This window comes from Telopea speciosissima, chromosome 1, assembly GCF_018873765.1.
Source record: "Telopea speciosissima isolate NSW1024214 ecotype Mountain lineage chromosome 1, Tspe_v1, whole genome shotgun sequence".
Taxonomy (NCBI): domain Eukaryota; kingdom Viridiplantae; phylum Streptophyta; class Magnoliopsida; order Proteales; family Proteaceae; genus Telopea; species Telopea speciosissima.
The window spans coordinates 33,253,136-33,397,314 of NC_057916.1; the positions used below are offsets into that span (position 1 = coordinate 33,253,136).

The 144,179-nt window shown below is 40.8% G+C and overlaps 6 protein-coding genes and 2 long non-coding RNA genes across 9 annotated transcripts; 3 read left to right on the forward strand and 5 right to left on the reverse strand.

Annotated features, from left to right (window-relative positions):
- Positions 1 to 7,344: 7,344 nt before the first annotated feature.
- Positions 7,345 to 9,083, reverse strand: LOC122662274 (DJ-1 protein homolog E). Its single transcript, XM_043857862.1, has 4 exons — positions 8,847 to 9,083; positions 8,304 to 8,747; positions 7,794 to 8,168; positions 7,345 to 7,661 (listed from the first exon to the last, which is right to left on the reverse strand). The coding sequence occupies exons 1-4, from the start codon at positions 9,033 to 9,035 to the stop codon at positions 7,485 to 7,487; spliced, it is 1,185 nt and encodes a 394-aa protein (XP_043713797.1). The 5' UTR covers positions 9,036 to 9,083; the 3' UTR covers positions 7,345 to 7,484.
- Positions 9,084 to 20,084: 11,001 nt separating this feature from the next.
- LOC122662247 (guanylate-binding protein 4-like) lies at positions 20,085 to 43,651 on the reverse strand. Of its 2 annotated transcripts, none has more exons than XM_043857833.1 (17): positions 43,107 to 43,651; positions 39,928 to 40,030; positions 38,238 to 38,307; positions 38,062 to 38,100; positions 37,786 to 37,903; positions 37,642 to 37,699; positions 37,460 to 37,524; positions 37,338 to 37,344; positions 37,183 to 37,243; positions 35,595 to 35,654; positions 35,484 to 35,503; positions 35,337 to 35,402; positions 25,566 to 25,733; positions 25,047 to 25,304; positions 21,247 to 21,459; positions 20,753 to 21,024; positions 20,085 to 20,564 (listed from the first exon to the last, which is right to left on the reverse strand). In XM_043857833.1, exons 1-17 carry the CDS (start codon positions 43,193 to 43,195, stop codon positions 20,426 to 20,428), a joined length of 1,806 nt encoding a protein of 601 aa, XP_043713768.1. In that variant the 5' UTR covers positions 43,196 to 43,651; the 3' UTR covers positions 20,085 to 20,425. The 2 variants fall into 2 exon arrangements, with proteins under 2 accessions (XP_043713768.1, XP_043713776.1); XM_043857841.1 differs by lacking the exon at positions 20,085 to 20,564 and adding an exon at positions 20,642 to 20,665 and having other exon boundaries at positions 20,705 to 21,024.
- Positions 43,652 to 45,963: 2,312 nt separating this feature from the next.
- LOC122662266 (armadillo repeat-containing protein LFR) lies at positions 45,964 to 56,403 on the reverse strand. Its single transcript, XM_043857849.1, has 8 exons — positions 56,157 to 56,403; positions 54,921 to 55,090; positions 54,553 to 54,695; positions 54,168 to 54,424; positions 47,084 to 47,189; positions 46,876 to 47,014; positions 46,603 to 46,730; positions 45,964 to 46,491 (listed from the first exon to the last, which is right to left on the reverse strand). Exons 1-8 carry the CDS (start codon positions 56,338 to 56,340, stop codon positions 46,230 to 46,232), a joined length of 1,389 nt encoding a protein of 462 aa, XP_043713784.1. The 5' UTR covers positions 56,341 to 56,403; the 3' UTR covers positions 45,964 to 46,229.
- Positions 56,404 to 101,439: 45,036 nt separating this feature from the next.
- LOC122661627 lies at positions 101,440 to 120,257 on the forward strand. The gene is made up of 3 exons (XR_006332913.1): positions 101,440 to 101,453; positions 109,061 to 109,063; positions 120,138 to 120,257. It is a non-coding gene; the product is annotated as an uncharacterized LOC122661627 (long non-coding RNA).
- Positions 101,806 to 107,144, forward strand: LOC122661618 (probable serine/threonine-protein kinase PBL3). The gene is made up of 6 exons (XM_043857078.1): positions 101,806 to 102,013; positions 103,338 to 103,678; positions 103,765 to 103,900; positions 105,078 to 105,214; positions 105,340 to 105,463; positions 106,371 to 107,144. The coding sequence occupies exons 1-6, from the start codon at positions 101,938 to 101,940 to the stop codon at positions 106,811 to 106,813; spliced, it is 1,257 nt and encodes a 418-aa protein (XP_043713013.1). The 5' UTR covers positions 101,806 to 101,937; the 3' UTR covers positions 106,814 to 107,144.
- On the forward strand, positions 116,862 to 120,257 carry LOC122661601 (GDP-mannose 3,5-epimerase 2). The gene is made up of 7 exons (XM_043857054.1): positions 116,862 to 116,965; positions 117,623 to 118,033; positions 118,270 to 118,363; positions 118,451 to 118,580; positions 118,671 to 118,803; positions 119,582 to 119,789; positions 119,888 to 120,257. Exons 2-7 carry the CDS (start codon positions 117,624 to 117,626, stop codon positions 120,041 to 120,043), a joined length of 1,131 nt encoding a protein of 376 aa, XP_043712989.1. The 5' UTR covers positions 116,862 to 116,965; position 117,623; the 3' UTR covers positions 120,044 to 120,257.
- LOC122661633 lies at positions 120,147 to 138,592 on the reverse strand. Its single transcript, XR_006332914.1, has 3 exons — positions 138,582 to 138,592; positions 138,208 to 138,210; positions 120,147 to 120,295 (listed from the first exon to the last, which is right to left on the reverse strand). It is a non-coding gene; the product is annotated as an uncharacterized LOC122661633 (long non-coding RNA).
- On the reverse strand, positions 124,771 to 125,907 carry LOC122661609 (protein ELC-like). Its single transcript, XM_043857066.1, has one exon. The coding sequence runs from the start codon at positions 125,884 to 125,886 to the stop codon at positions 124,894 to 124,896; it is 993 nt and encodes a 330-aa protein (XP_043713001.1). The 5' UTR covers positions 125,887 to 125,907; the 3' UTR covers positions 124,771 to 124,893.
- Positions 138,593 to 144,179: the final 5,587 nt, after the last annotated feature.

The window sequence follows — 144,179 nt, forward strand, 5'->3', positions numbered from 1 at the left end:
GGTCCGTAGTTACATATACTGTCTAATTATCATTGGAGTTTTTATCTGAGACCTCTGTTTGGGGTTCTATATCTGTCTTTGTTTGAGCAAAATACTACTTATTATCTACTACTAGTGTCACGATCTAAACCTAGATACGGGTAAAGGTACAGCCCTCAAAGGTGCTAATCAAACAATTACTGAAATCATGCGGAATCATTCAAAACAAATTATCAAATTCAAATCTCAAACACAAAATATTCAAACAATAGCTGTAATTCCCATAAAAACTCCTACTAATGGCATCTAATGTTTGTCCAAACTAAAATCTCAAATTACAGTCTATCAGAGTTTACCTCTCAAACTGCTCCTATTTCATCCATTTAATGAAACAAAATAGTGAATAATGACAATAAATCTTCGGATCACCCTCGAACTATCCACCAAAATCATACTTCCATCTCAATTATTGTAATGTAAAAATGGGGTGAGCTAAACAGCCCAGTAAGACAGAAAATAGCAAGAGTACAACACATTAACAACAACTAAAAAATCACAACAATTAAATCAAACATTTTTTTTTTAAATTTTCTCAAAACAACACTACTTGATAAAACACTTGTTTGATAACCCAACACATTCAATAGAACTCTGTCATTTGACATCATCCTTTTTGTCACTTCAATCGGAATTGAGGGAAACAGGCTGCAACCGCCCATAACACGAAAGGAAACACGGCCCCTTTACAATTACTTATAATCACTTACTGTTTTCATCCACTCTGTGACTAATTATACACCACTGAAAGCTCATTTGTGCACAATGGAATTATTTTCGCGACTCCATCAACACGGGACAGTCTATTTACCCTCAATCACGTACATCACTTCCTCCTTTTTAACAATCACACTTTTAAAATACACCAAGTGAAACCACTGGTAAAATCCACAAGCAAGATCAAAAACTACTTTCTCAATCACCACACACAGATTTCATCGTCACTAGGATTTACTTACAATCGCATGCACACTTAATCACTATTAAATTGACATACATCGACAAATACAATACAAATCGCCATAGTTCAGCATATCACATTCAATGACAAATATTCCACATAAAACATAAGTCAAACATACCACACACACATGTGATGTACATTCACTATAATCCACTTAATTACCTCAATCTGCAAGATATTCCTTCCAACATCCGAGTTTCAAGCACCAAATCTACTCACAACCTGCAACAATATTTCCCTTTATTAGTCATATATAATCGAAACGCTATTTTAGGACCCTTCTTCCCCCAAAAGTTAACAAAAGTAAACACTTTCACCTAAAAGTAAACATGCATTCTCAAACGAAAGTCAAACTCTAGGAATCAATCCCCCACGACCGTTACTAACACCCTTCAAAAGATGACGAAGAATGGTTGAGTAGTCTGAAAGCAAATTGAACAATTCGGTTTCAGAAAAGAATTCCTAGAAATCAGTAAATTCAATATCAGTTTAAATCCGTAGGTCAAATGCTTCCCAAATTCAAACTGGAACTTCCCCTAAGGCACCTCTACAATCCCCCAAAAGATGATACAAAACAAATTGAAGGATCAGAATAGAAGTTATGGGAGAAAGTTCTGTCTGGGAGTATGGCTTATGCCAGCACTCCCAAGAGTCTATTTCTCTCCTCTCCATTTGAAAAGCGTCCCCTTGTTTTGAGGAGGAGAGAGATAGACACATGGGAGTGCTGGCATAGGCCACACTCTAGCTACTTCCCAAAAGTTATATAGGAAATAAAAATTCAGGAATTACAGTTTTACAGATTTGGGAGATTTGATGTAGCACATAAAGCATTGGCCAGAATGCCCCCAAAGAATAATCGAGTTCCCCTCTAGGGTTGCACTTTGATATCCCAAAGTTTGGATGGAATTAGATCACTAGTTCAGGTTCTACAATCAGATCACTACATTTTGAAATATGTAATAAACCAGGGTATGTACAAGTCTAACAAGCTAGAATTTAACTTTTGATTTGATCTTCCTTGACTCAAGGATCACATAGGTATTGAAGTAGGGCAAAAACATTGAATATATCATAAATAAAATTATGGAAACATAAATCAGAATTCAAGTCTGTCCATCATTCTCAGTTAGAAGTCAGATTAGGTCAAGATTCCCCAATTCAATTAGGGTTTTAAGTGAATTCCAAAAACACAAATCAGAAATTGGTCAATGATTGATTTCTTCTGTCATAGTTGATCTTTAAGTATTACAATACTACAGAAACCATATGGGAAAATCAAGTAAACAATGAGCAAGAAATCATAAAGAAATCATATGGGAAGATCAAGAGAACAATGGACAAGAAATCATATGGGAAAATCAAGAGAATAATAGGCGAGAAATCATCAAGAAATCCTATGGGAAGATCAAGAGAACAATGGACAAGAAATCATATGGGAAAATCAAGGGAATAATGTAATAAATCATATGGAGAACATCGGGGCAAGAAATCCAAGAGAACAATGGGTTAAAATCCAACATGAGGAAATAGGTTGGATGCTTACTTGCAAGGCAGGATAATGGCAATTAATAGCCAGATCAGATTTTCGAAAAGGGTTGCAGTAATAGCAAGTAGCAACAATTGGCAGGTATTCCGGTCCCCTTCTCTCTTCTCCCTCTTCTTCTCGGTTTTTTGCCCCCCCCCCTCCCTCCCTTTTTTCCTGTTTACTTTCTCCTCTCTCGATCTCTCTCTTTTAGTTCTAGGCATAGTTGGAAAACCGGATTTTGACTGGGCCGAGTCGTCCGAGTCAAGTCAAAATTTTGAAAAACCTAGTTAAGAATCATGTAGAGTAGATCAGGATAAAAAATGACGAGACTGGGTCATAAATTGTCTGAGTCAAATATGACTCAATATTTTTACGCGAGTCATGACAAACTTGGCGAGTTTAATTGTTTTTTTTTTTTTTATAAAATCATAAAGCTAATTCACTTAGAAACTGAGTTGAGTAAAATAGTAATTTGTACTCTAAAATAGTAAGAAACCCTCAACTCCTCGTCTCCCTTCTCTTGTTCAATGATATAAACTCAAAACGCATTGATATGTGATTCCTTGATATTTTTTCTGATTTTCCAATATTTTTGTACTTTTCTGATTTTTTTTTTTACTAATTTATACTTATTTATTGCAGTAAAAATTAAAAAAAATGTGACTCTCTTTGATCGGGTCTGACAAGGCTGAGTCATCAGATTTTTCTGAAAGATGAGTTGAGTCACAAAACCTGGTTTTACAAATATGGTTCTAGGTTGACTAACAATCCCAACTCTCTTCCACGTTAGTATTCTCCCCCTTATACACGATTAATTTGCGGATTTGGCTCCTATCCTGCAGTGGCGGGAGCTGGAGCGTCCAGCACCAGCTGCGATTAAGACACCTGGCATTAAAGTAAATCAACGGTCAGCTGTAAATGGGCAAAAGTAAAATCCATTTTCCCTCTCTCACTCTCTCCTTCTACCCAAACCCGACCGGAAATATACTTTGAAACCTAAGTTCGATTAAACAACAGGCGAAGGAATCCTTCATCTTCCCCCTTTCTTTCCGATGGTCTCCATCGTCCTGGAGGAACGAAGCTAAAACCCTAGGTTAGGGACTCCATCCTCTGGTTAGCCTCGCCTCCGCCGGTCGCCGTTCACCGTCCAATCTGAATGACTGAATCAAAGGGACTCCATCTTCTCCTCTTCTTATTTGAACGGCTAACGGCGATCGGCGGCGGCGAGGCTAACCAGGTAAGCTCTTCTCCCTATCTCTCTCTCATTTTCGTTCTGAAACCCTAACAAATGGATTTCGTTTTTGGTACAGGGGAAGTGGAAGAAGATTTTGAAGAGTATGGAGCATGTGAAAACCTGTGAATTCTTTTCTTGTATTTTTGGCTCAACCAGAACTGATCCCCACTTAAATATTTGTTTCTTCTTCCCTTCTTCAATATGGAGATAAATTGGGTTTGAAATCTGTAATCAGAACCACTATTCCTCTCTTCGATGTGAATTTCCCCGTGGATTTTCTCCTGTTCATCATCTTCAAAATCAGAAGACTGAGGATTTAGTAGGGCGGATCTTGTCAAGTGGACTACTTGGATCATCAGGATCGTTGTCCTGTGAATTTTCTCTTCCACTGCAGCCCTTGCAGCTGCTGCTGCATAAGCTGCAGATTCAAAAGCAACTTGAGCTTGCTCGTCTCTCTCTATCGCCTCTGTCAAATGATACTCATCCCCCTGCTTGGGCAGGTTCTGGTTCTGGTTCACCTCCACCTAGCATCAGTGAAGAATCAAAGATCCTCTTGAAGTTTCATGTTTCAAAAATTCTATAAAGTTGTGTTTAATTCCTTGTACCTCAATAGTCACAGAAGACTCCTCTTGAAGCTTAAGAGTGATTCCATTCAGTGAAGAATCAAAGATCCTCTTTTAACAACTTCATTTTGTTCTCCAAACTGGGTTGTCGAGTTGAGAACTTCTGAATGTTCTACAGAGACCGGAAACAAAGATTAAATCTCATTCCATACGAAAGAAACTGAATTAACACAAATATATAAGAGAATCTGCAAAACCATATCCTTGGATTAACTCCACAATTGTAGTTCTGGGAATTCCCCACATCTTGAAGCCACAAAAAAATCAAATTAAGGTTTCGTATCCAAAAGATGTGGAAAATCCAAAATTGCACGTTTTAGGGTTTCAAAACGAAAATGAGAGAGAGAGAGAGAAAAAAAAGAGAGAAGAAGAGGGGAGAGTCAGATTACTTGGTTTGCCGTTCACCGTTCGCCATTGCACGAGGACAACCAGGGGAAAGCCAGAAAAGGGAAAGAGAAAGAGGAACACATCGGGTCGGGTATACTCAACTTGGTCGGGTAAGAGAGTCAAATGGATAAAAAATTGAGTTTATTAATTAAGGCCGTTGGATTCGTTATTGGCCAGGTGGAGAGATCTCAGGAGGGTGCTGGATGCTCCAGCTCCCACCACTGCAGGACAGGAGCCAACTCCTTAATTTGCTGGATGTGGTGGGGTCCACCATTGACTTAAATCAAACAAAAGAATATAAACAAAATATTACCCTTTTTTTTTTTATTACCCCTTTTTTTTTTTTTTTTGGTAGAAATATTACCCCTTTTTAATGCTTATAAAACTTGAACTTGGGACTTCTTAATAAATTAGTGTTCAACAACTAGGCTAGATGCTCTTTTATTTATTAAATCTTAAATCGAACAAAAGAATATAAACAAAATGCTACCCTTTTTAATGCTTATAAAACTTGAACTTGGGACCTCTTAATAAATTATTGTTCAACAACTAGGCTAGATGCTTCCATTAAAAAAAAAAAAAAACTAGGCTAGATTCTCTTTTATTTATTAAATCCACAAATTAATTTTAAATATAAGAACCAAGGTACCCTGTAATTTCTAAGTACCTTATTTATCTATAAGTCATCTAAAACTAGGTTACTTATAGAATTAAGTTTTTCACACAATGGTAATAAGGAAAAATAATTATGGATTTACGGATTTGCCCTTGGTGTGTAAAATTATGAAAATACCGTTGAGGTGTTAAATTATGAAAATGCCCCTAAGCATAAATAAATAATTATTTATCAACATTTTCAGGTTTTCACAATTCTGGGGTATTACAACTAGCCCTCTTTATGAAGTGCTTTTGATATTGTTGTTGCTGCTATGATATTATGGATTGCGGTTCATATTCACTACCGCCTATTTTGTTCATTGTTGATTGGATTTTTATTCGACACGAAGATAATTATCTACTGATGTTGTTGATGATTGATGTGCTGGAGTTGATACTATAACTTGAATCAAGCTCTCCCTGTGCTCACTGGCGTCTACAACTGCCATTTAAAACTAGGGAAGTAGTTTTCTGCACGGGAGTGTGGCCTACGCCAGTACTCCCTTATGTCTATCTCTCTCCTCCTTAAAACAAGAGGGCAAAGGTGTCTTTTCACATGGGGAGGAGAGGGATAGACTCATGGAAGTGCTAGCGTAGGCCACACTCCCGGACAGAGAACTTTTTCCCTTAAAACTAATACGGCTTTTAATATCTATTCTTATTGGTCCAAGCTTAAGCCTATCTTATATGTATACTCCAACTTGAGGGAGAGTGATAACCGAGAGGTATGTTATATAACTCAATAGAAAAGATATTCCCTCTAATCGAGATATGTGTTTGGGGTTCCTATTATAACTAGGATTAGTCCTATCTAGGTTTCCTACTTGTGTTATTACTTATTTCTAATTTCTAGTTCTGATTCCTAGTAGGATTAGAAATCTATCCTTGTAATTCCTTTTTACTATGTATAAAGCTTTGGGAGAAATAGCTCAAGTTAGGGATGTAAACGGATCAAATTCGGTTGGATAGTGGCATTACCATATTCGTATCCGATTATATTCGGATGGATTCAAATAATATCCAACTCAGGTTAGGGATATAAACGGATCGAATTCGGTTGGATAGTGGGATTATCATATTAATATTCGATTATATTCGGACGGATTCAAATAATATTCTATTGGTTTTCGGACAGATTCGGTTAATTTCCGGATAGTATTTTTTGAATACAGATTCTCCTAAATGGATATGAACATAGATCGAATACGAATTTTTGACTATCCGTTGACATCCTTACCGTTTTTATGATGAGGGTTAGGGTTGAGACTTGAGAGTGCAGCAACTATCCTTTCTTTACTCTTCTTAGTCTTTGATTTTCTTACATTTTTTCACTTTTGATTTTATCTTGTGTTTATTTTAATATATATGTGATTCCATATATCACATTGTATAAAATAATATATATAAACCAATAGCAAATCTAGACAAAGAATCACGTTATCTTAACTTATAAATTTATAAAAATAAGATACCAAAATCCAATAAGGTAAACTTAAAATGATAGACGAACATAGGGATATATTCATATATTTTATTATTGTCGGATTGCTAAATGATTCGAATAATAATTGGTCAAATAGAGGGATTATCAATTATCATATTCATATCCGATTAGTTTCGGACGGATTCGAATTGTCCTAAACGGATACGAACACAGATCGAATATGGATTTTTGAATATCCGTTTACATCCCTAACTCAGGTATTGAATTCTATTTCTAAACTATTCCTCTTTCTCTCCCATCTCTTCTCTTCTCTTCATAGATTTTGATTTGCTTTCTAGTTAGTTTTGCCAATAGAATAAGCACAAAGTGCACGACAACACCGAGTTGCTCTCACCATCATACAGGTAAGACATTGAGATAAATTCCTGCCGCTATTCCTCATTGCACGTAGTCTTTGAGTTTAAAAAAGAAAAATTAATACAAAATCATAACAAATACTTCTGTTTTCTTCTGATGATTTTGAAATGGTGACATACATTTTGGCCTTATGGTTCAAATAACTTGAACAGGCCGGGGCTCAGTTAAGCAAAACCTCGACTCGCTCAAAGAATCGATCAAAAGACTACGGACAAACCCAAGAGATTGGCGAGTTGAGAAACGAAGTTTGGAAGTGCAGGCCACCCGCTCGCAGTAAGCAGCTCCCCATCAGCCACAGCCTCTGTAGATTCCACCAACCCACCACCTACCTTCACGATTACCTTCATTGCACTGCTGCTTGCACATCTCTTCCCCTGACAAAGCTCACCAAAACCAAAATCTTCAATCCCAAATCTGGGCATCAATCATAAATGCTTTTATACGAGCTAGAAAATTAAAGATCAAAAAAGGGGTTTTTGGGTTAAAAAACAAGAAGAGATTTAGACCTGCAAAAGACCAGCAGCAACGAGGAGCAGCTTCCCTTGGCCTATTCCTGAAATAATCTTTTTCTTGTTGGCGAATTCCTTCACTAGTGACATCACCTTCTCGTCCATGACCAGAAAATCTGGCGAGCGTCCCCCGGGTATGACAAGGCAGTCGTAATCGTCGACACAGATTTCATTGAAGTCTGCCGTGAGGACGACGTTATGCCCTTGCTTTTCGCTGCAAACCTGAACTCCCTCTGGGTCATGGATATGGTCATAGATGGCCGTCACACACTTGTCCCCTTTCTTCTTCCCTGGACTAACTGCATCCACCCTGCATCCTAGTGCTCCCATGGCTTGGAAGGGTACGTTTATCTCGTAATCCTCCACATAATCCTTTAAAGGGGGGAAAGGGAAAAAAAAACAAAACATTTCAAAACCAAAAAATAAACACATAAGTTGCTGTTGTTCTGCCTCTGCAGTCAGCCCAACTGATTGAATTGAAAAAAATTCACGAGAAATTGGTGTTACCCCACAAAGGAAAAGGACTGCTCTGTTCTGATGTCGCAAGATTTTAGCTCCCATGGAGCGGAGGAGAAGATCGAGGTACTGGGCATGTGATGGCCAACCAATGGCACTGATGATATTGGAGTCGAGAAGGGATGAAGTGATGGGTTCGGGTTCCGACCAAAAGCCACCGGCGAGCTTGATAATGGGCTTCAAGCTCCAAAAGGCGGTGCATTTCTTGCCTTGGAGGACATCGGCGGCCACCAGGATGAGATGGCTATGACAAGTGACTGCTATTGGTTTGCGGGCTTTGTCAAATTCGGAAACGATGCGCAGGACACCATGGTGAGCGCTAAAGAGTTCGGAGAATCGGCCTCCAGGGATGATGAGGGCGTCGTAGGAGTCCAGGTTGAGTTCATCCCAATTGGCATTGAGGGTGAAGCGATGGCCTTGCAATTCTGTGTATAGCTATTACATAAGAGTAAGAATTCATGAGTGATTAATTCAAATCCAGTATTTTAGGGATTGTAACAAGATCAAGTGTAAGTAGCGGAGATGATCGAGTACCTGATGGCCCATGTAGTCATGAACAGCAGTAATGCAGGTATCATAGGATCTCTTGTTGGGAGAGGCACAATGGACGCGGATGCCAAATGCCTGAAGGACATGGAAGGGGACGATGGCCTCATAGTCCTCCATGTAATCTCCACATATCATTAGTACCGATTTCCCAGTCATCATCGTTTCTGCTGCCATGCCCAGATGATCTGCCTAAATTCCTGCAGGAAAAAAGTTGAAATGAGAATAAAATTTTTTTCTTCTTCTTCCAGATAGAGTACTTTCTTTAAGCGAAGAGGCTTGAGTATATATGCAAAATCTAATACACACAATACAGAGATCAATCGATCACCATTTGAGTAAAAAAATTCAGACTTCAGGCTATCCCACGTGAACCTCGTTGACAGTTCAGACTTCTGACTATCCAAAATAAGGGGCGATGTTCGGAATTCAGGTCCTCTCCAGTGACATTTAACCACCCGATTCAATCTCCCACCATCCATGGGGTGTGGTCCTCACACCCCATGGATGGTGGGAGATCGCCGTGGTTAAATGTAGGGGTGTAAGTTTGGTTTTATCGGCCCGAATCCGCCTTAGCCCACCCTGAGCCTGAACAGGGCTTGGCTGAGATATTTGGAGGGCGGGTCAGGGCTGGAAATATCTGGCCTGAGTCAAGGTCAGGTCGGGTCAAAGTTGAGATCTCGAGCTGAGCTTGATCCGACCCTATTTTAAGTTATATTATATATAATAGTGACTCATCTTCCTGTTCTATTGATCAGAAGCATCCAGCAATCAAACCAAAACTCTTGTCTATGAAAAAAATAGGGGTAAAATTGATCGATCCACGCTGGCCGGTATCAGATCAATGGTAAAATCATTTAAATAAAAAAAAGACAATTTTAATGAAAAGTAGGAGTAAAATTGACCGATCCAGGCCGTTCCAGATCTGTTTCTATAAATTTTGAAAAAAAATTCTGTGGTTTAGAGTCTCCTCTCATATCCACAATGCTATTAGTTTGAATTGAAAAGGCAGAACAGGTCCTAAGATATTGAAGGTTGGAGTAATCCGATAGTACAGGTGGTGCACAGCAAAACGGAACCCCAGTCCAATGTGTTCATATATTGTAGAGAAATGGTCCAAAGAGAATCTCTTCGCATCAAATAAACCAAAAAACATTTATATTAATATAAATGTTAATAATTTCCCAAAAGACAAATATCAAACAACCTTAGACTCCAACAGATGTCAAAATTTAGAAAAACAAAATGCAGATTAAAATGAGGGAAAGAGACGAGAAAAAGATGAAACAACATTAAACACGCTACAATATATCTAAATTACTAATTAATATCATGAAAGATGTAGTATTACTTCTTATTATTGAGTGGGGCTTCTTCTGATGCGCGCGTATTTACCTGGAGAAAAAATTACGCCAAAGAGGATTATCTCCTGCACTGAAACGAAAACCCCAACAAGACGATTTCTTAAACAATGATTAATTAACAGGTCTCATTTACTAAAAAAAACGGATTAATTAACAGATCATCGTATTGCTGCCAATCTTTGCCGTAAATTTGGGTGCGAGATCGACCACCGGTCGTCTTCTCCGGCCATTTACTTGAGCTCTTGGTCATTGAGGATTCGATTCAGTGGAAATCTGATTGTATTCAGACCGCAACGAGAGAGAAGAAGGTTTGCGAGGACTGTGATTACAAAACTGCGAGAGAGAGAGAAAGAGAGAGAGGGGCAAAGAGACACAAAGAGAGTTGAGTTTTACCAGAGAGGACGCCGGCGCCGGTAATCGAGGCTGCTTTACAAGCGGGAATCCAACTACCACCAGAGAGAGAAGAAGGTTTGCGGGGCTGTGACAGACTTAAAAATGGTTCCAATACGCTTTACTCGATTGTGTTTTGGCAAACTCATGGATTGGGTTAGGGTTTTATAACACCAGGCCCAACCCGATTCTGTTGTAGCCTTAGTTAAATGTCATTGAAGAGGATCCCTGCACTGATGTTCCGGGTGGTCATTTTGCACCCATGTGTCTCGTCCCCAATGAGAATATTTGCCCCCCCCCAAGTAAAGGAAGTTTCTCAAGTGAAGTGCAAGTAGCCGGTTAAAATAGCTTGGGAAATTAGAACAAAAATGGGCAATTACTATCATTTCCTTAGACTTAGCCAATATTTATTAAAACTCCCCTACCTTAAACTTCTTTTCTGAGACTCCCCTACTTTAAACTTTTACATCTCCTTCTCCCTTAATAATTTTAAATACCTAGATTGCCCTTCCTTTTCACATAGTAACCTACTAATATATTTATCCATTCTTAGTGAGTGGCTCATAAGTTGCTTTAATCGAACCAAGAAAGAACCAACCGGTTAACAAATTTGTCTATACCGATTTTTAGGGATAAAATTGATTTGATATTGATTTTTATCATTTCTTTATTATTTTTTAGGGATAAAGAACACCACCCGATCGAGGGGGTGCGTCGATATTTCGTTCATGGCTGTGTCTAGGCATAGGTACTGATCCCATCCCAATACCGATCCTACCATCGATTACTAAATCCACGATGATGGATGAGACAAAAAGGGAAAAAAATAGAAAAATTGGCATATGTCCTTAAGTAAGTGCTAATTCATTCAAATATAATTCAACTAAAAAAAAAAATTTAATCACATTAAAATACATAAGGGGAAGAACCACTTCGTTAGTGGGAGGAGTGTTGAAAAGCCAACGCTTTTCTTTCTAGGTTCAGTAAAAGCAAACTTGTTAAAAATTTGTTAACCGGCTGGTTCTTTCTTGGTTCTATAAAATCAATTTGTGAGCCACTCACTAAGAATGGATAAAGAGATTAGCAGGTTACCAGGTAAGGGTGCAAGTTTGGCCTTGTCGCCCCGAACCCGCCCTGAACCCGAACAGGGCCTAGGCCGAGATATTTGGCCCTGAGGGCAGATCAGGGTTGAAAAAATTGCTAGCCCTAAGTCAAAGTCGGGCTAGGGTTGAGGCCTCGGGCTAAGCCTGGCCTGGCCCGGCCCGACCCAAGTTATACTATAAAATAAATATTGATATAATATATATATATGTTATAAACTTTAAACGTCACCCACATTTTGTTATATAATATATTATATATGAAGACAATAAGTGATATAATACATTTTATGACAGTATTATTTTAGGAAAAATTGATAATTTTCTCCTCGACCCATTCTAGCCCATGCATTTCCTTCCCCTTCCCATGATCAGGGCCAATCAGGGTCAGACCCGACCCGACCCTGAGGGCGGGTCAGGGTTGGATTTTTCTGGCTTTGAGTTAGGGTTAAGCTGGGCTTGGGCCCAGCTAAGGGGACTTAGGGTTGGGCTAGAATTCTATAAAACCTGACCCTATTGCAGTCCTATTACTAGGTGAAAAGGAACGACAATTAGATATTTAAAAACATGAGGCGAGAAGGAGATATAAAAGTTTATAAGCAGGGGAGTATCAGAAAAGAAGTCTAAGGTAGGGGAATTTTAATAAATATAGGCTAAATGTAGGGGAGTGATAGTAATTGCCCTAAAAAAAAAAAATGAGAAAGGGAGAATAATGAGAGGGGTTAGGAAATGTGCGTCATGGTGTGGCTCCTGTCATGTTATACCCTTGTAGGCTCTCATTGGTGCCACGCCGGTGTAGGGATTATGCGCCAAGGCAGTGATCTTTTGGCAAAGACAGAGGAAAGAGATTTTGTTGTCTTAAATTCGTAGTTGGAAAATCGGGTTTTGAGTGGGGCGAGTTGCTCGAGTCGGATCAAAATTTTGGAAAACCTGATCAAGAGTCGTTTAGACTAGATCAGGGTAAAAAATGACAAGACTGGGTCCTAAATCGTTCAAGTAAAAAAGACTCAAAATTTTTACCCGACGTATAACAAATTTGACGAGTTTAGTTGTTTTTAAAGGAAAATTTTCATGTTACCTCCCATGAGGTATCACGAAATTATAAAAACATGTCAATTTTGGGAAATTTCACATGCTCCCTACTTCTCTAAAAAACTAACACATGCCCCCATGCTGTTAGTGTAAAACTAATTAACAATCAAAATCAATGGGTAAAATGACAAAAATGCCGAAAAAAGAGAAAACCTGCAACTCATTTCCCCAAATCGTTTAGGGTTTGAAATATGGGAAGACGAAGACTTGCAGCCAAGTGTGTGAGCTCTTGCAGGGAACGAAGGCTGTCGATGAAGGAGATTGTGGAGTGCCTTAGGGTTCTTAGTAAGATGGTACCTCTTCACTCCTGGAATGGTTTGCCTGTTAGTAATCCATGTTTGATGATAGACACAGAAGGCCGCCCTGTAGAATCTGAAAATACCCATTTGAATTCAAAGCCAAAGCATCCAGTGGGAGAGAATGGAGATTACAGAAGTTCTCGGTTATTGAAGAATTCAAGTAGAGTTTATTATGATCTGGCTGGAACTGATGGAAACTCTAGCTTCCGTGGTGAGGCAGCTGGTGTTGAGCTTTCATCTTCTTCTGCAATTCAAGGATTGATGAGGGTCCGCTCTGTTGGATCCAATTATGATAGAGATGGTGTCTTCCAATTAAGTAGAAACAAATCTGTTGGAGGAAGCTTAAGGTGGAGGATTAGTTGTGTCAAAAGCAGGGGTCTGTTAGTGCAGAAGCAGCAAAGCCTGTATAGTTTCTCCTGGATTTGATTGAAAGAAATTCTGCATCTTTGTTGGAATTTGTTTCTGTTTGTATCACCCATGAGTATAAATTTGAATTACAGGGAACATCTCTCATAACCCTCCTGCAATATTTTGATCTAATTTCCCATTTGTTTTCATTAATCTAAAGCTGATTCATCTCAATTTGTAAGATCAAATTGGTCATAGATAAATTGTTTTCATTGATCCTGTAAGCATATTAGCATTCCATTAATTACAGAGGTTTAGGGATTACCTGAACCGAATGAAATCGCAACGGAAGGGATGATCGAATGCAGCTTGCAGTTACGAGCAGATCACGATCACGAACAATCTCAAAAGATTTCTCCACGAAGAAGAACTCCACACCACAAAACCCTAGGCAACGATGGAAACCCTAGGAAAAACACAGAACTTGAAAGAGAGGGAGAGAGTTTTTAATTGTGTTCATATCTTAGGGTTTGAGTCAAATAACATATTTATAGGCTAAACCCCTAGGGCTCCCCACTAATCCGATTCCCTCTGGGAATCAAATCCAAGGGATAAGAAGGGGGGAAGAAATCGATCACTTAAGTGATCGTTCCTCCCTCTCTCGTCTTGGGCCTGCGATCAGCCCCCACATGTGGGCTATCAAGTTGGGCCCAAAGCCCATTAACGTTTTGTAGATCCAAATCTCCACCTCCCAACTATTTATCTCCTTCGGTTCCTAATTGGTTTCCCTCACACTCTCGATTCTCTATTCTCTTCGGTTCGTTCGTAATTTGATGTGATTGGGGGTGCCTGATGTGAAATTAGGGTAATTGTATTTAGGAAATGAAGTTTTTTTCTTTATTTCTTTCAAGGGCATTTTTATCACTTTACCCATTTATTTTAGGGATAATTTTTTAGATCTATTAAATAAGAACGGAATTTACAAGATAAGTAGGTTTCTATTGTTTTACATCCACTACTTTTCATTTTGAAAAGATTTACTCAATCCCTAAAGTTAGTTAATACTCATGCCATGCAAGAATAAAATAAAAGTAAACTTCCAAAATTGCCCCAAAAATCTATTTTAAACTTTTAAACCACAATAGGAAAAATAGGAGGGAAAGGGCGTGCAATTTCCTCCACCTATTTTTATTTTTTATTTTTTTGACCAGAGTTTCCTTCCACCAACTGTGAATGAGATCACATTCACCATAGGGCGGGAGAGGGTGGGAATAAGTATTGGGAGGGTATTTTGAAACATAATAAAACCTTATGAGGGGTTGGTGAACTCTAGGACGGTGGGTGAACTATGATCTTTTTTTATTTTTTTAATATATGTTTCTATTGTTTTCTATTCCAACAATTTTTATTGTTTCTTTCACTTTTGTTTTTTATTTTGTTTATATACTAATTTATTTATTCATTCATTTTTTGACCGAGTTTCCTTCTACCAACTGTGAATGAGATCCCATTCATTGTAGGGCGGAAAAGGGTGGGAATAAGTATTGGGAGGGTATTTTGGAACATACAAAAACCCTAGGAGGGGTTGGTGAACCCTAGGATGGTGGGTGAACCATCGTCTTTTTATTTTACTTTATTTTTTTTATATGTTTCTATTATTTTCTATTCCAACAATTAAGATGTACTTCCCTTTAGATTCGATGCTATAGCTTTGTTTTATGTTTTTTAATATGTTTCTATTGTTTTCTATTCCAACTATTAAGGTGCACTTTCATTGGATTTCACAGTTTTTAAAATAGTTAAATGAGGCTGGGACAATTTTGAAAGTTTACTTTTATTTTAGAGTAAATTACTTGGACATCCCCTGTACTATGGCCATTTTGCTTACGATTACCAACGTTTGAAACAATTACTTGACACCCCCGAAATCTAATGGTGTTAGTCTACTGTTAGTGTTTAAAAGAAAATGTCTATTTTACCCTTATCACCTATTCAATAGAAAACAATGAAATTTGACAATTTTACCCCCTTCTCCTCCTTCTCCTCCTTCCTCATGCAACCCCACCGCCCCTACCCCCTACTGATTTCAAACCCTAATAGATTTCAAACCCAAATCGATTTCAGAAAAGACTAGGAAATAATGGCAGGAGGCTCACAACATTCAGCCTTGAAAATCCAGCACAAACCTCCGCCATGGATCTTGACAGATCTGAACTCGTTCTGCCATGGATCTCGATAGATCTGAACTCGTTCCGCCATGGAAATAATGAGTATTGAGCAGCTAGGCTAGGGGCTTTCTGGCTCTCTACCTCCGCCATGGATCTCGACAGATCTGAACTCGTTCTTGTCTTCACTATGCTATTTCACCATTTCAAGTTTGAATCTTTGAGAATAAAACTCAAAAATCCAAAAGAAAGAACAGAGAATCCAAACCTAGATTTTCCCTTTTTCTTCTTTGATTTTTTTCACCACCTCAAATAGGAACCCAAGACAGAGCATTAACCAAAACTTGGAATCCAAGCTGCTGCTACCAGATTGAAATCCTTTCTTCAATATTTCAACTCCCTTTCCCTCACTCTTACCCAATTCTGCTCTATCTCCCTTGCTTTCTCTCTTTCTCTCTTCCTTTCTTTTCCTCCTTCCTCTCCCTTCATGGTTTTGCTCCTCATTATTTATCTGTTTTTTTTTGTTGCAGAAGGAAGAAGAAGGGGGTAAATCTATCACTTCAGTACCCTTTAAGGATAGTTTAGGCATTACAAAAAATTTAACCAATGACATCATCACTAAACTAACGGACTTGACCTACTTGAAAGAAATGGTAAACTGCAGTGGGTGTTCAAGTAATTATTTCAAACGTTAGGGAGACTAAGCAAAATGGCCATAGTACAGGGGGTGTCCAAGTCATTTACTCTTTATTTTATTATAAGTGGCATGAGTACTAACCAACTTTGGGGATTAAATAAATCTTTTTAAAATAGACAGTAATGGATGTATAACAAATTTGAAACCTACTTATCTTGTAATTTTCGTTTTTATCTAGTAGATCTAAGTAATTTTCCTTTGATTTTAACGTTGTTAGTACTACAGTAACGGAATGGGGGCATGTGTTAACTTTTAGAAAAGTATAGGGGCACGCAAAAATTTTCAAAACTGCCGCATGTTTTTGCAATTACGTGATACCTCAGGGGGTACGTGAAAATATCTCTTTTTCTAAAAAATCATAAAGCCGATTCACTTAAAATCTGAGTTGAGTAAAATAGTAAATCCATATTCTAAAAGAGTAAGAAACCCTGAACTCCTCAATTCTCTTATTCAATGGTATAAACTCAAAATGCATTGATATGTGATTCCTTGACTTTTTATCCTTGGTTTTCCCATATTTTTCTGTATTTTTTTGATTTTTTTACTAATTTATATATATATTTATTGTATTAAAAAATAAAAGATGTGATTTGCTTTTATTAGGTTTGACAAGGGCGCGTAAAAAAACTTGGTTTTCCACACAAAAAGAGCGCGATTTATTAATTTTGATGAAAAATGTTGAATAAATAAGGGAAAGAGAACCCTACCTGGTTGCATATGGTGCGCAGTCCTTGCACCTAGATATAGGACCACATGAAATGATCGTCGCATCCTCAAGAATTTTCACATTCTTACCCCCAATAAGTACTTAAGGGATCGGAGAGGGTTGTCACTTCTCAAACCAAACAACATAGAGGAACACTCCAAGATGACAAAACAAAATCATACAATGGAGGGAAGCAAGATCATTTCATCATCATCACATTATTATTATTAAAGAGAAAGAACGCCACTCGGTGGTGTGTTGTGGCGTGTACCTTATGATCTTATTATTATTATTATTATTAGGGAAAAGAACTCTGTCCAAGAGTGTAGCCTATGCCAACACTCCCATGAGTCTATCTCTTTCCACCTCATATGAGAAGACATCTTTGCCTCGTGTTTTGAGGAGAGAGAGATGGACACATGGGAGTGCTGGCGTAGGCCACACTCTTGGACAAAAAACTACTTACCTTATTATTATTATTATTATTATTATTACTATTATAAAAAGAAACGAAATATTTTCTTTTAATTCACTACCTAACAGTGGGGAGAAAAACACGAGCTTGAGATTATCATTGAAAAGTATGATTCTTGTTCATTATGTTTTTATGAGAAAATATTGGATATAACATTAAAATTAGGGGGAAAAAAAATCTGTCTGGGAGTATGGCCTACGGCAGCACTCTCATGAGTCTATCTATCTCCTCCCCATATCAAAAGACACACCTGCCCCCTTGTTTTAAGGAGAAGAGATATAAACACATGGGAGTGCTAGTGTAGACACTCCCAGACATAAAACTACTTCCCTTAAAATTACCTCACAACTTAAATGATGCATTTGGGATTCAAGACATCAAAAACTCATTAAGTGGAGATAGAAAATAAGGGAAAAAGAACATTGCTTGGTCGTGTGGATTCTACACCTAGACACATGAGTGGCATGCATTTACCATCCTACCCCGTGAAATAGAAAATTCCATCCATGTTGATGCCCTTACGCACTTTTTCATTGGCTCCCGCATTGGTGCAGAGGCTACGTGACCGAGTAGCAGTCTCTTGCCCAAAAAACTAAAGAACATTAATGTAACCTGATTGGATTGTGACATCACAAATGTATGTTAGATAAGCACTTTTGTTTAAAATACTAATAAAGTTAATAGAAATAGTTCATAATAATAACCAAAGAGGAAATCGAAAAAGATTTGCACAATGCCAGCTTATTTCAAAATTGCATACGGACACCCATCATAAGACTCAGATTACTGTAGTACCACCCTTGTAAAATGTCTCATATTTCCCCTTCTTTTTAATGTTTTTCCATAATACTCTTTCAATTCATGAAACTGCACATTGTCCGTGTAGGAAATCCTCTCCCACATTTAATATTTGTTCCAAAAGTGATGGAGTTTGAACTTGCAACTTTACCCTCTTGTCCGTGTAGGAAATCCTCCCATCCCATCTACGCACGTTGAAGATTTTTGCTGTTGGACTCTTATCTTCTCTAGGTGGTTTCTCTAAAAAATCAGCCCGGCAAGCTTTGAGAATTTGAAAATCTAAGGTTGGTTGGGCCAAGATTGTCTGGGATTCTATAGCCAACCTCAGTAATCTATTATTGGTTGGAAGCTGTTACATGGCAAATTAGCTTGTGATGATAAGGTCATGCGAAGGGGTGTATGTTTGACTAGATATGACTTGTGTCGTCTTCGTAAAGAAAGTCTTCAGCACATGTTTTTCGATTTTCAATTTTTTCCAAATCCTTGTGGAGTGCTTTTCTGGATTGTTTTGGTGTAACCGGATTGGGGGCACCAATCTGATTTCTCGCAATTTGGTAGGTGGTGGCTTCAGAAGGCTCAGCTGTTAGGACTCAAGGATGCCTGATCCACTAGCTTCATTCTAATTCCTTACTTTATTTGGTTGGGAAGGAATTCGAGAAGGTTCAAAGGTCTATCGAGAAACTCCAACCAAATTTTCTCTATGATTCTAAGGGACGCTTTGGCCCCAAACTTTAAAGGGTGTGTATCGTCCGTGGCTGATCTGATGTGTTTTAAAAAAGTAAATATCTTCATGCTACAATGTAGGCCAAAATCTCTGATGGAAGTATATTGATTTTTGGCCCAGCCGATTTGGGTCAAAATTAATATTGATGGCTGTTCTCTTGGTAATCTGGAAAACAGGCGCTGGGGGGGGGATCTTTAGAGACAGAAATGCCTTCATTCTCTCCTCCTTTAGGTTGTTTATTGGTGTAACTACTAATTTTGTGGCCGAGTTTAGAGCGTTGATCCAGGGTTTGGAGTAGGCTAAAGAATTACATCTTTCGAAGCTTTGGATCGAATGCGACTCAACTACGGTGGTGATGAGCGTATTAAAATTCTCTGCAGTACCGGCGGGGCGACAATGCACATCCGACGGCACAGCAGAGGCCATGTGTGTCATGTGTGCCATTTGAGCTCTGCTGTGCTCTCGGATGTGCACTGCCGCCCCACTGGTAGTGCAGAGGATCCTGATCCGGTGATGAGCATGATGTCCAAGAAGATGGTGTTGTGATTTGTTTGGCAACAATGGTCTGCCCTTCAGAGCTTTCTTGTCGACATTGAGTGGAAGATTACGCATTGCTATAGAGGCAAATCCGGTGGTTGATTTCCTTCCAAAATTGACAGCAAAGTTTGAACTCTCAACTCCCATCTCTTTTTGGCCTGCTTCGGTTGAAGAGAATCTCAGGGTTGATGCGACCTTTTCTCATGACCTCATTATTGTGGTGACTTGATCAATCATTAGAGTCTTCGCGGTCAGAACTCCGTACTATGGAGAAGCGCGACTACGTGGTAACAGATAAGCTATATCCCAGTTCCCACTAGGAAAGAGGTGGGGCCCCACCAGATTAAACGGAATCTCATCAATGATATAGGGGTTGTTTTTCTTCCAAAGAACTAAACTGATAAGAAGAGTTCATTTTCTTTGATATGTTTCTCTGTGTAATTAGTCTAATGAACACTCCAGTACAAATGGGGCAACGCAGGATCAATAATTATCAATCACTCGACGGATAAGCCCCCAACCCACCATCCATACAACACAAACACCAACTGTAGCCACTTGCCACATATCAAATTGAATGAACAAAGAGAAGGCCCGGAACAATTTTAATTAAATAAATTCACAACAGCAGTTAGAAAGCTTAAAGCAGTATTAGATACAACAGTTACAGACACGATTAGGCTCTCTCCATTCATCAGCTCATCCTTCAACCTCTTTTCACCATTGACGTTAAAAGGATTTGATCAGAAACACCAAACCCCAGGCGACCTCCATGCACAAAAAAGATATGGGCTTGCCCAAGGAGATGAATGGTGAAAGGATATTACTACACTATGGTCTAACCTTAAATAGATCCCCATAGAATTTGTTTTTTACTCAGATCTCCGATGATTTGAGCCGCCTTTCTGGTTGTTGTATAGGGGCAACAGCCATCGGGCCCCAAGTTTCCTCCCATAACACCGCCAGTAAAAAACCAATATTATCAGCACCACACCAATGGGAATGGCCCATCTGTTACCAAAAAACCAAAAACACAAGCAAATACTGTCAATCTTCTCTGTACAACACCCCCCCCCACACACACACACACGCAAAGTCAATATATTCTTCTCTTTGGTTTTATAATAGTGCTTGGGGAAAAAAAGTAAAGCCTAATCTCGAAACATACTGGGAGTGGAAGAGAAGATAGTTCATATTACCTATCCAGATCAATAATAGGGCTATAAACTAATGTCTCCCAAGTAGACACAATAAAATGCCATACAGGGTTGTAATAAAGTGCCTCCGCTGACCAGAACATCCTTGTGTATGTCTCCAAGAAAATAAACAATATCCAAGCTCCAATCTCAAGCAAGATAAACTTGATAACAAACCGGCCGACCACCACCATTAAAAGAGAGAAGGCTACCAGCCAATTGAAAAGTCTGTGGTTGTATTCTTTAATAAATAGCGACCGGGATTTCCCCAACATCTGCATGTACATATACATCACATGCATTTAAGAAAAAAACAAACTCAAATAGAAATCACACGTAAATGAGACAGAACGATCAAGAAGAATGGCATTTCAAGAAACCAAGTTGAACTATGTGTCCACCCCAATCATGGAGGAATTTGCCACTAACCATCCCCAAAAATTGAGGAACTCAATGAAACAGCAAGCCAAAACAAGTATAATGGAATCAGTATTAACCTTCATCATTCGTTGCTCATAGCTCATTTTTGAAGGCCCTATACACTCTGCCTCAAAGCTTTGATTGCATTGCAGGAAACCTGCATTAAATTTTGCCATGGAAGGAAGCCTGAGGACTTGAAGCTGGTCCATTTTGTCCTCACACTTGGTATACATTGCCTCACACAGCTTTGAAGACTGATATTTGTTTGCCAAGATAAAATTCTGGTATGCCTACAGAAAGTGTTTCCAATAAAAGATGACATGGACAACATAGAGCAAGATCTTAAAAAAGTTAAAGTATGTTCCAAATGTGAAACAGCACATAGATTAACAGATTGGAATTTAAAAAAGTTAAAGCATGTTCCAATTGAGCAACCCAAAATCAAAGACCTCGTAGTCACAAAATTCACTATGAAATGCTTGGTGTACTGCAAGGCCGAGAAAGATGTGCGCTAATTATTTCACGTTTCTTTCTCATTCCTTTCCCTGCAGCAACCAATAGCAGGCCCCCATAATTTGCAGAAGGTATGGGAAACTTCTACAGACCTTATAGCTGGATGGTTACTCACACTTCAGCAGCTTTGGGAAGGACAACTTTGGACTGCTAATTACCCTACAATGGGATATCAAGGGCAAGTGAAAGTTCAATAATATAAAACTAAATGCTTTTAATAGCAAACATTTTTCAAGATCTGGGAACACCCCCTCCCTTCAAAATAATAATAATATTAATATTAATAATATTTACAAGTATGAAGTAACAAGTAAGAAGAGAGAACATCAATATAAAGCCGTACAATTAAGTTACGAACCCAACAATCCTATGTCTGTGAGAACTCAATACGAATTTGATGTGAGAGCATGGAATCATTTAACAAGTTAACGTCAAAGATGGTTGAAGCCGGAGCAGTAAACATTGAAAACTGTTCTACTGAAGGTCCTTGAATGAAAATGTTTATGATAAACAGGAAAGGCCTGTGAATGAGGCCAACAGATTGGGCACTACAATGGTTGGAATAACCCCACCCCCATCCCACCCCCACAAACGGTGAAGAGGCCAACTCATCAAATATTCAAATAGAATTTGGAAAATTTGTTAGGCCTAGTCCCCTGAAGCATAAATATTTTTGAGAAAGACTAGATATAGTGTAATGCACTTCTGGATCACTATCTGATACTTGTAAGAGGAAAGAGGCTAAATAATCAAAAGAAATTTGAATGTGGATTTAAGCCATCATTTGCTTGGTTCAGGGTAAGAAATAATAGAATCAGGGCAGGCTAGAAATCCACAGTAAGTGTTGTTTGCCAGGATAATATTATTGTATACCTACAAACTGTTTACAATAAAAGATGATGTGGGTAGTGAACAGAAAGATTTCATAAAATGTAAAAACATTTAATAAATGTGAAACAGACCACAATTTAAAAACTTTGCCACTCAACCTAGTGCTTGCACAGAGGCACCAGACCCATATGATATTACCCAAAATCAACATCTGACACAATATCACAATGGATGCCTGGTGTGAAGTGAGGCCGAGAAAGATGTGCATCGCCATGCTCTTTCTTTTTGGACCAGGAGGGTGGGGTGGAGAGGAGGATGCTGATGGTACAGGAAACTTCTATGTTAGTTTAGTGAGCTTATAGCAGGATTGCCATATCACTCTTCAGCAAAACTGAGGAAGATAAACTTCGGTGCCCTAGTCCCTTATTTTGGGAATATGGAGGAAAGGGAGACATATTCTAGAACCTCTCCACATTGAGTCTATACATATTCTAGAAACTCTTAGAAGCAAGGAAGGTTCTAGAGAAGCTTCTAGAGAAACCTTGTATATAGCTAAGAAAGAGGGAGGTTTCTAGAGTCCTCTACGTAGCTAGAATCCTCCACAAAGGAGGTGAGAAAGTTCTCAACCATTGGATGGAGGATACTTGTAAAGATCTTAGGCATTCTTTGAGCTCTTGGTTGCCTATAAATAAAGGTGGCATCATTTCGGCCAAGGCACTAAGCAAGTGAGCAACAACTTGTACTCAACGATCTCTAGTGCAAATTCAAGTTCCATTCACTCAAACTCTCAAGCGTTTTCTTTAGTTCTCTTCCCAAATCCCTCAAGGTTTGATAGAAACAATGAATTACTGCTTGTGTGAGTGCTAAGTACCGGCGTTGTTGCTTAGAAAGGTCTAAGGCCTTGACCGACAGCTACTACTGGCAGATTCTGATCAGAATAACAGATAACCCCCCCCCCCCAAAAAAAAAAAAAAAAAAAAAAAAGAGACCTCTTTGGGAAGGTTCCCAGATTTGTTCAAATATTGTAAGTAGATAGAGAAGAAAAACCCCCACAATATAGGGTTTGATGACAATGTAATAACCAATAGTGATATACAGGAAATTACTTGAACCAGAGTATGGGAGATTTCAAATCTCTGAAAATCAAGGTGTCTGCTGGACACAAAACCCAAGTCCAGTGAGCCTCTCAGAAGGTCCAATAACACCAAGAAGTATGAAACAGATCTGAAGGATGGATCTAAAGTAATTTCAAAACCGTTTTTTTCCCAGAAAATGCAGAAAAACAGGGTACCACAGCTTCTTGGAGATTTGTGATTAACCAATATCAGGGGCTTGGATCAGCCTCACACTTAGGTTGAAGGATCTAATTAGGAGGGCCTCAATGCCCTCAAATCTGAAGCACTTCTAACGGATAAGTTCATACATCAATTCTGTCCAAAATCTTCAGGAAAACAGAGTACCTCTGGTTATGTAAAATCAGTAGAATCTGTAGGAATCTTCAAACCTGATGAGAGAACCCACCATCGACTTGTTGCTGCACATAATACTCTTCAAATAGTTGATAAAAAAGAGGTAGATCCATTGTCAATGATGCTTTACGCAAAGGGGAAATATATGTAGGGGAAACCTCAGTTTATTTTCATGTAGTTTCAAACTAAGATTTCATGTAGCAGATATGGCAGCACAGGTTGCTGCAAACCAGAAAGGAAAGACCTCAAGGGACTCAAACCAGGAAAAAAGGAATAGGAACAGCTCTGATACCATGTGACAATGTACTAAACTTGTAAACCAGTCAGTACCTATAGGTGAGAAAGAGAAAGAAGAAGAAGAAAGGTACACACAATGGAGAAGAGAGGGAGAAGTCTAGAACTCGATGGGAAGAGAATACCCCTATCGGTCTAGCCCCTTGCTTATATAATATCAAGTATTCAACTCTTAGTAGGAATCCTACTAAAAGTCTAAGTCTAATCTAGTTATATCTCAAACACTATCCCACGGTACACAATACACCGTATCATGGTAAATCAGATCACCCACGGTACACTTTAACAAGAGGCAAGGGTTAAAAAATTAAGAACAATAAGAATGTGGATTTAGGTCATGGTGGTGCTCAATTCAATGTGGGATCTGGAGTCCTTGAAGGATTTGAGTCCCTAGTAATCATTAAATTTTTTGCAATAATTATACTCCTGTTTGTCAATAAGGAACTAACTTGTTACTAGGTAGCAAAGGCATTTACAGGCAAACCTTGAATGCAGTGATTAGCAGCACTGATCTTTTTCCCCATTGGCTATGGAGAAGAGAGAGGGGAGGAGGATGGGAGACCAACCAATGGTAGTTGGGTCATAGCTACAACAGTTGAAAAATCCAAAGTTTTTTCAAAAAACTGAGCAATTCATGTTTGAGATTTAGAAATTTTACTTCTATTTATTCCCTCAGTTTATGAAATGCTGCTAGTTTAAGGCCAATACTAGATACATGTTCTAGTACTACAATTCCAATTTAACACCGAGTGACTACCTCCCTGGCATACCTCTTCTATTTCGTTGTCCAATTTAGCAACTGATTTCTTAGCATGATGGTGACCGAAATGCTGCTTGTCGAAGACCTTCATGGCTTCTTCTCTTGCTGCATGGTGGGCTTGTTGCAGAGATTGCTCCGATTGTGGTAACCCTACCTCACCCATCCTGTGATTGTATAGCTTCAAGCATTGCTCAAGAATTCCCTTATTAAAAACCTCAACAAGAGAACCTGTGGAAGGGATCTCTCCTTTGTTCAAGGCTTCAAGAATCTGAAACATAGACACATGTTCTTCTTGAGGAAAATGCAATTCAACAAAAAAATAACTCATTAAACCTGGCAATGCTTTTTAGCTCTTTATTTTTCCCCTTCTCCAATGAGAATAGTGGAGAGTTAAGGTGGGTTGAAAACCCAAAACCTCAGTGCCCGAAAATGGAGCACAGCCTGATTAGCTCAATTCACAATGCTGGAAGCTCTAATAATAGATTTGATGCATTTACAACTATAGTACAGAATGACGAAAGAAAGGCACCTGCTCCAGAAAAGATACAAACTCCTTTCCATTTAGAGGTTTACCCTGCACAATTTTTGGACGAATAACAGAAACAACAAGTTCTTTCAACTGCTCCCTCTTCTTAACATAACTAGGGTCAAGATCAGCATCCGTCATGTCACAAAGCTTGGTTCGCTGAAGATGAGGCTGTAAATAAGTTCAATTTAAAGAGTGATCAGCTCATTCCAAAGCACAAACCCTGACAAAGTGCATTGGGCATGTGCCAACAAATAAAATAATTTGGACCCATAACAGCATCTTTTTTTTTTCCCGAAAGGGGGGGGGGGATCGTACTGTCGTAGCCCTCCTACTAGCACACAGCAGAAACCATCACAATGTGGATATGTTGAGACCTCTCATCACAGCAAATTCAATATCATAGCGATCATGTGCCAAGGCAAGCCATTGCAATTGCCACACACCAGCACCAATATCAAATAAAGCAGGCTTTATGACATATGCGACTAAGTGTATTACAGTCAAGTAACAAAAAACAAAGACCTCAATGTAAATAAAAACAAATATAAGGGCATAAATGTTAACAAGCCCTCAAAGTGACAATGGTAGTGTCTTTGGGAACCAGGATCTTCTCCTCCTCACCGCCGGAAACCATACATGCTCTTTTCTTGCTCCTCTTTTCTTTTTTCTTTGTTCCCCTTATTTTCTGGATTGTTTTTTTAGCGCAGGGTACCTAGATGCCGAAAGTGACTGGCCATCTCACCGCCATTGCGGCACCTAGGTGTTGCCTAGGCTTTACTTAACAAGTATGTTCATGCTTCTAGCCATACAATGGATTCTCCAGGACTCCAACAGAACGGAGAATAGCCTATAAGAAACCACATTCAGTAGATGGTGAGGATAATATGTCTTGCTTTCTTTGGGGGAGGATATCACAAAGGTGAAACCCATCAGTCAGATGATCAAGACAGAAGAACTGAGTGAAGAGTAAGAAAATACACATGAGAGAGAGAGAGAGAGAGAGAAACTAGGCATACATGCATGTTACTTATGAGAGGCAACCACTTCTATTAGCAGCAATGAATACATATGAGAAAGCCAAACAATGATAATTACATGTATGGCTTGCTCAGACCTCCAATGACCATATTTGTTTATTAAGAGACGCGCCGTGTCGATGCTCGGATACAGTGACAAGTAGGCAAGGGCTCTTGTATAGTGGAAAAGTACGAGTAAAGAAACTAGTCCAAAAGTGTAGGGTTAGATTAGCATCTTGGAATATTGGATCATTAACAGTTAAGAGTCTAGATTTGATAGATGTGATGAGGAGAAGATGGATTAATATTGCCTGTAATTAAGAGACTAGATGGAAGGGTAAAAAAGCTAAAGTGTTGAACGACTTTAAACTTTGGTATATAGGAGATCAAAGAAATAGAAGTAGAGTGGGCAGAGTAGTGGATAAAGACCTTAAGAATGATGTGGTGGATGTTAAAAGATTTGGAGATACGATTATATCCATCAAGCTTGTGTTGGAGAAAGAGGTTGTCAATATAATTAGCGATTATGCACCCCAAGTAGGATTGGATGAAAGTAGTAAATTACAATTTTGGGAATAGTTGGATGAACTAGTGCACAAGGTTTTAGTCAGTGAGAAAATACTATTATAGGGGGATCTGAATGGACATGTTGGGAGGCTATGAAGGCGTTCATGGAGGCTATAGAGTTGGAGAGAGGAATGAAGAGGGGATCTCAGTTTTAGACTTTGCGGAAGCTTATGATCTGTCCATTGTGAACATTTTTTTAAAAAGAGATAGGAGCATTTAGTTACCTACAAAAGTGGGCACCATCAGCCAAATAGATTTCTTCCTAACAAGAAGGTCCAACAGATTGTCTTGTAAGAATGTAAGGTTATACCTGGGGAGAGCCTAACTACTTAACACAGATTGGTGGTCTTGGATACGTGCTTCATTATGTAGAATTGTATAATAGGGGAGCCTATTTGCCCTATGATAAGGTGATGGAGCTTAAAAGAAGATTTACTTCAATTCATTCACTGATAAAGTGGTCAAACAAGGAAAGTGGGACTTTGAGGGAGACACTAATACGATGTGGAACGAGATGACGGCTTGTATTAAAAAGGTTGTTAACGAGGTACTAGGGGAATAGAAAGGTAACATCATGCCCCTAGGAAGATTTGGTGGTGGGATGTTGAGGTCCAAGCAGCCATTAAGACTAAGAAAGTTTTAAGACATGGCGAAGGACTAAAGAGGTAGAGGATCTAAAAAGGTATAAATTTACCAGAAATGAAGCTAAAAAGATTGTGGGGAATGCAAGGGCGAGGAAATATGATAATCTTTATAAAATTTGAACACAAAGGAAGGGGCAAAGGCTTTTTATAAGATAGCTAAAGTAAGAGAAAGGAAGAGTAGAGATTTCAACCATGTTAGATTTATTAAAAATTATGAGGGTAGAGTACTAATAAGCGAAACTAAACAAAAATCGTCGAGAAGGCTAAAAACGCGACGTTTAACATATATTGATCATGAGTGGTGGCTGGGTGTCGGGCACAAGCTATGATATCCGATCAAATGTCTGATTTCGTAAGGGATGAGGACATTAAGGAGAGACGGAAAAAGTATTTCTACAGCCTACTAAATGAAGACTTTTCGAGTAATAGTGCCCTAGAAGGCTGCATTACTCATCTAGATACCACATTTCATAGATATATAAGCAAAATTAGGGCGTTTGAAGTAAAAGAAGCTTTAAGAAAGATGAAAGTAGGCAAGGCACCAGATCCAGACGGAATCCCAATAGAAGTGTAAAAGAGCTTTTGATTTTGTAGTTTATCCTGGCTAACCAAGCAGTTTAACATAATTATGAGCACAACGAATATGCCAGATGAATGAAGGAGACTCATTGTGATCCTGATTTACAAAATAAAGGTGATATTCAAAGCTGCAATAACTATAGAGGCACTAATGAGTCATACGATGAAGTTGTGCGAGAGGGTTATTGAAACCTAGCGGAGAATGGAAACCACTATTTCGGATAACCAATTTGGCTCTATACTAGGAAGATCCACAATGGAAGCTAATTTCTTACTTAGGAGACTCATGGAAAGATATAGAGAGGGTAAGAAGGATATCTATATGGTCTTTATTGACTTAGAAAATCCTACGACAGAGTCCCTAGAGAGTTAATCTGGCATACACTAGAGAACAGAAGGTTGTCATCATAGTTATTAAGGCGTCGCCTAGGCGTCCAGGTTCCTTGGTCCCCATAGGCGCCTTTAGTCTGCATTGTTGGTGTCGCCTAGGTTTTGGACCTCTCCAACGCCTTGTCGCCTTGATAACTATGGTTGTCATTTAAATATGTGGACATAATTAAAGATTTGTATGATGGTGTGGTGCCCATGACTAGTGTAAGAAATATGGGGGGATGTCAAAGTAGTGAGTTTCCAATTACAATTGGGCTACATCAAGGATCAGCCTTCAGCCCTTATTTGAATGCGCTTATCATGGATGATTAAACTAGAGTCATACAAGATGAGGTTACAGAGTGTATGCTTTTTGCTGATGATATTTTATTGGTGGATGAGACGAAAGCAGGGATCAACGACATTTTGGAGTTATGGAGATCAACCATGGAATCAAAAGGTCTTAAGATAAGTTGAACAAAGACAGAGTATATGGTGTGTAACTTTAGACACACAAGGACAATTAAGGAGGTGGTGAATATTGATGAGAGGGAGATTCCTCGAAGTGATTATTTTAGATATCTATGTTCTATCATAAATAAAGAAGGCAATATAGAGGATGAAGTTGCCCAGAGGATTAAAATAGGAGCGATGAAGTGGGGAGGTGCATCCAGAGTACTGTGTGATAGGCATATTCCTTTAAAGCTTAAAGGAAAATTTTATATGACTGCCATACGACCAGCTATGATGTATGGTGCAGAATGTTGGGCATTTAAGAAGTGTCATATAGATAACCTACGTGTAGTGGAGATGAGGATGTTGAGATGGATGTATGGAAAAACTAAGAAGGATAAAGTAAGGAATGACCATTTTAGAGCTGAGTTGGGAATAGCTCTGATACATGATAAGCTACGAGAGAGTCGTTTGAGGTAGGGGAGTCAATGGGTCGGGCTGGGCCAACCTTGGCCTTAACCCTAACCAAACCCTGGCAGCCTTAACCTAAACCCAAGCCCAGCCCGATCCTGCCAGGGTCAAGCATACCCTCAACCCAGCCCGACCCTGGCAAGGTTTTCCCAACCCCGGCCCGGCCTTGATTGGCCCTGAATAGTGAACAGCCCAATGAGCCCACTTAGCCCCAGCCCTCTTAACATGTATATATATATATATATATATATATATATTATGCATACACATAGCCCCAGCCCACTTAACAAAGCCCATTGTACATATAATATCTATGAATACATAGCCCCAACCCACTTAACAAAGCGCATTATACAGATAATATATTGTGTATACAGGGTCGGGCTGGCCCTGGCGGCCTCAACCCAGGCCCGGCCCGGCCCTGCCAGGGCTAGCAAAATACTAAACCCAGCCCGACCCTGTCTAGAACACGGGCCAGGCCCAGCCCTATCTGGGCTCAGGGTGGGTTAGGGCCGGATCGGGATGGCCGGGTTTTTTCACACCCCTAGTTTAAGGTGGCATGGCCATGTTCAATAGAGGCCTTGGGATGCTCCAGTTCGGAGTGATTTGATTCAGATTGAAGGAACTAAAAGAGCTAGGGGCAGGCCTAAAATAATCCTAAGTGAAGTGGTGAGGAAATACATGCATATCTTAGGCCTCGTATCTTGTATGACTGCGAATAGATCTGATTGGAGAGCAAGGATCCATGTAGCCAACCCCATTTAGTTAGGAGAAGGCTATGTTGTTTATAATAAGGAAAAGGCACAATGCACAATACAGTTACTTCATTTCATTTCCTTCTCAATCTTTGTTTTGTTTCTGCAGTACCTTAAGTCTGCCTACCATTTAACAGTATCCAGGTCACTTCAATTTCTCCTTTCTTATTGCTGTAACAAGTTTCTATCTTCTCTTCCAATCTTAACGACCTTGAAGTACAATGTTACATGGACACAGGTGTGGTCAGCAAAATGACATGAGCACAAGGTTTTTTGGATTCAGCAAGCTCTAAAAGACATGATTATCCAAGACCGCACTCACTTGTTCTTTGCACAAGTTGAAATGGCACTACGCTACATCTTCTTGTAGACTTGAAGTTAATTGGATTTATCATTTAAACATATAAAGGGCCTGAATGCATGACCTTGGGGCATTACTTGCAACCCAGTTTCCTCTCAAACACAAACAAGGTTCTAAATCTCAGTCGAAACTGCAAGTTTCAACCGAGATATCTCGGTTTTGACAGGTACTGAGATGAAACCATGGGTCAAAACTGATTCGTACCAGGTTTCGACCAGTTTCAACCAAATTTCGCATGTTTCACTAGATTTGTTTGACCAGTTTTGACCGAAACTTGGTCCAACCAACCACTTAAAATCACAAGTTTCCTTTGAAACCTGTCTTATCTTGACAGGTTTCGACCGAGAGGGTGGGATTTTGACAGTTTTGACACTGGAACTCTGGATTTTGCCAAAAACTTTGATTTTTCCCAAATCACTTCATTGATCGCCACTCTTTTGCATTCTCATACACATTCAACCCTTCTACAGCTTGGATTTGGTGATTGGAGCTTGAAGGTAATAGTTTTTTTTTTTTTTTCACAAATCAAATTTTGCAAGAATTAGTATATAGACATGGTAGTTCATTTCAATTTTTTATATGTTAGATAGAATGGCCCGATCTACGACTTCATGGAGTCGGATTAGTTTTTAGGTTGTTAAATTTATGAGAAAATTACTTGGACACCCCCTAGACTATGGCCCGTTTGCTTACTATCCCCAACTTTTCAAACAATTACTTGACACCCCCTGAAACCTGATGGTGTTAGTCTGCTGTTAGTGTTTAATTGGAAATGTCCATTTTACCCTTATCACCTATTTCATAGAAAACAGTGAAATTGACAGATTTACCCCCCTTCTCCTTCTTCTTCTTCTTCTTCTTCTTCTTCTTCTTCTTCCTGCAAACCCACCGCCCCTACCCCGTACTGCATTGCATCTGCAACACGACTGTTCAAACAATTACTTGACACCCTAATTGATTTCAAACCCTAATCAATTTCAGAAAATTTCTCTTTCCTTAAACAAATTTCAAATCAAAATAACCCAACACCCTTAATCGATTTTCAGATTAAGGGTTTGAATGTGAAAATCGATTAAGGGTTTGAATCGGAAAGAACAGAGCAAGATATCACAAATTACTTTATCATGCTTTCAAATGGTAACTGGAATCAAACTTATTCACCTACAAGAACAGATTCACCAAAGATCCATTGCAGAATAACCCGTTTCCCATTATCCAATTCATCTTCACAGGGAGAACAGAGCCAAGGTCATCCATCCTGAGTGAATCTTGATCTGAAAAAAAAAATAGCACTGAGACAAATGAAGAATCAACTATTTTCCTTCTTCGAATCCAACTTCACAGAAAATCTCCCCAGGAACCCTAAAAATGAATGATCCGTCAATAGTCGAGATCCCTAAAAACTCTCTCACCTGCGCAGTTGCAGTCCTTTTCGTCTTCACTCCCTCTCTCTCTCTCTCTCTCTTTCTGTCTTCTTTTTGGGTTAAATCTAGTCGCATCGAATCGAATCGTAATCTATAGGTTGACCTAAGCTGCTTCCTCAAACGTTTTTTTATCATCATTCTTTTACCTTTCTTGACTATTCTTATTCTTCATGGATGAACAGAAGAACTCAGATCACCATGAACAATTCTTGCTAGAGAGCGACCGAAAACCCGATAATCTTTCTGGGTCTGTCCCATCGGAATGATCAATGTCTCCTACCAAGAAAGCCCTACAGATCAAGCTCAAAGAAGAGGGCCAGAACCACAACCGAAGCTAAGGAAAGGAGAATCGAATAAGCAAGGTCTGCAAAAAGGGTTTCGGATCAGAAAAGGATTTGGGAGGTCACATGAGAGTTCACGCACAGCCATGGCTGCCGGTGAAGAAGAAGAAGAAGAAGAAGGGGGTAAATCTGTTACTTCAGTACCCTTTAAGGGTAGTTTAGGCATTACAAAAAATTTAACTGATGACATCATCACTAAACTAACGGACTTGACCTACTTGAAAGAAATGGTAAAATGCAAGGGGGTGTTCAAGTAATTGTTTGAAAAGTTGGGGATAGTGAGCAAACGGGCCATAGTCTAGGGGGTGTCCAAGTAATTTTCTCATTATTTATTGATTTTTCTGTTTTAAAAATATGATTTTCCCATAACAATACTCTTTAACTCTTATGCAGCTGAATGGAGGATGCTATATGGAAGAGACTCACCCAACCTGACTAGGATAGCAGTTAAAGTGCTCTCCCATAAATGTTCTGCCTCCTGGTGCGAGTGCAACTTGGAGTACATTCTCCCTCATACACTCCAAAAGGTGGAACCAATTGGGTGCCAAGCGGCTGGAGGAGTTGATCTATATGCATTACAATACGAGATTGAGAGAGGAGCACATACGCCTTGGCATGGACAACATAACCCCAATCGAGTTGAGCAAAATCTTCCAACTGGAAAAATATTAGGAGGTCCCCTTTACAAGTGGGTGAGTGATAGAGGTGAGCCTATATTAGATGAGGCTGGGGGTCGACCCAACACCCAGATTGCTTCGCAGATGGGTACTGATGTCGAGGAGTATATTGCATTAGAGGGGGATGACCCAGCACCCAGATTGCTTCGCAGATGGGTACTGATGTCGAGGAGTATATTGCATTTGAGGGCGGAGTTCACTCACAGACCTGACGTCCATTTGAGTCCCAACCTAGCATAGATGATGACAAAGAGATCTCAAGGTCACGTTCCTTGTATGGCACTCGCACACCTTCCCCAACTCAGGCCCCTGATGATGATGATTATGATGGTGGGATTGGTAATGGTGATGATGATGGCGGTGGTGGCGGTGGTGGTTATGATGATGGTGATAGATTTGCAGCCTTACGCGAGGAGCACGACCAGATGATGTAGGATCCTGACCCAGAGCCCATCAAATCCACAAGGGAGATTAAGTTCAATCATGCCACATAGGATCAGGATCATGGTGCACATATCGAGAGAGGCTAAACTCGAGGTCCACACAAGTAGTTCAGACTTGAGGAGGAGGCAGTTAAGATGGTCATGGATGTATCAAGCTTGTCTGGCACATTGGAAGCCATGAGTTTGGGTGAGAGTAGAGGATCTGGGCATTGGCATGCACCATCCGTCATAGGAGAGAGCCCTCATCTAACACATCATGGTGATAATTGCTTCGAGAGCGTTGGTTCAACATCACATGCTGTGTATGGTGGAATTGTTGGTAGACTTTCCTTCGTGAGCACCGGTTCGGCATTTAAAGGGTATGGTGGCTATGATGGTGGCTGTGGTGGATCTTCTATTTCATTCCCCAGCACTGAGTATGGGGGTGGGTCAGGTGTTGGGTCATCTTTCCTCAATAGAATCTTCTCGTATCTGGCTCAACAATTTGTGCCAACTCCACCCAGTTTCAGTCTCAGTGAGCCCTTCCCTAGGTTGGGATGCCTCCAATATGTTGATGATGGGGCTTATAGGTGAGAAATAATGGACTATCAAAACAATTGGGCCCAAAACATGTCATAGGATACATATGTGTTATATTCCGACGAGCGGCTACAGTTTATCAGTCATACATAGCTTGTATTTCCCTAACCTAATGCGTATTTTGATTGTTTTAATTGCATATTTACATTTCCAATAGCTAAATTATATGTAGACAATGTTTATAATATGGCTAGTGTACAACAGCATTCGGTGTACACTAGCAAACTTGGGTCCAAACCATAAGTACCATTTTGGGTGGTTTTTTTGTGAAATTAATTCATGGAATAGGTGAAAAATGTTAAAAATAGGCACCAAAAAAAACCTCAGGCCAAAAATCCATTTTATGGGCCTTGAAACCTAGGTTTCGAGTTTGGCCTAGAAAAATACAAGGTTTTGGTCGAAACCTGTGATATCTCAGTTTCGACGGCTTTGGCCAAGGTCGAAACCGGCCTCAAAACTGAGATTTAGAACCTTGAACACAAACATGTGTGTGTGTGTGTGTGAGAGAGAGAGAGAGAGAGAGTTTATTCTTTCATACGAGAGTGGTCATCAGTCTCTGACATGGGGCACAAGTTTTTTTCGGATTCAGTGAGCTCTAAGAGACATGATTAACCAAGCGCTAACTCACTTGTTCTTTGCACAAGTTGAAATGGCACTCAGCTACATCTTCTTGTAGACTTGAAGGTAATTGGAATTATCATTTGAACGTATAAAGGGCCTGAATGCATGACATTGGGGGATTATGTGCATCCCAGATTCCTCTCAAACACAAACATGTGTGTGTGTTGATTTTTGCATGAGAGGAGTTAAAATTTTAAAGACAAAAAATATTTTTAAACACTGATAAGATGAACAGGATTCTCATACTAAATCAAACACAGTGCGACAGTGTTTGAAAACAAAAATTCAAACATCATCTACTTCGGTATTGGGTTGCTCAACTAAGAATTAGATACTCAAGAATGAAGGTTCAACATTAGGGAAACCCACGAATTATCACTTTAGAATGTGATCGGAGATTGGTCGGGGAAAATCAAATGAAGCAAAAGAAAATTGCGAGCAAAAGATGTAACTAACTTAAATCGCAACAACCTGAGGTAAGCTGAAGGCTGTGCTGTTATCACCCATAATGGCCAGTGATTCTCGAATCTGATTAACCTGATTCAAACAAGAAAGAATATAGCAATCCCAGAATGAAAATATTTTTACTGAAAAAGGAAAGTTTAGAGAGAACAATACCTGATCAATATTTCTGTTGCCTGCAGTCACAATTGGCACCCATGATCAATTGTTTAATCTAATATGGGTGGTGAACAGGTAAATAAGAGCAAACAGATGACAAGAACTAACCATCATAGTTAGGAACCCGCCGAAGAGCTTCATCTACCATCTGCTGTACACTTTTCCCTTCTGTAAGACAGCATCAACATGTAAAAATTCATGCCGTATTACAACCAACCCCCCCCCCCCCCAAAAAAAAAAAATGAAGAGCAGGATTGTCAAGGCATCACCTAGGTGTCCAAGCACTTTCTTGGGTCCAAGACAGCGCCTTGTTGACACTTCACAAGTTTATTGTTTTGTTTTTTGATGAATATGCCTGTATGCTTATATTATATCCTATCCTTTGTTATTATATGTTGATTTCCTCATATTAGGTCATTACTAGCAAAATTATCATATTGCAATGATATGGCTTCGTTGTTGCATATAAGCATAATTATATTAAGGGGAAAAGAACCATGAAAGGCAGTGTGGCCCCTGTGCCCAGACACAGAAGGGCACAAAATGACCACCCCACCCCCCATGAAAGGCAGAAATCCTGCCCTTGTTGATGCATCCGTGCACGCTTCCATTGGCCCCTGTGCTGACACAGCGGACACGCTGCCTTTCAGGGAACCCTCTCCCTTATATTAAACTATTGTAATATTACATATAGGCATATACTGCATCCCTAGGGCACCTAGACGAGTGCCTTGTCGCCTAGGCACCCCTCAATGCCTTGGGTCGCCTAGTTGCTGTGACAACTATGCTGAAAAGTACGAAATCATATCCAAGCATGGGTAAAGAATCCAACAACCCAACTCTCTATGTAAAATTTGGAACAATAAAAAATAGATAGAAAAAATATATTTTAATAAAACCAAATTAGATATTTTCTCATTAATTGGATTTTAACCAAAGAATTCTCAGGAGTGGAAAGATTAACTTTGAAATGTTTGTGGTTATTTTAGAGGTATTGAGAAAATTTCTCATTCATGACAAGTAAATGTTGTCAGCTGACTTGTGGTATGCTTGCATATACTTGAAATAGTAACATTTTCTATTTTTTGGTTGTTATTGCCAATCAAAAAACAAGTAGAAGAAAAGGTTAAATCTAAGTCTTATCCCTAATTTTGTTTGCCTTGATCCATGAATAGTTACAACTTCAAGAAAAAGGATTTCAGCAAACCAACTCATAGACTTCAAACAGCCTACAATGGCATAGCAGAGTTAAAATACATTCTCCGAATGAAGGACAGGAACCATCATTGGATGGCCCAGAAAAGAATAAAGCTGGCATTCCAGGAGCAGTTTGGGTGGGAAGTTATCTCTTTCTGCTCTCCTCTTTTATCTATGAAGAACAATTTTACCAGAAGAATGAAGGGAGAAGTTGTAATATGAATAGTGCTGTGGGATAGGCACTGAGACTATCAGAACAGGGTCTGTTGCTCATGATGAATGAACTAGAGCAGAGTACACCATTATACTCTAGACCCCCAAGCCTTAAAATTGAGGATATGTCTTTAGACTGATTAATTTAGTGTTTCACACCCGAACCCTTCCATCACTTGTACCTGGTATTAGGAACTGTTCTTAAGGACTAGCAGACAGCTACATAAACTTCCTTTTCCAGGAGGGACGGGAAAATGACTTCCTTGAAGTTTAGTTCTGAACTTACGTAAGAAGTCCCGCTGAATTAGCCACAACAACTTGGCAGGCTCAAATGCAACATCTTGCCCCTACGAAAAAAATATTTTGAATTTTAGACACAGCAAATGGTAAACCATAACAAAACACACAAACTAGAAAAAATGAAAGAGATTAGAGGGTTACCTTCACTCTATATTCCATGTTTAATCGACAGGAAAATGACAAACAAGTTAGTGTCAGTCATGGAAATATGGTGGCTATAATTGTAAAAAGTTCATATTAAAGAAATATTAAGACTTGCTAACCTTCCGTAGAATTCTTCAGCAAGTTCAACAGCAAATGACAACCTAGATATATCAGCTTCACGGATCTGTGGAAAAAAATACAAGCACAGAACAAATTAGTGAGTAGCATGTATGGTGCATCCATGCATGCACATCTAAAAGACCCATGTAGCATCTTTTTCAGTTATGAGATAAAGACAAACCGTCTCTGGTAGGTTGTAGATTAGCACAGAACTCATAACATTTGCCAAAGCAAAGATCCTGTGAACACAATTTTGGAAAGTCTGGCATTGAGAACCATGGAACCACAGAAGCTAGATGGAAGATATGGTATATCAGAAAATTACCTATCATCATATACATTTGACTTCCCAATGCTTTCAAATCCTTCTGTGTCAAGGTAAAGCACAGATGTTTTAACCCCATCTATAACTAATTCTAATGGCGTTCCCCATACCCATATCCCTGAAACAAAGAAAAACCAATGTCAAGGATATTCGTTTGTGTAACATTTAGAAGTATGTTGGTGAACAAAGCCAATATGGTGTGTCCTAATGTCCTTGTGTATATGTGTTCAGATTTTGCGTGGCTGCACATGCACATTCATTGAAATATGCATCAACCTTTTGTTTTGGTATCACGCATGTGACCTACACCAAATCCTGTACATAAGACAAGTTCCCAATGATTAAAATATAAAGCAGCTGAGATTTACAGGAAAAAAAAACATAACAGTATGAGAAGCAGGATTTAAGACTGGGGAAGATACTTAGGTAGAATAATTCTAGAAAAAACTTACCTTCATAACATGAAAGAGAGAGAAGCTGATTCAGTAGAAAAGATTTGCCAGAGCGGTATGGACCAATAACCTGAGAAGGCAAACATGAAGATGAAGTCAAAGAATTTTTTCCTTTTTTAAAAGAAGGGTGGCAGAGGGATATAACTTCTTGCTAAGAAACCTACTGCATGAATGCACAAAATAACAATCAGACATCTTTCAGGTTAAGAGCCTATCATAGATTATGCAAGTTCACCATGACAAGATGCTCACAACTTAGCATATGGAACCACGATGACTGTGACGATTAGCCTTGATTCTTGAGAATAAGGAAAGCACTGAAAGGACACACCTCGAGTTGGAATAATCCACCTGCCTTTTGAGGGCAGAGTATCAGTTGCAATAGAACATTTGATTTTCATTTCTTTCCTTTATTTTAGTAACTTGTACCTCCCCCCCCCCCCCTCTCTCCTTTGGGATTGGCAACAAAGATATTTCACTAATAATGCCAATAGTGAAAAGAAGTACAAGAAAGCAGATAGGGCAGACCTCTCCCCCCCCCCCCCTTCCCCCTGGGGAAGCAAAAATTCCATAGAATAACATATCAAAACCATATAGTTCCTTTCCTTATAGAGGATCAATCCATCTTTAAGGCTCTCACGTCTTCTTTCCTTTCACAAGCCTCAAAATATTGAGTATGGTACCAACCAACAAAAGATGTGCCTCTAAGAAATAAAGGGGCTGGAGTGCCAAAAGAAAGATGTCCTCCAGTCTCCAATGCAAACCCACCGAAAACAATTTTTCCCTTTCGTTCCCCATCCTCTTCACTTCATTGCCTTTCTTCTTCTTTCTTTTGCATTGTATGCAAACACTATAGACCCCACAAATAAACCCGTGCAGCCCATCCTGTTCTCAGTGGCACATGATTTGGGTTAAAGAGGTTTATTCTTGTCAATATCTTTCAGCACCAAATGACCCCCACTCAATTGTATTTACCTAAGGTTTCTTTTGTCAAAATGTCTTCCACTTGGAATAACAATCTCCTTTTATGAATTCCAGAAAAAAATAATATAATAACAATTAAATGTGATCCCCCCAAAAATGACAGTTTATAGTTTACTATCTTAGCTAATAATGGGGGCCATTGCTTGGAACAATGCTAAATGGTTCGGACTGCCAGGTTCGAGTCTTAAGAGTGGCCACTTTGAGCAAAAAATGACGAAGGTTAGGACCGTCTCCAAACTCACCTCTCCCAGAATCTCGCATTGGGGGACCAACACTAGGTAACAGCCCTTTACTATCTTCGCTAACAATAACTCAAACCTCCCACAATAATCTGAATAAAACTAGCGCCAAAATCAGGTAAATTTACAAAATATTTCAAAGAACTTAAAATATTATTGCTCAAAAATTTTATTCATAGAAAATCTGAAACTTACTCTCTAAGTCAAGAAAGAAGAGAGGCCTCTTACAAACTTTATAGCCTTTCATTTTTGCAACATCTCTTATTTTATCGGAGCCCCAAAAAGTAGGTGCCACATTCCTCCCAAATGTAGGCAAGAAGGTATTATTCTGGCATTTCCAAGCATTGGCAGCTCCAGATTCTCACATCTTAGTTCATGCAAATTGTGAACCAACTATATATATTTTTATATAGGTAAGCAGAAAATAAAGATAAAAAAGGGTTTAGGAAAACCAGTATCAAGCTTACTGCAACAGCTGCAATTGGAGTTGTTAATCTTTCTATTGCCTCCAAGCCTTCTCTTGCAAGACGAAGTTTTGTATGACCAGGATCAGGCTCCACAATAGGAAACCTGTAAGTATAGCAAGATAGAATTGCTGGATGAATGAAGAAGAAGTTTATTCAATGTAGCTTCTGAAGAAATACAAAATGTATATTTAAAACAAATCAACAAAGTACATAAAACATGAGGAAACATGTTGTGAGAGATTATAATTTTGACAACAATAGGACAACAGATATAACATCAGCTTGTAGTCTCCTCATCTAAATAACAAAAAATAGCAGAGCAAAACTTAAAATGACAATAAAACAAGAAAGACAAAACACAGATCTAAAGCTCAATAAGAAAACACCCACACAGGGCTTCCACAATGCAACACAAATAAGAGTGAAGAGAGCAAAAGAAGCAATATAATGCAGAAGGCATTTCTATCGTACTATTAAAAAAGAGCGTCTCAGTGCAAGAGGCTCCCACTACTGCAGGGTCTGGGAGGGGCAAATGCAGCCTTACCCGCGCTTCGCAGAGTACCAGAGAGGCTGTTTCCATGTTTCAAACCCGCAACCTTATGGTTTTAATAGCACAATTTAACATCTGAGAACCAATTGCCCAAAAAATATAAAGATAACAGTCCAAGTTGGCTATTCCACACATAAGAGAACAGTTTTACCCATTCTAGCAGGACCATAAATGCTTTGGAATCAATTCAGCGATGGTGATCAAGGTTTAGGAAGCCATCAAGGAAGAACTAAAATGTGTAGCATCATGACGCCAAAGGCATTATGCATCAATTCTCACAACTGGATGATTAGATATGTTGTCTGGATTGTATGTGTTTTTGAAGATTGATCTCAGAAGTGGTTATCTTTGGATTAGCATGATCTTTTTAAACCATTTTAATGGTTGTTTTACCCTCATAGTGGTTTCTAAATGTATAATTGGTGCTTACTTGAATGATTACTGAAGGATCACCTAAAAATTTCATCAGCTCCACAAATTTCCACAAATTATTTACACCTCAATGTGGACTGAAGTTCATGCTGAAGCAAAGTTCAAAACCTAAGATTGGAGTGTCTTTTCAGTTGAAAGTATGAACAGGGGTCATAAGTTGGTCTTTCTAGTTTCTTCTAAAGTTACTAGTTCTAACTTTAATAGGGCCGAAAAGAGCCTTTTTAAGATTGGAGTGTCTTTCTAGTTTCTTCTAAAGTTACTAGTTCAAAACCTAAGATTGGAGTGTCTTTTCAGTTGAAAGTATGAACAGGGGTCATAAGTTGGTCTTTCTAGTTTCTTCTAAAGTTACTAGTTCTAACTTTAACAGGCTCATTGTTGTCTCCTGGGGTCTACCTTCTATCTCCCTCCTAGCTGTGGGCTCTTCTGTTTGAGTCCTTTGGCTTTTGCTCTTTGTTGGTTCTCCTTTCCCTCCTATTTGAGGGTTGTAGTTCCTTTTTCTTTAGTAATGAAATTTTTATTCACCCAAAAAAAAAACTTTAACAGGGCCAAAAAGAGCCTTTATATTTTATAAGGGGGTCACAGGAACATCCAACATGTAATATTTTGGTTTTGTTTATTGAGTTTTGCTAATAGAATGAAAATATTTTGATTGTTTGGATTGTATAGCCACAACTGCACCGTGTTTGCTATTTTATTTGCAGCTATACAAACTTTCTGGTTTTTCTGTCAATTAGAAGCTTGGTCGAACTTGGTGCAACGGTAAAGGTTGCCCCATTGTGACCAAGTGGCCACGGGTTTGAGTTTGGAAACAGCCTCTCTGTGAAAGCAGAGTTAAGGCTGCATACAGGATGACCCTCCCCAGATCCGTGGCGGGAGCCTCGTGCACTGGGTATGCCTTTTTTTAGAAGCATGGCCACCTAGTTCATGGTTAGGACTCGCAAAAGGTAACCCCCTCCCCCAAAAAAAAAAACAAAAAAAGAAGAAGACATAACCGACCATAAACAGTTTGCCACTTCCATAAAATTAGTAAAATATAATTTTGTAGAGCAAACTGAGCCCAAGTACTATCAAGATCAGAAATGAGAACATCTTGGGAGAGCAGGAGACCTACTTATGAAAGGGAAAAAGAAAAAGAGAGAATGTGAGAGAAAGATCAGGAGACCAAGGAGAGACTCCAATAGGTGATAAAAAGAAAGGGGAGTTCAATGAACAAGGTTTGTAAGCGTGCAATGAAAACCAGAGAAAGCACTAGTGAGAATGGGAACTATAATGCAACTTAAAGGACATAAATGCAAGGATAAGCCCAAATACATCAATTGAGATGGTGCAAAACGAACCAACAGAAAGCTTTAATAAAAGGCGTGGGTCCAAATGGAAAAAAGATTATTTCCAAAACTGAATGAAAAGGACTAGTCATTGATAATGCAAAGCATGTGTAAGAGGATCTAGTATATAACTGCTTGCTGTCTGTTTACAACTCCATACAGCCTCTTTCAATGAACTTGGCGTATCTTTGCAGGATTACAAATTAGCAAAGGCCATTGGCAAGTTTGTTGGCAGAAAGCAAAACTGTCTGGTAATTTGATGTATCCTTTAGCACCACTGAACTTGTCCTACACAGAAAAATCACCACCCACTTGCACAGAAGGTGCATCCCACTGTACATGATATTTCCCCCTCCCCCCCCCCCCCCTTCTAAAATTAGCATGACTTCAGTTAAATATTGCGTTGTAGTAATGCCAATGGCAGCTTTCAGTCAGCCTACGCAAAGCCATTAATAACCACCATCACAAAGAAAGCAATGAATACAGAGGAGCAGTTGGTCTGATCAACATTGTCGATTAGAATTCTTGTGTCGTATCTCATCCTACCACAAAGAACTATAGATCCAATTGACTCAGGTCCAGAAACATTAAATCGAAGTGTCATTTGATCCCATCATGGACTGAAATTAGCCAAGCATATAAATAAGATTGTTGGTTGGGGGGGGGGGGGGGGGAGAGAGGAAGAAAGAACAGAAGAAAATCTAAATTAAGAAGAACCACAAAATTCAGTGCCCAATCTAAATTTCGAGTAAGAGAACGAAGTTCACTATAATCTCAAAGTTTACACAAGAATCGACCATCAACGTCGATTACAACCCAACCAAAATAAACCCGTTAAATAAGAAAGATTGTGAACAAAAGAAATGACTTACGCTTGTCGGAAGTTCTCTATGGAAGACGACCCAGATGCTAGGAGGCAAAGTATGATTGAAATAGCAAACACCCATCCCGGAAAGTTCATTTTTTTTCGAACCAGAGAAACTTATCTTTCGAAGGAGGAGAGATCACAGATGGGCAATGGAAGTTGTACGACCAACGGGAATGTGACCACAAGAAAGCTAAGGAGAGGAGAACCATTTGGTTTGGGAGGCATGCCCATGGAAGGGAAATGGATCTGAGGAAGCTAAGAATTGTTTGCAGGTGAAGTATCCAGTTCTCTCCTTTTCAGTGGTTTCATGCGTTTCAGAGAGACCCAACATTTTGGGTTTGCTTTTATAGTTGCTCCTGAGAAGAAAGCCAAAATAGAAACTGTAGGTTGGGGCATTGAAAACTGAATAAATAATTATGAGTTTCGCTGGGAAGAGGAAAGAATGATAATTATATTAATGTGGTGTTTTTCTATGACAGGCAGAGAGTAGAAATAGTCAGCATCTTCACTGTCTCTGTCCCTCAGAGATAACTAAGCCATTAAGGAGGTATTACTGTGAGCTCTGTGATTCACTTCTGTATGTCTCTACACCTTCAATGGTAGGGATTTCCCCACTCCCAGAAAATAGTAGTAATTTGATAAGAAAACTGCATAACTAAGGCTGTTTCCGTAATCTCAATGCCTTGTGTATTTAACAAGACATCGTAGAGTGGAAAAAGAAAACCAATGCTTCAGAGTTCAGACTCGCCTCTTTGGCAAAAGACCAACAAGGGAAAAGATCTTCCTTAACTTCAATTTACCTTAAGGCATTTATTATCAGCAAAAATCATTCCTGGTCTAAGGTGTCCGGAACAGAGAAGAAGGGAATTAAAACAGAGGCAGATCTATTGTGAAGGTTAAAGTAGTTCAGTTTGAGAATTAAGATCTATTGTACAATGGTGGATTATCCATGCAGAGGGAAGAGAAATAACTAACCGGTTGAGGGAGCATATGTGACATATAATATATCATACAGGGGAATATGGCAAAATTGGCGATGCCTACAGCCTCATGCAAATAGACAACAAAGTACAATCACGGTTTTTCTCTCAAAAATTACAATCACGGTTTCAGCGGTACGGCTGCAACAGGGTCGGTTTAAGCCAGGCCTTTTAAAACCCTAGCCCAACCTCGAGTTCCCTTAGCTGGATCCAAGCCCGACCCAGCCCTGACTCATGGCCAGAAAAAATCCAACCCTAATCGACCCTAATCGTCCCTTAGGGTCAGGCTAGGCTGACCTTGATTGGTCCTGATTAAGGGGGGATGGGAAATGAATGGGCTGGTCAAGCTGGGAAGAGGAAAGAAGAAAGAAGAAAAAGCAAAAAAATAATAATAAAAGAAGAAGAAGACAGGGTCGGGTTGGGCTGGGCCGGGTTTAGCCCGAGGCTTCAACCTTGACCCGGCCCATCCTTGACGCAGGGCCAAAAATTCCCAACCCTGACCCGCCCTCAAGGCCAAGGTATCTCAATCCAGGCTCTGTTCGAGCTCAGGGCGGGCTCAAGTCGTCAGGTCCAAACTTGCACCCCTAGTTTTAGGTCCTCGTTCAAAAAGCAAACAAATATAATCACGGTTTTAGTTTTCGGTATGACGGTATCGATATCTCAGTCATGATTGATATCGATGTGGATCATTAGTATTTATGAAAAATGAAATTTTCCACCGATAATCTTAACTGTCTGGACCCACTATTTATCTAACATATATTTGTTATCGTACTCTCAATCTCAATATCTCCAATTCCCCAAAAGTGTAGTGCGGTGCAGTTCAAGGTGGAGAGATCGACACCTGACAAGCGCGACATCCAATGGTGCCAAGCTCGAGAAGAAAAAAAAAAAACTGGTTCAATGAGCTCAAACCATTGGATGTCACACTTGCTAGGTGTCGACCTCTCTACCCCGAATTGCACTGCATTGCTCATTGAGGAATTGGAGAGGATTTACATCCCTATTGATCACCCAATCTCTTGAAGAACTTAACTCTAAATCATGGTTAAAGAGAATGAACTATACAACTATATTCTGAAAGCATTTGAAATCATTAGTGAATGCTTTAAAATTAAGGCTGTGTTTGGTATGCATTCTGGATCGATTTCGTATTTTTGAATGATAAAAACAACTAATGCATACCAAACACAGCCTAAGAATATGGTTGATATGATTTCTTGAAATGCATTATTAACCTAGAAATGCATTCCAAACACATTTTAATTAAAAAAAAAAATAGTGAATCAAGATACTCTTACTATCAAACACATGTGGAATTCAAAGTGCATTAGACTTGTAGGACGGTTAAAGAACCTAACCTATAGGTCATGTTCAGTTCAGCCTCAAATTCAATATCTAAATACTCCATGTGCCAAATTTTAGCCTCTAACAAGATCATTTACCCTATCATATACTCTCTTATATGATCATGCATCCCTCTGATCTTTCTTTTTCTTTTTTGGTAATCTGCATCCCTCCCTTTAATCCAGTGCACCCTCATGGTTATTCCTTGATTATTCCATGCTTTATTTTGTCATATCACCAACTCTGATTGCGTTGAAACTTGATAAATTATTCTCAAACTGAGATTAAATATCTAAACTAAAATATATAAAACTCGTACTAAGAAAGAGTTTTGAGAGATAGGAACGAGTAGTACAGTGCACGGGCCAATGGGAATGTGGGCAGAAGCAGCATTTCCACCTTTAATGGGGGTGGTGCAGTCGTTCCCCAATCCTCTCTCCACAACACCAACAACCCCCCCCCCCCCCGGTCTAGGCACAGGATGCACACTCCCGGACAAAATTTTACCCTTTGGAGATGTCATTACAATTCCTAGAAGTGATTCACACAATTGGAAATCCCATACATTCAACAAACTACAATAGCAAGATAGCAGCAACCAGGAGGGACCAGTAAAAGAATCAAGTGCAAAGCTACAGAGCCACAATGAGACTGCTTTGGATGAGAACTTGGCAGCTTAATTGCTTGACGAGAAAGGATAACAATCCAAAAACAGAAGCCTGTTTGTACTTCTCATCAGAACCGGTACATAGTTGTTACACAAACACCATCACCAGCATCCAATCAGCATAAAGTAATGACTACGATGGCATGCCCCAAACACCACGAGTTGCAGTCATTTTGTTGTTAGGTCGAGATGTCAACTCATATAAGATCCTAGCAAAAGTATCAGAATACTTGCCATCTGAGAAAACAATCTCAGCAAAGGAATTCTCATAAGCTAAAAGCAGGTTCCTGTTCTGTGGCTCTGAGACGAGGCTCTCCAGTATCATTGCAGCTTTGCGGCAAACTTCAGGTACAGGATGTGGATTCTTGATCACTTTCAGTAGCCTATCAACTGCCCTGGTTGAAGTTAAATAGCATAGAAGGTTCAGGTGATAACACATGGACATTCTTTTGAAAAAGATGAGATCGTACTGTATTAAAGATGTACCAATATTAAGAAAGCCTCACCATCTCTCACTTGCAAGCTTCAACCTGCAATCCATATTGATTTCTGCAAGGTTATAAAGTGCTCCAACAGCTGCTGCTTGTGCGTCTGCTGCTGGTAAGCTCAGAAGATCAACTAAACGCTTGTATATCTGGCATCACAAATTGAATATTTGCCAAAGCATCAGGGTACAGAAGTTTCTGTAGCCAAACGGGAAAGGGAGGCAAAATTAAAGATGGGGGAAAGAGTAGGATGTGGTTATATATAACAAGTATGGTCTCTAAACAAGTCCAAACCTGTGGAGCAAAAGGAAGAAGGAATGGCTCATTATCTGGATTTATTATCAGGCGACCAAGCAATTCAGCAGCTGCACAGTGCCAGGCTTTGACTGATGATCCCAGCATGCTCATGATGGCTTGAACTGCCCGTTTCTCACTGGTTTGGTCAAAGATATATTAAAAAAAAATTTATTCAAAAGTATCACAAGCTAGTCAAATTTATTACCTTATTTTGATGTAGGATGGCTTTGATGAGCTGAAGATCCGAAGGTCAAGCAATGGTGCTAAATTTACTATTGTCTCAAGGGCATTTGTCACAAGCTCCTCATCCTCTGGTAAAATGGAAAACTAATTAGAGGCATCAAGGTCTCAAACTTCGATCCCATGGAAGTGGAATTGATCACTGAAATTTATGGCAGTTCATGGAAAGTAAGAAATATGGAAACCATGAAATATAATGAAAATATACAGATACAAACAACAGGTGATATTAGACAAGGAAAAACAAAATCAACCATAACAGTTTTAGTAGAATTTTTCTTTATTTTTCTTAATGTGACATACCCAGAACCTATAACCAATACTTGCAATAGAAGATAGAGAAGAGGAGAGAATGAAAGAAGAGAAGAATGAGGAAGAAGGGGATGAGACTGCAAGAGAGCAGAATCATTACTCTAGCAGTTCCCCCTCCCCCTACCACTAAACAAGGAAAGTGATTCCTTATACAGCAAGAGAAAATATAATAGAATTCCTGCTCCAACTAGGAAATATAAATCTAGCATAACTAGTAAATAAGACAAACTAAAGCTAAGAGATAATATCCAGCCATGATAGGGATACTCCCCCTAACGTGGTATACATCAAACACCCCACGACATATATCTTTAACACTCCCCCTTAAGCTAGAGTATACATATCATAGGCTCCAGCTTGGAACAACCAGAATAGATACTAAAAGCCGCATCAATCTTGAGCATAAACAGTAGTGGTAGACGCCAGTTAGCATAGGGAAAACTTCATTCAGGTAGTAGTATCAATTCAAGCACATCAATCATTAGCAACTTCAGTAAATAATAGTTTTTATGTTGAATATGTTGAATAAAAATCCAATCAACAACAAGCAAAATAGGTGGCAGTGAACACTAACCGCAACCCCCAATATCATAGCAGCAACAGCAATACCAAAGCCACTTCTCAAAGAAGGTAGGTAGTAGGTAATCTTCCTAACGAAAGATAAAAGTACAACATCCAACAGCTAAATCATAAGCCTTTCCCAATGAAGGTAAGTAGTAACCTGTTCAAACAAAGACAGATAAAAGCATAGTATCCAACAACTAAATCATTAGCCATTCTCAAGGAAGGTACTCCAACAACAGGATCACAACGATGTGATCATAGTTATCAAGGTGTCGCCTAGGCATCCAGGCTTGTTGGTCGCCTTGGGCGCCTTGGCGGTGTCGCCTTGATTTTGGACCCTCTAAAATGCCATGATCGCCTTGCCACCTTGATAACTATGGATGTGATTAGCAAAGATCATATGGTTTGAGATCTGATCAGTAAAAATCAGACTTACTCCTGAGCACCAAACAAAAGTCTCAAAATTCCGATGATAAATAGACAGTATAGGTTATTGCAAACCAGATTGCTGTGAACCTGACAACATAAAAATTGTTGTAGACCAATTAACTCAACATTAGGTTGTTGGGGACCAGACAACATCAAGTTGTTGTAGACCAGATAAATATGTTTTGTGGCTAAAAACCATCTTTGTAGATAAAATTTTGAAAACCATCTTTATAGATAAAATTGTTGTTGAGGATACGAACAAATAAATAATAATAATAATCTCCAACTGATGACTTGAGCAAATAAGAATTATAATTTTCAATCTCCCCTCATGTGTAGCATTTCATGTACACAAGTAATGACCAATAATCAGCATCTCAAAGGATGAGCATCACCAAAAAAATCTAATAATAAAAAATAGTTGCAAATACTCTCCAATAAAATAACTCAAGCACCCCTTCAAGGTAGCAAATAAAATCTCAATAATAATATCCAACATCACCCTCACTATAACAAATAGTCTCCATGCAATTACCAACCTTCAAAGAATCCCAAACTGATATGAACTATGCCCATCAAAGCAATAAATTTGCGAACATACTAGACCGATGGCAATTACGCAAATACTGGCAACACAAATAGGAGCGCCTAAGGAAATATACCAAATAATGCAATCCGAGGTACCAAAACCCTAGTTGGATCACTTATGGTCCCACCAAAGAAACAAGGCTCGAAAGATTAACAAACAATGGTAGTGTGGTAAATAAGCAGAATTTTTCAAGGGGTTACCAGGTAAGAAAAGGAGCCAAGGATATGGAAAAAAGGTTTTATAATTATTGACCAGGGGAAGACTTGGAAACAAATTAAAATAAAGGACTCAGGTGAATAAAAGCAAAAGGGAAGGGTAGTTATGGGATTAAGAAAATATAAAGATAAAGACAACCACGTTGTTTTATAATTATTTAAACTACCTCTCTTCTGTCTCCCTGTCAGCTAACAATTTCAACTCGCATAGTATAGGCAATGGTGCAACATCCTCACTTCTTCGATTGGGTGATCAGCCCAAAAAGATTGGATCAAATACACACCTTCAGCAGAATTAGGCTGAAAAAATATTTGCAGCAACTCAGTGGCGGTAGAACAGAGATTTCCAGATTTTGAAGATGGCAACCAGCTTCATATATATCGATCAAACCCTATTGTTGTAGCATATCAATCAGCAGCAAATTGATTATAAATCAGCTACTAGTAGTAGCAAGAAACACGATAGCAGTAGCAGCAAAGGGCATCAACAATCTTCTATTCATTAAAGAACTCCAGTAGCAGGATTTGAACCAGTAGATAGCAGTTTCTTCAACAATCGATTAAGCAAACAGTAGTAGAAATCAATCAGGTATGATTCACACCAATGCCAGCAACTTTCGAACTAAACAGGTATGATTTTCCACACTAAATCTTCATGGAAACCCTAGTTCGTCTTCTTCAATGAACTAGGGTTTACCACAAGTCAAGATCTTGGAAACGACTCTCAAACCAGCTACCGATTACTGCTCTGATACCATGTGACAAACCCAGAACCTATAACCAGTACCTGCAATAGAAGATAGAGAGAATAAAGAATGGAAGAAGAGATGAATGAGAAGAATCGTTCCTCTAGCAGATACGAAAGATGAAGTGCTAGAACTCTGATTCTTACCACAAGGTGGTTTCTCAGTAGTAGTGTCAATCATGGCAGCATTGGCTAGTTCATTCACCCACTCAGGTTTTCTATGTTTGGCCCAACAAGTATTCATAGTATGATTCGGTTTGCCACAATAAGATCACTGGCGGGAAGACTTATCAACAATTTGATGGCTTGTACCATGTCCACCAGTGCCATGGCCACCGGCCTCTTGATTGGCCACGACCACGTCCTCGCCCATGATTGGCAACAAAGGCTGAGATGTCCTTGGGTGTATTATCAGGTAGGGGATGGATTAGCCAAACGATTATTGTGGTAAAAGACTTCATTGAGAGAAGGGACTTTCTCCCTTGTGAGTAATTGACTCTTTACAGACCTAGTAGTCAGGATGTAGTCCAGCTAGAAATTTTGGAACACGGAACTCAGCTATTTGTTGTTTCAACTGATCCAAATTAGTAGTTAGGGGCTGATGTATCCGGAGTTCTTCAACAATCCCCCTTGTAACTGGCAAAATATTCGTTCCAAGTCTTACTCCTGGTTGGAAAGTAAAAAATTTCTCATAGAGATCATACATGCAGGAGATATTCCTTTCTGAAGAGAAACTTTTACGCATCCACTCATCATAAGCCGTGATTGTAGCATGATCTTTTGGATCGTGATAGGTGGATCATAAGTAATATATTTCAGTTTTCCTTTGGCATGAATGTAGGCTTGCACTGCCTGGGCCCATAAGTTATAATTTAAAACTCCGGAGAGTTTCAACAACAACAACAACAACACAGCCTTATCCCAAATATATGGGATCGGAGAGTTTAATGGTAGTAATTTGAACTTGGACATTGTCCGTAGATGGTTTAGGATCAGCCATAATAAAAATTGTGACTGATCACAAGTAGCAACAGCAGTAGAAATAATTTAGGGTTGAAAGTACCCAAATCTCAATAGGATCGAATCCACAAGAACTAGCACCAACAGTAGTGATAATCGGCTCTTGGTTAGAACCAGTCTAGGGTTTAAATAACCCAAAAAATTCAAACCGCAAGGTCCCTTGATAAGTTTGGGATAGATTGGAGAAGAGAAACTGGATGTAGAAACCCCTAATAGGGTACCGCAGGTATAGTATAACCAAAATACTTTGAAAAATCCACTGAACTTGCAATCTTCAACGAGGATCCACTGATTGGATCAAAAGTAAGGTAGTAATTATCTTCAATCGACCTTGGTAAGTAACAAGAACCCTAGTTTTCAAATTGAAAACTACATCTAGGGTTTAATCTGTAGCAGTCTGCAGCATAGGGTGCTGCACCCCTTTAAGAGAAGCTTGAGAAGACCACCAAACCAGAATCTGATTCAACCACCAACTATTGGTTGTGATCTGATACCATGTAACAGAATTCACCAATGGAAAACCAGAACCGAGAGAGGAAAAGAAGAGAGGAGAGCTGTCAAGGAGGATCGAACTTAACAGTCTCCCTCACAAAGCCTTTATTTATATGAACTAGATTACAGCCAAAGGGAGGATTCTTAATCATATTAGGAATCCTAGTTACAATACGAAAATAGAAACTAATCCTAAACCAACACAAATTAGAAACTAGGACTAAGCAATCCTAATTACAAACCACAAATAACGAGAGACACATAGGAGGGAATCTCGATCAGAATAATGAAATATTCTAATCGAGATTCCCTTCTCCTATATGCTCGATATACTTCAACAAATGTAAATCAATTTTATCCACATCAGGAGTTTTCCTTTCTCCTTTTCTGTCTTGGATTGGTTAAAAGATATAAGTTTCCTGAATCTTATTCATTGTCTCCGTATCTCTGTGTGTGCAAGCATTGAATTGCTATTTCATCTTGACATGTAAATTTTTCTCCATTACATTATGGTAGCATATTCACCTTTTGCTAGGAGCAAGATGACATCCGCTGAGGATGATGCAGCCACAGGCAAGAACAGGAGGAAAGGTTAATATGCCTCTCTGCGCAGTTAGATAGAAGTTTTCCTAGTCAGGGTCATACGGTGTTTATTTTCAGTCATTATTTTGTATAATTTCTGTTACTGAGACCAAGTGACAGACAGAGGGTAGATAGGAATTTAATTTCAGCTTCATTTATGTATTTGTTATGCTTTAAGAGTCCTCAATGGAGTAGCATAGCTTTCTCACCCCTATTTCCAGCAAGATTCTAGTTGACATCTCTGTATATCTATTGATCTGATTAGTTTGAAATTTCATATCTGAGACCTATTCTAACTCTTGTCAGAGATTCTATTGAGAAGATTCAAACTCTGGTCCAGAAACCCTAGGTTCTAGTATGCTGTCCTGGAGTCATAGCTACACAAGGATTCTCCTATTGAGACCTAATCTGTCCCTGATTTCTGTCAAAAAATTCCAGCAAACAGCCCAGGGTTGGGGGCTGTTCTAGTCAACCCTTTAGTTATTTCGAATTTTCTCTTTCTCCTTAATTTTGAACTTTTCTGTTTAGCATCAATTTTCCATACACAGTTCTGTCAGTTTCTCTTCTTTTCTCTATTGTTTGGAGATCCATCTAGCAGGCATAGTTTGAAATTTCAATTGAAATAATTCAGTTTCGATATGAGTCGAAACAAAATCCTATGTGAAACACAAGTTCAAATTTCGATGAAATGAGTCAAAATTTTGGCGAAATCTTACTTTTATATGGGCCCATAAACGAAATTTCAAGCTTTTGCCATTTTCTCCTGCGAGCTTTAGAACTGCTAGCAAACCTCAAATTTTAGAAAAATTCTTTATTTTGCTGTTGAATTATAGATTTTGTGGTCAACTGTGGAGCATCCAATTCAACATTTGGGTGGATTTGAAGCATTATTAAGCCAAATTTTCTCAAATTTCATATTTCTCACCTATAAGGCTGCTCTGACGGACTTTGAGAGATTTTTCAAGCAGAGGATGACATGGCTGTCATATGTCATAGGGTCTGAAGCCAAACTACAAAACTGGGTTTTTCCCCCCAATTTAATGATTCAAACGTGTAAATATGCTTAAATAGGCAGTCCCTGAAGTTTCAGGGCAAAATTCCAGATTTTGACTACCGAGAAATGGACAACATTTCGGTATCGAAATACCAAAAAATATTTCAGTTTCGGTGGTGGTCGAAATCCTACCGAAATTCAAAATTTTTAACCTTGCTACATGTCAGACATTTGTATTCTAATCCCAACGCTTGAGGTTCAAATTTGCCATTAATACATTAAACACTTCTAGAAACAGATGGAATCCCTAAATGTTTGGCTCAACAGTCAACCGTCCAACCAACCAACAGTCAAGTCAGAATGGTCCAGGCCATCACATGACAAGTATTTACTAATAATAATTATAAAAAAAAAAAAAAAGTGAAACAAAATATGTTAGAACAAATTTTCCAATGCAAAAATGTCCAATCAAAAGCAGGTGATCTGTTGCCTAGTCAATGGGTCTTTGCCCATGAACAGTTATGATTTAGGATAGGGCAATTTAGACCCAGCTATAGACATCCCAAAAAGTCTCACCACCCAGCCCAACAGTCTATAGAAACACTTGGTACAGAAAAAATATTTTCAGCAAAAAGATAGGAAGGAGTGTCATCCATATATAAAATATTGACTTCCAAGGTTTAGCAGTTTTTGAGTTCAGATATTCAAACAAACATACCATTCACTGCAACCGACAAGGCAAGCCCTTTAGGTTTTAGGATATGTTGATAAATGATAATAATACCATAAATTCATGTTTGAAAATATCATAATACCATCAAATTACTCCTTTAGGTCCAAGTGTCACAAAACTCAACAGAATCAGTAATTGACTCAACTACCATCTTTATGAAATCAGCAAGGTCTGTTAGTCCATATTGTATTGGCAAGTTAAAGATACTGAAAACTCAATACCAATCAAGGATCTTAGATATTAGTTTAATGATTCCAAGACACGTTCAACATTCAGCAAGAAAAACACCAGCAAATTAATTGTTAGCTGCCCAAGAACCAAATGGTAATAAATAATGAAAATCTTTTGATCACAAAGCCAACAGTTATCCTCACCTGTGACGTGATCCTCTATGCATTGGAAAACTGTTTCCAAGCAATGCCGATGCTGGGCCATAATCACCTCGTTATCAGGCATGAAAGAGAAGTTCCGTATTATATTTGAAGCACCAACAGCACACTGTTGCTTTTCTGCCCTCCCTTCTTCATCCTGATTAAATAAACCATCTTCGTCAAACCACCATTCTGAGGGGCTAGGCCGCATCATGTTCTTTTGGCTTGAGCCCTCTGTATTGGATGAACCAGATCCCATGCTGCCACAAAACCGGGGAAGAAATAAAGGAAAGAGGTTAAAATGACTTTAGATTCAATAGTTTCAGTCTGAGTCCCTTGTGTTTAAGGTTTAATAATCTACACACAATTAGGAGATATTTGGTATTACCCAGGATTCGGGTGAGCATCATTTGAGCTCAATGCCTCGTATTCATTCCCAAATCCTGAAACTACAGAATTTGCACCCAACAATCTGACCCTTGGCCCCTTTACGAGTTCTTTTGGAAGAGCAATGTCACGCCAATCATCTATCTGTTCCATTAATTAATTCTGTATTCCATTAATGACATTGTAAGGAGCACTTTATGGCAAAATAACTCTTGCATGGTAAAATTAAAATTTGCCAACTGTATGCTTGCTAATGAATAAGATAATTTTCGTAAAACGATGCAATGTGGCAAGACTATAAAGAACATGCAAAGTAGAGTCGCAAAAAGTAAGAAAAGCACATAAACTATAGGATTTGGTGACACCCACAACTTGAAGAAGCCCATCCAGCAACCCTGGTATTTTAGCCAGAGGGGTGGCATCTCTGCGTACATCATCCTTTTCTTTGAAGGAGAGCAAGGTGAGAGTGTTCAATGCCCATGTCAGCTCACTCTTTAGTCCACTTTGAAGAGCCAGAACTATTCTTTTGTTGTTTTGGTCTGAAAAAGGGAGAAGCAAATCATATATTCTTCATATATACAAGTAGGACAAAAATCAGGTGAACATCCTAGGTGCAGAAAATCCATTAGTCATGTTGGTATATTGCAACAGATTAGGTCTTTAACATATCAACTTGTTCAAGATTCAGAATCACTGAGAACTAACTTAATAATACTAGTTACAACTATAGTTTCCCCCTCTTTCCAACATACAGAGAGGATAACTGTCCTGGAAAGCACCTTGAGTGGAATCTTCACTCTTCCATGTTTGATGAGTATGTAGATAGTTAACGATATAGGTGAAATTTTATGACACCAATAAGCATGCCCAGTGAATTTCTTCCTATTAAAGGATATAAACACTAAATTTCTTCCAAAATTACCTTATCAATTGAAAACAAGTTATCAGCGTAACTAATTTTCTCCGTCCAATTACAGATTGAATGTAATTTGAAATGGGGCTTTATGGGAAACAATCAACAACCAAGCATAAGCAATCCTAAATTGTTCGTATGCGTCCAAAATCAAACTTCGTTATGAAACTCCAAACGTTGTTGTATCATTAGAAATTATAACATGACAAGTTTTTAAATTACAAACGTGATGTAAATCACTGTTGAGAATCACTGAAGGTTTATGTAATTCAAAGCACATCTAACCCACTTAATATAATAAACTCGTAATATATATATTGCAATACCTCACGAAATAAGCCCCCCAAAACTCCAAACGTTGTTGTACCATTAGAAATTATAACATGACAAGTTTTTAAATTACAAACGTGATGTAAATCACCGTTGAGGATCACTGAAGGTTTATGTAATTCAAAGCACATCTAACCCACTTAATATAACAAACTCGTAATATATATATTGCAATACCCCACGAAATAAGCCCCCCCCCCCTTTTTTTTTTCTTTTTTCTTTCTTTTTTCAGTTTAATGGTTACTCAAGAACTTCAACCACAAAATGTATGGAGTGATACAGTGAAGACAGAATGACCATACATGCTTTATGATAGAATAGAAGTGGGATTTAGAAAATAAGTAGCTTTAGAAAATGTTTACCGGCGAAAGAACTATGAACTTGGAGAGATGGACCCAGGAGAGTTGACGGTGCAGCGGAATCGGCTGCCGCAGCGGCAGCAGCAGCATTGTTGCTTCCACTACCAAAAGGACGACCTCGCTTCGCCGTCAGAGGGGTGGCACCACCCGTGGCTCCGCCCACCTTGCCTTGCTCCCTCTTCTGCATTTCCCTGTCTTCTCGACTGAAGACACCACACTTCCCCTCTTCCTCACTTCCCCGTATCTCTCATGGCAAGGATTTCGTCTAAAGAATCAAATTCAACTGTCCTTCAGTTTAATTTCCAAACAACACTAATGACCTACATTCTACTACTGTTAACCAATTACTTGGTTTCCCTGTGAAATGTTCATCCAAATATTCACAATAAAATTACCCCAAAGAAGAAGGGGGCGAAACAAGGACAAATTAGCTACCTTTGAAGCCTTGATCATACAAACCCAATACGATAAAGACAGAGTAACAAAGGGAAAAGGCAGTCCTCACAAGTATATTCTCCAGTACAAACAGTAGATTTAATCATAAAAAGTCAGAACTTAAAAGTTAGCTTTACAACGACTTACTAAAACCTTATATCACGGATGTAAGAGTGAGAGTGTGTGTGTAAGAGAGAGAGAGAGCCCAAAAACCCAGAAACAAAAACAAACGAAAAAGGGTTAAACGAAGCAAGTTTAAAACAAAAAAAAGACTGTTTGAAATAATGAAGTAATCCAATAAATCATTTAGGAAAAGATGGTTTTTCGTTGTGGGATAATCAGATTACAAAGGGACTTAAATATTGACTCTGTTTTCGACTTTTCGGATGAACCGAGAGAGCAGAGAGGAGGGAGAGGGTTTTGAATAACAGAAAAAACAAAAAATAGAAGCAGCGGAAGATGTTGAAGGGAGAGAGATATATACACAAAAAGTGCAAACTGAAAACCCTAGGCTATGAAAGGAAAGAAATGTACCTGCAACTACACGCAGCTCATAATTTCAGATTGTGGAGTGCAACAGCGAACCCGCGAAGCTATTTCTTTACCTACGACTGTGAGCAGCTCTCAAGGTGTTCCCTTTGTTTCAGTCTAATCGTTGGTAGAAAGACGTTTTCCTTGTTGCAGAAGTATAAAAAGTGTCATTGATTTCCTGAAATAAGTTTAGGCAGAAGTTTTGATACACGGTCGTGCATGTACACGGCCTGCATGAAGTACCGTCAGATGGGCATAAATGTCCATCCGAAATGACTATAAAGCCCCCCTTACCTCTATTGAATGCATTGATGCACGGAATCTATCGTATACTAATGAAAAAAAAAAACAAATTTTGTCAATACATTGGTTTCATTTATTAAAAATGGGTTCATGTTCTCTATGTCGCAGCGCAGGCTACGCCCAGACGCATGGACCTGCCACTCTGGAGAGCAGGGTGGTCATTGCACCCACCCCCATGTGTCTAGGCACACCCTGCACCCCCAGCACAGAGAACATTCTCCCAAAAAATAAAGGTTTTTCTAGATATCACCATAGAAAGTGATACTTCACTTGAATAAAGATCTTTTTGATATCATATTTCATTTTCATTTTTATTTTTGGATAATTTTTCATTTTTTTATGTATTTGGAGACTCTACACTCATTTTAGCATTTAGTTAATAAGCACGTGGTCATAAGACCCAAATATTGAAGGTAAAATAGACATTTGGTTTGATTTTCGAAACTTCCCCCCTCGGAGGCCCCTCCTCCCCTCCTCCCCTCCTCCTCCTTGCAACCTACCCCACACCACTCCTGCCTCACCCTACCCTTTCCCTCCACCCCTATATCAGCAGCATCTGGTGATTTTGAATCTTTGATCCAATTTCTAAAACATTGTGTGGCAAGCATCAAAAACCCGTTCCTTCTACCCTAAAACCAGTAACTATTTAGGTACCAATTGATAACCTTATGTGTGTTTCTATTCTGTTTCTCATCAAAAATGAGTTTTTTGTGTTTTTTATTGCATAAACATATTTCTGTGTTGCAAAATTGTGTTTGATAAACCTGGGTGATCTTTTTTCTTTCTGTTCTTTTTCTTCCTCCTTTTCTTTCTTAATTTCTTTTCTCTGCAGTTGTGACCGAACAACACCAACAGCAACCCCGACCTTTCCTTTGATTCCCGTGAAATCTCAAACCCATCTTCGATCCCAATAGCACCCCTTCCCACCACCTCCTGCATTTTCGCTCACTCAACACCCACTGCCCCACTCCAACACAAACTCCTTCCTTCTAGGTTCTAATAGAACCTAACAAAGGAAAAAAAAAACTCTACGATATCATCCTGTGATATCCCGGCAACCCACCCACTCCTTCGTCTCAGTGTTCTGCTAGTTAAGAAAAAAAATTAGAATTCACTCCCATCTTTTGCAAAAAATCAGTCTCAACTCTCAACCCTCATTTCACAGGACCACCCTCACCGACTTCCCTTTCCCTTGAGAGAATTCAGCCACAACGACTAAATAAAAACAAATACAAGAGAACAAAATTTTCAGAGGAGATAGATCAAGCAACAGTATCTGGTTCGAGACTCTCACCATGAGTCAAGAGATGGCTTGGGTGTTTTTTTTTTATATCGGGCAACACTTTTATTCAATTGGTACTAAAAAATGGTAAAAACAAGTAAAATTTGTTTCTACAAATCTGTTACACTTCATATAAATAATCATAAATTTTGATTTATGGTACCAAAAACACATGAAACAAAACAGATTTATCAAATAGTTTTTTAGGTGTTTTTGTATGCTGAGAACACAAATAGCACAGAAACACCATAAACGTAAGGTTATCAAACAGTACCTAATTAAGTTGTACCAAGTCACATGTCATTTTCCCAAGTTCCTCCATGACCATCATCTTAATACCAGCCAAAACCAGAAAACTACGAAGTAACAAGAAAAGGCCAGTGCGGTGGTGGACCAGAGACAAACATGTAAACCCTTCAGTATTACACGATTTCATGACCCAAACCATACAGAAAAGCCAGCCTCTAATTTGAACTTGGACACAATCAATAGGGTCAGCCATCAGATGAAGACAATAATGTCACACATTGGAAAAGATTTTAAAAACTTTAGAAAAAATAAAATAACAGAGCTAGAAACAGGAAAGTTAAAAAACAAACAAAAGAAACCATTAGAAGAAATTGACAAATGACAACCATTCAGGGGCAAATATATGTACAAGCTGAAATTGAAACTTAACTTAAAACCACCACCAATAATGGGAACTCCTCATTTTTACACATTCTCTTCTCCAAAAACCGCAAAGGTAATCTCTCAACAATCTCACCACCAGAGCATGTGAACCCCATCCCGCATTTTTTATTCTGAAAATGTTGTTTTTCCACTTGAGTCTCCAGGTACAAGCTCTTTGATGGCAGTACAGGATGACTTGGGAGATGATACATCCAATATTCACCGGGCCAATCAACGATCGCCACGTGTCACAGGTGACCCATTCCATAGCCAAGGAGAACGAACCGGGTCCCAGCACCCGGGCGTGGCCTCACCCAGGCGCAGCCACCACTCGGGCGCGGCCTCACCTAGGCGCGGCCACACATCAGGGCGCGGCCTCACCCAGGCGCGGCCACCCCGCGGGCGCGGCCTCACCCAGGCACGGCCACCACCCAGGCACAGCATCGTGGGCCCGTGAGGTGGGGGCTACCCATCTACGATCCGATCGTATCGCTAAGACTCATGCCCCTATCAGTACTCTGGACCGCCGCTTAGAGGTCACGTCACCCAGACGGATTCAAGCACCAAGGACGTTATCACCACACGCGGGTATCTATCCACCAAGGATCCTGATGCCACCAGGACACTCCCTCCCTCGGGGAGATGGCCAATCGGGATAGAGCCCCGTTACCCAGGGCCTCTAGCCACTCAACGGCACAATCGCCATCAAACTGGGACTCTCCACACCGCCATATGCTACTATAAAAGGCAAGGTACACAACCCCATCGGGGACATCTAATCTCATATTGAATAATCACTATTCATCTATTTGCGCCAGGAGATCTAACTTTGGCATCGGAGAGCCCTAGGCCGGGACCACACCGGTTCTCTCTGTTGACGCCTTTGGTCCACTTGCAGGTGACGGCACTCGCAGGACCGCTCGACGATTTCTTGATGCAACAGATTGGCGCCGTCTGTGGGAATGACGCTAGCCATTACAGCTACTAGCTCGCTTCCATACTCATTCAATGGCACGAAGGAAGACTACCACCACCAACAACGGAGCAAGGAATGGATCACCACCCCCAGACTGCTCTCGCAGCAGAGCCAACGACCAGGACCATGTCCCTCTGGAGGAAGAGATCCCCCTTAATGACCATTTCGTGATCGCCGAGCCCAACAATGACGAGGCCGACAATGTGGTGGTGGAGGTGACACCTGACCTCAATGCTCCAGCCACTGTGGGCCAGATCAATGACCTGCAACGATAGATCCTCGATGAACAACGACTCTTTCGAGAGTACTTGATGCAGCGTGCGACGTCTCACCGTCGAAGGACTTCACCATCAGCAAGGGTGGAGTCCGTACCTCGACAAGAGCCGAACCCTAGGAGATCATCTCCCAGGGGCGTGAGATCAGAGAGACTAGCGCGACGAGCGACCCCCACTCCGCAGCGGGGGGAACCTTCCCAGCATCCCCGGAGAACAGGGGACCTCTCGCCACGGTCAGAACGTGGGAGGACGCCAACACCCAGGGCGAGGGTGTCTAGCCCGCAGAGATCGGTCCGGAGGTCTGTGTTCGACGGACGACTGGAAGAAAGTCACATACCACGACGAAGCCGGACCTACAGAGAAGAAAGCCCCTCACCTTCACGACAGGGTTCGTCATGGTGTGACCATTCACCATCCCGCCAACACTCAAGGCGGGAGGAGACATCCAGGAGAGAGCGTGAACGGGGTCGCAGCGAACGTCCGGCCAGGCGTGGGGGGCAGACACGGGACGAGGAGCTCGATCAAAGACTCCGCGACCTGGATGAGAAGCTGGAAGGGTTGAAGAAGCAGACCAAAGGCGAGACGCATTCCATACCTGGGCAACACCCCTTCTCGGCAGAGATCATGTCAGCCACACTACCTTCCAGGTTTCGACTACCCACCTTTGAACTCTACAGTGGTACCACTGACCCCAATGACCACATCAACTACTTTAATGGCATGATGATGTTGTATGGGGGGTCGGACGTGGTCTCCTGTCTGGCATTCCCGGCATCCCTCAAGGGAGCAGCCACATCCTGGTTCTCCAGGCTACGACTGAGATCTATAGGCTCGTTCGCAGAGCTATGTGAACAGTTCGTCACCCGCTTCCAAAGCAGCGTCAAGCAGAAGAAGACCACCGTCAATCTACTGAACTTGGTACAGAATCCTGGGGAATCTCTCAGGGAATACGTTACCAGGTTCACCAAAGAGTCCCTGGAGGTTCGAGACTTGGATGACCAGACACAGCATGCAGCCCTGGCAGGAGGTATTAGGGACCTGGACCTGATCAAGGACCTGGCACGTCATGAGACCAGGACTATGAAGGAGCTCTTGGAGCGGTGCAACGAGTTTGCAAATATGGCCGAGGTACTACAAGCTAGAACGAAAATAATCGAGGCCAAGCCACAAGACAACAAGAGGTCAGCACCTGATGACCGCAAAGAGGGTAAGAGGTCAAGGACAGAGCGCCGACAAGAGAAGAGCGACCGCCCATCTAGGAGGACAAACCGCAGCCCAGAGAGAAGTGAGAGGGCAAGCACCCCCGAGTTCACACTACTGAACACCACCAGGTCCCAGATACTCATGCAGATCCAGGACCGTGACTTACTCCATTGGCCACGACCCATGCTAGCAGGACCAGAGAAGCGGAACCCTAACAAATACTGCCTCTTCCACAAAGAGAATGGGCACGACACAGAGGAGTGCTATCAATTGAAGAGAGAGATAGAGCAACTGGTAAGAGCAGGAAGCCTGAACAAGTATGTGAAGGGGAGACGTGACAACCGCTCAGGCCAAGGAGATAGAGGTCGCGACGGAGACAGAGTGGAACCGAGACGAGAAGAGAGAAGAACAGATCGAGAGAGAGACCGCCCAGAAGAGCGGAGAGATGCAACAGAACCTAGTGGCACCAAGGGACCTCCTATCCTCACCATACTTGGAGGACCGGGACAAGAGTCCACCAGAAAAGCTAAAGCTCATGCCAGGTTCGTGGGAGTGGCAGAGAAGCCCAGCAAGATAGCCAAGACCGAGGCGGTGGTCTCCTTCTTGGATGAAGACCTGGAAGGACTAAACTTCCCGCATGAAGATGCCCTGGTAGTACAGGTGGAGGTAGCCAATCGACCTGTACACACGAAGTGCTTGATAGACACTGAGGCGTCCGTTGGACGTACTCTCCTTGGACGCCTATCTACGATTCGGGTTCGGGGACGACCAGCTCAAACCAGAGCCCACTTATCTCCATGGATTCTCAGGTGCCACCGCCTCCATCAGAGGTACCATAGAGCTACCCGTCACCTTCGGGGTACACCCTCAACAAGTAACCATCATGGTGAATTTCATGGCAGTCAAGTCCGTGGTGTCCTTCAACGGCCTCTTAGGGCGACCATCACTGACAGCCCTTAGAGGAGTCATATCACCACTTCACCTGAAGATGAAGTTCCCCACCAAGAATGGGGTAGGCGAAGTCCGAGGAGATCAGAAGAAAGCAAGGGAGTGCTATGCCACCTTCATGAAAAAGAATAATGGCAACACCCGTGGAATGGCACTCTGCCTAAAGAGCATGGTCAGTGACCAGAGAGATGAACTGACAGAGAGAAGGGGAAGGCCAGTGGAAGACCTCATCACCTGGCCCCTCAGCCAGAAAGAAGGGCTTGGACACCTCCTCCAAGCGAACATGGATGTCTTCGCATGGTCGACCTCCGACATGCCGGGAATACCACGTTTCATAGCCGAACATCGACTACATGTCGACCCAACCAGGAAGCCTGTTCAACAAAAGCGGCGTAACTTCGCCCTCGATCGACAAGCAGCAATCAAGGAGGAGGTCGAGAAGTTAAGTCGATCAGGGTTCATCAGAAAGGAGAAGTTCCCAACCTGGCTCGCTAACGTGGTCATGGTACCAAAGCCAAATGGGAAGTGGAGGATGTGTGTCGACTATACCGACCTGAACAAGGCATGCCCAAAAGATGAGTACCCACTGCCCAGGATCGACCTACTGATCGACGCCACCGCCGGCCATGAGATGCTGAGTTTCATGGACGCCTACTCTGGATACAACCAGATCCTCATGTGTGAGGATGATGAGTCTTACACCGCCTTCCGGACGGACAAAGAAAACTACTGCTACCACGTCATGCCATTCGGGTTAAAGAATGCAGGGGCCACCTATCAGAGGATGGTCAACAAGATGTTCGAGGAGCAGATCGGGCGCAACATGGAGGTGTATGTGGATGACATGCTCGTAAAGAGCATCCACGCCAGCCAACACCTGACCGACCTAGAGGAGGCATTTGCGGTACTGAGGAGGAACCAGATGAAGCTAAACCCTGCAAAGTGCGCCTTTGGCATAACGTCAGGAAAATTCCTGGGGTTTATGGTCTCAGTCCGTGGAATAGAAGCCAACCCATCCAAGATCAAGGCCATCCAAGAAATGGCACCTCCTCGAACGGTCAGGGAAGTGCAGAGGTTGAATGGAAGGGTCGCGGCCCTTTCCAGGTTCGTGTCACGATCAGGTGATAAGTGCTTACCATTCTTCAAAACATTGAAGAACCTCCAAAGCCCTAAAGATTTCACATGGACGGAAGAGTGCCAGAAGGCGTTCGAAGAATTGAAGGAGTACCTAGAGAGCCCACCACCGCTTGGGCGACCGTAACCTAACGAAGAGTTGCAGCTCTACTACGGCCGCCACCCCTGTGCGTCGGCCGCAGATCGCTGAAGGAAGAAGACAAAGTCCAGAGGCCCATCTATTACATCAGCCATGTCCCGATCGATGCAGAGACCAGGTACACTAGGATCGAGAAGGTAGCCTATGCATTAGTAATGGCAGCCAAGAAGCTACGACCATACTTTCAAGCCCATACCATCATAGTCCTCACGGACTTACCCCTGAAGAAGATCTGCGCAGTGGCCGGACGTCTCGGAGATTGATAGCATGGGCGGTGGAGCTAAGTGAGCATGACATCAGGTTCCAACCAAGGACAGCCATCAAAGGCCAGGCTCTTGCAGATTTCATTGCAGAGTGTACCCTGTCTGAGATCGAGTCAGAAACAGGGGAGCTGGAAGAGAAGGATCACGGATCGTGAGACATGTTCGTGGACGGGTCGAGCAATGTGACAGGAAGCGGCGTGGGTCTCATATTAACCAGCCCCGAGGGATTTCGTATCCAATATGCTCTCCGATTCACCTTCCAAGCATCCAATAATGAGGCAGAGTACGAGGCATTGCTAGCTGGACTCCGGGTGGCCAAAGCCATCCAAGTCACACACCTATCCACCCGGAGCGACTCCCAGCTCGTGGTGAATCAGTGAATGGAGAGTACGAGGCGAAAGATGAAAGGATGGCATCATACCTAGCACGTGCTCAAGCATTGATCGAGGGTTTCGTGAAGTTTGAGATGGTTCGAGTTCCCAGGGAGGAGAACGCCGCCGCTGACGCCCTATCCAGGCTAGCCAATGAGGAACTCCGAAATTTGGCCAGCGCAGTCTATGTTGAGATCCTGCATGAGCCAACGTATAAAGAAAAGCAGGTTAACGAGATCATGGAGGGACCTAGCTGGATGGACCCTCTACTCAACTACCTCCAGAACGATGTCTTACCAGAAGACAAGGCCGAAGCGAGGAAGATCAGGATGAGAGCTGCAAAGTACACCGTCTTAGATGGGGTACTGTACAAGCGGGGGGCAACAGCACCACTACTCCGGTGCCTAGGACCCAAGGGGGCAGAGTACGCCCTTGCCGAAGTCCATGAGGGGATATGTGGAAGCCACATGGGGGGACAAGCCCTAGCCTACAAAATCCTCCGCCAGGGACTATACTGGCCACGAATGCAAGAGGAGGCCATCCAATATGCCAAGAAGTGCGAGCAATGTTAGTTGTTCGCCCCAGTACCCCATCTACCCGCCACCAAGCTGACATCAATCCTCAACCCCATACCTTTTGTCATGTGGGGACTAGACATCTTAGGCAACTTCACCGTAGCACCGGGAAACAGAAAGTACCTGGTCGTCGCAATCGACTACTTCACCAAGTGGGTTGAAGCTAAACCCTTGGCCAAGATAACAGAGACAGAGATGGAGAAGTTCGTCCGCGACGACGTCATCTACAGGTTCGGGGTACCACGGATCCTCGTCTCAGACAATGGAAAACAATTCAACAACCCTAAATTCCAAGCATTCTGTCACAGCTACAACATCGACTATCGGCCTGTGTCGGTAGCATACCCACAGGCCAATGGTCAGGTGGAGGTCACCAACAGAATGCTACTGGAAGGAGTCAAGAAAAGGTTAGAAGGAGCCAAAGGCAAGTGGATAGAAGAGCTACCAAGCGTCCTGTGGGCATACCGAACTACAAGACGGACGCCCCACGGGGAGAGCCCATTCCGCCTAGCATATGGCATCAAGCATTGGCGCGAGAGGTCTCGCGCCATGTCCCATAGGGTTCTCGCACTTCAATGAACGTACCTATGTCGACGGATCTGGGCGAACCAAGACTTTATAGATGAGGTTCGCGAGAGAGCACTACAAAGGAACGTCGCCTACCAGCAACGTACTGCCAGGTACTATAATGCCAGGGTCAAGAAAAGGCTATTCCACCAGGGAGATTTAGTACTACAGAGGGCAAGTGCATCACACCATGTAAGGGGGAAGCTGTCACCCAATCGGGAAGGACCCTACATAGTCTCCAAGCGATACGCCTGTGGACTTACCGCTTGAAGACTCCGGGGCAAGAAGGTAGACCGCACTGGAACTCGAACATCCGAAGAAGTACTACCAAAGAGAAGCATAGCAAGAGTGGTAGTGATATTGTAGCGATAAGAGTGAGGAGAGCGTGAGACGACATCAAGGACAATGTGAATTTCATTCAAAATAAAGAAATGTTGCAAGAATACTTGTCTTCTTCTACCACTCAATCGAATCACGGCCACTACATTAAGGCGATATGCCAACACTGAGGCTTCATGCCTAAGGCGATATGCCAACACTGAGGCTCCATGCCTAAGGCGATATGCCAACACTGAGGCTTCATGCCTAAGGCGAGATGCCAACACTGAGGCTTCATGCCTAAGGCGACATGCCAACACTGAGGCTTCATGCCTAAGGTGATATGCCAACACTGAGGCTTCATGCCTGAGGCGATATGCCAAAACTGAGGCTTCATGCCTAAGGCGACATGCCAACACTGAGGCTTCATGCCTAAGGCGATATGCCAACACTGAGGCTTCATGCCTAAGGCGAGATGCCAACACTGAGGCTTCATGCCTAAGGCGACATGCCAACACTGAGGCTTCATGCCTAAGGCGATATAGCAACACTGAGGCTTTATGCCTAAGGCAACATGCCAACATCGAGGCTTCATGCCTAAGGCGATATGCCAGCACTGAGGCTTCATGCCTAAGGCGATATGCCAACACTGAGGCTTTATGCCTAAGGCAACATGCCAACATCGAGGCTTTACGTCTAAGGCAACATGCCAACATCGAGGCTTCATGCCTAAGGCGAGATGCCAACACTGAGGCTCTACGCCTAAGGCGATAACCAACCAAGGTCTGAGGATCACCAAGGCACGACACCACTAACAAAATCCTATGACTACCAAGGGTCAGAGAGTATCAACGCGCAAACAACCACCAAGAGACAATGCAGTCAAAGAAAATCAAAAGCGATCACATAGAAAAGTCATAATATTTACAAATTCAAGTTCAAAAAAGGAAAAAGGTTGAGACGTCTACAGGATCCATACAGCCGTGGGGTCAAGGGATCACAGAGGGATGGGTCACCTCCGACCCAGCAGGGGACATCATGTCCACCTCAAGAGGACGCGCAGCTGCACCCCCCTCAGGCAGGACAGCCTCCACCTCTGACACCGGGACGCTCTCCACCACAGCTACACCCGAAAGCGCCGCAGCAAACTCAGAGAACCCCAAAACAGAGAAGTCATAATCAGGGGTCACCTCCAGGACACAAGCGGCTAAGTCCCGGACCCCTCCCTCATAAGCGGGCTGAAGCTACGCCTAATACAGCGTCGAGAACGTAGAGGATGCTTGGAACTCAGCCACAGCTCGCTCACCTACAGATGCCAGCTCCGCCTCATGCCTTCCCCTCAATGAATGAAGCTCCTCCTCTAAAGCAAGAACCCTAGCCGAGCTCTCGGCCGCACCAGCAGAGGTCACACGCAGCTCCTCAGACACCTCTAGGAGCTTCCCGGACGCCCCCTCGAGCTCCCCCGACACCCTCTGCGCGTCAGCCTCGGCCCTCTCACGGACATCGATCTGACCCTGGAGCTCCCTCTCCACGTCATGCAGGGTGCGCTGTATCTGTACCTCATGAGAAGCGTGACCCTTCAGTCGAAGCACCGCCTCAGCAACACGGTGATGGACCTACAATCAACAAGGCAAGCGATAAAACATTATAAAAATAAATGGAGCAATGGACATGATGAGACAGAAAAGGAATAACTCACCGAAGCCATATCATGGTAGAGGGTCTGAGCCAGACAAGCATCGCTAAGCCTCTGCAAGGCCATCCTCGCGGTAGGGAGCCTGCCCCTATCCACCCACTCCCGCGACACGCCGGCTTCGGCCAAGGTCGAGCCCTCCGGCACGCCTAAGGTGATCACCAGGGACTCACCCAGCGTGGGAAGATCAGTGGCAGCACCACCAGAGGAACCCACACCTTTCCCCTTGGAAAGGGGCAATACAGAAGATCCGGAAGGAACAACAGCGGGAGGCAGAGGCACAGAGCCTGAAACACCATCGTCACCAGGAGAAGTACGGGGAAGGAGGACCCGCATGCCAGAGCTCGTCACGCGGGCATGTCCTGGTCCCCCCTTCCGCTTTGCTCCAACAACCACAGGCGCAGGGGCACCACTAACGTCGGTCACTCCAGCAGACGGACCACCCTGAGAAGCGGCCTTCCTCCGTAGATTGCGGCGAACCAAACTAAAGTCCGGACGTGTATCCACTGCATAGACCGCCCAACCAATCAGATGACATATACATTCAAATACCAACATGCCAATCAAGTACAAAAGACAATGCTCTTACCAGGACTCAGCTTCCAGAGAGACAGGAAGGCCTCCGAGTCCAACTCCTGGACGTGGAACAGATCGTGACCCAGGCACAGCTTGAGGGAGTCACCCTCAAAATCACTCAGCTCAAGCCCCTGATTGACCCTCTTAAGGTCAATAACTTCCCTAACGGTCCGTAATGGGCATCGGGGGACCGTGGCAAAAAAGAAGCGATCCCTCCAATAGTTCATGTGACTAGTGATCCCCGTGAGAAGCTCCACAGAGGCATAGGGCCCCTTGAGCACGCGGCGAGCAAAGTGATAGCATCCATGGTTCCCCTTCTTCACAGATAAAAGTGGGAGAAAAGGGGAACAAGTGGCGCACACCCCAGCGGGCGAAGAAGACATAAAAACCCAAAATCACCCTCCAAGAGTTGGGCAACACCGCCCGGGGGTGAGGTGCCAATGCTCTAACACTAACTCGACAAAGCGAGGGATAGGAAGGCGAAGGCCCTGGAGAAAAAATGAACGGTAGAGAGACAGATCTCACCCGCACGGGAGAGAAGGCATACTCGCCAGGCCCGGAGCACGCAACATGACCTCGGCGGGAATGTGGAACTCCTCACGGAAGGAGACCAAGTCGAAGGTGACAAGATGCTAGCAACAGGGCCTAACCTATCGCCAGGACCGGCGGCCGAGGATGCCGCCCGCAGGGGTCGACGATCTCACGGGGACCGGAGACACTAGAAGGTCCCACTCTTCCATCAGATATCACTAGGGGAGGGTATAGAGGAGGGAGTACCACGGAAGAAGGCGATCCGGGGAACGCTCCTCGAAGATCCAACCCCGATCAAGCAGGCCAAGGTCACCCGGGAACGACATGAAGGACAAGAGGGGAACGAACTACTTACTCGAGAAAGCAATCTACCGAAGCCGGCAAGAAAAATGAAAGGAATGTCACCTGCAAAATATAAACAGCAGATCCATCACATACAAGAGGAAGAACAGGGAAGAAGAGCGAGGGTCCATCACACCCACGCCGTGGCCACCATAGGCGCGGCATCACCGGCAAGGCGGGGGCCACACCCAGGCACGGCCACCCAGGCGCGGCCAGCTAGGCGGCCACCCTCGCAAGGCGCAGCCACACCCAGGCACGGCCACCCAGGCGCGGCTAGCCAGGCTGCCAGCCCATTGCAGCCACCCCGGGCGCGGCCACCCCAGCGCCGCCAGGCGGCCACACCCACAGGTGCGGCCACCCAGCACGGCCACACCCGCAGGCGCGGCCTAACCGCGGCCTCACCGAGGCGCGGCCTCACCGCGGCCTCACCGAGGCGCGGCCACACCCGCCAGGCGCTGCCTCACCGTGGCCACACCAGCAGGCGCGGCCTCACCGCGGCCACACCCGCAGGCGCGGCCTCACCGCGGCCACACCAGCAGGCGCGGCCTCACCGCGGCCACACCCGCAGGCGCGGCCTCACCGCGGCCACACCCGCGGGGCGCGGCCTCACCGCGGCCACACCCGCAGGCGCGGCCTCACCGCGGCTACACCCGCAGGGCACGGCCTCACCGCGGCCACACCAGCAGGTGCGGCCACACCCGCAGGCGCGGCCTCACCGCGGCCACACCCGCAGGCGCGGCCTCACCGCGGCTACACCCGCAGGGCGTGGCCTCACTGCGGCCACACCAGCAGGCGCGGCCTCACCGCGGCCACACCCCGCCGGCGCGGCCTCATCGCGGCCACACCAGCAGGCGCGGCCTCACTGAGGAACCACCCTACAAAAAAAAAAAAAAAAAAGGGGATCGATTTACCTCAGAAAAAAGGCGACCGCGCGGAAGGACAAGCACACGGCGATGATGTAGCCACACCACGAGGCACAATCAAGGGATAGAGGTCACAAGAAGCAAGGCACTCAAGCCAAGCACCACTCAAGCCTTCCAAGCAAACCAAGGCACCAAGAGAACACAACCCAAACACAAAGAAAAACAAGCACATGGTGGGCACCAAAGAGAAGACAAAAGACAAAAAAGGGATACAAAGGGGGAATTAAAGGAGAGCAAAAGGGGAGACAAAAAGTAAGAAAGAGAAATGAGAAGTGAAAGAAGAGAAAGTGAGAGGAAGGAACATATACCTACAAAAAACAAAAAAAAAAGAAAAAGTGTAGGAGGAAAGGTTTGAACCCCCAACCTCTCCTACCTCATTAGTGGATTTACAGATAAACCCCACAAGGAAAGTCTATTCGCAGTAGACCCCTTACTATGCAAAGGCACTTACTCTCTTGGACCTCCTATCCCAAGAGAGTGGGGGGCAAATGATACATCCAATATTCACCGGGCCAATCAACGATCGCCATGTGTCACAGGTGACCCATTCCATAGCCAAGGAGAACGAACCGGGTCCCAGCACCTGGGCGCGGCCTCACCCAGGCGCAGCCACCACTCGGGCGCAGCCTCACCTAGGCGCGGCCACACATCAGGACACGGCCTCACCTAGGCGCGGCCACACATCAGGGCGCGGCCTCACCCAGGCGCGGCCACCACCCAGGCACAGCATTATGGGCCCGTGAGGTGGGGGCTACCCATCTACGATCTGATCGTATCGCTAAGACTCATGCCCCTATCAGTACTCTGGACCGCCGCTTAGAGGTCACGTCACCCAGACGGATTCAAGCACCAAGGACGTTATTACCACACGCGGGTATCTATCCACCAAGGATCCTGATGCCACCAGGACACTCCCTCCCACGGGGAGATGGCCAATCGGGATAGAGCCCCTTTACTCAGGGCCTCTAGCCACTCAACTCGCCATTAAACTGGGACTCTCCACACCGTCATATGCTACTATAAAAGGCAAGGTACACAACCCCATCGGGGACATCTAATCTCATATTGAATAATCACTATTCATCTATTTGCGGCAGGAGATCTAACTTTGGCATCGAAGAGCCCTAGGCTGGGACCACACCGGTTCTCTCTGTTGACGCCTTTGGTCCACTTGCAGGTGACGGCACTCTTAGGACCGCTCGACGATTTCTTGACGCAACAGGAGAAACCCCAAAAGCCAAGATGGACAACAAGTCGAGAGGTCTCTTTTTCTTCTTCAAAGAATCCCATCCCGTTAAGATTTTGTGTTGATTTGGAAAAGAAGATAGGTGATAGGAGAATTTCTTCACCTACCATTAAAAATTGTTTATATATAATTACTTATGAAATAGTTTTTTTTTTTTTAAATAAAAAAAATTTTATAAATAAATTGTTTTAAATAGACCATGATTAAAATGAAAAATGATACAAAAAAGAACCTAATTGACAATGATTCATTTTGGGGTGATCCAACGAGGTCAATCCAACGACGAACTTTCTTGATCGTCTAATGGAAAATAAATCCAATTAACCCACTAATGCAGTAGTGGCCAAAGTATACAATTAGTAGAGATATAGTTGGAAAGGACAAAGGTGAGGGAATAGCCTGTGTTTGAAGAGGTGAGGTCATGGACTGATGGAGAAGTATGGAGAGGATGAATGAGGTGTTGAAGGAGGAAGAGATGGTGGTGGCTTAGTTTACACGGGAAGTTGTGTTGTTCATGGTTATTTGAAAGGGGTAATGATGAACCCAAATTCACACCAACCAATCAGAGGTCGCCACGTGTCACGGCCCCAGAAAAGTGGGCCAAGATAGAGCCAGTGAAGGACCGACCGCAGGCACTGACCACCAACACCCATGGGCGCGAACCCCCTTGGGTGCGCCACCCTTGGGCGCCAACCCCATCGGGCATATCATCCCCGAGCACAGTCTCCCTCGAACACACGGGAGTAACAACCACCATCAACAAGGCATAGACCGCATCACTAAGGACTCTAGGCCACCGCCTATCAAGTCACGTAGTCTGAAAGGACTCATGTACAGGAACCTCATCTACCACGTAGATAGGTCAATCCACCAAGGATACCAAGTCTATCATGACACTACATCTCTCAGGAAGACGATTGCCAAGTCTATCGTGACACCACATTTCACCGAAAGACAATCAGTCAAGGATGAGCCCTGCTACTCAGGGACTCTATCACCTACGACGGACACTCTACACCAACTGGGACTCTCCGCACCGCCATGCTCTACTATAAAAGGTAAGGTACTCAGCCCCATCAAGGGGCATCTTAACTCATCTTGAATACTACTATTCAATCATCTGTTTGCTCAGAGAGATCTAACTTAGGCATCGGAGAGTCCTAGGCCGGAACCACACCGGTTCTCCTTTGTCACCCAGGGTCTTTTGCATGCTACGGTACTTGAAGGACCGCTGAGAGATTTCTTGATGCAACAGATTGGCGCTGTCTGTGGGAACGACGCTAGCCATCACCTTTACTAGCAAGTTTTCATATCTGTTCAACCATGGCACCACGGGGTAAGAAGACTGCTCCCTCCACCAATAATGCCCCGAGGCAGGGAAATGGATCACCTCCTCCAGAGAGCTCACATCGTAGAGCCAATGACCAGGACCATGTCTCTCTGGAGAGGGAGATCCCCGATGATGATCAAGTTGCGATAGTTGAACCCAACAACGAAGTGGTGGTGGAGGTGGTACCTGACCCCAATGCCCCAGCAACTATGGGTCAGATCAATGACCTACAGCAACAGATCCAAAGGATCAATGACTCTTTCACAACTACCTGAGGCAGCGAGCAACATCACACCATCGTAAGACGGATCCTCAACAGGAACCGAATCCCAGGAGGTCCCTCCCAGGGGTGACAGATCAAAGAGACACACTAAGTAGTGGGGAGAGCCTTCCCAACCTAGGGGGAGATCGGCAGATCCTCCAGCACGATCGAATCAGGGGAGAACACCATCACACCGATCCGTGGTACCTAACCCTGGAGGGTCCATCTGGAGGTTGGTGTTTGATGGTCGACTAGGAGGAAGTCATGTACCAGGGCAAAGCCGGACTTACCATAGAGCAAGCCCCTCGTGGTTAAGACAAGATTTGTCATAGCATAACCCTTCACCCTCTCACCAACAGTCGAGACGTGAAGGGACTTCCAGGAGAGGACGTGAACGAGCTCGCAACGAAGGACCAATCAGACGTGAAGGACAAACACAGGATGAAGAGCTAGACAAGAGACTCCGAGAGTTGGGCGAGAAGCTGGAAGGGTTGAAGAAGCAGACCAAGGGTGAGACACACTCACTCCTTGGACAACACCCCTTCTCAGAAGAGATCGTGTCAGCCTCACTCCCATCCAGGTTCAGGCTACCCACCTTTGAACTCTACAGTGGTACCACCGACCCTAATGACTACATCAACTATTTCAATGGCATGATGACGCTATATGGTGGATCGAACGTGGTATCCTGTCGAGCATTCCCTGCATCCCTCAAGGGTGCGGTGACCTCATGGCTCTCCAGACTACAACCATGGTCAATTGGGTCATTTACAGAGCTATGCGAACAGTTTGTGACCCTCTTCCAGAGCAGCGTCAAGCAAAAGAAGACCACGGTCAATCTACTGAACGTGATACAAAATCCTAGGGAGTCCCTCAGGGAGTATGTCAGCAGGTTCACCAAGGAGTCCTTAGAAGTCAGAGACCTAGACGATCAGACCCAGCATGCTGCCTTGGCTGGGGGCATCCGAGATATGGAGTTGATCAAGGACCTGGCGCGTCATGAGACCAGGACTATGAAGGAGCTCCTGGAGCGATGCAACGAGTTCACCAAAATGGTCGAGATAGTACAAGCTTGAAAGAAGGCAATTGAAGCCAAGCCACAGGACAACAAGAGGTCAACACCAGATGACCGTAAAGAGAGTAAGAGGTCGAGGACTGAACGTCGACAAGAGAAGGGTGATCGCCAATCAGGAAGAGGTGACCATCGCCCAGAGAGGAGTGAGAGAGTAAGCAGTCCAGAGTTCACACCACTGAACACCACCAGGTCCCAAATCCTTATGCAAATCTAGGACCATGACCTAATTCGATGGTCACAACCCATGCTAGCAGGACTTGAGAAGCGCAATCCGAACAAGTACTATCTCTTTCACAAGGACTACAGGCATAACACAGAGGAATGTTACCAACTGAAGAGGGAAATAGAAGGCCTTGTGACAGCAGGGAGTTTGAGCAAGTACGTGAAGGGGAGACGTGACGGCCGTTCGGGCCAAGGAGATTGAGGGCGTGACCAAGAAAGAGAACCAAGGAGGGAAGAAAGAAGAGCAGACCAAGATAGGGAGAGGGACCACACTGACGAAAGAAGAGATGCGCCAGAGCCCAGCGACACCAAGGGAGCCTCCATCCTCACCATACTTGGAGGACCGGGGCAAGAATCAACCAGGAATATGCCAGGTTCGTAGGAGTAGCAGAGAAGCCAAGCAAGATGGCAAAGACCGAGACGATGATCTCCTTCTCGGATGATGACTTGGAAGGTGTGAGCTTTCCATATGAGGACGCCCTGGTAGTATAGGTGGAGATAGCCAACCGACCCGTACACAGGGTGATGATTGATACAAGGGCGTCCGTGGATGTACTCTCACTGGAAGCCTACTGCAAGTTCGAATTCAGAGACGGTCAACTCAAGCCAGAGCCCACCTACCTCTATGGATTCTCGGGTGCCACAGCCTCCATCAGAGGCTCCATAGAGCTACCCGTCACCTTTGGAGAGCACCCTCAACAGGTGACCATCATGGTAAACTTCATGGTCGCCAGGTCCGTGGTGTCGTTCAATGGCCTCCTAGGGCGACCTTCCCTGATAGCCCTTAGAGGTGTGGTGTCTCCACTGCACCTAAAGATGAAGTTCCCCATTGACAATGGAGTGGGGGAAGTTCGAGGTGATCATAAGAAGGTTAGAGACTGCTATACCACCTTCATGAAGAAGAACAATGGCAACAGACGGGGGATGGCACCATGCATAGAGAACCTGGTCAGTGACCAAAGAGATGAACTGACAGAAAAGAGAGGAAATTGGTGGAGGACCTCATCCCCTGGCCACTCAGCAAAGACGACCCTTCCAAGATCATACAGGTTGGCTCATTATTGAGCGATGAGCAGAAAGAAGAACTGGGGCACCTCCTCCAGCCTAACATGGATGTCTTTGCATGGTCAACTGCAGACATGCCAGGCATACACAGATCCATAGCAAAGCACAGATTGCATGTAGACCCAACCAGGAAGCCCATCCAGCAGAAGAGAAGAAATTTTACCCTCGATCGATAGGCAGCCATCAAGGAAGAAATCGAGAAGTTGATCCAAGCAGGGTTCATCAGAGAAGAGAAGTTTCCTACCTGGCTCGCGAACGTGGTCATGGTACCCAAGCCTAATGGGAAGTGGAGAATGTGCGTCGACTACACTGACTTGAATAAGGCGTAGCCAAAAGATGAGTACCCACTACCCAGGATTGATCTGCTGATCGACGCCACCGTCAGACATGAGATGCTGAGTTTCATGGACGCCTATTCTGGCTACAATCAGATCCTCATGCATGAGGATGACAAGTCTTAAACCGTCTTTCGAACGGACAAGAAAAACTATTGCTATCATGTCATGCCGTTCGGATTGAAGAATGCAGGGGCCACCTACCAGAGGATGGTCAACAAGATGTTTGACGAACAGATTGGGTGCAACATGGAGGTGTACGTAGATGACATGCTCGTTAAAAGCGTCCAAGCCCACCAACACCTGACCGACCTGGAAGAAGTGTTCGCCGTGCTGAGAAGGAACCAGATGAAGCTAAACCCTGAGAAGTGTGCCTTCGGAGTGACGTCAAAAAAATTCCTAGGGTTCATAGTCTCAGTACAAGGAATAGAAGCCAACCCATCCAAGATTAAGGTCATCCAAGGGATGGCACCACCTCGGACAGTCAGAGAAATACAGAGATTGAATGGAAGGATCACTGCCCTCTTAAGGTTTATGTCACTGTCGGGAGACAAGTGTCTGCCATTCTTCAAGACGTTGAAGAACCTCCAAAGTCCTAAAGACTTTGCATGGATAGAGGAGTGCCAAAAAGCGTTTGAAGAGCTGAAGGTGTACCTCGAGAATCCACCATTGCTTGGGCGCCCAGAACCCAACAAAGAATTACAGATCTACTTGGCTGTGACACTCGTCGCAATGAGCGCATTGCTACTAAAAGAAGAGGGTAAGATACAGAGACCCATCTATTATGTTAGCCATGTCTTAATTGATGCAGAGACCAGGTACACAAGGATTGAGAAGGTAGCATATGCACTGGTGATCGCGGCTAGGAAGCTCAGACCTTACTTCCAAGTCCATACCATCACAGTCCTCACCAACTTACCATTAAAGAAGGTATTGCACAATCCAGACATCTCCGGACGGTTGATCGCCTGGGCGGTTGAATTGAGCGAACACGACATCAGGTACCAACCCAGGACGGCCATCAAAGGCCAAGCCCTAGCGGACTTCGTCATCGAATGCACCCTACCTGAGACTGAGGTAGAAGCAGAGGAACCAGAGGACCAGGACCGAGGATCATGGGAGATGTTCGTGGATGGTTCGAGTAACGCCACAGGAAGCGGAGTTGGTTTCATACTCACCAGCCCCAAAGGATGTTGAATCCAGTATGCTCTCCTGTTTGCCTTCCTAACATCCAATAATGAAGCAGAGTACGAGGCACTACTCACTGGACTCCGGGTGGCCAAAGCCATTCAAGTCACACACCTATCCATCCGGAGTGACTCCCAGCTTATGGTAAACCAGGTGAATGGAGAGTACGAAGCAAAAGTCGATCGACTGGCGCCATACCTAGCACGTGCTCAAGAGCTGATCGGAGAGTTTGTGAAGTTCGAGATGGTTCAGGTTCCCAGGATCGAGAATGCCACTGCCGACGCACTGTCCAGGCTACCCAATGATGAACTCAGAAACCTGGCCAGTGCAGTGTACTTGGAAATATTGCATGAACCAACATACCAGGAGAAGCAAGTCAATGAAATCGAGGAGGCGCCTAGCTGGATGGATCTTATCCTCAACTACCTACAGAAAGGTGTCTTAATAGAAGACAAGGTCGAAGCAAGGACGATAAGGATGAGAGCTGCAAATTACACCGTCCTGGATGGAGTACTGTACAAGAGGGGGGCCACAACACCACTGCTTCGGTGCCTTGGACCCAAGGGAGCCCAATATGCCTTGGCAGAGGTACATGAGGGGATCTGTGGAAGCCACATGGGAGGACGACATCTAGCCTACAAAATCCTTCGACAAGGACTCTACTGGCCGAGAATGCAAGTGGAAGCAGTGCAATACGTCAAGGCTTGCGAGCAATGTCAATTGTTCACCCCAATAGCCCATCTACCCGCCAGCAAACTGACATCGATCCTCAACTCTATTCCCTTTGCCATGTGGGGGGTAGACATCTTGGGAGACTTCACAGCAGCATCAGGCAACCGCAAGTACTTGGTGGTCGCCATTGACTACTTCACCAAGTGGGTAGAGGCCAAATCATTTGCCAATATTAGAGAGAATGAAATGAAGAAGTTCGTCCGTGACGATATCATCTACAAGTTCGGTGTGCCAAAGATCATAGTCTCCGATAATGAGAAGCAATTCAACAACCCCAAGTTCAGAGCCTTCTTCCAAAGCTACAACATTGACTATTGGCCTGTTTCGGTAGCATACCCACAAGCCAATGGTCAAGTGGAGGTAACAAACCGAACCAACCTAGATGGCATAAAGAAAAGACTGGAAGGAGCCAAAAGGAAGTGGGTCGAAGAACTACTGAGTGTCCTGTGGGCATACCGCACCATAGTAAGAACACCCACAGGAGAAAGCCCATTCCGCCTAGCATATGGCACAGAGGCACTGGCACCGGTAGAGGTCCTTGCCATATCCCACAGAGTACTGCACTTCAATGAAAGGACATACACAGATGGACTGCGAGCAAACCTGGACTTCCTGGATGAGGTACGAGAGAAGGCACTACTGAGAAACATGGCAAACCAACAACGCACAGCCAAGTACTACAATGTTAAGGTGCGAGAATGATTAGTCCACCAGGGGGACCTAGTCCTAAGGAGGGCAAGTGCATCGCAGCCACGGAAGGAAGGGAAGCTATTAGCAAACTAAGAAGGACCTTACATAGTTTTTAAGTAGATACGTCCAGGGACATACCGATTGAAAACTCCGGGGCAAGAAGGTAGACCGCACTGAACTCGGAACACTGAAGAAGTACTATCGAAAAGTAATAAAGCAGAGCAAGCACCACCACCACCAATAGTAGTAGTAAGTAGTAGTAGCAATATATGGCATCACTATTTCAGAATAATTTGAAATTTTTTATTGAAGTAAAGAGTTGGTTTCGAAAATACTCATCTTCTACTACTCAATCGAATCATTGCCACCGCACCAAGGTCTGTTGACCACCAAGGCGTTATGCCACCAAGGTTCGTTGACCACCAAGGCATTATGCCACCAAGGCTCGTCGACCACTAAGGTCCGTTGACCACCAAGGCGTTATGCCACCAAGGCCCATCGGCCACCAAGGTCCGTTGACCACCAAGGCGTTATGCCACCAAGGCCCATTGGCCACCAAGGTTCGTTGACCACCAAGGCGTTATGCCACCAAGGCCCGTTGGCCACTAAGGTCCATTAACCATCAAGGCGTCATGCCACTAAGACTCGTTGGCCACCAAGGTCCGTTGACCACCAAGGCGTTATGCCACTAAGGCCCATTAGCCACCAAGGTCCGTAGACCGCCAAGACGTAACATCACTAAGGACTACAGACCACTGGGGGTTGTAAAGGTAAGAGAACCATCAAAGCAACAAAGATCACATATATGCCATAGTTGTCATGGCGTCGCCATGGCGTCCTGGCGCTGGAGAGGGTTGCATGGCGACCTACGCCATGGCGACCTACGCCATGGCGACCCTCTTTGATTTCTTCTTCCTGTCTCTCTTTCCCTCTTCGATTTCTTCTTCCTGCCTTCGATTTCTTCTTCCCTCTTCGATTTCTTCTTTCCCTCTTCAATTTCTTTCGATTTCTTCTTCCTGTCTTCTTTCCCTCTTCGATTTCTTTTGATTTCTTCTTTCCCTCTTCGATTTCTTCTTCGATTTCTGAATTTTCTTCTTAAAACTTGAGAAACAATAGAGAAAAAAATAAAACATGGCTTGAGTATACATCTATTAACACATTAAAAATAGAGAAAATAAAAAATAAAACATGGTCGACATGCTCGCCATGGAAACGCCATGGCGGGCGACATGTCGATATATCGACGTGACACCCCTCCACCGACTTGGATCGCCTTGACGCCGTGACAACTATGATATATGCAACATCCACATCGAAGAAGGTAAAAAGTCAAGTACATAAAATCCAAAAAGAGATCACAATCCAAAGTTCAAGATCCGAAAAGTTCAACATCCAAGAACACCTATATACTCAAGGGGCATCTGAAGGAGGAGTGACATCCGACCTAGAGGGGGACACCATATCGGCCTCGGCTGAACGAACAACAATCTCCTCTGGTAAGACCACACCCTCCTCGGCCACCATCGCACCGTCCTTAGGAGAAGCACGAACCACAGCAGCAGTCGTGGGTAAAAGTGTGGTGACCTCCGGGAACCCTAAGAAATCATAGTCGGGGTTCTTCTCCAGAACGCGAACCGCCAAGTCTCGAATGCCTGCATCATATATCTCCTGGTTGTACTTATAAAAGTACGCAGTGATCTCAGGAGACTGCTGATAAGCTACCACTGCTCGCTCCCCGGCCTCAAACACCTCACCCTCATGACTCTGCCTCAAAGCGCGAAGCTCCTCCTCCAGGGCACGAACTCTAGATGAGCTCTCAACTGCCGCAGCAGACGCCACCCTGTGCTCCTCAGCCCTACTCCTCTCACTTGCCACTACCTCCTCCCGGGCAACCTTATGCCCCTTAAGCTCCTTCTCCAAGCCCTGCAACTTGCGGTTCAGTTGGATCTCTCAGAAGGCATGACTCTCCAGGCGAAGCACCGTCTCTGTGACACGATGTTGGACCTGCAATCAACATAGCCACAAAGAATCATCCCAAGTATCGGAAAAGCAACAACATGAAAGGCAAAAGAGTGAGAAGCACAACTCACAAAAGCCATGTCCTGGTAGAGGATCTGTGTCAGGAAGGCATCGCTAAACCCCTGCAAGACTGAATGCTCGTCGGGAAGCCTCCCCATATCCAGCCACTCTCGGCATGCACCGCGACTGGTCAACGTCGCTCCCACCTGAAGATCCCAAGGTAGCACCAAAGGGGAGGAGGTTGGCGGATCAGCAACAATGTCAGCAGAAGAAGAGACCACCCCTTTGCCTCTAGAAGGGGGTAAAACAGAGGATCCAAGAGCAGCGACAGTAGGAGACGACCATGGAAGGATAACCCGCAGTCCAGTCCTCACCGAACCAGGGGGTCAGGGCCTTCCTTCCGCTTGGTCCCAGCGGCTCGGAAGGAGAAGAAGTAGGAATTGGAGGATCAACAGCAGAGGAACCATCCCCAGGTAAAGCCGTCTGAGCACATCTCTTCCGCATGTTAGAGCAGAAGATACTAAGATCCGATCGTATGTCCATTGCACAACAACATCCAAGCAAGAACACAAGACAAGTCAGACAGTGGGTACACAGAAGAAAAGTACATGAGCAAATATCAAAGAAGCCAAATATCTTACCAGGACTCAACTTCCAAAGGCATAAAAAGGCCTCAAAATCCAACTGACGGATGTCGAATGGGTCGCATCCCTGACATTGCTGGAGGGAGTCGCGCTCAAAATCATTCAACTCAAGAGGGCGGTTCACCCCCTTGACATCAATGACCTCCCAAGTAGATCGCAGTACACATCGGGGGACCATGGCAAAAAAGAAGCGGTCTCTCCAATACTTCATCGAGCTAGTGATCCCCACCAGAGGATCAAGCGTGGCGAGAGACCCCCTAGGGAGACAACAGGCGAAGTGGTAACACCCCCTTCCCCCTTCTTCAACACATAGAAGTAAGAGAACAGGGGAACGGTGGCGGCAGCTCCATCTGGACGAAGAACACATAGAAACCCAGAATGACATGCCAAGAGTTGGGCAACCCCTGCCCAGGAGTGAGACCCCAGTTCTCCAACACCAACTCCACAAAATGGGAGATAGGGAAACGAAGACCATAGGCGAAGAAGTTACAGTAAAGGCAGACCTCATCCGCTCGATGGGAGTAAGCACGATCATCAGGACCAGGGACACGAAGCACGACCTTAGAGGGTATATGGTACTCCTGGTTAAGTGATGCCAAGTCCAAAGAAGTCAAGATGCTAGGAATGTGAGCCAACTTGCTCCTAGGGTCACCGACTGAAGTAGAGGCTCTAGAAGCCTTACGACCCCTACTAGGGGCAGAACCTCCAGAAACCTCCTCCTCCCCATCACTGGCAGCAAGGGAAGGCAGAGAAGAAGAACTATCCGCAGGGGATGATGACCCCAAAGAAGACTCCACAGCAGATCCAACAACAACCGTAGTCGGATCAGAGTCGTCCGATGATGACATAGAAAAATAATGAAGCAGACTAACTACTTAGAACGACGACCTCCCAAGATCAAGCAACCGATGAGAAGAGAGGGATGACAACCTGCAACCACCAATGCAGAACCAATAAAAAAAATAAAAAAAAAGGGAGAGAGAAGAAAATAGAAGAAGAGAAAGAAAAGAACATACCAGGTGCGGTCGAACACGGGCGCGAATCAGGCCCGACCGAGTAGGGGTCGACCAAAGTGCGATCATCGAACAGGCTCAGGCACGGATCGCTTGGGCATAGATCCCTAGGCACGGACCGCTTGGGCAAGAATCAGGCGGGCACGGACTTGGGCGCAGATCGAGGCTCGGGCATAGTCGTAGATCCCCAATGTGGTGAAGCACAGGAGTAGTCGGGCACAGGCACAAACAAAGCTTGACCGCGAACACAAAAGGGCTCGAGCCCAAGTCAACAAGCAAGAGAATAGAAGCACAAGGCAAAAGCCAAGCACCGAGCCATGCATGCCATAAAGCAAACCAAGTCCAGAGGCAAGACTAGAAGAGGCAAGTAAGCAAGTGGAAGATAGTACTCTCCATGGTGACCCAAGAACAAGCACATAGGGGGCATAATGAATAGTGATAAAACTCAAAGCCAAGCAAAAGTGGAAGATGCAAAAAGCAAAGAGTGGAAAAGCGAGAGAGAGAGAGAGGAAGAGAAATGGAAAAGGAAGAAGTGAAAACGGAGAATGAGACAAGAGCATATATCTACAAAAAGAAGGAAAGAAGAAAAAGAAAAAAAAAAAATGGGAGAGGAGAGGTTTGAACCCACAACCTCTCCCTCACTAATCAATTCATAGGCACATCCTCAGAGAAGAGATTATTTGCAGGGAACCCCCTAATTGGTACAAGTATGCAAAGGATACTTTCTTGAGCACTCCGTTCCAAGAGAGTGGGGGGTAAATGATGAACCCAAATTCACACCAACCAATCAGAGGTCACCACGTGTCATGACCCAGAAAAGTGGGCCAAGACAGAGCCAGTGAAGGACCGATCGTAGGTGCCGGCCACCAATACCCACGGGCGCGAACCCCCTTGGGTGTGCCACCCTTGGGCTCCAATCCCCTTGGGGGCGTGGACCTCCTTGGGCGCCAACTCCCTCAGGCATATCATCCCCGAGCACAGTCTCCCTCGAACACACGGCAGCAACCACCACCATCAACAAGGCATAGACCGCATCACTAAGGACTCTAGTCCACCGCCTATCAAGTCAAGTAGTCTGAAAAGACTCATGTACCAGGAACCTCATCTACCACGTAGATAGGTCAATCCACCAAGGATACCAAGTCTATCATGACACTACGTCTCTCAGGAAGATGATTGCCAAGTCTATCGTGACACCACGTTTCATGGGAAGACAACCAGTCAAAGACGAGCCCTGCTACTCAGGGACTCTATCACCTATGACGGACACTCTACACCAACTGGGACTCTCCACACCGCCATGCTCTACTATAAAAGGCAAGGTACTTAGACCCATCAAGGGACATCTTAACTCATCTTCAATACTACTATTCACTCATCTGTTTGCTCAGAGAGATCTAACTTAGGCATCGGAGAGTCCTGGGCCAGAACCACATCGGTTCTCCTTTGTCACCCAGGGTCTTTTGTAGGTTACCGCACTCGAAGGACCGCTGAGCAATTTCTTGACGCAACAGGTAAGACAGAAAGAGGGAAGTGGGAGGGGGAGGGGAGAGACGAAGCCAGAGTTGAACCTTGAACCCATCCAGATAGAAAAGATAAACTTCAAAAGGTTGTTCTAGTCCACCAAGAACATGAACATCTTCCAAATTATGTTGTGCATCACCCCAAAATTGATGAAGAAATACACGAACACCACAAATGACAACCGAACATGGACAAACATCGACACCTCACCCAAGAAGCACTCACCAAGTAGAAGCCCCCATCAGTAGAGCCAATAAACCCATTTTTTGGACCGTGGCACTAGAGAGACCATGGTTAGCCTCTGCGGCATCCCCCACGGTGCCACGATACAAAATCGTACCGATGTGGCACAGCTGAAATCATCAATTAGTGTTTTCAATTTTGAGTCATGTTTTGCTTACCCTCCTCCCTAAATATAGGAAAAAGTATGAGTTTTATTCTGGGTTTGGGTTTTGGTTTTGGTTTATGTTGTTTGTTATTTTGCAACGAAAATTTGTATAGGAGTCTCCTCTATTTATAGGTTTTTAAACGCCTTTATCCCTGGTTGAACCATAGATTCTACCTGGATTGTTTAGCCTCAGGCCATTTCTTTGCCTGAATTTCAATGTCCGGTGCTTGCAGATTGGTTATGCTAAAATTAGTAAAATTATGTTTCTGATGGTTGTTCTTCTCTCTCTCTTTAATTTCAAGTTGAAAGTAGCTTCTTCTCAGTTCTGTTTTCACTTTCGGTCTGGTCACGTATTTGTTTTATACTTTCTAAGGTGCTTTTCTAGTAATTTTTTAAATGGACCAAAAAGTATGGGTTCTTTTGCATCATCCTTGCATGGTGGGTTTTTTGCTCTTTGAGTATGAACTCAAGCTAGGAGTTTGAAGTGAGAAAAGATAAAAGCTTGATAAACTCATATAAACCAATATGTTCAGCAAGCTTTGTCTATAAAATAAATAAAACTTCCTTCAGCAATACATCATACATCCATATACATATTTCCTAGTTTTAGGCAACCTTTTAATATGAAGGGAATTACCAAAAAAATCCTTATAAATTTTAAAACTTCTAAATACTTCTACCACTAATTGTCACCCTTCTAGTATTTTGTAATAACTTATTTCCTATTCATCATCAAACTTGCAAGATCCTTTTTGTCTTGTTTCGCAGGTGACTAAACAACTTTTCAAGATAGTTAAAATTTAAGGAAGAAAAAAAAAACATGGCAAGTCAGACTTTCTTTCACCTGCTAAATATTTAAATATTATTATGTATTACTTATTTATGGTGTATTACACTTAGAAACACTCCTTAGATTAATTCATACATATCTTGAACATATTTAGTGTCTCTTAAGCGTCATTATAGTTTCGAGATGTTTCTTAAATCCAGCTTCCTTGCATGTTCCGAATCAATTTCCCTATTTGTAACCTCATACTCATTGATTTGTAACAATTCCCTTTACAACCTTAAATCTTCTCACTAATATTGAAATCCATGGACAATCAATTCACTTATTTATAACTTCATACTCAATGTTTTTCTATTGGTTTCAATCTAGATATTGGTCGGTTCAATGCGGTCTGATTTTCAATCAGTCCCATAGTCCAAAACCAGTCTGATAAGGATTTTTTCTATCAGTTTTACTTATTCGTGTCACGCCCCCATCCCAATAAGGAATAAAATACAATACAAGGGGTGACTAGGATGACGCGTGTCATCCTACTAATCTGCCAGGATCACTGACACAGTGTCCCAACGCACAGTCATAACCAATATTAAAATAATATAATATCAGAGTGCGGAAAGTAGAATATTACATTCCAAAAGATCAATAGTTTTGCGGAAGCGTATAAAATCAAATAGTTACAAGATGATCAAAGCCTAGATGATAAACACTGTAATTAATCCATTTTCCATTTCCATCTAATAACTATCAACAAGGGTATAACAGTAAAGGTTTATACATGGGCCTACGCCCTAAAATAAATAGAAGGGGAACAAGTCCCTAGAATTCTCATGGCCCGTAGGCACAATCGTCACAAGGACACCCATTGCCATGTTCCTCTAACACAGCTTTCAGCTCCTCCATACCTGCATCATAATCTAAAAAAATGTGTACACGAGGGGGTTAGCTCCACTGAGCCAGTGAGGGGATGTGGATGCACAAACACACAATTCACATAGTCCAATGATGCATGCATATGTTAAATAAAATTTTCACCTAACATCACAACTAAGTCAGAGGTATATATTACTGTGACAACTTGGGAGACACTGTGGGTCACTTAACTTATCGCTACAATGAAACCTCAATTGTCACCTGGGACCTACACCGATCGAAGCCTCCAAGACCACTCAGTGGCAGACCCCTGATAACCAATACCATCATGACTGGCCTCTCCCACCTCCACAGAATCCGGTGTATTGATTACCCAACACCTAAACCCCTGTTGGTAAGGGTCGTAGCATAAGGGTGTAAAATCCTAGCCGCAGATATACTACATGCAAGTCCTATCGTCCCGAGAGGTAATCCGGGCGCATCAACTTTTCTTCTGGTTTAGTGCCTGGTTACTAGCACGGCACGGCGCATACAGTTCAACATGACATTCAACATAATTATTTCATAAATGTATATAGTATCCGGGGTTCCGGCCGAGACCCATCAAAGTAAAGCATCTTCAATCAACATCATAACAATCATATATAAAAATATCCAATATGCGCAAGCATGCTTAATAATTTATACTGATAACATAATATAAAATGCAATAATAATGTCAAGCCCAAACAACCAAACCCACTCACATATAAGTTATATTCTGATGTTATGAGTTGTCACCGTAATTAAGTAACACGTCACAAGATGAAAACTTTAAACCTAAATAAAGAGTGAAAATAGGGTTAATTAAGTAAAGGGACGGATCCCCAAAAGGTCTCCCATAAATCATTTAAGTATAAGGTTTCAGAGGCAGGGTGGTTTTATGGGTGGTCTCATGCCCAATTCCTGCAACCACATGTAAATCTTAACTAACCAGGGGCTTAGGAAGGTCTCTGCCAAGGGTGGTTTTACAGGTGGTTTGTCTCAAAACATGAAACCGCACATAAAACCGACTTTAACAGGGGCTTATTCAGGGGGTGATTGCACGGGTGGTTTCTCGTAGGTCTTGAAACCGCATGTAAAACCACACACCTGCAGAATCAAAATTTGAAAGGTTTCTCACCAGGGGTTCCTTTTCCAAGGGGTTTAAAGGTAAGGAAGCTTCAAGGAAGCTTCCTCCTAGGTCCATTAGGGTTCTAAGACCTCATTAGGTGCAAGTAATCCCAAGGATTTAAGAGGAAAAGCAAAGAGAACCTAATTTAGGACATAATAGGGTAGAAACCTTAAATTTCTCAAATGAAAAGAGATTGCTTAGGCTTAGAGCTTGTAATGGAGTGAAATAATTCCACTATAGTCTAGGTTTAGAGGTTCCATCGATTCCTTGGGTTCCAAGAGAACCCTAGGTCGAATCTCTCCCATTTCTCAAACCCCAAAACCCAAAATAGAAGAAAAGAGGTGGGATTTAATGGCTTATCTACCCCTAATATAGAAAAGCTCCACGTAGAGGGCTCCACAAGGTGAGGTTCCAAGCCTTCAGCCAAGCTTTTTCATTCTTCTTCCTCCTTTGCTCCTTCCTTCCTTCTTCTTTCCTTCTTTCTCCTTTCTCCTTTCTCTCCTCTTTCTCTCCTCCACGATTTAGGTTAGATGGGAGAAGTAAAGAGAAAGAATGCTTCTCCCCCCCCTTTTGTCTTATTTATAGAAAGTGACTTGGATCCCTTAAGTCAAATGGGTCAAGATGGCTTAATGGGTTGATCTAAGATAAATGGGTCATTAAGTCAAATGGGTACTTTAAGTTAAATGGGTTAAGAGGGCTTAATGGGTTGACCCATTAGTTCTATTTGGGTAAGAGAAAGGAATACCCAACCTTAGGTCAAATAGAGTTAGATGGACCCTTAGGTTAAATTGTCACTTAAGCCCAATGGGTCTCTTAAGCTAATGGGCCTGCCCAATAGTTATAATTAGGAAAGAACCTAATTAAAAGCTGAGCTCACATGATATGGGTATAATTGCTCTTCACATGTTTCCTCAAGGCAAGTGGGACCCACGAATAAAATTTTTCCAACTCAATTAAAATAGCCCGGACGGTCCAAACCTTGACTCGTACTTCGAGGACATCGAGGGAAAGGGTAAATAAATAAAATTAAGAGCTAGAACTTACTATTTCCTTATCATGGTTTGTCCCCCATGACCCCGAATAGTTTCCTCCAGGCAAACTCGTATTGTGGTCAATAATTTTGTATCTGGATTTGACCACCAGTGAGAACAGCTCACCAGCATACGTGACAGTGATAACTATACGTCACGGGAAAGAAGTAATAATTAATTATGATCCGGGGTGCGGGTATAACATTCTCCCCACCTTACAAGAAATTTTGTCCTCGAATTTTGAGGTAGCTAGGGTCTCAAGTGATAAGGGCTGTTGGATAACAACATCCTAAGTCACCCACATCTTAAACTAAGTCAAAGGTTGAGTCAAGATGAGACAGTGCCTACATGGCACAGCAAGTCAGGTTCCACAATTCTCTTTTCCTTACAGGGTCACATTACCACAGGGGTGTGGTTCACAATAACCCTAGGAAAACAGGGTTCCCACTACTAAGTTAAGTCTCAAGGAACAGAGGTTGCCTAGATCTTCCAGAGCAGGTGATACCACTCTAGCCTTCACTACTCTGGTCATTCTTGGGTTACAGGATTTAACCTGTCCATTTCCAAACATAGAGTTCACATTCTGAAGGCTTTCACATCTAGTTGTCTCATTACCTAACCCAACTTTAGAATGATTTGAAATATTGATGGAATCTCCTATTATTCACTCCCAGTACGGAGGGAACGCATTTGGTGATCCATTACCCCATTCATATCTGTCGTTGGAGAAGGTCTTGTTACATCCTTCAGTTTCAACTTTCACAACCTTTAAACCTAAAATACAGTCATCCCACAGGGAAGAATCCACATCAGTACTCTTTCGAGAACCAACAACCTTTACTAGCTTTTGTCCAAGTCAACTTTTCGAGCAGGCTCCATAATTTAACCTATCCGATCATTGAATTCATTATTCATTATCCTAAGGTTTGGTCAATCAAGGTCAGGGCACCAACTAGTTTCACAGCAAGGTCGAGGTAAGTTATACTTGTAGTACCAGAGAATCACTCTAGTCACACAAGTCCAAGGTTCTAAGAGATATCTATATATATTTATCACACCAATATATAGGCATAGATTTAATAATTACATTCAAATCCCTATGGACAAATCTGTCATCTAGGTCAATCCACAAGAACAAGAAGTTCTCAGGTACGGTTCGCTAAGTCCTTTTTTAGAAAGTCAAATCACGGTGTAGGACTTTCTCTATGAGTCTAAACAAGATTTGGATGGACCAAGTAAAGTTCAAATAGAGTCGTCACTAGCTCAAGGTATTATGACTGACTTCCAAATACACGAGACCTTTATGGCTTACTCAAATAAATAGCCCAAACCAGCCTATTACATTCCTTTCCTAGTACCTACCCACAGGTTTAGATTCTACGCACCCCATTAAGGGTCTCTACCCATATAAGTTTAGGTTTCCCTATCCATAAGGTTCGGGTCTTTAAATTCACAGGGTCTAAGGTCTTCATCCTTAAAGGTAACTCTTCTCCTTTTATGTAAGAGAGGAGTCACAGCGGTTACCAATGCCTGCTAGTTCTTATTAGCTACCCCAGTCGGGTACAAGTCCTAACCTCTTTCAATTTTAAGGTATTAACTAGACTTAAGTGGTCCCCATAAATGGGTCACACAACGGGATGTCCGATCTAGGGTATAGGCACATGATCATCACATATAGGTGTAGTCAAAGGTCTCCAAAAATCTGAGCTCAAAATCCTAAAAGAAATCGGGTGGACTCACGAGCGGTGTCAGTACTCTGGGTGCGTTCGTGGCTCCTCCGTGAAAATAGGTAGAGCGGACTAACGAGTGGATGTGGAATGCAAATCTGTTCGTTCGTCCGGTCTCAGAAGTCTCAAAGGCCGAGAGAGTTGAAGTCAAACGGATCTACGGACGGACGCATCAGTGTTGATCCATTCGTTGATCCGCACAGTTTTAAAATGATAATTTTAAGTTTTGTGCGGAGCAGATTCACGACAAGTGGATCCGTTCGTTCATTTGTTCGTAGAATTTTAACAAAACAAAGCCACGAGTTTTAAAACTCATTTTTGGCTCCAAAGAAAGGGACATAACCGCAAGGAGAAAAAGCTCTACAGGGACTTCCGTTCAAGCTTCCCTTGGGTGGTTTTTCTTATAATCCTAAGCCTCAAGGTTCAACTCTCACTTGTTCAAGATATGGCTTTCTTCCCATTTCTACTTTCTCTTTTCTTAGATTTGGGATGAATCATTTCAAGGTGTGATCATGTCTTGATTTTGCTTGTAATCCTATGGCCATGTACATCAAATCGATTGGAACTAGGGTTTTTTGGTGTAAATCAAGCCCTATTTGATCGATGGCACTAAGTTGTTGGATCCTTGTTTGATTACTGCATCTTTTATAAATCTTCAAGTCTTTGTAAGCATTTTAGAGATTGTTGCTATGGTCTTCATGCCTAGTTGAATTTTACTTGGATTATGTTCAGGTTTTGGTTGTGGTAAAATCCTCAATTCACAATATTTTGGGAAAACTGTCCAATTTCAAATCTAATTCTTTTACATGTAATAAAATCTCATAGAAAATTATCACATTGTCTTATCTTCAAGCATATTCCCTTGAATATATGATTATTGATAAAATCCTTAGAATCTTTCCTCTTTTCTTCAGATAAATAATTCTTGTCTCTTGTTGAGGTATTTTCATCCAATAACTTGCTTGTTTGATATTGGTTGGGATGTAAAGTAACCAAAAGCACATGTTGTTCGCATTGATCTCATTATTCACGTCCATGCACTAGGGATCTCACATGGATTTTACATGTGCATTGATCTTATTCATTTCTATTTACTCCAAACATCTTCCTATGGTTATCATGTCTCATTTTTCCTTATATGCTCTTGTCGCAACACAGTTTCCATATCGTTTAGACATTTCACTTCTATACTTTTATTTGCCAAGCATAAAGCTTAAATTATCAGGGTAAGATAGGTCACAAGGGGCGAGGGAAACAACATATGAAGGAAATAAAAGTCTAACATAGGTTGGTTCATCAAGACAGGGCAAGAAAACTCTTTCTGGCTTGGGCGGTTTTATGCCTGGTTTTACTCAAATATGAAACCGCAGGTAAATCCGCCTGAGATTGAAACCAAAATAAACAGCCTCGGTTAATCACGGATTTAGGTGGTTTGTACCTGGGCTGAAACCGTATGTGAAACCGTCAGGCCTTTTTCTCTAAATTAAAAGCCTGCGATTTAAAGGTTCATTTTCCCTTTTTCAAAACACAACTCTAAAGCTCTGGAGAAACCCCAATTACGATCGTACTTGCTCTCTCCTCACTCCTTGGTGGATTTTAGTGCTCCAAATTACTCCTCAACAACATCCAATCGCATTCAGGTAAGATCTCTCTCTCTCCCATCGATTTCTTTCTCTTGGAGAAACCCCAAAACACGATTCAGGTTTTGGAAACTTGAGGTTTTTGCTTTCTTTTTGCCTAAAAGGTTGTTTGTAACCTAATTTTAATCATTTTCTCACCATAAGCAACCTATACAAGGGCTTGCACACAACTATGGCATCTAATCCAAGGATTTGGGTTGGATTTTGGAAAAAACCAAAACCTAATCAAATTTTCCTCTTCTCTTTTACCATATTTGATTCTGTCTTACTAGATAAGGCTTAGCTTACATTCTCTGAGTTGTCACAAACCATATTTACTTGTTTCTTATGATTCAATCTCCCAACCACAAAATCTAAAAATTTTCTTTAAAGTTGGTAGCAAGTTTGAAGATCAAATAAGTCCATATTTTGCTTGAACTCACTGTTTTGCATAAAGCATTACTTTCTAAGCATATAGTGACCATAAATCTTCATTATTTATCATGTCATTCACATAATGGCCATGCCTTTCCTTTTTCCCCAACTTCTTAGATCACAATTGGATAATATCAGAATTTTTTAATCTAAGAATCCTGCTGTAATTTAATTTGCTTTGAAAGGGAAAATCAAGGATTAGGTTTTAAACCTCATAACCTTACATTAATCATCTACTTAGGCCTTAGCATTTAAGGTATTAATTTGCTATCAATCTTGACTTTTGGCTGCAGGTTAAAACAATCAATGGCTCCAAGAACACAGCGTGCATGCGTTGAACAAGTTGCACCAACTGTCCTAGATCCACTATGGTTTCAAAAGATAGAGGACCAAGAGCTTTACCAAGACTACTGTCGCTTCAAAAATATAGTGAAAGGGCGGGATGTAGTGCTGGATGATCTCAAAGCTTACATGGTGGGGCAGAGATTTGAGGCATTGGGGTGGACCAACATTCTCAACCTTCCTGAACCATACTACCTGAAACTCATTCGCCATTTCTATGCAAATCTGGATACCAAGAACCTGGGCACACAAAACTATCGGGTTGTTTCATGTGTCAAGGGGGTTCCTATAGCCTTCATTGCAGCACAGTTGGCCGGCGTTATCAACGTGTCCATTGGAGAAGAGAAGACCTACTATTCACCTGGAAGGAATCCCTACTCCTTCATCAGGCGAGAGGTAGTGACATTCTGACGACCATAAGGCAACTGAACCTACGAGTGGTGGATGGCTTCGATGGGGTCATAAAGCAACTCTCCAACCAGACTTGGTGCCTAGAGGGTATCGAGAGAGGGGTAGATGACATCGACACCTTTCTTGATCGCGATGGTGGCAGTGGTGCAAATGACTAGCCTAGCTTTCTCTCAACAAATTGAAGTTATCTTGGATCAGTTCTTCTAGTTCTTGTCTTAGGATGAACAACTGAGAACTTTTAGAAATGGTAGACTTGTATATTTAATCTGAGATGAACATAATCAAATGTTTTGAGTTAGAATAAATGGGATCTTGCATTCTGAGTTGGGAAAGGCACAGTTATGCCCAAACAGAGAATCTGGAACAATTATGGTGTTTAGATTAGTATCTTTTGATTGAGCAGGATGGAATTATATGTCTTTGTTGGAATAGATGAAATCATAAATGTTGAAATGGGAAGTATATGATTGCCTTCCAGGAAGATTTGAAACAACTAGATATTTGTAATTAATCTTATATTTATATCTCTATGTATTTGCTTAATTCACTCTTATTTAAATCATTGTTGATATTTGTGCTTGGTCATGATTGATTCGTTATTGTTTATGAATTATAACACATAATTGCCCATCTATGACCTACTTAAGGCTCAACCAAGCAATTACATAGTTGTAGTTTAACAGCCTATGGTTCAAGTCCTAAGTTTCATGTTACCTATTATCTTCTAAGTCCTTATTTCACCACAATCAGTCTTCTCCTATGTCTGCACACAATCATTTATGTTCTTGAAGATTTTTAGTTTAGAACTTAATTATGGAGAGTAAATCAAGAGTCCGCGAGAGTGTGGTCAGTACAGAACATCATTGCTCTGATACCACTTTGTCACACCCCCATCCCAATAAGGAATAAAATACAATACAAGGGGTGACTAGGACGACGCGTGTCATCCTACTAATCTGTCAGGATCACTGACACAGTATCCCAACGCACAGTCATAACTAATATTAAAATAATATAATATCAGAGTGCGGAAAGAAAAATATTACATTCCAAAAGATTAATAGTTTTACGGAAGCGTATAAAATCAAATAGTTACGAGATGATCAAAGCCTAGATGATAAATACTGTAATTAATCCATTTTCTATTTCCATCTAATAACTATCAACAAGGGTATAACAGTAAAGGTTTATACATGAGCCTACGCCCTAAAATAAATAGAAGGGGAACAAGTCCCTAGAATTCTCACGGCCCGTAGGCACAATCGTCACAAGGACACCCGTTGCCATGTTCCTCTAACACAGCTTTCGACTCCTCCGTACCTGCATCATAATCTAAAAAAATGTGTATATGAGGGGGTTAGCTCCACTGAGCCAGTGAGGGAATGGGGATGCACAAACACACAATTCACATAGTCCAATGATGCATGCATATGTTAAATAAATTTTTTACCTAACATCACAACTAAGTCAGAGGTATATGCTACTGTGACAACTTGGGAGACACTGTGGGTCACTTAACTTATTGCCACAATGAAACCTCAATTGTCACTTGGGACCTACGCCAATCGAAGCCTCCAAGACCACTCCGTGGCAGACCCCTGATAACCAATACTACCATGACTGGCCTCTCCCACCTCCACAGAATCCGATGTACTGATTACCCAACACCTAAACCCCTGTTGATAAGGGTCGTAGCATAAGGGTGTAAAATCCTAGCCGCATATATACTACATACAAGTCCTATCGTCCCGAGAGGTAATTCGGGCGCATCAACTTTTCATCTGGTTTAGTGCCCGGTTACCAGCACGGCACGGCGCATACAGTTCAACATGACATTCAACATAATTATTTTATAAATGTATATAGTATCCGGGGTTTCGGCACCGGCGCCCACCGGTACCGAGACCCATCAAAGTAAAGCATCTTCAATCAACATCATAACAATCATATATAAAAATATGCAATATGCGCAAGCATGCTTAATAATTTATAATGATAACATAATATACAATGCAATAATAATATCAAGCCCAAACAACCAAACCCACTCACATATAAGTTATGTTCCGATGTTATGAGTTGTCGCCATAATTAAGTAACACGTCGCAAGACGAAAACCTTAAACCTAAATAAAGAGTGAAAACAGGGTTAATTAAGTAAAGGGACGGATCCCCAAAAGGTCTCCCATAAATCATTTAAGTATAAGATTTCAGAGGCAGGGTGATTTTATGGGTGGTCTCATGCCCAATTCCTGCAACCACATGTAAATCCTAGCTAACCAGGGGCTTAGGAAGGTCTCTGCCAATGGTGGTTTTACAGGTGGTTTGTCTCAGAACATGAAACCGCACATAAAATCGACTTTAACAGGGGCTTATTCAGGAGGTGGTTGCAAGGGTGGTTTCTCGTAGGTCTTGAAACCGCATGTAAAGCCACACACCTGCAGAATCAAAATTTGAAAGGTTTCTCACCAGGGGTTCCTTTTCCAAGGGGTTTAAAGGTAAGGAGGCTTCAAGGAAGCTTCCTCTTAGGTCCATTAGGGTTCTAAGACCTCATTAGGTCCATGTAATCCCAAGGATTTAAGAGGAAAAGCAAAGAGAACCTAATTTAGGACATAATAGGGTAGAAACCTTAAATTTCTCAAATGGAAAGAGATTGCTTAGGCTTAGAGCTTGTAATGGAGTGAAATAATTCCACTATAGTCTAGGTTTAGAGGTTCCATCGATTCCTTGGGTTCCAAGAGAACCCTAGGTCGAATCTCTCCCATTTTCCAAACCTCAAAACCCAAAATAGAAGAAAAGAGGTGAAATTTAATGGCTTACCTACCCTCAATATAGAAAAGCTCCACGTAGAGGGCTCCACAAGGTGAGGTTCCAAGCCTTCAGCCAAGCTTTTCCATTCTTCTTCCTCCTTTGCTCCTTCCTTCCTTCTTCTTTCCTTCTTTCTCCTTTCTCCTTTCTCTCCTCTTTCTCTCCTCCACGATTTAGGTTAGATGGGAGAAGTAAAGAGAAAGAATGCTTCTCCCCCCCCTTTTGTCTTATTTATAGAAAGTGACTTAGATCGCTTAAGTCAAATGGATCAAGAAGGCTTTATGGGTTGATCCAAGACAAATGGGTCATTAAGCCAAATGGGTACTTTAAGTTAAATAGGTCAAGAGGGCTTAATGGGTTGACCCATTAGTTCTATTTGGGTAAGAGAAAGGAATACCCAACCTTGGGTCAAATAGAGTTAGATGGACCCTTAGGTTAAATTGTCACTTAAGCCCAATGGGCCTCTTAAGCTAATGGGTCTGTCTACTAGTTATAATTAGAAAAGAACCTAATTAAAAGATGAGTTCACATGATATGGGTATAATTGCTCTTCACATGTTTCCTCAAGGCAAGTGGGACCCACGAATAAAATTTTTTCAACTCAATTAAAATAGTCCGGACGGTCCAAACTTTGACTCGCACTTCGAGGACATCGAGAAAAAAGATAAATAAATAAAATTAAGAGCTAGCACTTACTATTTCCTTATCATGGTTTGCCCCCCATGACCCCGAATAATTTCCTCCAGGCAAACTCGTATTGTGGTCAATAATTTTGTATCTGGGTTTAACCATCAGTGAGAACAGCTCACTAGCATACGTGACAGTGATAACTACACGTCACAGGAAAGAAGTAATAATTAATTATGATCCAGGGTGCGGGTATAACAGTTTGGACTAGGTTTTGACACCTCTATGGATTGAATTTGAAGCCACTCACATTGTATATTCAAAATTTCAAGAGTGAAAAGTTTTCCATTCAAAGTGAATTAACAATTCTCTAACATTTCCTATTGAAGCGAAAGAGGGAGTATTTCACTAAAGATATTAGGTCCTATAGATCAAGATTTGTTGCTTGCTGGGAAAGTGAATAAATAGTTACCTGAAATAGATTGTTAGAGTTATCTTTTGTAATTGGTAAAGTCTTCTCTTATTTACTCTTTCTTGATGGAGTTGTTCTTTCTTTGTCAACTAGAGCTACTCTTGCTGGGTGCAACTTGCTAACAGAGATTGGACAAGGGTATTTGTACTATCTCATGTGTATAATGGCTCTGTAAATTTAGGTGTCAATGCCAAGTTTTCATTTTTGCATGTTAGGAGAGATTGAATGAATCCAGAGTACCTTTTCAGTTTTAATACTACTTTGATCGTCATTAATATTGTTATTTGTCATTTTAGTATTAGCTAATATACAAAAATCTTATACAGGTGCATAAAGAAACATTTTTTTTTTTAAAATGTATATAGCGGCGTTTGTTAATAAATGCCGCTATATGTACATGCCACTATATGTAAGGTTCTTATTTTTATTTTTTTTTTAATAATACATATAGCGGTGTTTGTAATAAACGCCGCTATAGGTAAAGGCATTTATATTGATATTGCGACTTTAACTAAGCACCGGCGTACTACACCTTTTCACTGCATATTTATATAAACGCTGTTAAAAGGTAATATACACAGGCACAATAAAAAAAACACCGCTATTTATTTCCAGTGTTAGCTATAGCGGTGCAACTATAAACACCAGGAAATGTTTTTAGTGACATTTTTTAATCTACGGCGTAGACATAATTTCTTGTAGTGAGATTAATAAAAGAGAGAAATTGATGGTCTGAATCCTATTAACAGGGATAGACGGAAAATACAAGATTTGGGTAAAACTTTTTTTAGAGTTTCAAATAAGAGAAGATTGAAATTAGGATGTAGAGAGAGTGGTGGCATAGGTTAAAAACAAATAGCTTTTATAGGTCCTAATATTCAATTAACTCCATTATGATAAAACTGCAATTATTTATTAACAAAGGGACAAACTTTTGACAATACTTTAAAAAAAAATTTTAATTAAAGCAAATCCAAATTTATCTTAATATAACTAAGTTGGACTAAAATGCAAAGTTCAAGATTAATTTAGACCTAAAAAAATGACATAATAGTGTGAAACTAAACATATACTTTTAGGGCTTTGGGCTGAGTTTCGGTTAAGAGAAACCTAATAGATTGATAAATTAAACAAAATGCATATTATGGCTTACCATATGCCGCGTAAATTCCAAACAATTTTCAATTTCTTCCAATATCTCATATTTTTTCATGTTCTTGACGCTCTTCAATTGAACCAAAAGTTGGCATTGTATTTGATGGGTCACTAATAGCACATCTATTTGCTATTACCAAGAATTTCAACAAATTATGATTTGGAACAAACCTTGATGCATATATAATGCATTTCACAATGATTTCATGTTGAATGAAAAATGAATTATGTATATCCAACTAACTCTCTCTCTCTCTGTTTCTCACATGCACACACTTAAATGTGAGTAAATATTCATATGAATTTCATGTAATATCCACATATACAGGTTACTACAGAAAGTACAAAGTTTTCATTGATAGCCGGGGGTAACAGACATCTTGGTATCTTCAACATGACATCTTTATTGAGGCCCAAATTTTATAGATTTATCATTGTTCACTTCATTGTGACCAATGATAAAGGTTGCTCTATTGTGATCAAGTGATCACGAGTTTGAGTCTGGAAACAGCTTCTCTATAAAAGCAAGGGTAAGGTTGTGTACATTATGATCCTCCCCGGACCTTGGAATGTCGGGAGCCTTGTGCACTGGGTACACCCTTTTTATCATTGTTCACTCCATCCTCTATCTAACTTGGGCTTGATTTGGTATGATTTTTATTTCAATTTAATGTGGTGATTTCTATTTTGGAAATTGTTTGGTTTGATTTTTGCACCTTATTTAGATGAAATAGAATAGAATTTGATTTTTGAAATAGCCGAGGAACTGTTTCAATTTTGAAATAGAAATCGATTTCACTCTTGTTTTTAATGAGCACATGGTTAATTTATTAGGCAAAGTAGTAATTTCATGTTAAAAATAAAACATTACCCTTCTGCTTCTTCTCCTGATGGTCTCACTGCCGCCACCACTCCCTTCCCGGTCGGCCCGACCCCACCCTAACCATCACCACCACCACTACCACCCTTTCCCAAAGAAATATAGAGAATTTATTCTTAGAAATTGAACTACCAAATGAGTTTCTTATTCTTGAAATATTTTGGATTGATGCAACTAAAATAATTTCAATTTATTGACTATTTCATTAAATCGATCCAAAATTGAAATAAAAATCATACCAAATCTTGACTTTGGCTTACCCTTTGAAAATACAATGAAAATGAATTTGAATCATGACATGTGATTAATTGAAGAGGATAGTCCATGGGTTTTATGTGACTCAAGGAAGGCTTTACCTCATTAAAGGTGGGCTGCGTTTTTGGGATGGGCTGTGTAAATATACCTTCTATTCCTAACACCAAAAAGAGAGAAAAAGAAAAGCACATTCCCAAGGTAGCAACATATCCTACTTGATGATCCTGCTCTGCTTGGCCTTCAAATTTGGAGTACAAGTAGGCCTACCATTATTTATCTATTTATAAAATTTCAACTCAGTCTGAGGCTGCATTTGGTATGCATTGTAGGTTGATTTCGCATTTTTTTAATGATAAAAATAGATGTTTTTATAGTCAAGAATGTAAAATTGGCCTAACACACACTCTCTTTCTTGCCAAGTAAAGGTCTCAACGGGGAGAACCAAGGACTAAGGCGAGTATAAGGCTGTATTTGATATGCATTATTGGAATGCATTCCATGCCAATTTCGCATTCATTGTCTGAGAATGCAAAATTGACCTGATATGCATTCTAAAAATACACACCAAACACAGCCTAAGTTTGAAGAGTTTTAAGTCCAGAAAAGATCCTTGTGAATGGAGAGGGGGGAGGCCTTTATCAATTTAAAGAGGCCCCCTTTCTAAATCTGGTATCAACCGCAGGGAACACTTTGTGCCATAAGATTAAAAGAGGGAATGCTCTAAGCATCTTGCTTTTTTTCTTTAGAAATAAAAAAAATGTGGTCATTAACGTCCACCATGGGTTTTAAACTCCAAATCAATGGCTAGGGGAAATCATTTTTTAAAGACAAATTTTGAAATGGTGACTTTTTATTGGCGCTAAGAAAACCTAACCTCTTTTTTGAAAAAGGAAGGAAATGGTTAGTCACGATGCACACGGTCTCCCTTTGTAGGGGGCACTTACAGCCCTTGATGATCAAGGACATATGGGGATGAATGGCCAAATTGGCCAAGGGTAGAAGGGTTCAATGGTCGAGAATGCAGGGAGCATTCTCCACCTCATATTAAGGTCATCAAGGGCAGGGATCTAAGTTGGAGGGCAAGTCAAGATCGTGGCCAATAAGATAAGAATATTTTCCTTAGAACCCTAATAGCCCATTAAGAGGTCCATACACATTTAAAATCTTTTTAGGCTAAAAAAGATTAAAGGAGGAATTTTTTTTTTTTCCAAAAAAGGTGGGGAGGGGAATTGAAGGGTAGAATATTTCATGGTGTATTCACACTTGCTTTTCCAAAAAAAAGGTTGGCACTAAGGCTTCACTTCAGTGGGTTGGGAAAGAAATTGGGGACTAGAATATTCCATGGTGTGGTCACAATTGCTTTTAAAAAACAAGGGATGGGATTGGCTAGGATTTGGCAGCTTGAGGGGAAGAGTCTCCCCATGAGTTAATCCTGGTCAGAAATGGCTTGGGCTGGGCTAGTCCGGGTCCTCTAGGGCCTAATCTGGCCTTCGTCTGGGTTGGGTCAAAGTGGGCCATGCAAAAGCAGGTCAGGGTTTACCCGAATTTAGACGGTTTTGATGAAAAACAGTAGTAATATTTAAACAAAAATAACTTTTGATCCGGGGGTAAAAAACTTACAAAATTGGTATTTTAAAAAAGATAATTCTAAGTACTATCCAATAGAACAAGAATCATATGTGGTTTTTTGCTGAAATCATTTTCGTTAAGAGCTTTTGAGTTCTGAGCATGTTCGAATGGTAAAAATGTATCGTTCTTGACTCTTTCTTAGTACGGGCTCATGTTCTCTGTGCCGCAGTGCAGACTGCGCCCAAACACATGGGCCTGCCACTCAAGGGGGCAGGATGGTCATTGTGCTCACCCCCATGTGTTTGGACGTAACCTGCGCCCCTAGCACATAGAACATTCTTCCTAAATTTTAATCAATAAAAAACATTAATCTTGTTTTGACCATAACTGTCAAAATGACGGTGTGAGGATGAGATACCTCCATAGATATAATAAAACTCTATGCCCTAACTGAAAAAAAGACAGCTTCCTTTGCATGTTGCAACAACTTGCTAAACCGTTAAGTTGAGTTTATTTTCATCTTCTTTTTATCATCTCATTTGGTTTAGTATTTTACATGTTATACTCATAATGTAAGGATATATCGTTGCAATCCCACAATTGGACAACAACATTATGCTATTTATTGGTGGATTTAATATTCTCTTTTCATGTTTTTAGTTGTGTCATTACTATATATTACTTCTATAATTTTATCAGATTTTTATAACTTATACTTATTCCATATTTATCTTCTTGGATTTTGTAGTTTTCTAGATTTATTGTTGTGTATATTATTTTATGCATGTAGTTACATTCTTTGGATCCCAAACTGATAGGATAGATTCATTACTGTATTTTACTATTAATTTTAGGGAATTTTTATGCACAAATTTATAAATATTTACATTTTTGTTTTTTAAGATTTGTTTCATGTTTCTCACTGTTAATAATATCATAATATATTATTTTTTATTCCATAAATTTTCTTAAATTTATTTTGCATATATGGGTATTTAGGTCATTTTATTCTTTACTAATTTTTTTATTATTCATTTTTTATTATCTCATTTAATTTCTAAGCCATCTTAAACATGTTGTTCCGAACAAATTTTATTCTCTGAACAAGTGGCATAGAGGAGGGATCTGGCTCTCCTCTAATCGTAATGGGAGCTAGAGGGTTTAGCCGAACAAAAACAAGGGATATCAGGTATGGTCATTTCACATGGGTCTCACTTGTGTCCCACCTATTAAATGACCAAAGCCCCCCCTTATTTTACTAGGTTGTACTCTCCAACTGTCGCCACGGTAGGAGGAGAGCCAAGTTGCATAAAAGAGTGCACCAATGAGATGCGACAAAATAGTTTCATGCATAAGATAGAAGGGATGTCATAAAAAGTCAGCATTGTCAATTTGTCATTTCTTGTGAGGAAGAGAAATATAGAGATCAGGGAGAGGCGCTGCCCTTACTAATTATATGCCTCAGGTGAAAACGCTAAAAGAAGGTTCTTTTCAATTAATAGAGAACCGTTAAAAGGGTGTTACGGTAAATTTGACGTCCCGCACTAACGGCATCAAAAGATGTCCCCACAATTTTGTTGTTTCTACGCTACGGTAGACAAAGCGTCCAATTGGCTGTAAAGCTTTCCGGCGATTTTTCATTTTCTATTGCTTTCTTCTCTTCATTCTCTGTAAAAAGAAATCCCAAAAAGAAAATTCGATTTGGTTTCCCCCTTCAATGCATTCTTCCAACCCATCTCCGTTATTTGGGATTTGATTTCTTTGTTGGGATGAATACAATGATGGGTGGTTGATCATCTCTCTCACTCTGGAGAGTGTTCCATTTTGGCTTAGGAGCATTCCATATTCCATATGGGGAACCATGTGGGGCACTGTGTGGATGCTCCTGTCAGGATGGGCAATTCTCACAGCACTCAGACTACGGCAAGTATAGACAACGGTAACAGCACTCAGAATGTTTCTTGTAAGGTTTCTCAATTTTGTTCGTTTAGTTGTTTTCAATTCTGTGTCCTGTTCTTACTCTCCCTTCCCCCTAAATATGGGAAAAAGTATGAGTTCAATTCTGGGTTTGGGCTTATTGTTTATTTTGCTAATGGAAATTTGTGTAGGAGTCACTTTGATATTCCTTTGTCTTGGTTTTTTCTAATAGCTTTTTACATGCCTTTGTCCCTAGTAGAACCATAGATTCTGCATGGATTGTTTTAGCCTCTGGCCATTTATTTGCCTGAATTTTGGTTGCAAATTGGTTGTGCCAAAATTAGTAAAATTATGCTTCCGATGGTTGTTCTTTTCTCTCTCTTTCTTCTTCTTCCTTTATATATATATATATATAATTTAAAGTAGAAAGGAGCTTCTTATCAGTTCCGTTTTCACTCGCATGTCTAGGCTTTCATTCTGGTTGCATATCTGTTTTATACTTTTTAAGGTGCTTTTCTATTAATTTTTTAAATGGACCAAGTAGTATGGGTTCTTTTGTAGCCTTGTAGAGTGGGGTTTTGACTCCTTCGAGTATGAACTCAGGCTGGAGTTTGAATGTTGGTTTAAATCTTTGGTCTCTGCACTAAACAGCTGAACTTCCAGCTTCTTTTTGTAAATAGGTTCAAGATATCTCAATATATTATTTAGCCATGGGAGAATTAGAAATGAACACACTTGTAAAAAGATTATAATTATTCATGAATCACTTTTATGAAATTAACTTAGAGAAAACGCTCTTGAGAAGAGACCTGGTTGAAGTGCAGCTTTTATTTGAATTAATTGTTTTCTCTTTCTGTCTTTGGAGATTGTCTATTTCTGTTTATTGGATACAATAACGATTCTGCTTTTCTGTTCAAGTTTCAGGGGCTTCAAAAATTACCAGCAAAACTATTTCAACTTCAGCAGTATTCTGCTTTTTCCTTCATGCTCCAGGGGCCTCAAAAGTTACCACCAAAACTGAGTCAACTTCAGCAGTTTCTAATCTAACTGTTCCACCTGACAGTGCAAAGAGAACCACTAAAAAGCTTCCTCTGCCTAGGTCTGAAGGTGAGAAAACACTCTTGAGTAGAGACCTAGTTGGGACTGCTCCACCTTACAGTGCAAAGAGAACCGCTAAAAGGCTTCCTCCGCCTAGGTTTGAAGGTGAGAAAACACTCTGGGACTTAATTGAGGTGCATCTTTCATTTGAATTAATTGTTTCTCTATTATTGGAAATTGACTACTTCTATTCATTGGATGACAATAACGATTCTGCTTTTCCCTTCAAGCTTCAGGTGTCTCAAAAGTTACCGACAAACCTAAGCCAACTTCAGCAGTTTCTAGTCTGACAGGTCCATCTTACAATGACAAGAGCACCACTAAAATGCTTCCTTTGCCTAGGTCTGAAGGTGAGATATTGTCGTCGCCAAATTTGAAAGCTTTCTCTTTTAGTGAGCTAAGGAATGCCACTAGAAACTTCCGCCCAGACAGCCTTCTTGGAGAGGGAGGATTTGGTTATGTATTCAAAGGATGGATTGATGAGCACACCCTTGCTGCTACAAAGCCTGGATCTGGCATGGTTGTTGCTGTCAAGAAGCTTAAGCCAGAAGGTTTCCAAGGCCACAAGGAGTGGTTGGTAGGCTTATTAATCAGCTTCATTGTTTTTTTCTATCTTCCTTTATTCTCACTGCTTTGCTGATTGCCAATGCTGATTGATTGCAGACAGAAGTTAACTATCTTGGCCAACTTCATCATCCAAATTTGGTTAAACTCTTTGGTTATTGCTTGGATGGGGAGAATCGGCTTTTGGTCTATGAGTTTATGCCAAAAGGCAGTTTGGAGAATCATCTATTTAGAAGTAGGTCTATTTAACAATTTCTTTCTAACTATGCATGCATTTAACAATTTCTTTTGTAACTATGCATGCTTAATTTCCCTCTTTTGCCAATTTCAACATCCCTCCTCATTTTCTCCACCTGGAAAATTTATTGTTTTAACATTTTTATTGCCTCTTCACGCCCTTATTACACCCGGACTACATTTCTTGCTTCGTACTGGATCCATAGTTCATTCCCATAATTGTGTGTGCTGCAGATGCCATCTGCTGACCTTATGGTTCTGCTGCTTCTGCATGTAAGTTCCATCATTCAATCAGTCGTATTGATGCACTACTGGAAATTGTTCCAATCAATTTTCCATAGCTCATTTTGATGATTACAGGAACATTTTATCTGGAGAGACTGAATTACAATCTGAGTGAGGTTGAGGATTACATGAGGTGAAGTGCATTGAATGGCATCTTCCTGCTAGGATGTCATGTGATACGCTTCTTAGCAAACACTCTAATAGGCTATAATGCGACCCAAGAACTCAACTCAACCAAGCCTTTTCCCCAAGTTTCCCAACTACTTGGGATTGGATACACAAATTCATTTCTGACCACTTTACCCTGTCCTCCTGTTCTTTCACTACCTTCAACTTGCATGCATTTGCTGGCCTTTGTTGTGCATGGCCTGACCATCTTGGTCAACGTTCATTAGTTGTCTCTGATTAGTTCATGTCTTGAATTCATTCACATATAATTCTATCGTTCCTATTTTTGCAACTCATCCATCTCAACATCTTCATCACAACTTTCAGCAACATTAAAGGCTGGTCTTATAGCTGCTGTCTTATAGAATTCACACTCTGGTTTTAGTGAGTAGTTTCAATCATTTCCAGAAATATTCGAAAGGTTTTGCTAATTGTACGTGGGTGCCAGCTGCCAAGTAGATGCATCCACCTTCCTCCAGCTGGGCTTGTGAAAGCACTGATGTAGTTAAGTTCAATGAACTACAATACCTTATAACTACTATTACTATCACTAATATTACCAAGTCTGAGACAACCTACTTGTGACTGCTATTGTAGCATGCTGAAACTTTTGAACAGAGACATAAATGGGCCTGAAAAGAACATATGCTTTTCTTTTGGCTATTGCAAAGCAATGAGTAACAATTTTGTCATTAATTTCCAAGTGATCTATTGTTTTGCAGGAGGGGCCCAGCCACTATCTTGGGCAATAAGGATCAAAGTGGCCATAGGCGCTGCTAGAGGTCTCTCTTTCTTGCATGATGCTGAATCACAAGTCATATACAGGGATTTCAAGGCTTCTAATATTCTGCTAGATGCAGTATGCTGAACAAAAGAGTAGCATATTTTTTTCCCCTTTTAATAAATAGACCTTGCTGCTTTGGATTTACATGAATATTATCTACTTACATGTTCCAAGTATTTATCATGCTTTTACTTATGCAGGAGTTTAATGCCAAACTTTCTGATTTTGGCTTGGCCAAAGCAGGCCCCACTGGTGATAGGACTCATGTCTCCACTCAAGTCGTGGGTACTCATGGCTATGCTGCACCTGAATATGTTGCTACAGGTCCATTCATTTGCCCCTATCCAGGAGCTTTTATTATTTGTTTGCTTTACTTTATTCTTTAATTTTTCTGCAAATTATATATCTTGATTCTTATTTTTATTTTTGATAACTGAGAATGCTTGACCAGTTAAAAAAAAAAATTCCTTCTTCCTTTCTTCTGGCCCTTCCTTACTGATTATAGACTAATTCTGCCTAAATTTTCCTACTTAAATATTATCCTCTGCTCTTTCTTTTGATTTCTTTTTTATTTTCATAGCTGTACTACCTTTTATTGTGGAAAACAATGTGATAACTATAAATTGGATATTAAATATGTTTAAATATTTAAGCATCACAGTGTTGGACTTAAAACCTCAACCTCCTAAAGGCTTGAGATGCAATAAATCACATTGTTGTAGTAATAGTAGGTTATATCTTTCTGACATGACGAGCTTGTTTTCCCCACTTTCCAATAACTGAGAAAATTAAATACAATGAGTCTTTTAAAGAAAAACCTTAAATGGAATATGGAAAAAGGGGAAAGTGTGAGATAAAATTTTTAAGAAACAGAAATCTGGACCATTTATTTGGGATTTGAATTGTAGTTCCCGAAAACAAGGAAAATTTGCAGAGGCATGTAATTCTACTCTTGCAAGTACGGAAAAGTTTAGTTGGTGACCTAGAGACCTTTTTCCACATATATTCTAAGTGAGGAAATTTGAGAAAGCTGAAACTTCTGGTTGGCTAAGTTTTTTTTTTTCTTAATTAAAACTTCATTAAAATGAGTAGAGTTAACATTCTTAAACTTAGCATAAGATGGAGGGACAAAAAGTGTGATGTTTTCATGTGGTGCAATTGTCTGGTTTGAAGCTTAGTTACACTTTGATGATCTCTTGTATCCTATACTAATGTTCCCAATGCTAAACAGGTCGGCTGTCTGCAAAGAGCGATGTCTACAGCTTTGGAGTTGTATTGTTGGAATTGTTGACTGGCCGCCGTGCTGTTGATAAAACAAGAGTTGGTGCAGAGCAAAATCTGGTGGACTGGGCCAAGCCGTATTTGGTTGACAGGCGCAAATTATTCCGTATTATGGACACTAAGTTGGAAGGGCAGTATTCCCAGAAAGGAGCCTTCATGGCTGCTATTCTTGCCTTACATTGCCTTAGCTATGGAGCTAAAGCCCGGCCACGTATGGCTGAGGTTTTAGCAAAATTGGAACAAATTCAAGACCCAAAGAGTACTGCCAAACACTCTCAGTTTGAAAAGCAAGTGGCCTCCAATCCTATCCACAGATCCCCACTGAGACATCATCATTTGCCACCCAGTGGTTCTCCGCTACCATCCACCCGGCAATCCCCATGTGTACGCTAGGCATTAGATTTTTCCATCCAGTTTGGTACTTTATGTAAATTACATTTACCCACCTTGTTTACTAGTTCACTGAATAATTTTCTCAGCTTTTGATAAAGTGATGAAGTCTTGATAGATGGAACCTTGTGATCCCTATGTGTATGCGAGGCAGTAGATTTTTCAATCCAGTCTGGCATTTGATGTAAATTACATTTACTCACCTTATTTGCTAGTTCACTGAATAATTTGATAATTTGCTCAACTTTTGATAAAGTTATGTCTTGATAGATGGAACCTTGCTTTGTACATAGTGCTCTTTTTCAATCCATATGATTATTTTTGGTTATTTGCATTAGATACTATAGTTATGCTGTTGAGTAGTTAACCATGGTCGCTTATGAGACAATAATTGCCTTGTCATTCATATTATATTCAGCTAAGCACTTTGTTAATCATGTGTTAACTGGTCCTCTTCCCATGAAAACTGACTGTCCAACTTGATGTGCTCGGTACCCTTATTGGAGAATATGGAATAAACATGCACACACTACACTATCATTCTTTACACAAATATTCTTTCCTTCATTTCTCTTCATAGACATAGTATATGGAGAGAACCAGGTACTACAGGTACAATGCTCTTCATTTGGTATAATTGACTGATCAATAACCATGTCAGATGTTTGTGTGGGACATGGGTGCCGTATATGGCATCGAAGGAGTGATTGGGTTGACATGGTTGATGATTCGTCGTGAATGTCTTGATCATCTGGATGTACTGACAGATATCCTATAATCAACTGGAGAAGAAAATGACTTATGACACAGTTCACTTTAATGCTCTATATGCTCAGACCCCTGTGTATGTGCTTATGGTATATACCCAGTATTTCATTGTTGGCACATATCTATGTATCTGAGTAAGTTCCTGCAACAAGGCTCAGGAAGGAAGAGTACAAGGTCGATGGAACAGCCAGTGTTGGGACTGGCTGTTGCTTCATAAAGGCTCAGAAAGGAAGATTGCAGCAGTCAATATGCTGTGTCTCCCAGGTAAATCATTATTTGGTTCAAATCTAAGCTAATCTTACCAGTTTTGATCCATGTTAGTCTTTTCCTTGGCCTTTGTCAAACCTCAAACTCAATCCAAGTAATCCTTGTTCCAAGGATTGCTGCAAAATTCCTTTGTCGCCATTTTACTCTATTTAAAGCTATAGTAGCTGATGCAATGCACCCCTGATAGGGAATGCCCTAAACATAATGAAATGATGCTTCTACTCCATCTGTGTTATTGACTGGCAGTGCAAAAATGCTGGTGAAATTTGAGATCAAACCTACAGATTTTTCAGCTGCTCAATAGATCTTTGCCTCAGATCTTTTGAATAACCAAAAGAACTTCATAAAAGTACTTGAGATTTGTTCCATTTTTAGGGGGTGTTTCGTAATTTATCCTATGATATAAGTGATCCAAATGTTTCTACCAAAAAAAAAAAGTGATCTAAATGTGCATATAAGCATCGTGCATTTTTCTCCTTCATTATACATAAAGGTTTTAAAACTATGAAACGGAATCGTTTAAAGAGGATTCTGATCCGAATCAGTTCAATTGAGAATCAGCCGATGAATCAATCCGATATTTAAGATGAATTATAAAAAAAAATGATTAAGAATCGATTGATTCGATCGATCTGATTTTGATTTAGAAAGCAATGATTAGGAGCGGTGGAAATCAGGATTCATCGATCCGATTTCAAAATTTTAAAACCTTGCTATTCATGCCTTCTCACATTTTCGTTCTTCTCTCAATTTTTTACATTCTCTCTCTTTCCTGATAATGTGGACCACTCTATCCTATGCACGAATCATACGACATCGCGTTGGTTCTGCACATGAAAAACAATAGAGAAACAGTTAACGACAGACAATTCCAAATTATTTGTTCATCCCGAGGCTGAGGTCGTACGCCCTGTGTACAGCCTGTACCATGTGTTACTGTCCTTTTTCTCTTGACCTTCTTTTTCCCATTTTTGATAATTCTTTTTTTGTTCCTAATAAAATACATGGGAGAAAGATTTTGCACTATGGTCGTGTGAGGCGCGCGCGGCTAATGCGCCTAGACACATGGTCATTCGAAATTACCGTTACATCCCATGGAAAAATAAAAAATCCTGTGATTATAGTGACCATCTTGTGCGCTTTTATGTCTAAGCACAAAGGCCGCATACCGCATGCGACAAAGTAGCGTTCTCTTTCCCAAAATACATTTACAAGATGGTTTTATTAATAAGTATCTAGGTACTGATCAAATGCCAACTTTTTAGAATCCGGCCTCGGATTGGCCTAGTATTAGTCAGTATTATGGTTCTAAGAATCGATATGAATCCATATGTTAGAATTACCTTGGGTTTTCAAGAAACCCAAAATGAGTTCCATACAGTAAACTAGAATATGAGTGTATAATGAATACAGGAGAAATTATGTGTATCTTGTACCTTGGTATGTTGGAGAAGATTTTGAAGAATTTCCTCAAAACATACAAGATCAAAATCTTTGGTTTGAATATAGTTTGGGGGGAAGCGGGTGTCGACCTAACCTTATGAGTATTCGGACTGTAACAGTTCCGATGAATAGTCACTCACTTTTGACAGTTATACGATTCCAGAAGATGATCCAGAATTGGGTCAATCGCGTTTATTTGAAGTGGACAATAGAGTGGTTGTACCAGCCAAAACAGGCTCAGGAATATAAAAAACGTCGTCTGCCGGAATGGAAGAAAGCTGTTGAAAAGCAGGGGAAGTGGTCAGCCAGCCAACCCGGGAGGGATTGTCGGAATTCAAGAAGTGATGAATTCTTATGTAGTGGAAACGCCTCATAATCTGTAGTTTTACGCTTAAGGGAAGAAATGTTCTTGGTGGATGCAGGACCTGTGACCCCCAGAATTTGTATGCAAGATGCACAACGTTCTTCTCCTACTAACATCTCTCAAATTCTTGATGAGAAAAATAGAGAATGAGACCAAGAGATTGTAGGGACCCCCAACCGTATATTTATAATACAAAACATAATCCTTGTCCACCCTCACAATGGAAAGGACTAGAATACCCCCAATTAATCTTAAAGTAGTCTCAAACCGGGTTTAATGTTTATGGACCCATACCAATAATTATGATATAATTAATTAAGCCCACAAGAAATCTAACACCGTATCATTCTAGATTAGCTTGATTTGTATCGGTTCATATCATTTGATCTACAAGGTTTTTGATGATTTAAAATCATTTAATTCAAGATTGATTTGTTGATTTTAAATGTATGTTTTTTTTTGGATAGACAGGCCCCAAGAAGATTTGAACTTATGACCTCTTATTTATAAGGTGTTGATCTTTGCCAACCGAGCTACCTCCCTTGGGCCAAAATAGATAGATTAGGTAAGAATCTAATTGTATGTTGGATAGCTACTGGAATCTATTTTTTTTTTTTTTTTTTTTAATTCATTTGATGATAATAAAGGGGCAAAGTTATTTATAGGATGACATATCTTGGTAAGCTTGTCACAACAACTAAAATATCTGCCACTTGTCAAATTGAATGTAATTCAAATTTTGTGGATTAGTAGATCCCAGTATCCTTACATGTCAAGTTTCAGTGCAAAGGAATATTTTTCAAATGGTAAAGTAAAGTTATGAAAATCAAGGGACTAAAAAAAATGCATGGACATACATGGTGAGCTGAAAATAATACAAAGATTGATGAACATACATGTGTAAGTATGTAATTAAATTTGAATTTGAAATGTGAAACATGGATCATGGCTAATTTATAAGGTGTACAACTCATCCAATGCTCAACCTTAGTTATTAAGTTTGGGGATGAAATTAATACGGGTATGGATACGTATGTGTAATAAACAAATGAGACAACAATAATATTTTTCAAAAAACCTAGTGCAACGAAACACATACGGTAATAATATGATATGTGTTTAATACAGTTCATCTGTAAACAAAAATATGTGTATATATATATAGATAAAAGTGGGATTTCCAATCAAAGGGAGCTTTAAAAACTTTTTTTAGATGGTTAAAATCAATCTCAAGACGAATAATAATAATACATGAATAAATAAAAAATTTGTTGAAAAAAAAAAATAAAAAAAAAAAAATGTGTTGTTGTGCCCAAAGACAAAAGCAAAATTCAATTCCATTCTTTATTCTTTTCTTTTTTTTGGGTAGAAATTCCATTCTTTATTTCAGATGGTCTGAATTGAAGCCACATCAATGTGTTTTGAAGCCCTTTGGAGTCTAGAGCCTAGAGCCCAGCGCCTTAAGCCTTGCAGTGGGGTTATATTCTTCCATAAACCAAAATCAATAAAGTAGTGCGTTGGGATTATCTTTATCTCTGCAAACCCAAATCAACAAACAACCCCATAGGTTTACTATAGAAGATTTGGAAAGTGTTCCTCAATAAAACTCAGAACTGAAAAGCTTAGAAGAGTGTTCCTCAATAAAACCCAAAAGCAAAAAGCTTAGTAGACTATTATATCCTATGCACATAGTAAAGTAGAGAAATCTTTTAACACAATATAAAAGTAATCATCCACAAGTAATTAAAATATCAAGCACATATAAATATACTGTGTTAAACTGTTAATAATAAATTATACATAAAGAGGTAGAGAGGAAAAATGTTTGTACGAGTGTTGATGAACTTGAACCATCATCGCCTAGGAACAAACCCAGGTGTTTTTCCGTTTGAACTAAAGACTCACCTATCTACATAAACATGGTAGTGTATTTGAATGGAAAAATATGATAAAAATTTTAAAAAAAAAAATGATAAAAATGACCACATATGTAAATGTCACAATGTATCAAACCAGGGAAAAATAATGAAACCTACCATTATTCCTAAATAATGAACTCGATTCAACAAGATCACACATTTGAGTTTATACATGTCTTTATCTCTCAATAGAAGCAGGTTATGTCACCAAAAAAATAGAAATAGGTTAGAACTCAGAATTATAAGTTACAACGAAAGCAGATTAGAACTCAGAATTACAAAGTATCAAGCCAGCCATGAAACACAGGGTTAGGGGTGAAATAACTTACTAGAGGAGTCGCAACTTGTGTTGTCAAGTGCTTTTGAAAAAAAAAGAAAAGAAGAAGAAGGGTTAGGGTTTTCATTAAAAAAAAAAAACTCACTTTGTTGTTGTTCGAAGTGCCGATGGGAAAATGAAGAGGGGTGGTTTTTTCAGCCAAATGAGTCGCAGTCAAGAAGATCCGTAAAAATGTTGGTATGTTGAGTCGAGGAAGAAGGGAAAAATAGCGCAAGCTAAAGAGCTCAGTTCATCACCCAAGGAGTGCACTAATTTGAATCGAAGAAGAAAGCAATGTCTGTTTCGTAGGTACAAATTTGTGAGTCTCCTTCGCTAGTAGCAGAGAATCGCATGTATCTAGTTGAATTGAGGAAGACCAAGAGGGAAAGGGAGGGAAAAGTGAAAATAGGGGGAAAATCTGGGTCGGATCGGGTTTGAGTGCATCGCCTAGGAAGAGGGTCAGAAATTTCAAAATTTGGAGCTAAGAGTGTTTCACCTCTTGGATCGCCACTTGCCAAGTGCGACACCATCGGTATTCCTAGGCATTTCTTGGAGACGAGCCGAATCCAGGTAGGCTTGGGCTTAATAGTTTCCTGGCTCTAGCAGGTCTGAGCTAGGATTGGGTTGATGCCTTAAGCTGAGTTCGGGGTGGAGAGGTCGACACCTGACAGGCACGACATCCAATGATGTTGAACCGGAGAAGAAAGAAAAAAAAAAAACTGAGGCAATGCAGCTTAGACCGTTGGATGTCGCGTCTACTAGGTGTCGATAGGGTCGGGTTACAGAGGAAGAGCATGACAAGGGTAGAAATGTCAAATACTATAAGTAATTGAGGGATAGACCTAAGTGGTTAGTTTTGTAAACCAAAACCCAAAACAGTTTATTTTGTATAAGAAAAATCAAAAGTGACTAATTATGTAATTTTCCCATTTTAATAAAGGATATATTCTCTTTAGTCTCGGATTGGATCTCGTAAAGACAAGATGCATTCCTTCCTTCCATGTGGGATGTGCAGATGTCGTCGTGTTCCCAACTTTCATGGAATATTCCTTCCCATCTCACCCAACTTGGGCTACATAATTCAACCCACTATTACCATTTTTTTACAAAATTACCCTTTACGTTTGGGAAAATCTTCACAACACCCCCGCCCCATTCCGGTAGGAGAGAATTCGCCTTTAGATAATCATAAAAGAATGAATTACTTTCTTCTAGTTTCTTCTTTTCTTTCCCTTTACTATAATTTTAGTAACTGTACAAAAATTGACCTTATTATGCTCTCCATGTCAATTATTTTCCTTCTTCTTCTCTTTCTTGTTCAACTTCATTTTTCTCTGCAAGTTGTGTAATCTTATTAAAGACCAAAGAAAATGATGTCAAAATAATGATACAAAAAGTGACATCAACATTAACCCGGAAGAATTGATGGCTACGATTTACAATTACCATCACATAAAAAAAATATTTTATTTGGAGAGCAAGAGAGAGATTTTGTTTTTTTGGTAGAAAAAGAGAAAGAAAGATGAGGAAGAATAAGAACGCAGAGTTGATTGTAATTTACTTCATATACTTGTATGGTATCTTATAAATTAATTGAAATTTATCAATAAACTATTTCATTAAATCACTTTTCCTGTTTTTTTACCTAACCCAAAAAGATGGAATTATAGTGGTGAAGGTCCTTTAAACTTCTTTTTAGTTTCAACTCCTATTGAATTAGCACAACCAAAAGCATGCATTAATCCCACAAGGGAAAATAGGTACTTGGACGGGGTTCAAATCAAAGATTATTTTGGGAATTTCAGCCATACTAATATTTTAGATCGTGGATCCACGAGGTCCACCAAGTCTTCAAGAAAAGCTAATACCATAATTGCTTTTTCAGACAAGGAGTGCCGTGATTTTGCCTCTCAGGTTATGTCTAAACGTTTTTTTTTACTAGCAAAATAAATATAAATAACAGACAAGAGATCTCTACTTGTTTGTATGTCTCTACACAAGTGTTTGGGCCAATGGATGAATACGTCTGATATAAGGTAGATATGTCATCTCATGGTGCTTTGTGAGAGGGCGTAGGAAACACCACCAAGTAGAGATATTTTTCCCATAACTAATAAAGGAAAAAATAAAGAAGAAAAAAATAAAAATAAAAATAAAGAAAATTCCTCTACTTTGTCAAACCTAGGGGTGCAAGTTTGGCCTGATGGTCCGAACCCGTCCTAAGGCCTAACATGGTCTGGTTTGAGATACATTGGCCCTAAGGGCGGTTTAGGGTTGGAAATTTTTAGCCCCGAATTAGGGTTGGGTTGGGTCAGGGTTGAGGCCTCGGGTTAAGCCCAGTCCGGCCCGACCCTGTCTTCTTCTTCCTTTTCATTCTTTTTTTTTTTTTTTTGTTTTGTTATTCTTCTTCTTTCTCTTCTTTTTCTTAGCTAGTCAGCCTGGCCAGCCCATGCATCTCCCTTTCCTAGCTGCCAACTGATGCATATCTCCCTCCCCCCATTATTAGGGCCAATCAGGGTCAGCTCGGCCTGACCTTGAGGGCGGGTCAAGGGTGGATTTTTTCTGGCTCTGAGTCAGGGCCGGGTCGGGCCTGAGCCGAAGGACACTCAAGGTTGGGTTGGGGTCTTAAAAGGCCTGGCCCAACCCGACCATGTTGCAACTTAATCAGTCAAATTGATCAAATCCGACCAAAAAACTTAAATCAAACCGATTGCTTATTGAACTAGCTTTGATTTGGGGTATTATGTGACCGGCTGAAAATCGGATTGCATTGGATCAATTGAAAATGATACTTTTTTTCTTATTATTGTTTATGGGAAAAAGGACTTTGTTTGAGAGCGTGACTCCTGCGTCCAAACATAATTCTGTCCCTGTTGATGTTTCCTTTCTTGCTCCCATTGGCCCCTGCGTTGGTGTAGGAGCCACGATCCCGGATGAAAAATTCTTGTCCATTGTTTATATACATGGTAAACTAAAATTGAACCGGATCAAGATTGATATGAAACAGATAAAAGTTCAATAAGAAAAATACTGAAATAGCCTGAAACCAGACCAAACCAAAATCGAAATCTAGCATTCATATGGGCTTTAGGTTCACCCATTATCGACCCAAAACCAATTCAACCTGATCAAAACCGGACCAAACCAACCAGATGGGCTACTACATTTCACATTTTCACGTAGTGTATTTACGAAACCAAAAGAAAAAAAAAAAAACATTTCACTTAGTGTGGTCCAGCATAGGCCTAGCCCAACCCTAGTACATGATTACAAAGTGGGCCCACTGGGTCACGGCCTTCTAGCCCATGTAATACGGAAGCCACGTGCTTCACATGCTCTCATCTTGAATAAATTACATTTTACCACTTAAATGGACGCATTGAGACATTGCGTCAAAGACTAGCCTCAAAGGGGCGCCCAAAATAAGGTTAAATACACATACCCTCCATGGACGTATTATTTCTCATGCACTCCTAAGGGTCTAACAATTCCACACGCATCCTTTGAAAATTTCATGTACACTTTTTAGATGTTAAATGTAAATGTGAAAAAGTTAATGTATAATTATATTTTTTTTAGGATATAATTATCAAAATGCCCTTAAGCTCAAAAACAAAAATGAATTAAATTGAAAAAGCAAAATACCCAAATTGCCTTTTTTTCCCTTTACCTTTCGCGATCGAACACTACTTCAACCCTAGTTGGATATTTGAAGCTCAACGGCGGCCCCGTCATCTTTTTCAATCGGAGTCAAGCTACCTTCAGCCAACTAGAAGAAAATTGAAGATGCAATCGAGCAGGTCATCCAATAGCTGGACAGTAACCAGCTAACCAAGGTCGATGAATTTGAGGACAAGATAAAGGAGCTGGAAAGCATCTGCAACCCCATTATTGCCAAAATGTACGGTGCTGGTACTGAAACGGGTGGTGCCAGGGATGATGATGATCCTTCAGTCGGTGGAAGCAGTGTTGGCCCGAAGATTGAGGAGGTCGATTAAGAGAATTTTCTTTCTTGCTGGTAGTGACTAGGGAAGAATTTTTCTCTTCTCAAGTTCCCTGACCGGTCAAGTTCGCAGGTTCCACTCATAGGGGGGTGGAAATGACGACCTCACCCCACCTGGGCAGTGTGTTTGGGCAAGGGGTGAGGTCGTTATTTCCCCCCCCCCTATTGGAGGAACCTGCAAACCTGATCGGGCAGCGAACCTGAGAGGAGAACGATCCGACTAGGGACTAGGGAGGGAGACGATCTCTATTTATGTCCCCTTTTGTGGGAATGTTTTATTATAATTAACCTGTAATGGCACAGGGCTGAAGAAGGACTATACTATATAAATATTCTGATCTATTTTTACATTTTGGTTCTCAAATTGAAATTCTCAGAATCATGAATCAAGATACAAAGAGAACATTCAGTGAACTCCTTCATTGCATTGGTTGTCTGAGTTATTAGGAAAATTAGGTGACAATACAAGAAAGTGTAGAATTAGAGAAGGACTTTTCAAATTAAGAATAAATAGGTCAGAGCAATAATGTCTTTTCAAATTTCTAGAGTGGTTAGAAGAAACGGTAGTTTGGTTAATAAATTTTTGTTTTTAACATTTAATGCCGGATATTAACACACGTAAATTTAAATATCTTTAAATTGAATAATTTGGGATGTACGTAAAAAATTTCAAGGGATGCATGTGAAATTATCATCAACTTAAGGGTGCATGAGGAATATTGTGTCCATTTTACTTGGTAAGTGTATTTAACCCCCCAAAAAAATAGGAAAATTGTCAAAATTTTGTGAAGCCAAATAATAAAGTTGAAAATAAATGCCATTTATTGAGTAATCGAATGCGATTCATGAAACCAAGAAAAATTTAAAAGAATAAAAAAAAATGAAATGTGACAAAATGGGAGAGTAAAAAAATATGGGCCTTCTTTAGAGCTATCTATTTATAGGGAGAGCGTGGAGACGCTGGATCCATTGGGGATTCGAGTCTCTCCCAGCGATAACTCTGCTCCTTCTGCTGCGCTAGTTTTTCGATTTCGTTTGAACGCTGAGTCTGAGGCTTGAATTCAGGGTTTTAGAGGTAAAGAGAACTGTCGTTTCTTCTGGTCTCATTTGGATTTCACTACTTTCGACATTTGTGTTGGTTGTTTACTAGTTTTGGAGTTCTATCCACTTTGCTTGCGGTTTCTTTTGTGTCCCGAAGATGTGATTTTGCGGTGTTAATTTTTCTGGTTTATTTCTGTTTGTTTGATGGCCGTATAGCCAACTTCCATGGATGCTCTGTTTCTTCTTGTTCTTCGTCCTGTGTGTTTTTTAGCCATGCGTTTCATCTGGTGAGTCCATTTAGCTTTTAAAACGTATTATCCCTTCCTGAGTAACTCGTTTGCTAAATGGGCTCTTGATTTTGCTTGTTGAAACGAAAGGTGATTATGCGCTCGTGGGTATGCTTTCATATTAATTTACCGGCTGGGATTATTTTATCTTTTTTTTAGTTTTCATTTTTTTTGGGGGGAGGGGGGAGGATTGTTAGTTTTTTTTGATAATGTTTCCTTATTGGAATCTCGGTTAGAAATGAATGGGTTTATTCTGTTCTTATTTGCATTTTTTTTATTGTGTGAAGATTGGGTTTTGATTTTGGTTTCTGTAGTCTTTCAGTTATATAGTTTTGGTTGATTTATTTTCTTACAATGTTGAGTCTGCTTATTTTGTTCCCTTTGAATTATTTCGAATGCTGCAGAATGGGGAGCACCGACGGGACTAATTATGGCGCTTACACTTATGAGAATCTGGAGAGGGAACCATACTGGCCGTCGGAGAAGCTCCGAATTTCCATTACTGGAGCTGGTGGTTTCATTGCTTCTCACATTGCCAGAAGGTTGAAGAGTGAAGGACATTATATCATCGCTTCTGATTGGAAGAAGAACGAACACATGACTGAAGACATGTTCTGTCATGAGTTCCACCTAGTTGATCTCAGGGTAATGGATAACTGTTTGAAGGTCACCACTGGGGTGGACCATGTCTTTAACCTTGCTGCTGATATGGGAGGGATGGGATTCATACAGTCCAACCATTCTGTAATCATGTACAACAACACAATGATCAGTTTCAACATGCTTGAGGCCTCGAGAATCAATGGAGTTAAAAGGTTCATCTTGCTGAAAATTTGTCCTTAGCTAGTTTTAGTTTCCATATGATTACTGGGTTCTAAAATCTATGATCTATTTCAACTATTTGATATAATGTTGGGCTAATGTTTTTGTATTCACTTGTATTCACAAACCTTTCTCTAGAAATTTTCGTGTTTCATGTGTTCCCCAGTTAATGCTACTATCTGATATATTGTGTAGATCTGTAAATTTAATTGATTATTATGGTTTGCAGATTCTTCTATGCTTCCAGTGCTTGCATATACCCTGAATTTAAGCAGTTGAACACTAATGTGAGCTTGAAGGAGTCTGATGCCTGGCCTGCAGAGGTTTGCTATCTTTAACTGATGGATCTATTGTTATTAATTTCCATTTGGTGACATTATTTATTGGGTTTTACCTTTCTCATGTTGTAGCCTCAAGATGCTTATGGATTGGAGAAGTTAGCATCGGAGGAACTGTGCAAGCACTACACCAAGGATTTTGGAATCGAGTGTCGGATTGGACGTTTCCACAACATTTATGGCCCCTTTGGAACATGGAAAGGTAAGCTCCAACTTGTAGTAATCCTAGGGGCATTTGCATTATCTTGTTTCTTTTGCTTCTGTTAACATATGATGCTTTTACTTCATATAGGTGGGAGGGAGAAGGCACCTGCTGCTTTCTGTAGAAAGGCCATTACTTCCACTGATAAGTTTGAGATGTGGGGAGATGGTCTTCAGACACGATCCTTCACTTTTATCGATGAATGTGTGGAAGGTGTTTTAAGGTAATGGCCCTAAATCTCCCATAAGTATCTAGCTCACTATGTTTTTCATGAAGGTTTATTATATTATTCATATAGGCTGCGTTTGGTTGCAAAGGGAATTGAAGGGATGGGAAGTGAAATTTTCATACCTAAAAAAGAAACTTTTGTAATCATTACCCTATGTGATTATATCACTACCTCCAAATCATTCTATATTTTAACTTTCATTTTACTTTGCATCCACATCCTTTGGTTTACAAAGTAAAATAAAGTAAAATAAAAATTGCATGTAAAATGTTTCGTTACTAAATATGGTAAGATAATCATAACCCCATGTGATTATATCACTACCTCCAAATCATTCTATATTTGGTTATTAAATTTCATTTTACTTTGCATCCAAATCCTTTGGTTTAAAAAGTAAAATAAAAATTGCATGTAAAATGTATCATTACTAAATATGGTAAGAAATTCAAGTAGTTTATACAATCACATGGGGTAATGATTACAAAAATTTCACTTCCCTTCAATTCCCCTTGCAACCAAACGTAGCCATAGTTATGTTGAGTTTAATTCCAATTACAGTTTGATGGAACTTAGAGCTATAACCATGGGTTCATGGTTGTCTTCTACTACTATAAATATGTGAAGAAATAAATAGAATGAGATCTACCATAGATTCTTGTATCTTGAAAACGTGAAATTGAATATGCAATATTGGCTCATAGGTTTACTTATTTTACTCATGTGTCATATGGTGCATGCTTATCTGATTGGCTAGCTTGTGTCTTTTTTTCAGATTGACAAAGTCTGACTTCCGGGAACCAGTCAACATTGGAAGTGATGAGATGGTTAGCATGAATGAGATGGCTGAAATTATGCTCAGCTTTGAGAACAAGAGTCTACCCATTCATCACATTCCAGGCCCAGAGGGTGTGCGAGGTCGCAATTCTGACAACACTCTGATTAAGGAGAAGCTTGGTTGGGCTCCTACTATGAAATTGAAGGTACATGCAAGTAAACATTAACTTGTCTTATTGGTCAGTTTTACTTGCTTTTAACAAATTGATGAGTTACTGATCTTGGAAATTCCCTGATGTATTAGGACGGGTTACGAGTTACATACTTTTGGATCAAGGAACAAATTGAGAAAGAGAAGGCTAAAGGAGTTGACCTGTCGGTTTATGGATCATCTAAAGTGGTTGGAACACAAGCACCTGTTCAGCTGGGTTCGCTCCGTGCAGCTGATGGTAAAGAATGAGGGGGTGATGAAACCGAGTATTAGCCCCTAGTTCTTTAAGTCTTGGGGTCAGTACCAGATGAAGTTTGGGTATGGGAAGTTGCAGGCCAGTAAGTTTTTATTCCCTGTATATTGGTCTATCTTTTGGAAGTGGTCCTCTGTAGTAGGATGGTGTATTTGCCCAGGAATATATATTTCCTTTTCAGTGCTCAAGGATGAAGGTCTATTGCTGTTACTCTTTGTGTGCCTTATTTTGACTGGATGAAAACTTCACTCTAGCCGCTCTCTGAAGTTTGCTAATTGGTGTGGGTCAATTATTCAGTTGTAGTCTTTATTCTTGTTTGTGAGATAGTTGAGTGAGGCTGACAAGGATGATAAGTTGAACTCTTCAATGGGAAGAGAAGTTCTAGTGCTCACTCCATGCGTGTGGTCCACTGGTGTTTACTTTGTTGGCTCTCTTGAGACCACATGAGTTTCTACAAAGGTGCATTTGTGAGCCTTTATCTGACTCAGGCTCTAGAGATAAAAAATCTTTTTTTTTTTTTTTGGATAAGGGAGATCAGGATGAACTAACAGAAAAATAATTGCATACTCGTTTATCCAGTTTATCCAGTTCGATGTGGCAAATAAAGGTATCTTGTAACCAGTCCAAAGTGGCATGAGAAATCAATTGGAGAATCTGGCATATGCTTCATTTATAACCTTATCCTTCTAGTCCCAAATGGAAAAGATTCATAGAAGTGAACACTCAACAGAAAGAGAAAAACTCATGAAAAGAAAGGAAATCTTACTGAATAGTTATTAGCCAATTCAGACAGGTATAAGGAGTGAAAAAGTAAGTTATGCATTTCTGAAACTTAAGCAAGAAGATATACTTCCATGTGATTACCTTAGCTTTCTTTTCGATTTTGCCTCCTCAGCTAGGTAATTCAGACTCTACCTACCAATATGCTCATTGGACTTTATCTTAGTTCAGCGGTAATTGCTGTACAGGTATAGCAGTTGTTTAGAATCCCAAATTGTGTAGAAGTGAATTGAATTTGTGTATTACTTGATTGTTCTTAAGGACAGAAAGTTCTTGATAAAATGTAAGTCATCCATCTTGTTACGTGGAAGTGGGAGTACTAACACAAGTAATTATGCCATAACAGCCATCTCTAGAGTTTTACAAGGATTCAACCATACCAGAGAGGTAGGGCATGGATAGGCTCATCACATGTTATGTTGATATGTGATCTGGTTGATTCTCTTCCAAATTTCATGTGTGAAAGGAAAACAGTAGAAGGTAGTTTCTGTTACGAACTTCTATATCCAGTAAGATGACTGACAGAAAAGACAGAAAGAAATCTTAAATAAAGCAGAGCTGCAGATCCAACAAACTTAGGCATATGAATATGTAATTGACAAATTTTTTTTGTGGTAAATTTCTTTTATGCTTGGACCTCCAAATCTCATGATTAAACTACTTATATATTGACATGATCTTTGAAGGGTTAGGCTCTTAAATTTTAGTGAAATTCTAAATGGGATCTTTTTTGAAATTTTCATGAGTTTGCCACATGGGGTAGAAATGTGAGGTGTTTCTTCCTGTATACCATAAGTCCTGTGATGGAAAGAAATCCAATAACTAAACTAAATATGTAATAACATACAAGATTCATTCTAGCAAAAGCCTACATATCTAATTTCATTATCAATTGTGGTCAGCTAGCAATGGGCAGGTTGGCTAGCAACCTGCTGAAGCAAGAACTTCAAATGAATAGACTTGGTGGAAAGACCACCAAGTTTTATAGGAGGGAGGGTGATAGATGATATGAGCACCTCAATAAATTTTTTCCTCTGAATCACAAGTTCTGTGGAGGTTAAGGTGAGATGCACTCTTCTCTAGATGGAAGAAATTTCATATGCTTGTGGCTGGGGAAAAAAAAAGAAAAGGAGAAATAATTTGCTACCCCATAAGAGGAGAGAAGCACTTAAATATATGCAAGAGGACTCTTAACAAGAATTGGAATACCCTGATTTTTGTCATGCTTAAGCCATGATGGAGAGGTAAAAATGCAAAGATGGAAAAGGTTCTCTAAAAGTAGCAGCATACTCGCAGAATGAGAGACCTGAGTTTTGTTCAATTGAATGTCTGCACAGGCACAATCCAGCAATTTCCCTATAGTTTTCCCCCCTTTTCCCAGCGTTGAAGAGTGAAATGGAACTTTCGATTTTTGAACTTAACATTAAACCTCTTCCTGATCAGACTCCACCACTGATGAAAAACAAATATAAGAGATTCCAAAAAAAAAAAAAAGAGTATTCGTGGATGATTGTACACTATCATGTACAGAACAGAGGTGGCTCTTCATTGAGTCTAGCAGTTGGAAGATGACCAACAGGCCTGCCATTATATGAATGTGTATTTCAATTCTGGACAGGTTTTAGTTGAAAAGGACTGGTCTACAAATATTAGAACCCTTTGGAAGTTAATACCATTGGCAAGGGATCTGTCTATTCAAATTCGAAGCCAGAACAGATTGAAACCAAGATGATATAATGTTAGATAGGCCCAGTTTAGATCTTTAGCTCGTCATGCAAGTCAAACTTGTAAATATTTGACTGCTGATAGACATAGTAGTTGGAAAAAAAAAGAAACTAATCTATGTGCAGCTAAGAGGATGTGGTTCATGCGGAGAGACTGATTGGCATGAAGGAGCTTTACAAATATATGTTACAATTGTGTAAAATATCTACATGTTAATGAATCCTGTAGTTACAAATGCCGCTCCTGATAATTGATGCTGACTTTGACTAGTTTGGGAATGTAATTTACCTTCTCAGGAATTGAATCGTGCAACAACCGTTGTTAGTCTAGATTGAGCATCGATTCCTTGTATCTTTTGGAGAGAAGAAATGTCTTCATAACAATCAGGTGTTTGGCAACTGCTGCCCAACAGAGTTGAATATAAGGTAGAGTTAATTCTCTCTATTTTGTCATTGATGGCCAACTTTGCAGTTCCAACTGAAGCAGAAGAGGGGTCCAAAGTTTAGACTGCCACAGTGTTGGTGATATGGAGCGTGAGGAAGTTGGATCAAGGCTCTTGATGATGGGTTTCTAAGGAAATTCTCCTACTTATGAACTTAAATAGAAATTAAATTGTTGATTAAACAATGCGATACTCCCCTTTTTTGTTTCATACACAACTTTGTGATCAACCAGCTATAAGATAACACAGCACATGTTTGACTCTATCCGAGTGGAAGTCCTAGTTTGTAAGAACTGTGTTCAAGTCATAGTTGTCATGGCGTCCTGGCGTTGGGAGAGGGGGCATATCGAGCTACGCCATGGTGGATGTCAATATATCGTTCGATATGGCTTCCATGGCGACGCCATGGCGTCGCCATGGACGCCATACCACGATATGTTGGCATATCGGTCGATATTTGTACATATAAAAGTTAGATTAAATTTTTTTTTTTTAAACCATTTAATAGCTTAGATGCTTTGCTCCAAATCACATACACTAAAGAAAGACTATTGCTATCAAGCTTCAGTAAACAGGTTAGCCTATCATTTGATTTTTACTATTGCTTTCAATTATTTGATAGGTTAATCTATATTTTCAATTTTTCATACTTTCATATACACTAATGGATATTAGTTACACTTTCATGAATTAAACCATAGTGGCATAGTATATTAGTAGTAGTGTAGTACACTTTCATGTTGATTTTTGATGTTATAGGACATATATTATAGCATACTAAATGACATTAAAAATACAGAAAATAAAAAATTAAACATGGTCGATATGTCGCATGGCAACGCCATGGCGGCACATGTCATATCGCGTGACACCCTTCCACCGACTTGATCGCCGTGCGCCGTGACAACTATGGTTCAAGTAGAAAAATGAAAATTCCAATTTACATTGTGATAGTCAAGGTGATGGAGGGTGTTCGAGGTGCATACATCTACAAGAGAGTGGATTTTCTGTGAACTCCTTTATCGCGGCCATAAGCACCAGATACAATAAAGCACTCGAGTGAGTATTGGTAATTTATCTGAGCAACAAATGCAGTAGAGTCAGCAAGTTACAGTGACAAAATACTTTAAAATGCATACATGTATTACTCAGTGTTTGTCTATGAGTAGAACATAATTATTTTCTTACAAGGTAGAAGTGAATTCCATATCACTGCCACTAGAGATTTTAATTGATCTTATCCACTGGAAATTAATATTATTTTGCCAGTAGTTTCCATTTTACTGGAACAATCTTGCTATCAGAAACAAGAATTAAGATAGGACCAATGTTACCAACCAAAAAATGAGAGGTGCTTGTTTGCCTGTCCTTGGACAGGGTGAGAGTAGTTTTTGAGAATACAGTTTCAGAGCAGCAACCAGTCGGTCTCTTATATTTTCATTGAACCCTCTGAACATATGATGGAAGATCATCTTCAGGGTTCTTTGGAAAGGGGATTGGGGCTGAAATTCTGTTATCCACCTACAGAGAAGATAACCTCAATTTATCCTCAACATACAAGAGCATAAAGGAAGTCAACCTGTTTCCTTTTCTTGGTAGGCAATCTGTTACCTCCAAACTGAATAGAACCAAAAAGAAAGAGAAATGGAAAAACGAAGAAAGGGAGTGATAAAATACAAGTATAAACAAGGGGAGAAATGTCTGTTAGGTACAGTAGCTGAAACAAAATAATACTCACTTGGGAGGTGGATTAAGTATATATTCAAAAAGAAATAATACTTACTTTTCTCATGGAGTCGAAACACAAAGCCCTACAGGGAAGAAGGAAGAAAGAAGACCAATTTTGTTATTAACAACTGTACATCGAGACTTTGAGAAAAGATCCCTCGATTCAATCCTCTAAGTGAGGTGTCTGAGTTCCTTAATTTTGATTACATTAGCCCTGTGGAAGAACTGCTCTGTTGCCAAGACTCTTACCTGCCTAATGTATTCTCTGTATGTTACTACTCCTTCCTCTAGTGCCTTGTCCAATGCATATATCACATCATCTATGGCCAGGTCTTTGGCGGAGTGGTGAAGCAGTAGTTTTGACTTCTCATCTGCAGCCTCAAATGCCTCCTCCACCTCATGAACAGAGTTCAAATTATTAGCTCTCAACCAATTTAGTAGCATGTCAGCCTCCTCTGCTGTTTCCCTCACAATTGTCTTCAAGCTCATGCTTTCATATTCAAGCCCCAGTAGCATGCTTGTGGTTATGTCATTCCGCTTGAGCAGCTCAGCTTGCAACGCTGATAGTCCCTCAATCTCCCCCTCCACTTCAGACTGTAAAGCTACCATGTCATGGTGAAGGGCTCCAGCAAGGCCGTCGATGGCCTCCATTTTTGACATGAAGGAGGGATGAGTACCACTTGAGAAGATGGAGCCTGAAGGAGAGAAGAAAGGGTAGTGGTGGCTAAAGAGGAGGGTGAGGTTGTGTGCGAATTCGGAGAGGTTGCAGCGAGGATAGCACCAAGTCTCAAGATATGGGGAGGTGATGGTTCCAGAGGGATCGACAAAAGGGTGGCTAGGAAGAACTGGGTTGAATGGATCCAAAGACAGCAAAACAATAGGAGCTGAAAAGGGGTAGTTTTGATGGAGCCATATGGTGAGAGGAACCGGCCGAGGAGCTCGGGAGACCTGCAGGGAGCCACTTGCATTTAGAAGGTTGACAGTGGTACCATCATCATGGATGAAGATATCTGTTGAGGGCTTGAAAGAAGGAAATTCTTGTAGCAAGGAGAGGAGGTGATCACGGATAAGCCATTTTTTATCAGGGTCTGTGTAGGAGAGAGCAAAATGGCTGTTGCAGGAAAGTGCAGCATCAACAAATTGGGTAGATGATGGTGGTGCCATTGGCAACGCAGAGAGCGAGAGAGAGAGAGAGAGAGAGAGAGAGAGAGAGAGAGAGAGGAATTGAGAGAATTCCTCTTACTGTAATCAAAACCTGACCTTAATTCTGTATATAAAATGTCTTTTAGAGAACTTTCTTCCAAATTTCATACAAAAGGACTACAGGGGTCGAAGTCAATCGCCCCAAAAAAGAGGATAAACGAGTTATAGTTGGTGGAACTTGGGAGGAGAGGATCCATGACAAGGACAGCAATTTAGAACCGACACTGGAAGGCGTGGAAGTTCCATTTCAGTTGCCAAAAAGCAGTCAATTAAATCTAAGATTTTGTTTTCCATAAAAATGTCATCTTGTCAAACAGAAAGATCTATTTGATCCTCCCAGTGTCTGCCTTGAATCCTTCCTGAATCTTGACTGCAATGTTTAACCCCAAACAGGCCTGTGGTGACTCTTTCGGCATTTTATTGATGACGGTTAGGGTAGAGACTGGAGAGTTCAGCAACTACCTTTTCTTCTACTCTTCTTCGTCTTTGATTTTCTTATATTTTTAACTTTTTATTTTATCTTGTATTTATTTTAATAGATATGTAATTCCATGTATCACAGTGCATAAACAATATCTATAAACTAATAGAAAATCTAGAAAAAAAATTCATATTAGCTTAACTGATAAAATTATAAAATAAAATTCAATAAGGTAACCTAATCGACATTTTATTACCATGGGATTACTAAACGAATCAGATAATAATTGGTCGGATAGGAGGATTATCATATTCATATCCGAATAGTTTTCAGATGGATTCGAATTCTCCTAAACGGATACGAACGCAGATTAAATACGAATTTTCAAATATCCGTTGACACCCTTACTCCTTCCCATGTTCAATGTTCAATCCATTAACTTAATCAAATTGAGATTCCAGGAAATGTTGTTTAAAGTCCCATGAAAGTCGATGACCATTATATTTTTATTTAAATTTTCCTTTTTTATTTTCCCAACTTTTAGCCTCCCATTTTGTAAACTTGGGATGACAAAGTCTTAACCCATTAATTATGAGAAATGATGTGGACAGTAAGTGATATCAAGGACAATGACGAGGGTAGTGATGATCATAAAAACCATAAAAGAATTGAAAATGACGAAGGCAAAGAAGTTGGTTCATTGGGTGAATAAGTCAAAAGGAGCCTTTACATCTGGGATTTGGCCTAGCGGTTTGGCATTGCGTTGAAATTGTGCCCGAGGTTTGGTGACTTGATCAAATCTTCACAAGTGCACCGTGCTTGCTATGTATCACTATCTAGTTATCCTTACCCTTGGGACCAAGATCTTCTGCAGTACCACCGAGTCACATGGCATACGTGGCCTCTGCAGTGCCCTGTAGGATGTGCGACTGCAGAGGATTTGAATTCCTACCCTTGGGTCCGTTAGGTGCCCACTCCCTCTCTAGGCCACCATAGTGAGAGCTCACTTGGCAAATAAAAAAAAAAAAACGCTTCCTTTCAGATTTAAGGAAGTAGGCTTTCTTTAATTCTTTTGGGCAATGTTTTTAAGGTCTCAAGGACAGTTGGACCTGACAGTGGGACTGCATTTTGGACCGTTTAGACCATCAACTAAACCGGTGGCAAGGAGAATGCCATGACACATGCTGACACATCAGGGGAAATCATAGAGCAACGTGGAAAGGCTGAACTGTCTAACGGTTTAGAAGCAACATCACCTATCTGAAGGAGTACTAGACAGAAAAGAACACCTATTGTATTGAAGGACTATGTGTGAGAGTGATCTCATGCTTATGGTGTTGATTGTAAATGAATGTACTAGGCCTGACAAGGCTATATAAGCTAGGTTGAACCTTTATGAAGAATAAGAAAGATTGTTACGTCTCTCTTTGTCTCTCTATCTTCTCTCCTTCTACTTCTCCTTCATCTTCTCTAAATTCTTCTACTAGTTCATTACAGAGAATGATTCACATGGGATCCCATATGATTAGGGTAGGAGAAAGAAAAAAATAAGAAAAGGGAAGAAAAATGCAGCCTAGTTGCATTGCCATTGCACCAATGTGGGGGCCAATGAGGGGATGCGCAGGGGGCATTCATAAGGGGATTTTTCATTTTGTGGGGGCATGGGAATCATTTTAGGGGGTTGTGTCTGGGCACAGACTACAAGGGATCATGCAACGTTCTTTTTCCCATTCAAAACATCTATGTGGGAGAGCAATAGTACACTAGTATAGTGGCATCGTGGGAAACTTATTCCCATAAAATAAATACAACCCAACATGGGTTATTTTCCTTATAACCAAGCGATCCTTTGACCACTAACATATTAGAGATAAAACAAAAGATTCTTTGAGCCGCCCAGGGAAATATGTTAGCATCCTCTCTCTCTCTCTCTCTCTCTCTCACACACACACAAAGTGATTTCGGTTCAAATTAGGTGATTCATCCGATCCGATTCCAATTCCTCAAACCATAGGCTTAATCCAACCATAAGAGAATACAGCTATTATCATTATCGAATCACTTCATCACAAAACCAAAACTAATGTTTTGGGTTTTAAAAGTATATTCTTAGGCTAAGGCCATCGGTACGTCCAACTTTCAAGTTTCAAGCAATACCTTTCCGGCCACCTCATATCATATGCCGTGAAATTACTCGATCTCCTCATATAAAGGGTTTGAACTCTACCTATGTATGGATTAGGAATAAAGCCGGCCCACATCATCACATGACTTTAGCTAAGCCCAAACTTTGGCCTAGATGTCACTTTGGGTTGGAAATGTTTGCTTGGGCCTCCCTTGAATGCGGAGTGGTATAGACCCACTGGGCTAGTGGGCAATTTCAATTTATTCTTCATCAATAAACAATTAACTATATTGGTTTCAAACTAATTTTGGGTGAAAGCAAAGCAAAGTTCAAAACAATTATATCGCCCTAGGTGGGGAATGAGGCTTGCATGGGCTGTGTAGAATAGGAGCTCTTTTAACAGAAACCAAAGTAACAAATTTTAGACCCTATCTTCCAATGAAATGAAAACGGTCATTATCAATCTTTTTGTTTTTGGGAAATTTATGTGTACAACCCCTGTACTATGCGTTTCAAAACCCCGCTAAACTAACTGACCATTAATCATCCATCGTTAAGTGATGATGTGGCGTTGAGGATGGATATGAAATGTTCCTTTTACCCTTTCATAACAAGGAATGGGTGAAGAGATTACCCCTTCTTTCATACAGGGGGTGTACATTTAATTTCCCCCCCCCCCCCCCTTTTTTTTTGTCTTATATAAAAAAGGGAAAAATATTTCCACGCCAACAGTGTTAGGATTCTTTCCCACGTCCTCTCACATAACTCACTCTCTCCGCCCTGACCTTGTGGGCCCTCTATCGACGAAAGCAATTCCCACATTCTAATTGGTGTGGCATGAGAGATTACCCCACACCGGCAGCATGGGGAACCCTTGCCCATAAAAAAGAATAAAAAGAAAAAATTTCTGCATCCAATGATGAGATACATTAAGAGGGGAAGAACAGAGAATCTCAACCTGAACTGGCTACCCCATCAAATCACTTGAATCCAGCCAAGGTGAACCACATATAGATTCATTGTTATTGGGCTTGTTAGCTACTTTCATATAAGTCCATTTATTAAATGGGCTGGGCTTTACCATTGCAAACCCAGGAGGTTAGTGCACCATTGTACCTCATCAGGACTCAGCCCTGACTGAACCTGCCTAATTATTTCCAACTAAACAATTTTTTTTTCCTTTTAATAAAAAAGAAACCCAAACACTTGAGCCTGATCCATATAAACTGTCAAATTGATCATTTGGCCCTAATCTACTCTCCACATTCTTAAAATATTTTAAAGGACCCAATTCTTCATCACCCATGGTGAAGAGAGAATCTCCTCACAACAAAGATCTGACCCTTTGATTAGCATGAAAAAGGCTTTTTAGTTTTTCAACCCTATATAATAGGAGGTGTGAGTTAATGTTGTCACAAGGTCACATAACCAGTGATGAAGGAATTTTTCCTTCTCCATAGGACATTCATTTGCACTGGATTATTTGGAAGAGTGGGATTCTTAAACGGTAAAAAAGAATGATTAGACTGCTTTGTAAAATGTAGAACAAGATCGGAAAGCTGATAAAACACTAAATTCCCCAAGGTGAGAGTTAATTTCTCTTCTTCGTAGATGAACAGAATCAAGGGACATCCTTCTCCCCCACTATTCTATGAAATCCTTGATCTCTATCCTTATAATCCCATCCCCAATTATTTATATATATATAGCCTAAGCGTATATTGGCAATTAGTAAAATAATTAAATAAATAATTTAAAACCTTATATATTAAAGGTGAAGAGAAACTCAGGTCCATTCCCCAAAAAGATATTGAATTTTGAAGTTTGGGTTGCTAGGGGAATAAAAAAAGAAAGGGTTTTTAACAAATGCCCCCTTGAAAATACCCATTTGTCTAAATACAGCTTTACAATTTTTCTAATTGCAAATGCCCCTTTAATTTCAAAACATTATAGCATTTTAGTCTAGTCCGATAATTTGAGATGTTAAATGTTAGTTACAGGGAATCTAATGATCAAAATGCCCCTTTGATTAAAACCCATCAAAATTAAAGAATAAAATGACTAAATTACCTTCATCTTCCCCAAATGATTTAGGGTTTGAAATTGAAAATGAAAAATTTTCCCCCAAATTGTTTAAGGTTTGAACCCAAAAAGCAAGAGACTAATATTTGTTTGTTTTTGGCTTTTTGCACGCACCCCCCTGGCCCTTGTTTTAAGTGGAAGAGCATTGAAGAATGAAGCTTGAGGGGTGTGTTTCCTGATCTTTGGTTTGAGTTGTCTTCTTTTGCATCTGTGCTTCTGATTTTAAGGTAAAATTTGTTCCTTTTATCACTCTCACTTGGGTTTTAGAGAAGGAAGGGAAAGATCATCTTCGGGAAAGTTGAAAACCGAGGGTTTTCCGGCTTTTGTGGGTTGATTGAGATTTCAGGTTTCTGTTTGATCTCGGATTTGGAATGGAGTTTTGTATCAGGAATTTCCCTTTAACAATTGGCTTGATTAGTCTTCCCAGATGAGAATGGGAAGCTGGCCCCCGAATCTGTAAAAACTGAAGAATAGGGAAAGAACACCAATATCCAGATGGAAAAGTGGAGATGAGAATTTTAGGTGGATTAGAAGACTTAGTCCACTGGTAACACTGATTTGAGATGGTTAATGAGTCTCGGTTTTTAAATTTTCTCACTGATAATAGGAATTTTCTGTATTGTTGATTGGGTGTTTCCTGCTTTGAAGGAGCTTTAGGAAACCACTCACCTAGCAGGTTTCTGGGCTCAAGAGGAGTTGGTTGTTTATTAACTCAATTATGATCAAACAGATACTTGGTAGACTCCCTCGGAAGCCGTCTAAGTCGGCTGAAAATCGTGAATTAGGTGGATCATCTGGCCCTTCTTCAAATTCTTCTGTTAGTTCAAGAAGCAATGATCTAGTAAACCCAAGCAATGCATCTCTTCCAGCCCCTGATTGTGCTTCAAATTCTAGGGTCAATAAGCTTTCACAAGTTGTAAACTCAAAGCTGAATGGAAATTCTACAACTTCTTCGTACGAAGCATTGCCTAGTTTCTTTTCTGATGGTTCAAACCCTAATCGATTTCAAAAAAAAAAAAATTAGTTTCAAACCCTAAATCATTTGGAGAAAATGAGGGCAATTTGATCATTTTATTCTTTAATTTTGATGGATTTTAATCAGAGGGGTATTTTGGTCATTAGATTTCTTGAAACTAATGTATTAGACCAAAATGCTACAATGTTTTAAAATTAGGGGGCATTTGCAATTAAAAAAGTTATAGGAAGCATTTGGACAAATAGGCATTTTCAAGGGGCATTTGTTAAAAACCAAAAAAATTATGAGTATGTATAAGATAGGATCTTTAAACGCGTTCCAGCCTCAACAAAGAAAACCTCTTGCCAAACACCCGCCGGGTGGGGAGGAGATGATAATTTTCCATATAAGATATGTATATGGGAGTGATAGAAAATTTTCTGTAAAAGATTTTCTTTCTGTTAGGTACTTGACCGATATACTAAAAACTTCAGAACTGATGGAACACGTTAAATCAAGCTTTTTAACCTATTCCATATTAGGTTGATCCAATCTAATGATCATACATTAAAGTGGTCCATTAGGCATAACAATTTCTTTCTCTTACTCTACTACTTAGTTGTAGAATATATGATATATTAATTAGTTAAAGGATGGTTAATGCAGATTGATGTTGTTCATGAATTCGATAGCATTTAAAAAATATTGAAGACAGTAGGATTTTCTCACATATTTTCTACAATAAAATCAAAGTGTAAGTTGATAGAGATGGATATGGGCAGCAGAGAATGTCGAGGGTTGTGAAGGAGGAGAGAGATTTTGAGAGAGTTTCCTCTTTCGCATCGATGAAGAATAAATTGAAATGACCCAATGAATCTATTCCACTCGATCTGCATTCAAGGGAGGCCCAGACAAACATTTCCAACCCAAAGTGATAGTTGGGCTAAAATTCGGCCCTACTCAAAGTCATGGGATAATGTTGTGGACACTCATCGATGCTATCCGATTTCGTTAGAGAGGAGTAATTTCTACTCCACAAATAAGGGGTGAGAGTGTAACGATGATAGAAGACTCCAATCATTTGACAAAGGAAAACTTAATCCAAAGATTTTGATTTTGCAACAAAGAAGTGATTCCATCCCGATTGCAGTTCTAAACTCTTATGGTTGGGTTAGGCATGCCTATCCCACTATAGCATAACATTTTCAAATACAACGCAAGTCCCTAGACTATAATGCCAAGTAAGATTTGAGAATCAGGATTGGATCGGCATTTCGGCAATCTGGCTTGCACGATTCTTATTAAAATAAACCCTTAGATGCCAAGAGTATATCGATTTCGGGCCGATCCAGATCGATTCCAAACTAATCCAAACCAAGGGAATTTTGTAATTTTTGTTAAAAACTATCACTTTTACAAAGGAGACCTTTTAATTTTATTTTATTATTTTTTAGGAAGGGTTTGTTGTATTTTCATCTGTTCGATTTCTTGCCCGTTCCATTTCCCCAAGTTCCTCTAATAGAGGGGGGTGGATCTCACCCATGCAGTGTATTCGGGTAGGTGTAAGGTAGGGGTGTCAACCAGTCGAGTTCGATCGGTCTCGGTCGGGCCTCACCAATTTTATAGGTTGCACTGTGTCCGACCGTTTAGGTGTTCAGGCTTGCATTGGGCGGACATGATACTGTTTAATTTTGTTCGATCGGTGTTCGATCTTTAATTGGGGCAGCCTTATTCAAGGTAAACAGGTCTTAAATGGACCTCGATCGGACTAATGACCTATTTAACTCTAACTAGGCACTAAACGGTGTGGGCAACCCCCAAGCCAATCTGATTTATATTCTCTTAGTCTCTTATAAAGGTGATAGATGTAGGTAGTGTAGCATTTAGAACCACGAGGGAGAGAATCAGAGAGATGAAGATAAAAACTAAAAAGTGAAAGAACTAGAATACTAGATGACAAAAGGATCTCATAAAATAATAGATTTTTCATAAAAAATAAGATATTCATTATTAGTTTATTACCTTTCTCGATCTTTCTTCTTCTTCTTCTTCTTCTTCTATCCCTTCTTTCTTCTTCTTCTTTTCTCCCTTTGCCGTGTGACATTGTGAGACTTAGAGACTGAAATTATGACTTTGCGAGACTGAATAGAAAAAAGAAAAAAAGAGATGAAATTTGGAAGGTTAATTAGGGATAATGGTTACTTAGTCATTTAGGAGGGATAGGTTACCTAGGTCGCTAGGACGTTGGAAGTTGGAACGTTTGCGTTTGGGTCTTTTCTCTTTTGGCCGTTTGGACATGGCCGTGCCTTGGGCTTGGGGGTAGAATAGGTAATATGTATCGGGCTTAGGGGGTCGGGTTTAAACGGGGCAAAGGGGGTCGGGCTCGGTCGGGGTTTTAAACGGGCGGGTCGGTCGGGCACCCGACGGTGTCACCTCCGACACTGGGAATGACCGTTTATAAACGAGTCGGGCCGGTTAGGTCTTTAAGCGGTCGGGTCTGTCGATGCGGGCCTGGCGTTGACACCCCTAGTGTAAGGTGGTCATTTTCACCCCCCCACTATTAGAGGAACTTGGGGAAATGGACTTGCCCAAAAAATGGAGCAGATAAAGGTCCCGATTTGTTACGCACTCACGTACCATGCACCTGCACGGGGACCAATGAGAGGGCATGTAGGGGTATCCAACAAGAGGAGTGTGGTGGTCATTTCACCTCCCCTTCTTTGGGCGCAAGGGAAAGACCAGACTAGGGGTGCAAGTTTGGCCTTGTCGGCCCGAACTCGCCCTGGCCCACCTTGAGCCCGAACAGAGTCTAGGCTGAGATATTTGGCCCTAAGGGTGGGTTAGGACTGGAAATTTCTGGCCCTAAGTCAGGGTCGGATCGAGCGAGGGTTGAGGCCTCAGGATAAGCCTGGCCTGACCCGGCCCGACCTTGTTTTAAGTTATACTATAATATATATACTATAAACTTTAAACGTTACCCACAGTTTATTATATAATATATTATATATGAAGATAATAAATGATATAATACATTTTATTATAGTGTTATTTCATGTAAAATTGATAATTTTCTCCCCGGCCCATTCTAGTCCATGCATTTCCTTCCCCCTTCCCATGATTAGGGCCAATCAGGGTCAGTCGGCCCGACCCTGAGGGTGGGCCAAGGTTGGATTTTCCAAGCCATAAGTTAAGGTCGGGTCGGATCTAGGCCCAGCTAAGGGGACTCAAGTTTGAGCTAGAGTTCTATAAAGCGCATCCCAACCCGACCCTGTTGCAGCCCTGGACGAGACGGCGGGGTTCATTTATTTTTTTTTTGGGGGGGGGGGGGGTGTTTCTTTTTGGTTGACCCGTAACTGCGGAGAATCTTCCTCCTAGCTCCAAACAAACTCCTATGTGTCTTCCTTCCAAGTTCCCAAGTTCTTCCTTCTTGGTTCGCTCTTTATTCTTGGAAGACACCTCGTGAAGAAAAAATCTTTCTTCTACATATAAATAGCAATAGCAGTATAAGAGGTCTTCAATCATCCACCGTGAGTGAATTGAAGCAAATTTACCGCAGTCCCTGGCCTTAGAATCTGTAAACATCTCCATAAGTTCTTATCAATCAGTGGGTTTGGAGAGAAGGATGATGAAGATAAATCTATGGAGGAGCGTGCATGTGAAGTGTCTCCTACCCGTGAAGAAGAAGAACAACCACTTAGAGGAGATTGGAGTGAGGCCCGAAGAAGTGGTTTTCGCTTTGTGTTACATGACTATAATTACTCTGTTTCAGCTTCCATTTGAGGTAGTTGAGGGAAGCAGAGTCCCTAAGATCTTCTTATTCAATAAGGAACAATCCTCAATCTACCGCGCTTTCATTATATCTCTAATTTTTGCTTTCTCTTTTGCGACTTCTGCCATCTCCAACCGAGAGGAGAACCCTAAGATTGCGAGCTTCTGCCGGCGGTTGGCTGTTGTCTCCATAACAGTTTCTACGGCCATTCTGATGTGGGTGGGTGCGCTTGCTGGTTTCAGGTGGGTAATTAACCACCCTAGCTTTATAGCTAATTGATAGCTTGATATTGATTGTGTTCGGAAATAATTAATAATGGGGTTATTGTTTGAAAATAAGGGAAAGGAGGGTAATTATCATCCTGACATTCTATGAAAAGAAGTTAATTAATTACCTGCATATCATTTGATCATGTACCTTTCTGGTCTGCTCAATCTTAAATGTATTTGAAAACATGGAAATCATCTTAGGGGAAATCTTGTTGTAAGTTTGTAATTAAGGTTGGTAAAAAAAAAAAAATGTGGAGGGTTTTCAGGCACGGCTGCATAAGGCAGGGGTAGGTTACGATGTGTCAAATGGGGGAGGGGGGTGTTGTTTGGTGATCATGATTTTGTAATAGTGATATTGATGATTCTTATGAATAGTGATTTAATGAGACAAGTACTGTGATGTTGATGATTCTGAAATTGTGATGTTGATAATTCTTAAAATATTCATCTCATAGATCTCAATACTAGTAATGGTATTATGTAGCATCTTTTCACATTTTTTTTTTGGTTCAACATCCTTTCACATTTGAAGTCCCCATAAATCAATGGAAAACATCATCTCATAGATTCCAACAAAAAAAAAAAAAAACATCATCTCATAGATCTCAATGGTGGTAATGTGTTTTTAGGTAAACCCAAAATCCTAATCTTCACATAATCACAATTCTACCCCAATACATGTGATGGACCCAAAACTCATCCTTTCAAACATAGACCAATTACAATTATGTGGATCATTATAGAATTCAAGACATACCCTCTACCTTGGCTTGGATTCTGCAAACCATACTAAAGAAGACCGGTGTTGATGTCGATTTTGCAAACTCCGCCATTGTCTTTGCTATCCATCACACCCGAACCAAAATGGCCCATATTCCCACTCAGGGTGTTCTTACATGACCATCATACCCAAACTGGCATGGCCCACATCCCATATAGCTGTCGCCACATGATGTGATGTGGTTCCACCTCTCCTATCGCTGCAACCCACTCTGAGAGATCACCACTACTCACCAAATTCAAAGCGAAAGTCATCCGTTTCTTTACATATTTGCACTTGTTCATCACCTGAATCATCTACAATCTTTATCCTCCACTTATACTATTTGCGAGAGTTACAACAAGAGCTCCACCTGTTTCAACACTCTCTACAAGTCTATAAAAATTACCAATCATCTATCCCAGCATCACAAGCATAGCCCCTCTTGAAATCCTAAGAACTCCACCTTCATATGAGCATATGAAACCTCTCGAATCCAATGTTCCCTGTGAAATCAGATTCTTCCTTAAATCTAACACATGCTTCAATTCACCCCAGTCTAAGTTCTCACAGTGCCATCAAACAAGCGAATCCGTATAATCCTAACCCTGACAACTTTGCTTTTCGCATTATTTACCATTTTAATCATACTACTCTCACATACATGATATGTAGCAAACTTCTTACAAAAAAAAAAAAAAAAAGATATATGTAGCAAATTGACCCTAACTAAACACATGAAATGAATAACTAGAATTTAAAATTCAATGTAAGTATCCATACCTGATGATGTAATGAGAATGATATATTTATCATCACTCCAAGACCTTTCCATGTTACCAACAGTGGACGATTTACCTTTCTTATCCTTCTCCTCCTGTTTTCTATCTTCCGTACTCCTTGAATAATTCTTCTTTATATGACCTTCCTCCTCATAATAATAACAAGTTATTTTGCGACCTTTAGACTTTAAGCAACCCTTGTACTTACCGAACTACTCCAGTCTCTTGTCTTGTTTGGTAAATCCCTCAACTCTTGCCACTCATCATCCATTATCTTCTCTGTTTTTCACGATTTCTTCTTGAGACCCTTGATTGTCCCCTCCCACATAAGAATATTCTTCATCCGTTGCTGCCACAGAGTGAAGTCATTATGGCCATTGAATTGTTTCATGGGGAGCTTGAACCGTTCACCACTATCCAATTTACCAGATCTGTACCATCTGTTCCCGCCATCAACCTGAACAAATCATATTACCGTTGATCTTGCACGAACCCACATGATCTATACCAACGAAGCAGAATCTATCAGATCTGTCACTTCCATTGAATCCGGAACGTCGAAAAAAACTTTAGGCACACCTGATCTTCTTACCACACCCTTTATACGAAATCAAATCTTTCATACAAAGCCAAATCTGTACGATATCGATTTCGATAAATTTTTTTTCACCGTATCTCTTTCCTCCTCTCTTGCATACCACTTTCTCAGTTTGTTATATCTGCAATGATTACTCTTTTGTAATCATTACTTCTTTCTTTTGTTTTTCAAATCCTTCGTACAGCCCGGGTCCTAGAGAATATTCAGGTTATAAAAAAGAAAAAAGAAATCCTTCGTACAACCTCGCCTCTATATGAATCCCTTTTGCTTTTTTTTTTTTTTTTTTTCACTTTCTCCTCCCACCATATGAATTAATTTTTTTTTCCTTCTGTCTCTATCACAGTTTGGAATAATACAATTTCTTCTCGTGCTCACCTCTTCCCTTCTCTTCTCTCTCTTTCCTCCAACAATTCCATGCATGTAGAAAGAAGAATTAGATCAACGCAATACAATTAAAAACTGCCTTCTGTGCTCTCCTTGCACACTGTCCTTTCCTTAGATCTTTGTGCACAACTTGCAACGATCTGTTGAACCTCGCTCTGATACCACTTATTGAGGACAAATGAGCAACCACGAGGAAAAACCCAAACCAACAATCACACACAACGCAAGGTAATTTTCATGGTTCAGTAATGCTGCCTACATTGATGTAGAGGGAGTATCGGCTCAGTTCTTGGATTCTTTGGACCGATAGAAAGCGACCCGATTTGGCAGAAAATACTAAAACTCCCAGGGCCAACTTCCGGATGGCGTAAGATTGTTATTTCTCGTCAAATTTGTCATTAAAATATCTTTTCAGAAATGATGCGCAGAGATCTACAACGGTATCAACCATAGCTCGGTTCAGCTAAGGCATCCGCTCAAAAAATTCTTTGTTTTCTAGGTCGTACGGGACTTCAAAGTTTGGGCGCAATTTTTGAATTTCGAAATTATATATGGTCTCTTTAGGAGGATTTGTAATCCTCATCTTGAAATCTATTGATATCTGTCATTTTCGTCCTTATCTTCTATCTTATGGATTCAAGGCTCGTTTGTGCTAGAAAGATATTTAACCCACCCATTCTTCAATTGCATCATACATCCACCTGAGAGAACTAGAAGTTTTTTTGTTATTTCCTGAAAAATCGTCTACACCACTCTTCACATTACAAAGTGCTCTCATTTTCTTGTTATTAGGGTTTTCCACATAAAGACAATATATAGGGAAACCAAAAATCCTAATTGCCACACAATTACAATTTAACTCATAGATGTAATAGATCCAAAACCCGGCCCGATTACAAACAAAGACCAATTACAATTATTTGGATTGTTACAGAATATAAGATATACCCAACCCCAACACCATCCATGGCCGATCTCTCGTGGTCCATCTAGTATGCTAGTAATATGTGTTTATTCTTAAGTTTTCTTGGATTATGGATGACAATCTATCCCAAATGTTGGAACTCATCAAATGATCTAACCGTTGGATATGCTCAAAACCATTGATATTTTAGTAGGGTAAGGAAGAAAAAAAACTTGAACCTGTTGGTAAAAAATCCAACACCTATACACGATGGCACAAGGCACGTGGTGGAGGTAGCACAGGCGTGCCAGAGCCTTTGATGTAGGCTCAAATGGGGTTAGAAACAACTTGTCCTAGCTTCCGATCAAGATGAAACGGCCTGTTCTAAATTCCAACCAGAACGAAACGGCCTATTCTATCTTCTAGCAGGACGAAACGGCCTGTTCTAACTTCCAACCAGGAAGAATACGAGATCTTTCCAATGCCTGAGTAACTCAAGGACTTTTGGGTAAAGACAAATCGCAATGGAAGACACAAAGGAAGAAGATTAAAGATCAAATTGCTTACTTGCAGTCTGTATGTGTTGGAGTCATTACAACTTGTGAAATTCGACATTGATGAGTTTTACAACTTGGTATTTACGCTACAACTACTCTACGACCAAATCGCATAATTTCTCATAAACGAATTTGATGAAGCTTCACAACTCTACTAGCCACAGACTGGTGAAGCTTGCAACTTGATGTTAATGGTTGTCCTCTAAAACACGGGCCAAAAGACAAGATTGCTGGAGTTATTCTTCAAGCAAAACCTACATGAATGCCCCTTGAAACATGAGACAATGAGGCATCGGTGGCTGGAAGTCAACTCCAGCGACAATTACAGGAAAAAGTGAGAGATAGATATCGATTGACAACTTGAAAGATAAAAAAGAAAAAGATAAAAATAAAGATAATTGAGCGTGGTGTTATTGATCGGGTTTTTTTTCTTCGTACTCTCTTCTTTTATAATTGCTCCCTTGACAGTTGTGGTAGTTCCAACCACTTCCATGAACATCTTCAGGTGGTTAAGTAACTACCCACAATCTTTTGCACTACCTTCCCACTTTGTTATTCAAAAAGCAACCTCTTTGCTGGTAACGTGCAATGCACGGCCTTAAGGGGCGTATAATCGAAACAAATTTTTCTAAAAAATAGGGTGTAAATAGAACCATTGACTTTTTTTTCCGGTAAATAAGAACTATTTATATTTGATGCTTGCTTACTTCTTTTTCATTAACATGAAATTGAAGAAAATTACTATTGACTTTTTTCTTGTTTGGTAAACAATTTCTATTGATTTATGCTAAAAACACATATGCAACAATGAACTACCACCATAAATTTTCTTTCAAAGTCCAAAGTCTCTCTCTCTCCTAGCATAGAAATTACATCTCCATGTTGATTTATATAAATGTGGCTTTTTAATTTTTCCAAGATGAAAATAATAAAAATGAAAAAAAAAAAGATTTCTCTAAGCAAGGGCATAGGAGGGAAGAGAAGTCATTTTATTTTACGAGGAGAGAGATAGAGAGAAAAGCTGGTGCTAACAAACGCTGACCTTGTGACTAAAAAGAATCTTTTCCCTAAAAATATACTAAACTAGCTAAAGGAACTACAAATATAATCAATGGTTAGACTTTAATGCATAAGTTCTATTTATATGTGGATTTCTATTTTATCTAAAGTTTTCTTTTCCATATCTTCTTGGTGTGTCCAAGCACTGTTTCCTGTCTTCATGCCTTTGTGATTGTATGTATGATTATTATTAAAGAAGAAGATGCTCAGTTCACTGCGAAGAAGAATGATGGGGTTTTAGATCTGAATCGTCCGTCAAATGGTATAGTTAACCAGGGTTAGGGTATGGGTTGAGGTAACCAGGGTTAGATAAGAACTTAAAAACTTGTTATTAAATTTTGACTGTTAGATTAGCTAATTCCAAGTGTCATGATTCTAGATGGGTACTTACAAAAACTTACAGATTGGGGAACCTGAGAGGAGAAAATTTTTAGTTGACCACACCCATGTAGGGATTACATGCATGATGAAACAACGATTTCTTGCCCTAAATGTTATTTCACTCATCCATCTGGATTGGAATCAATTCAACAACTCTAGCCCCCTTGCTTGTTCACGTGTTACATTTTGGAAAAAATAAAATCAAGATGGAAATTGTAGTCTGCTTTGAACGCGTGCTCATTATCTCAAAGCAGATATTTGCCCCCACACGACAAAAATCACCTTCAGGACTCAACAAAGCAATAAAAAAAAATGAAAACAGAATTTCTTTGGGAGACACTCATTGCAAGAGAGAGATATTTCGTTTGAACACTGCACTTCTAATTTATAGAAGTGAAGCACCTCTTCTGAACAAACATATTTGTTCATTTTGTATTTAAGCCATTAGATCGATTTCCATCCGATCTAACAATCCAGATTAAACTAGAGATGAAGTTGTTCACAACAGTCATATCATATCAAATGTGACTGTAGGATCTTCTAATCCGACGGATCTGATCATATCAAAAAATCAACGTACCAGATTAGATCACTTGCATGCGTACGTAGACCTCTATAGCCCACTGCCCACACCGCACGTGGTCGGACAGCATAACATATACACGTAGAATGTCTCCCTTTTCCTAATTAACTTAAAAGATAAAGAAGGTAATATAATAAATACCATTTATAACTCTTGTAGTTTTCCGATGTGGGACTAAAGCACTTTACTAAAATAATATAATGTTTGTTTAATCTCTCGTCTTATTACAATCTATCTAACACTATATGATCAAACTGCGATCTATCTTGCCCTAGAAATTATTTCACTCATATCTTTCTCTCTCTTTCTTTCTCTCTTTGATGATAAATACATAATAGCCCTTTGCGAAGCCTTCCCATGTAATCTGAGGAGGAACGATCCCGCTAACCCTAAAAATTCAATATTCTGCTCGTTGCTCATTTTGGAAATGGCTTTCAACAACTCTTTTATCTCACGGTTTCTCAGCCTCATCAAACCCTTACTTAGACAACAACTATGCCCCTCCTCCAGGAACTCTATTCAACAAGTGATGGAGGTCATGGACATTACATCACAGTCATGGAGGAGTTGGAGATGCAGCAGCTCTATAATTCCTCACCCACTCACTCTTCGTACAATTGGTATCAAAAACTCATCACCGTCTTCCCACCCCCATCATTGTATGTCTTGTTGCCCTTGCTCTAAGCCTGGGTTATGCAGCCACTTGGAACGGCATCTTCATACGTAAAATTAATATTATATTTCCTTGAGTAGTACTGGAGTTGCAGATTTAATTGAACAAGTGGGAATTGTTTTACATCTAGGGGCTACACTGGGCTTATTGTTCCCCATGAATCTGATTTGGGTCCCTGGCCTGTCTCGGCTTTGTCCACTCACTACTTCCGCTCCTCCTCCGATTCTTCAAACTATGTGACCCATCATAATAAACTACTTATATTAGTTGAGTAGTACTATGTTACCAAAGTAAGGCTTTGTTTGGTAACGTTTTTTGTTCTGAAAACGTTTGTTCTTCAGTAGAAACGTTTTACCTAATCTTGTGCTAAAAGACTATTTATTTAGTTACGAATGAGCGTTTGGTAAACTTGTTCCAGAATTGTTCCTGAAACAGAAAAAGAACAGTGAGAAGTGTGAAAGTGTGATTTTTATTTTTTGTTAATAGAAGTGTGATTTTATGATGTATCTAATCTATATAACTCAGACTACGTTTGGTAACATTCTTTGTCAAGAACGGGTGTTGTTTTTCAAAAACATTTTTTGTTGTTCTTGGTATAGAACAATGTTCTTTGTCTGTAATTGATCGTTTGACAAATCCATTCCAGAACAACTATGGCATTTGGTAAAACCTATTCGTACTCATTTATTAGTAATTATACCATAGTTAGTAAGTTCGGGAGCAGCAACAATACATGCACGGATACATGCGACAATTAAACAGACTAAACAACAATAATACTTTTCAATAATTCGACGCAATAAAACACATACAACAATGATACAATACGTGTTTAATACGGTTGATCCGTAAAAATTCGAGAGTAAAAATACAAGTATACATTCAATATACTATAGGCATGTACACTTAATTAATACAATAATAGCATTAATTTGTTGATTTGCCGAAATTTGTAATTTGAGTTAGGGAAAAAGATCTCTGTCCGGGAGTATGGCCTATGCCAGCACTCCCATGAGTCTATCTCTCTCCTCCCCATGTGAAAAGACACCTCTACCCTCTTGTTTTAAGGAGGAGAGAGATAGACACAAGGGAGTGCTGGTGTAGGCCACACTCCCATGCAGAAAACTACTTCCCTTTGAGTTATTCAATACATAAGATGAGGGCCTGAGGCTATAGATAAAGCCTGTTGCATCACTTAAAAATTAAAACCAGCCTCAGAAGGTTCATCATATCAAGAGTATTTTCTTTCACATGCATGATCACTTCTTCACCCATATGAACAACCAATCCACTTTCACGTTCAGAAAGAAACAAGATTTGCTTGTATGGCAATACAAGAAAACAAAACCAAAAAAAATCAGAAGAACTTCGAAGAGAACACAAACAGAAAGAGAGAGAGAGAGCAGAACTGTCTTCGGGCTTGACTCCGACCTCAAAGTGACATCTTCCATGTTCTTTCGCACAACTGAGGGAATGGGTATCCAAGGGGTATTTTGGAACATACAAAAATCCTAGGAGAGGTTTTTGAATCCTAGGATGATGGGTAAACCGTATTGGATGGGATGAGGAAGACTTTGTCCATTTTATTTTGTACTGATTTTATTGGAATTTTATGTTTTGATTATACATTGTTTTATTTAGGACCAATTTAGTGGACCAAAATTTCATCCAAAAAAAAAATTTTTAGTGGACCAAATTCGTGTTAGATATTGAGTCAAAAAGCCCATGTCCATGTCGTGCTTTGGGCCACTACCACGTTTTTTGCTTCCTTGGCCTCAGCCATAAGGAAAATGACTTCTTTGCATGGCTAAGGAATTTGGGTTGGGTTTGCATGGGATGATGCTCTTCTGCGGCGCAGCACCGCATGCAGCGTACATCCGATGGCTGGGAGCATCTTGGGATGTGCGTCAGTGTGTATGCCCGAGTTGTAGGTGAGCTTCCTCACACAGGCA

Coding starts and splice junctions, on each gene's coding strand:
- LOC122661618 (XM_043857078.1), top strand. CDS start 101,938: ATGGGGAACCATGTGGGGCACTGTGTGGATGCTCCTGTCAGGATGGGC. Junction 103,679..103,764: donor AAGGCCACAAGGAGTGGTTG/GTAGGCTTATTA, acceptor GATTGATTGCAG/ACAGAAGTTAACTATCTTGG. Junction 105,464..106,370: donor ACCTGAATATGTTGCTACAG/GTCCATTCATTT, acceptor AATGCTAAACAG/GTCGGCTGTCTGCAAAGAGC.
- LOC122661609 (XM_043857066.1), bottom strand. CDS start 125,886: ATGGCACCACCATCATCTACCCAATTTGTTGATGCTGCACTTTCCTGC.
- LOC122661601 (XM_043857054.1), top strand. CDS start 117,624: ATGGGGAGCACCGACGGGACTAATTATGGCGCTTACACTTATGAGAAT. Junction 118,034..118,269: donor AGAATCAATGGAGTTAAAAG/GTTCATCTTGCT, acceptor TATGGTTTGCAG/ATTCTTCTATGCTTCCAGTG. Junction 118,364..118,450: donor CTGATGCCTGGCCTGCAGAG/GTTTGCTATCTT, acceptor CTCATGTTGTAG/CCTCAAGATGCTTATGGATT.
- LOC122662247 (XM_043857833.1), bottom strand. CDS start 43,195: ATGAACTTTCCGGGATGGGTGTTTGCTATTTCAATCATACTTTGCCTC. Junction 35,504..35,594: donor GCGGGTTCCTAACTATGATG/GTTAGTTCTTGT, acceptor TTGTGACTGCAG/GCAACAGAAATATTGATCAG. Junction 25,734..35,336: donor CAGCCTTCAGCTTACCTCAG/GTTGTTGCGATT, acceptor ACTTATTTACAG/CCTCATCTTCAGCGAACCAA.
- LOC122662266 (XM_043857849.1), bottom strand. CDS start 56,340: ATGCAGAAGAGGGAGCAAGGCAAGGTGGGCGGAGCCACGGGTGGTGCC. Junction 55,091..56,156: donor AGTTCATAGTTCTTTCGCCG/GTAAACATTTTC, acceptor TCCCTTTTTCAG/ACCAAAACAACAAAAGAATA. Junction 54,425..54,552: donor GATGCTCACCCGAATCCTGG/GTAATACCAAAT, acceptor GTTTTGTGGCAG/CATGGGATCTGGTTCATCCA.
- LOC122662274 (XM_043857862.1), bottom strand. CDS start 9,035: ATGGCAGCAGAAACGATGATGACTGGGAAATCGGTACTAATGATATGT. Junction 8,748..8,846: donor ATGACTACATGGGCCATCAG/GTACTCGATCAT, acceptor CTTATGTAATAG/CTATACACAGAATTGCAAGG. Junction 8,169..8,303: donor CAGTCCTTTTCCTTTGTGGG/GTAACACCAATT, acceptor CCCCCTTTAAAG/GATTATGTGGAGGATTACGA.